The 139665-nt window shown below is 37.4% G+C and overlaps 16 protein-coding genes and 7 pseudogenes across 28 annotated transcripts in view; 13 read left to right on the top strand and 10 right to left on the bottom strand.

Moving 5' to 3' along the window:
* LOC110753891 (uncharacterized) overlaps window positions 1–698 on the bottom strand; it is a 1534-nt gene extending 836 nt beyond the window's left edge. Inside the window, exons 1-2 of one of the 2 annotated variants that reach the window (XM_088254835.1) lie at window positions 481–698; window positions 1–18 (exon numbers count right to left, since the gene is read on the bottom strand). The exon at window positions 1–18 is cut by the window's left edge and continues 106 nt beyond it. In XM_088254835.1, the coding sequence (XP_088110961.1) occupies window positions 1–18; window positions 481–485 (23 nt within the window). In that variant the 5' untranslated portion in view covers window positions 486–698. Of the gene's footprint in view, window positions 24–480 lie in introns of both variants that reach the window. The other variant, XM_088254834.1, reaches the window with a different exon arrangement.
* A 7172-nt stretch (window positions 699–7870) lies between these two features.
* Window positions 7871–10172, bottom strand: LOC110753832 (Major facilitator superfamily protein). The gene is made up of 2 exons (XM_021954810.2): window positions 8733–10172; window positions 7871–8547 (listed from the first exon to the last, which is right to left on the bottom strand). Exons 1-2 carry the CDS (start codon window positions 9974–9976, stop codon window positions 8124–8126), a joined length of 1668 nt encoding a protein of 555 aa, XP_021810502.2. The 5' UTR covers window positions 9977–10172; the 3' UTR covers window positions 7871–8123.
* A 9063-nt stretch (window positions 10173–19235) lies between these two features.
* On the top strand, window positions 19236–22413 carry RDM4 (RNA-directed DNA methylation 4). Of its 3 annotated transcripts, none has more exons than XM_021954808.2 (10): window positions 19236–19454; window positions 19593–19673; window positions 20069–20160; window positions 20323–20397; window positions 20512–20553; window positions 21157–21308; window positions 21393–21511; window positions 21734–21821; window positions 21897–21967; window positions 22049–22413. In XM_021954808.2, exons 1-10 carry the CDS (start codon window positions 19346–19348, stop codon window positions 22291–22293), a joined length of 1074 nt encoding a protein of 357 aa, XP_021810500.1. In that variant the 5' UTR covers window positions 19236–19345; the 3' UTR covers window positions 22294–22413. The 3 variants fall into 3 exon arrangements, with proteins under 3 accessions (XP_021810500.1, XP_021810499.1, XP_021810498.1); XM_021954807.2 differs by having other exon boundaries at window positions 19237–19454; window positions 20072–20160; window positions 20509–20553; XM_021954806.2 differs by having other exon boundaries at window positions 19238–19454; window positions 20509–20553.
* A 491-nt stretch (window positions 22414–22904) lies between these two features.
* LOC110753918 (uncharacterized) lies at window positions 22905–25057 on the top strand. The gene is made up of 6 exons (XM_088255708.1): window positions 22905–23043; window positions 23745–23865; window positions 23961–24206; window positions 24297–24600; window positions 24698–24798; window positions 24913–25057. The coding sequence occupies exons 2-6, from the start codon at window positions 23762–23764 to the stop codon at window positions 24944–24946; spliced, it is 789 nt and encodes a 262-aa protein (XP_088111834.1). The 5' UTR covers window positions 22905–23043; window positions 23745–23761; the 3' UTR covers window positions 24947–25057.
* Window positions 25058–26161: 1104 nt separating this feature from the next.
* LOC110748648 (pentatricopeptide repeat-containing protein ELI1, chloroplastic pseudogene) lies at window positions 26162–28819 on the top strand (annotated as a pseudogene).
* Window positions 28820–30001: 1182 nt separating this feature from the next.
* On the top strand, window positions 30002–32652 carry LOC110753842 (LURP-one-like protein (DUF567)). Of its 4 annotated transcripts, none has more exons than XR_002526208.2 (4): window positions 30002–30506; window positions 30620–30832; window positions 31514–31739; window positions 32234–32652. XR_002526208.2 is itself a non-coding variant. In XM_021954821.2 (3 exons), the coding sequence occupies exons 1-3, from the start codon at window positions 30273–30275 to the stop codon at window positions 31634–31636; spliced, it is 570 nt and encodes a 189-aa protein (XP_021810513.1). In that variant the 5' UTR covers window positions 30002–30272; the 3' UTR covers window positions 31637–32066. The 4 variants fall into 4 exon arrangements, 2 of the variants coding, with proteins under 2 accessions (XP_021810513.1, XP_021810514.1); XR_002526207.2 differs by having other exon boundaries at window positions 31514–31751; XM_021954821.2 differs by lacking the exon at window positions 32234–32652 and having other exon boundaries at window positions 31514–32066.
* A 3186-nt stretch (window positions 32653–35838) lies between these two features.
* On the bottom strand, window positions 35839–37935 carry LOC110753890 (uncharacterized). Its single transcript, XM_021954874.2, has 4 exons — window positions 37751–37935; window positions 37412–37550; window positions 36960–37093; window positions 35839–36856 (listed from the first exon to the last, which is right to left on the bottom strand). Exons 1-4 carry the CDS (start codon window positions 37888–37890, stop codon window positions 36031–36033), a joined length of 1239 nt encoding a protein of 412 aa, XP_021810566.2. The 5' UTR covers window positions 37891–37935; the 3' UTR covers window positions 35839–36030.
* A 969-nt stretch (window positions 37936–38904) lies between these two features.
* LOC110753892 (HEAT/U-box domain-containing protein) lies at window positions 38905–54126 on the top strand. Of its 2 annotated transcripts, XM_021954876.2 has the most exons (16): window positions 38905–39170; window positions 39270–39384; window positions 43959–44021; window positions 44120–44197; window positions 44316–44407; window positions 44987–45089; window positions 45417–45569; window positions 45715–46373; window positions 46530–47019; window positions 47549–48066; window positions 48375–49122; window positions 49913–50612; window positions 50900–51933; window positions 52070–52528; window positions 52745–52975; window positions 53416–54126. In XM_021954876.2, the coding sequence occupies exons 1-16, from the start codon at window positions 39115–39117 to the stop codon at window positions 53641–53643; spliced, it is 5727 nt and encodes a 1908-aa protein (XP_021810568.2). In that variant the 5' UTR covers window positions 38905–39114; the 3' UTR covers window positions 53644–54126. The 2 variants fall into 2 exon arrangements, with proteins under 2 accessions (XP_021810568.2, XP_021810569.2); XM_021954877.2 differs by lacking the exons at window positions 38905–39170; window positions 39270–39384; window positions 43959–44021 and having other exon boundaries at window positions 44182–44197; window positions 44316–44402.
* Window positions 54127–54389: 263 nt separating this feature from the next.
* Window positions 54390–57623, bottom strand: LOC110753894 (mitochondrial 28S ribosomal protein S29-like protein). Its single transcript, XM_021954878.2, has 7 exons — window positions 57221–57623; window positions 56972–57138; window positions 56402–56613; window positions 55825–56082; window positions 55623–55709; window positions 55213–55385; window positions 54390–54843 (listed from the first exon to the last, which is right to left on the bottom strand). The coding sequence occupies exons 1-7, from the start codon at window positions 57559–57561 to the stop codon at window positions 54708–54710; spliced, it is 1374 nt and encodes a 457-aa protein (XP_021810570.2). The 5' UTR covers window positions 57562–57623; the 3' UTR covers window positions 54390–54707.
* A 1536-nt stretch (window positions 57624–59159) lies between these two features.
* On the top strand, window positions 59160–60515 carry LOC110753866 (wound-induced protein 1 pseudogene; annotated as a pseudogene).
* A 2401-nt stretch (window positions 60516–62916) lies between these two features.
* Window positions 62917–63649, bottom strand: LOC110753915 (wound-induced protein 1-like). Its single transcript, XM_021954901.2, has one exon. The coding sequence runs from the start codon at window positions 63577–63579 to the stop codon at window positions 63082–63084; it is 498 nt and encodes a 165-aa protein (XP_021810593.1). The 5' UTR covers window positions 63580–63649; the 3' UTR covers window positions 62917–63081.
* A 1303-nt stretch (window positions 63650–64952) lies between these two features.
* On the bottom strand, window positions 64953–65432 carry LOC110753843 (short-chain dehydrogenase reductase 2a pseudogene; annotated as a pseudogene).
* Window positions 65433–65596: 164 nt separating this feature from the next.
* Window positions 65597–68331, top strand: LOC110753867 (phenylalanine N-monooxygenase CYP79D16 pseudogene; annotated as a pseudogene).
* Window positions 68332–68410: 79 nt separating this feature from the next.
* Window positions 68411–73459, bottom strand: LOC110753901 (F-box/LRR-repeat protein 3). The gene is made up of 8 exons (XM_021954886.2): window positions 72664–73459; window positions 71545–71670; window positions 71132–71236; window positions 70653–71046; window positions 70419–70548; window positions 69625–69919; window positions 69291–69542; window positions 68411–68828 (listed from the first exon to the last, which is right to left on the bottom strand). Exons 1-8 carry the CDS (start codon window positions 73303–73305, stop codon window positions 68769–68771), a joined length of 2004 nt encoding a protein of 667 aa, XP_021810578.1. The 5' UTR covers window positions 73306–73459; the 3' UTR covers window positions 68411–68768.
* Window positions 73460–75017: 1558 nt separating this feature from the next.
* On the bottom strand, window positions 75018–78210 carry LOC110753829 (U2 small nuclear ribonucleoprotein B'' 2). Of its 2 annotated transcripts, none has more exons than XM_021954805.2 (5): window positions 78038–78210; window positions 76885–77057; window positions 76307–76400; window positions 75610–75689; window positions 75018–75441 (listed from the first exon to the last, which is right to left on the bottom strand). In XM_021954805.2, the coding sequence occupies exons 1-5, from the start codon at window positions 78108–78110 to the stop codon at window positions 75163–75165; spliced, it is 699 nt and encodes a 232-aa protein (XP_021810497.1). In that variant the 5' UTR covers window positions 78111–78210; the 3' UTR covers window positions 75018–75162. The 2 variants fall into 2 exon arrangements, with proteins under 2 accessions (XP_021810497.1, XP_021810496.1); XM_021954804.2 differs by having other exon boundaries at window positions 75018–75444; window positions 78038–78209.
* A 2585-nt stretch (window positions 78211–80795) lies between these two features.
* LOC110753856 (phenylalanine N-monooxygenase CYP79D16) lies at window positions 80796–82771 on the bottom strand. Its single transcript, XM_021954837.2, has 2 exons — window positions 81651–82771; window positions 80796–81575 (listed from the first exon to the last, which is right to left on the bottom strand). Exons 1-2 carry the CDS (start codon window positions 82626–82628, stop codon window positions 80946–80948), a joined length of 1608 nt encoding a protein of 535 aa, XP_021810529.1. The 5' UTR covers window positions 82629–82771; the 3' UTR covers window positions 80796–80945.
* Window positions 82772–92515: 9744 nt separating this feature from the next.
* LOC110753889 (WRKY transcription factor WRKY24-like) lies at window positions 92516–95595 on the top strand. Its single transcript, XM_021954873.2, has 5 exons — window positions 92516–92956; window positions 93272–93457; window positions 93551–94194; window positions 94318–94479; window positions 94864–95595. Exons 1-5 carry the CDS (start codon window positions 92615–92617, stop codon window positions 95300–95302), a joined length of 1773 nt encoding a protein of 590 aa, XP_021810565.1. The 5' UTR covers window positions 92516–92614; the 3' UTR covers window positions 95303–95595.
* Window positions 95596–97628: 2033 nt separating this feature from the next.
* On the top strand, window positions 97629–103312 carry LOC110753919 (cation/H(+) antiporter 14-like). Of its 4 annotated transcripts, none has more exons than XM_021954905.2 (3): window positions 99100–99264; window positions 100814–101818; window positions 101939–103312. In XM_021954905.2, the coding sequence occupies exons 1-3, from the start codon at window positions 99238–99240 to the stop codon at window positions 103169–103171; spliced, it is 2265 nt and encodes a 754-aa protein (XP_021810597.2). In that variant the 5' UTR covers window positions 99100–99237; the 3' UTR covers window positions 103172–103312. The 4 variants fall into 4 exon arrangements, with proteins under 4 accessions (XP_021810601.1, XP_021810600.1, XP_021810597.2 ...); XM_021954907.2 differs by having other exon boundaries at window positions 99177–99264; window positions 100830–101818; XM_021954909.2 differs by lacking the exon at window positions 101939–103312 and having other exon boundaries at window positions 97629–99264; window positions 100830–100952.
* Window positions 103313–104356: 1044 nt separating this feature from the next.
* On the top strand, window positions 104357–107075 carry LOC110753868 (cation/H(+) antiporter 4 pseudogene; annotated as a pseudogene).
* Window positions 107076–111434: 4359 nt separating this feature from the next.
* On the bottom strand, window positions 111435–114402 carry LOC148294119 (uncharacterized). 2 transcript variants are annotated; one of them, XM_088253923.1, is made up of 3 exons: window positions 114270–114402; window positions 112403–113790; window positions 111435–112213 (listed from the first exon to the last, which is right to left on the bottom strand). In XM_088253923.1, exons 2-3 carry the CDS (start codon window positions 113784–113786, stop codon window positions 111435–111437), a joined length of 2163 nt encoding a protein of 720 aa, XP_088110049.1. In that variant the 5' UTR covers window positions 113787–113790; window positions 114270–114402. The 2 variants fall into 2 exon arrangements, with proteins under 2 accessions (XP_088110049.1, XP_088110048.1); XM_088253922.1 differs by having other exon boundaries at window positions 111435–113790.
* Window positions 114403–117597: 3195 nt separating this feature from the next.
* LOC110753870 (cation/H(+) antiporter 4 pseudogene) lies at window positions 117598–120478 on the top strand (annotated as a pseudogene).
* An 8526-nt stretch (window positions 120479–129004) lies between these two features.
* On the top strand, window positions 129005–132079 carry LOC110753871 (cation/H(+) antiporter 4 pseudogene; annotated as a pseudogene).
* A 1540-nt stretch (window positions 132080–133619) lies between these two features.
* LOC110753872 (cation/H(+) antiporter 15-like) lies at window positions 133620–136646 on the top strand. The gene is made up of 3 exons (XM_021954853.2): window positions 133620–133955; window positions 134255–135259; window positions 135389–136646. Exons 1-3 carry the CDS (start codon window positions 133743–133745, stop codon window positions 136613–136615), a joined length of 2445 nt encoding a protein of 814 aa, XP_021810545.2. The 5' UTR covers window positions 133620–133742; the 3' UTR covers window positions 136616–136646.
* The last annotated feature ends 3019 nt before the right edge of the window (window positions 136647–139665 follow it).

The raw sequence follows: 139665 nt of genomic DNA, 5'->3' as shown, positions 1-139665 counted from the left end.
AATATAATTGAGGTTTTACTGTGCTGCACACATAGACACAAAAACACACGGGGACGGAGGTCAGGTCATAGTCATAGTCAGCCACAGAGACACAATCTTCCTGAATTTTAATTTTTATCCCTACCCTACGAGTAAAAGTCTAAGGAACTAATAATTAGGAGAAAGAGGGAATTCAAAGGGAGAAATAATACACACACACACACACATAATACATCAAATTATATATGGATAAAAAATGAAGTGGGAATAACGAAATTAATAGAGATCTATCAAGGTTGCAAAGAGCCTTAATTTGAAACCAGAGAAATTACAGACTCGGAATTCAGGTTTCAAGAAGATCAGATGAAGATAAGTGAAAGAGTTATCTTTAATTTGTCCCACTAAAATAAACAATCCGTGTGAAGGAGGAATAATTATGTGTAGAGGAGAGAATGAGAGAGGCATGCAAAGCCAAGAACAAGAGATGTTTCAGATGAGTACCGCATGGGAGTTAGAGATGGAACGAAGGGATTGCAGTTTCTTGGACACTGGTGCTCTCTTCTGCACCTTGGACACCATGGCTTCTCTCTCTCTCTCTCTCTCTCTCTCTCTCTTGTTTCTTGCTGATGGCTATCTGTACTTATAAAGTGAAAAAAGAGGTGTGGAATGATTTATTAGATCAACCTTAACTACTCTCTCTCTCTCTCTCTCTCTCTCTCTCTCTCTCTCTGAGATATATAATTAAAGATCTATCTTCATGAATATATACTATTAGAACAAATTGAAAAGAAATATATGTTTTATGTAATACTCCAAAATTATATGTAATCTAAAACATTCATACACAAAATCTGTACATTGTGTTGATGGTGATGGATATTATTATTTTAATCTTTTGCTGTTACAAATTGAATTTATAGTGTAATTGAAATGAGAGCATATGTAATTTTCAACAAAACTATTTGTATCACATTCATAAACTCATACATGCTATAGAGATTGAATCCCATTTCAATTTACTCATTGATCAAAACATATTAATATATGTGATATATATATATATATATCAAACTTAAATTGTGAGGCATATACTTATTTTTCAAAATTATGAATTTGGACCGCAAATGAATTCGAGGAAGAAACTATTTCACGGCATATATATAATATATGTAACCTAATAAATTAATCTTATTTATATTCACTGATTTAGATAAAGATGAGTCCACTTGATATTTTCTCCTTACCCATGAGGTAACTAGCCATCATGGATATGGAAAATTGGAAATGTGGATACATGAAATTAGAAGCAATAATTGGATGTAGAAGAAGCATCGAGAAGGAGAAAGCTAGCTAGGAAGAGAAGAGAGGGTGTGTGGGGACATGGCATCTCTTGGAAATAATAATGGAAATTATATATATACAAGAAAGTTGAAACAGAGATACATTTTGCATGGGAATGTATGTATTATAAGGAGAGCAAGAGTGATCGAGAGAGGGAGAGGGTGGTGGTGGGGTTACGTGAGAAGAAGGAATCTACTCGTGATTGGGACACCATCGAAAGTAGCAAAGGAAGCGTCAAACCATGCTCAGTTTTTGTGCTCTGAATGCCTCCAAACCTTCTTCACGGGCTCTCTCTCTCTCTCTCTCTCTCCAAAACCCCATTTGCCATTTCTTTGTTTTTACTTAATTCCTTTAAAAGCTGCCAATTTAATAGTACTAATGCATGCCCATCAAAACCAAATGTGTCGTATTCTCGTTAGTTGCATTCTTGCACAACCTGCAAATGATACACTCAAATCATAATTCACTTTATGACATAAATTGACCAACATTATTCCTATGGAAAATTTGAAATAATACTGCCAAAACTAAGCTATACACATGCATATATTGCGTAGGGAGGCCAAGCTGATGGTTATTATTTGTTTTTACCATTCATTCATATATATTCAACCATGCTCTCGAGTCTCGACTAAAAGAAACCAGCACTAACCTACCTTCAACTCAATCGTCTTGAAGACCAAATGCAACCATAAACATTCATACAATGTGGAGTGGGCTGTTTATCAAATAAGCGTATTTGAGTCCTTCGACTAAAGCGTATTTGAGACCAATATCGATGTAGAATTGGAATTAGAATTTCAACCAAATCAATCTTTATCTGACTATGTATCTGATTATTATTATTATTATTATTTAAATAAATATACAAGATTGATACTAGCTAGTTTCTGGCTCGCGAATCAGTACGTAGTAGCTCATGTGTTAGCTGGAGCATTTGCTTTCAAGGTTGTTTGCATTCAAGGTGTGGACAATCTGGTAACCATCTATTCACATGATTGCCCCAGCTTAATCATCAGAACCAAACAATTTATCCCATGCATGCACAGTTCCCCCTTCCTCTTGTCCCTTTGCAAATTGCATACATCGGGAAGCTTTAAAATTTGTAGTTCAATTAAAAGGTGATAAAGTTATAGCAAAGAATTTATAATTTAAGTGTCTTTAAAGCAGTTACTAAGTCATGTTCGATTCCTCCATTCTCAATATTATTTGTATAAAAATTTGTGAAAATTTATAGACTCGAAATTGAAAAGTCATAAGAATTCTGAGATAAAGTGGACATGAAAAATAATGTACAACATATATATATATATATAGTTATTCTCTCATATGGATGTCCACACATTATTATCGTGCGAATGTCATTGTAAATAGGGAGGAACGTCCGGACATCCTCATAAGGGAATTTATGTATGGTACATTTTGTAATTCAAGTACACACTGTTTTTTTCTATATTTTGTGTTGCATAACTTTGTTTTCATTGATGCACCAAAAGCAGATAAGTTTCCAATGTTACTTATATATATTATAATGCATTTGTCTCCATCTATTTGTAACGGATGAAATTATAATTAGAGCAATGTAATAATCTCGCAAGTGGATTCCAAACAGCAAAAAATCCATTATCAGTATTATTTTCATGTCAAATCATATCAACATCTCAAAATTCTATAACAGCTATATGATATAATAACGTATATATATAGACACACAGTGAATCATGTACTGGAAATAAAATTATTATTGAAGTAAACATTGAGGGTGACTTGGTGCTTATCATCTGGGTAGTACTAACTAAGAACACTAGAGAATTACAAACAGAAAAACACGTACATACATTACGTATATGATGAGCTGTAAATGTCTCTTTTGGTCTGAAGATGATTAATTTTGTCTAACATATATCCTGAGAAATTCCACCAGTTTCTCCAAATATTCTTTCTCGTGACATTTCCGTAATATAATACATTTTTGTAACATTCCTAATTGGACAAGCTTTCGGGGTACATTCTCAATGATATTCTTTCCAAATCCTATAGCAGTACACTATTTGTCACATCCTTAGTTTGAATCATTTCTTAAATGCAACTAGCTAGCTATGGTGTGCATGTTCATTATATACCATATATGATATATAATTATTCTCACACACTGTTTTGCAGACGATAATAGATACAAGGTTTCTTGTATAAATTACTAGCATAGCTCACGTGAGTTTTTATACAGAAAGTACATTCACATGCAAATTATATCAATGACAACAAACAACATAAAGTTGATAGGAAAATGCCATGAGATATTAGAGAGAGAAAAGAGAGAGAGAGAGAGAGCTTATAGTATCTGTTGGTCATCCAAAGAATTAATTCCTAAGCATAAGATAAACACCAAAGACAAAAGGTTTCGTTGGCACATACCTACAATACAAAGATAAATTGAGTGTTTATGACTGAAGAAAAAAACACTGTGCATGTTAGCGTAAAAATTAATTGGAATAATATCATCATTATCAAACTTTTTTTTTTTATAACAAAATTACAAGACGCACGCACAGAGAAAAACAGAAAGTAAAAAATGGTCTTGATCAAGTACAATGATTCAGCATAACGAGTTAACTAGCTAGAAGATCATTTTTACTGGTTCCTCATCTCTTCCAATGTCTTGACTAACATATCAATAATCTCATGTTTGAACTCTCATTGCACTTCGGCATTAAGTTTGGCAACAAAATAAAAGAGTTGCACAAAAGTTATTCATGTGGTCAAAGAAGCCATAGTTTGAGACATCAATTTGTGCATCTATATCCAAATTAAACATCTTAATGAATAACTAATACCACATTGAATTCTAGATCCTAACGCACCAACCAACATAACCAGTCCATATGGACACTAATGAAATGGTGTTAAGAATATGGGCTCATTAGTTTCCAAAAGAAAATTTGGGCCTCTTTCTAGAAAATATTTGAGCCTGAAAAGGATGCATTGGACACACTTCGCCTTCAATATTGGTGAGCCTGTATAAATTTGAATGGAATATGAGGCGATTTGATAGTCACACCAAAAAATATTTGAATGGAATACAAATTACTTTAAATTCATCTAAAACAATGTCGCCTACAGGTGTCATGGAGGCTTGAATCTAAGACCACTTAAAAGCACATCCAAAACTTAAGCCAATCCAATGAACAACCCATTGATAATCAATCGGTTCGTTTTCATATAATTATTTCTGCTTCTCCTGGAGGCTAGTTAAGAAGCAACAACAATACTCTGAACCACATATCTACCTGCTCGTACGGTGATGTTAATGGAACTTTGAAATTTGAGACAGAGGAAATTAATAAAGTTTGTCATTCAATTCAATAGCCACTCATTCAGCTAACTTTCTTTGAACACTATATAATATACAAAGAGTCCCCCAAAAAAAAGGTAAAAAATGTTAAAAATATCCATTCCCACCAAATAAAAATGATGAATCACTGAGAAAAGTGTGAGGACAATACACAATTAATTCCCACCAATTAACTTGAACCGCATGCTGAAAAATACATTTAAAAAAAGTTATGAAAATGCTGGTCCCATATGATCTTTTTCATGGCTACTAAAAACGGGAATTTGCGAAAGTGACAAATCTCTGATAATGAAGCTGATTGATTGATTAAATATTTGCCAATTTGGCTAAATTCATTGTAATGACGGATTGATCATTTTTTGTTTTTTGATATTAGATGCGAAGACAATGTGGAAGTCTGTGATTGGCTCGTATGTTCTGCTAGATGAGCCACTCATTTCGAAAGATTAAGAAAATTCTTAAACCACAAATACAAGACAAGTACAATCAAGAATTATTTTATACACACAAAAACATATTAAAAAAGAAAAAGAAAAAGTTAATATTATAAATAAAAAATAACATTCAGTGGGGGCAGCAGTTAGGTTTTTTTTAAAACATACACCTTGACCGTTGGTCGTGTGTTGCTGCTGTTGTTGTTTGATATTGGTGGAAATTAAAGCTGACTGCTGGTCTGAAAGTGACAAAGATATAGCAATGTATACATCATCCACATGTCAGTCAAACGTAAGCTTTACTGTTTGGGCAAAGGTCTCTGTTATACAACGTACGGCGATATCAGGTGAAAAATGTTAAATTTGAATTTGACGATTTATGGAATAATTTTGATATTTGGTTTGAACAATTTTCTTCTCTCTGTAAATGTAGTGATTTAACATATAGGCAGTTGGTGATGCTATAAATCCTCTCTGCTGACAAGTCAAAAGAGAGTGAGAAATTTCATCCAAAAAAATAAAGAGAGCGAGAAATTGAAGTGTTGGAAACTTCTATCAACCTCAATAATTCCTGGAAACAGGAAAATATTCAAATATGATCAACGGATTATGTGGACTTTAATTGGAATTACCAACGAGGACCAAGAGGAAAATATGATCAACTGAGAATGACATGGACCCCACAATCCATACAATACAATCAGATGGACCCCACTTTCCTACAAATATTATTCAGATAGAGGAAGAGAGGGTAACTTTAGTTATGGCGATGAAATTGCTTTGTCAATATGCAGGAAGAAGAAAGGACCATATGCCCGTTACGCTACATTTACTGCCTTATAGCACACGGAAGACAAAGTAAATAACCATCAAGCCCGCAATATATTTGGCAGTTTTATACTCCAGCGTTTGTGAATTATATGACATATATATGCTTATGTTTTGCCAAAATTATATATGTGTATTGATTTGATTTTGATTTGAATCTAATATTCAGGATTGTTCCTTGTACCACGTCAACATATGTTACATCATATATCGAATACATGTTAATCATGAGACATCATTCAATCTCTTATTATATAGAATACCGAGTTTAGAATTTACATATAATATATATATGTTATTATATGAGTGAATTTAGATACACCACGTCGATATACACATTCGTGAATTTTTTAGTTTACATGGAAAAAGTAATTACGTGTAGTGTAGGTCGGCTCTCTTTATTTATAATTGTATGAGATCTTCTTGAGTAAGCATGAGCAAGCCTTGCATCATCTCGGGTTTACATGAGGAGAGAGAGAGAAGTGCCGTGCATCTTTCTTGCTTGTGTGGTTTGTGCATTTCTGGTAGGACCCAACAACAAACGGAGTTTACCCTAACCCTATGTGATACGCATGATATATGTGGGGTTCAAATTCAAAAGTTTATTTTGCTATTTTAAAGGCATTGGCAATTTGGCATGCATGTGAGATTTGGAACACGGCCTGGGGAGACTTGGTGTTTCATGTGCACACGTGATAATGGATTTTGATTTTTTATATAATAAAAGTGATATTAAAAGAGGGAGAATTGAACTTAGGACTTTGATCTTCCAATCCATTTACATGTGTGTAATTTTTTTTTTTATAACTTCAATAAAATTAAATGTGCAAAGCATGTAAGAAGCTTGTATCCGAGGTCTTAGGTTCGACTATCTCCTCCTTCATTATCGCTTGTATAAAAATATAAAAATATATATATATATATATACAGTTATTCTCTTATCCGGATGTCCGCACGTTATTATCGTGCGGATCCTATTGTAAACAGGCAGGAAAACAGAGAGGGGTAGTACAAAATACACTGCGTCCGCACGATAATAACGTCCGGATGTCCGCATAAGAGAATTTCTGTATATATATATATATATATATATAAAACTACGCAAAGCATGTTTTTCCACAGTATTCAACAACAGTAACTTGTGCAAGAATTCCTACTTATTTTTTAATTAAACGTTTCTAATTTGGATAATTAACAGCTCCAGCAAATCAGGAACGTCAGAGCAAAGATTTTTTTTTTTTTGGTCGTAAACGTCAAAACAAATATGTTTTTTCCTTGTGAGAAGCTTTATTACGTAACTTAATTAGTGGATCTATAAGATTTAATGATTTACCCTTACATTAATCTGAAAGGCTATTGATTCGACATTAATTATCCATATACAATCCTGTCTTTCCGTTTGGACCCAATTCATATATAGTCATATCATTGTTTGGGTCAAAGGTGAAATAAATGCCATGAGAGACAAGACAATACAGCACGATTTTTTACATTGGCAGCCAAATTATTCACTCTTATTCAAATACATGCTGCAAACATTTTCCTAAACAAGAAATATATGCTCCACACATTTTCCAGACATGCAGTTATGTCATATTGTTTGGCTTTAAGTGGAAATATATTGTATGAGTTTGATATCGTCGATGAATCTCTCCGTATTTGTGAGTAGTGATTTTGACCCTTTTATGGGTAATTGTAGTGGCAATTGTGGCTTTTGTAGTTGTATTAGTGTAATTTATAACTGCAGCCTCGATACTGTTTGATAGAAAAAAAAATAAAAAAAATAAAAAAACAAAATTTAAAACCAAACCCTCTAGCCTATTATGTTGGAGAGTTCTTGTTATTTAGAACTATTGATTATGTAAAGTTTCTTTGGATAATACTAGAGTAAAGCAATTTTGTCCAGAATCTAGAAATTAAACGAGATTACTGGTAAAATTATATGGGAAAATGGATATGATGCTGCAAAACTTCTTAATAATACATGTGTAACAAACAACAAAGGTTGGTCATTAGCTAGCTACTACCTAAAGAGTTAGATCAACATCTAACTACCTCCTATACTGTAATTGCTTCTCTTTTCTTTTCTTTTTGGGATGCAATAAATACCAACATGGCCAATTTGTCATCCCTGTACACAGCTATAAATGTTTCTAAAAATAAAAGATTTATAAATTAAAAAACAGATTCTATGATCTTTGGGAGTAGAATTTTCGTGTTCGTGCAAAAAGCACTAAAGCTAGGCCAGTCCCAAGAAAGCAAAGAGAACCCCAGATGACAAAAGTGTTTCTGTAGCAAGCCATTCCCATGCACTTCCCATCTTCTTGATTTCCTTCCTTGCGGTAAAAAATAGCGGACAAGTAGCCAAAAACAAAGGACCCTATTGATATATTTGCCACCACCACATTGTGGTTCACAGAGAAATTCTTGGTCCCAAACAGCTCTGTGGTTATGGAGACTGCAATTGAAGTTATTGCTCCAGTGCACACTCCTATAATGGCTGTGCCGATGAAAAGGGAGAAGCTTGCTGGGTTGAGAAGCAAAAAGAAAGCCCCTCCTATTGGAGCCACCAATGCCACTATCAACGCGGGCCTTGAAATCGTATACTTGCTCCTGGAAAAATAAAAAATTTATTAAAATTATGTTCTCTTGTCACATAGTATAACATATTATTTTGTTATGGGACGATCAATTCGGACCATTTATACGCTGAGTTTTTGTTTTAATGTGTGGTGCCAATTGATTGTCTGACAATATAACGTACGAGACATATGAGATATGATCAAGGGAGGGGTTACCTTGAGAGGAGATAGTCTAGAAGAGAAGGCATGAGGCGCCCAAAGAACCCGAAAGAAGAGGATAGAGAGACCAGAGATGAAGTCCTGGATGAGCCACGGGACTCTGCTATCTGTCCCAAGTTGTTCAAGAACACCAACCCAAGTGTTGCACTGAAAAAATACACAAAGAAATACAACCAAAAATCTAGCCTTGTCACCATCAACTTCACTCCAATCTCCTCTCTAACACAAGGCTCATGAACCTGCCTACCATCTAACTCTTCTCCCTCTTTCACTGCCCCAATTTCTAAGCTCCCTATGCCATTGTTCTTCTCCTCCATGGTACCATCTAACTCTTCTCCCTCTTTCACTGCCCCAATTTCTAAGCTCCCTATGCCATTGTTCTTCTCCTCCATGGTAAAACTATACACTCTTCTCTCTCTGTTTAAGTTCCATTTTTTTGACAAATTTTCTCTCATTTTCTCAACGATTGGAATTACCAACGGGGCCAATAGGAACACACCGGTACCTATCACATTTTTCAGGGGAGATAACCCGCTAGAAATCGACCCTAAACTGCTGATCACGGCGTAGATTCCGGTGGCAATTGTTATCAGAAACATCGAAATAAACCCAGCTTCCATGTTTCTTGGTCCTCCCATTACACCAATATCTCTAACCAATGGCGCCACGACAACGCCGACCCCAAGTGGCAACAGAGCGTTCAAAAGCAAATAGGCCTTGGCTTTTCTCTGAGGCGAGGAAGAAAATGCAGCACCAACAATATCTGTGTAGATCTTGGCACTCAGTCCTTGGTAACTTGTTGTTATCCCCACAGCAATCTGCTGGTGACATGGGAAGTTCCTAATGCTGACAACATAGCAGACAGTGTTGATCCAGCAGATGCTATTGCCAGCAACAACAGTGAGGAGGAAAATCTGCCAATAGGAGGGAGATGGGATTTGGTTTGTGATGAAGAGGAACTGGATGCCATAGCCGATTAACCCGAGAAGCGAACCGATCAAAAGGACAAGCCAAAGGGGTAAGTAGATAGCAGCAATGCCTGAAAACCAACCCAAGAGCTTTCCAGCATCAGAGGCAAAGGCCAGATTGTTGAGCTGTAGTTGGGACATGGAGAGGACGTTTTTGAGCTGGGATGAGTAAGCTGGGAAATTGGTGTTGGTTCCATTGATGGATTGGAGCCATATTATTCCCACAAGGCTTAGCCATTGGAGAGCTGTTGAAGAAGAAGAAGAAGAAGACATGATAGGATAAATATATTAAGAGTTGGAGTGGAAACTATTTTTTGCTGTGCCGAAGATTGGTTTATAAAGCGTGGTGTACCTATTTATTAGGCTTTGGAGAGGAGGTAGGAGGAGAGCGGTGTTGTGTGAAAAGAGTAAGCAATAAGTCAGAAATTCTGGCAAAACGAGAGTGACCACAAGAGTTTTTATGTCCGTTTGATCAATGAGAGTTACAAGTGACATATAACAACAGAGGGAGGAGCTATATATCCTTAGTTTCAAGTGTGTAACCATTGATATAGGTTTTGCTTTTATTAGGAAAATATAATTGAACATTTATTTTCTACTTTGCTTATTGTTTAATTCCTTTATTTTCTCCTTTGATTGTATTTTTGACTTTGTATTAACAATTTCAACCCATTATTACATGGAAAAACAAACAAGGAAAGCAGGTTCTAGGTTGATTTACTTTCTAATTCAATGTCACTTTCCTTTTTTTAGGGAATAGTATCAATACTACGATAGTATGGCCACATGGTATATGCAGAGTTTATTTAACCTTTTTTAGAGAATAGTATCAATAAATATCCAATTATATTACGTGACCATACTATCGTAATATTCTTTTTCTTTCAAAGTCTTTTTCCCTTAACATTCTGGGGAAAGAAAAAAAAGAACTTAACTTAACATTGATTATGATTTGATTATGATTTGGTTATTTATTTGTACATCAATTTGACTTACGATTTGATTTCTACTGTAAACGTGTGAGAGTAATTTTGGCATCTTTGTGTGTGGAAGATTATCATAGGCTATATAGCCTTTGGTTCTCGTTGTGGAAGGATGGCCTCACGTTTCCCTTCTCGCATACTATTGGTAACCCACAAACAATATAATTTGTTTGTTCTTGCACACTATTGATTCACGTTTCTCTTCTTGCATACCATTGGAACATAGTTTTCCCTTTCATTTTTCATTGGTTTGTTTCTTCATGTATGAATAAGGTATTTGTTTGTTCTGGAGTTTTGATGCTGCTGGTGTTAGGTGGGTTTTGACACCACCATTTCTGACGACAAATGTTATACGTACATGCACTCGAACAAGTTCGATACCACTTCTTGTCTCCAATGTTAGAAAAAGTCTTAAGTTCATATATGCCTTTTCCCTGTTAATAAAAATAAAAATAAGACATGCTTATTGAAATCAAAGTGTCCTCTAATCAAGTCAACTTGAATTAGTGTTATACAGCAATTGGTTAATAACCATTTGACCCTATAACTAAGTACGGTACACTTTTGAATGAATTGGTTATTAATTAAGTCAACTTGAAGATTAGCTAAGTAACTATTCTATAGGTAATTTCCCATATTCGGAATAGGGTGGAGTTAGGGGATAAAAAGTAATAATAAAAATACTTAGCTAATTAGTGACGGTATATTCGATTAAATACTTCGAGTTGCCCGAAAGATGCGGAGCGGTGGTCCTGTTTCTTAGTTTTGTTTTAATATTTAGGATTTTTATTTATTTTTTGTTTTTTGATTTCGATGCGGATTTGCTGTTTCTGTAGTTGCGGGGCAGATTTGTATTGTAGGTTTGCGTACATGTGCTTCTGGTTGTTGGTTGCTGGATCAAGGATTTAGTCATTGTTTGAGTTGTGCGTGATTCTCTTCAAATCAATTCAACATGTTGTTGTATTTGATCAATAAAGAAGATTTACCCATTTTCGACACATAGTTACTTTGTATTTTTCTTTGTTCATCAATAACATACTGTCACTTATTTTCCACCCAAAAAAATAATCCAACATTTATTGTCGTCATTTGCAACCAATAAAGAGGAGAGCAGGAGGATGTGTGTGGGGGGGGGGGGGGTGTTTGGGTGGGTGGTGTTGTGGGAACATAAAAAAGGTTGATTTCCTTTTCATCATGCATTATTTAGTGGTGGTTGTAATCATACAATGTGGTTCTCCATAGACCACTACATTTACAATTAATCGTTTTCATGCGAATGTGATAGCTAGAAACATAAAATCAATGAATTTATTGTGTAAATGAAGCACTTACAATTAAATGCTAGTGAGACTGTTATCATTGTAAGATGTAAACCAAAATCATTTGACACAGAGTGAAGAATCTAATAAGAGACTTGAGACTAAGACTTAATAAGAAGGGTATTTATGTAGACGAGAGTTAGGCCACGAGTACATTGTGGCCTTTCCTATTATTGGTTTAGAATCATCAGTGGCTCTTTTTGAGGTTTGCTAGAAGTGTAGCCATGTAAGTGAGTGTGACCCCTTTCACCTAAGTTTGGATCACCCTCAATGTCAATTAGAGTTAATTTAGATTAGTTTAAACTATCGCTTGTATTACAAAAATAATGCATTTATTAGCCTTTGGCATCATATGGCTCTGGAATGAGACGTGTGCAAACTGGTGGCTGCAGCTACTTAGATTGTCCAGCTCCATATCCTAGATTTCGTGCTTCTCATACTCTAGTGCCATCGTCATAAAGGCAAGAGATGGAGAAAGCCCATTCTACATTTAATCATATGTGACATCATCCATTATATACCATGTGGGCCAGCCAGCTCAAAATTTCAACCCATATCCAAAGAATGGGAATAGCTCATGTTCATCCAAACGGAAGCTTTAAAAGCACTTCCACCCATTTGTCACGGCAAAGGGCAAGGGCAAGGTAATGGCTGTTACTATTCACGTGAATGGCAGCCATTGCAAAAGGTTGTGGTGTTTCCACCCATTGTCATTGCAATCACTATTCACATGAGATATGATGAGAGGAATTTATATAGAGTTTTGGTGTGGGAAGTGAAGAATATGACTAAGTATTTATTTTAAAAAATTTTGAAATTTTTAGTATTTTTAAAAATATTTTTTTGTTGTTGATGTCATCACTGACGTCAGCAAACCCAGGCTAGAGGTCAGGTTGGTTTGGCCTACGGGTTGGCCAGGTTACGTGGGTCCCACAGCTTGCCCTGGCAAGCGTGGCCCGCTAGAAGCGCTTCCATGGGCTTGGGCCTTATTCTGACTGGGCTGCAATCCACCGCTTGAACTACTCTAAAGAATGGCAGTGACAAATACTTGAGTTAGAAATCTTGAGAAGTATTCTTTTACGAGGAGTTTGTGGCTTAGAAGTAATTGTCTATTCTCATTCCTCCCTTGGGTTTATTCTCATTCCTCCCTTGGGTTTTTGGCATTTTCATAAGATTTTTTTAGGATGGTTAATGCTCAACTTCCTTTAAGGACTTAAAATTTGATCAACAATTATTGGATAGATGCTACTCATATGATGAGGTGATTGTGAGGAGGGAGTAAGCGCATGTACGCCCTCCGCTATGATGAGGTGATTGTGAGGAGGGAGTAAGCGCATGTACGCCCTCCACCACTAAAGATTTTATACTTTAAGGATATGTTATAATGTACTTATTAAGAGCATGTCTCCATCTGCGTTTCGGCGTCGGATCTCCACCACCATCCTTTTTGCGGTTTCTTTATGTTCGGAATAAGTCACAGAGACTCTGGGTTCTCTAGGTAGTTTTCACCTCTCCTTTTGTGAGAGCATTTCACCTCTCCTTTGTGAGAGCTTTTTATCTCTCCTTTGTGAAAGTTTTATTTGTATTGTTATGGCTTGGTTTTTTCAAGCTTTATCTATTTTTGATTATTCTGAGTTTGCAATCTTAGTTGGGATGCCTATGCCAGAGTTTATTCGATCCTGCATGATCGTTAGTGGAGGCACACCAGATTGTCTTAATTTTGATGTTAAACCGCTCCGTTATTGTAATCGCTCTTTGTGGCTAGTTTGTTTTGGCCCCTTGTGGCTAATGGCTTTTTTGACTGAATTATGAATGCAATCCTAGAATTTCTATAATAAAAAAAAGCCACAAATGATAAAAATAGGAGTGAGGTTTATATTATTAGACAACTCGATTGAATCCCTCAAAACACCCTTTCAATATAGCCGCCTCATTATAAAATTGACCGAATTTCGGCTTAATAAATTTGATGCTCGGGCTATGTGGGGGGCCAATTTAGGCCAAGCCCAAGCCCGAACTGGTGGTGGAGCACACCAGAAATGTGGCACAAGACCGTGTGTAGGTTCTAGCCACTCCAATAGGAGAGCGCCATATGGCAAGGCAAAAGCATTGTTTTGAGAGAGCGTTCTGATGGTCATATTTTATTTAGCAGCGGGTTTCGTTAAGTCAAAAGAATTCATGAGTTACTTTCCTTTCCAAATAAACCTAAGCCTCCCACTTTTTTTTTTTGTTCCCACAATTGTATATGTATTCAACGATATGTTAATCAAGTGACCTACATATTTTGGGACGGTGTGACCAACACATTCTAAATGAGTACTTTAGCCCCCGAGCCTCCTCACTACTAGAACAACAAAAATTGTGAGAGGCTAGATTCGATGAATATCATTTTGGGAGGCCAAAATGACCTCGAAGTTCTAATATGTAACCTTACTGCTAGACATGCACTAAAAATGATATTGCTTGTCTCTTTTATTTATAATAAAAATTTATCATGACTTAATACCATAAAACAATGCAATGGCAATGGCAATCATAATTTCATAAATCAAATTCATAAAAGTAAAGCTGTATATATTGCTTTCCTCTTCTTTGACGTGTTCCAAGGCCCTTCCTCTTTTTTTTGGGACATGTTTTTCATTATTTTTTATATTGTTAAAATAAAAAAAGTGTATAAATGTAAAAATATAACTACTGAATGACACAATACGGACTCATACCCAACTTACCTACTAAAATCAAGGTGTTGAATTCCAACTAAACCAAATACACACTTGTGCTATTCTCATGCACGCTCAAGTAAATATATAATATACACGTAAAAAAAATTCGGGCTTTTAAAAATTGAGGGTCCTGTGCAGTGGCATCACTTGCACACCCTCAAGGCCGCCCCTGCATTGTCACACTGCCATTGACAGGAATGTAGAAACTCCTACTTACATGATAAGGAGGGAAGTATTTTCCCTCTAAAAATAATCGACCAGTCACTATTCTTGCGAGACCTCCTATTAGAATTGGAAGCATTTTTACTCATCACTTTAACTCAAGGTACACCTGAAGGAAGTTGAGGTTCCACTCCAAAACCAATTGGCAATGGGGGGAGTAGCCCAACTCCTTATTGTTTGCGCTAAATCTGAACAGATAGAGATGAGTGCAACTTACAAGTGATGAGGACAATCTAGCAGATCGATTGAGTAATAGATGCAGATCCTTCTTGTCCTTGGATGTAGATCTTGAATAGAAGAGAGTTTGAGGTTCGTGAGGTCTATGGAACTGGTGTGGAACCAGCCTAAGACCCTCCGATGCTCAAGTAAGATTGTTTTTAAGAGCTCTTGTTGTTGACCATATAAAAGTATAGAAGTCAAGCTTAAAAGTATTACCCCTGTATTGTAGTGGAGGGGCCTATTTATAAAGGGCATTTTGTATGCTCTTAGTACTCATTTTCGATGTGGGACTCGTGGGAGGGCCCTCTGAGGTCGACACGAGTCTTTAGATATTTTGGGCGGATACTTCGAGGTTGATTCTCTACAATCGGTAAGGGATGCCGATTGTAGACGAGCTGGGCCTGTAATGGCTGTTCCCAGCTTTGAGACAATGCCATCGGTGGCCGATGCCGATTGTCCGAGGCCTTGGGTACTTGGGCGAGTTTCTAAGATCCACGTGTCGTTGTACGAGTGGAGGATCAGATACGGTACAAACACTTATAAACTCAGGCTTGTTCCCTTAACTTTTCAATGTGGGACAAATACTCTCAACACGCCCCCCGCACGTGTGGCGAACTTTTAAGCCTAACACGTGGACAACACATATTGGGTGACGTGGGAGCACGTGTGGCCGTTGGGCCCAACACGTGAAGCCTTGCTCTGATACCATGAAGGAAGTTGAGATTCCACTCCAAAACCAATTGACAATGGGGGGAGTAGCCCAACTCCTTATAAACCCAGGCTTGGTCCCTTAACTTTTCAATGTGGGACAAACACTCTCAACAACACCATCACCATCCTTCTCAACACTTGATAGGTGTTCATGAGCATAACTATAGTTCCGCAAATACAAAGCAAAAAGTTAACTATATGGTTAGACCTATGAACATGTGTCAAGTGTTAAAAATAGTAGTTAGAATACACATTGGATTAAAGTGATAAGCAAAAATATTTCATATTAGAATTAGGATTTGAAATGTTTACCGGTCTAATTACGAGTGTGACTTATGACACAATTAGTGGGCAACGCCTTGGTTTGGTGGATCCTACTTAACTTCCCGTAACTGATCATTATATCTATGGACCTCCCTTAGTTAATATTGACTTGGCCACTATGGCCTTTCTTTGAAAATTTGTAACATGAGATGATATCATTGCTAGCTAGTGTTTAACCTTCAAAATTAAAAGTGGAAATACAGTTACATATCTGGTTAGGTAGTTAATTTTTTATTAGAATTTATGTTGAAGAATATAAGTTTCACAGTGAAAATTTGACTAAATAAAATACAACATATAATGAATGGCTACCATCGAGATCTTTTTGTGATAAAACCCCACACCTATTGAATTTTGTAAGTAATTAAATTTGGTACAATATAAATATTCTTAGTAGTGGGCCGGCTACCGTCTTTCTAACATAAGAATTCATACTCTGGGATGCAAACATAGCAAGGCTAGCTAGTGTTCCACTTACTAGAAGTATCTCTCACTTGGGAGGTGCAATCATGGTGACCACCTATAAAGCCATTTACTAAGTCAGAGATGTAGGCTTTGTTTGTGTGTTGAAAAGAAAAAGGAAAAGTAATATTAGCTTGTTCTTTAGCTTTTTCCGTTGGTGGCATTGCTATTTCCATTGGGTGGACCAATTCAAGAAAAAATTTCCAATCTGATATAGTTAAGCTTGACATGAGGGGCTCTATACCACTTGCTTATTATGCTCCTTGATTAATTAACTAATTAGGTCCACACATGCAATGCAGCAGAGTTGACATAAAGTTACACCCAAGAAAAAAGTTGGGAGTCACCCTTCTCGGGTCGGCAAACGATCATGATAACTTGCTAGGAAATTCATCTCTCTTTCAGTAAACCAAACGCGCCGCAAGGGCGAAAGATCAATATCAATATATGGAATGGGATTTTGCCAAACCTAGTGTGCATAAGAATGAGATTTTGCTAGTCGGGTCGCTCACGCAGGAGCCAGAGACTCTCAGTTGTTACTGTACGTAATATCTGGTTGGAAGTCTTCCACTAGCACGTAGACCACTGACCTAAACAAGGATGTATGCTGTTAATTACATAGGATGCAGGGACGGACCCAGAAATCTTCCCTTATGGGGTCATAGTGTAAAAGTTCGAAATTTTTTATAGATCAAAATAACATTAGAAATGAAACGTTCATTCATAATTCATATAAAAAAACAACATTACAAACTACAATTGTCCAGGACGAGATTTCATATTTTGAAAACGTAGCATTATAACTTCATTTTTAATACAAGCAAAAATATCATTCTCAATGTAAACAAGCAAATTATCACTCAACAATTGATCTTCCATTTTATTTCGAAGTAATAACTCACATCAATTAAAGAGAACACTAAATTTGTACCAATGAACTACAAAAAAATTCATATATGAAACATCCAATAAATCGAAATAAAATAATAAAATAATAATTTCAATTCAATTAATTTAGGCTTAGAGTTAGAATTTACTTGAATTGTTATGTGGTGGATGTGGCAGCAAGCTTTTGGCAGTGGCGGCAACAATTGAGGAGATGGGGGTTAAAGGTTTTGTTGTGTGTGTGTGTGTGGCTGGGGGGGAGGCAGTGGCGGAGCCAGTGCATGCCCAGGGTGGGCACTGGCCCCCTCTCAAATATTGCTATACATTCAATTTTATATTAGGAAATTGTACAAATATTATAAAATTCCTCACAAATTCTTTAATGGCCACTATTTTCTTTGTTTCTCTTTCATTTTCATGTCTAAATTTCTTTTGAATTGCATGTATTTTGTTATCATAAAAGAGTGATAGATTGTTCATACAAAAAGTAAAGAAAAAAAAAATAGAGAAAAGTGATAAAATTAGGCATTTTTAAAAACTAGGTTGATTTGTTATAAAAGAAAGTGTTTGAATTGTTAAGGGTGCCCCCTCTTACTTAAATTCCTGACTCCGCCACTGGGGGGAGGGATGGAGGGTTCAGGACTAAAGAATTGGGGTTTTGGGCGTTGCCGGGATCGGGTGTGGAGGGGTATTAGAATAGCTGGGCTGTTTTTATTTTTATTTTTAAAGACCTGGACCAAAACGATGTCGTTTTGGCCAGGTCATTTAAAAAAAGAAAGAAATTCGCTGGGCTAAAACGACGTCGTTTTACCCAGCATTTTAACAAAAAATGAAGCAGCGCCCTGCTTCTTCTTCTTCTTCCTCGTGCAGCAGCCATTTTGTTCAGGCCAAACAACAAGCAAGTGGAGGGCATCCATGGGGTCGCACAGTCAGCTTAAAGGGACCTTCAAGCTTATTTCCATGGAGTCCATAGGGTCGCTTGACCCCATTGACCCCACTGTGGGTCCGTCCCTGTGCTGGTGGTGATATCAAAGGTTCTATTTATTATTCACTGGAGCTCATAGCGTGTAGAAAATTAACATATTCATTAATATAAGACCAACAAAACCCTCAAACCCTCAATAAAAAAGAAGCTAAAACACTAGTCACCTGGAATTAATCTCCAATGGCAACAATCCAACAGCCTGCATGCATACATCTTTGACAATACAAGGTTCATTTAACATTGGCCCATTGGGAAAAACCTCATGGGCTCTCTAGTGCAGATAGGAGACTACAAATCTTAATTCAAGTAGAAATTATAGAATGCATCCATTTTCTTTTTTCTTTAACTTGATAATTGTGGCAAATCACCATTTGATTTAGTGGAATTCAATCTCCACTTATTCACCTGGACGATAATTGTTGAGTCCAGTAAAATAACATATGTGGGTTAAGTCAGTTGGCCAAAATAGTGTGGCCATCCTTCTACACTCAATTTCGATCCATTTTCCCCTACATGACTTGTTAGGATATCGATTTGTCAAAAAAAATAAATTAAAAATATAGTATGGACATGAGAAAACTTGAACTCGCCCAACCCAGAATGTTTTTGCTTAGCCCAAGGCCATGTTAGTGGGCCTAAGCCTACATCAACCCGACCCATTGACAGCCCGCCCCGTCCCGTCCATTTTCGGTTCGATCCTTAACTGCAGAATCCCTCACCGGTCGAAAGCCTCTACAGAATCCACAGTGCGCTGCTCGTCGTCAATTGCTTGCCTCCACTCAAAACCCTAATTCAAATTGTAGCTCAATATGGCCGTGGTCGGCGAAAGCTCTTCAGCTTTGGCTAAGTCTCCGGAAGACAAGCCCGTGATCGTTAGGGTTAAACGCAAAGCACTACAGTCTCCACTTGATGCTTTCTGTGAGTAGCGCTTTGTGTCCAGTTTTCTTCTTTCCATTTTGGTTGCCGAGAAACTGTAGGGAAATAGAAAATAAATTTGCTTGAATTTCTAAAAAACTGAAATTGCTGAATAATTTTTGCAACTTTTTTTTAATGTAGGGCTGAAAATCAATGAGAGGCCGCAGAAGCGTCCGTTACTGGATTTCGAGAACCTTTCGATGTCTGATTCAGCTGCAAAGGGTAAAAAATGGTGCTCTTATTTCTCTAGCAGTGTCTTTTATGCATATGTGTGTACAAACACAGCATTTTTTGTTTTCTCTCTTTAATAATAATAATAATTTTAGTTGTGGTGAACAAAGAATTATGAGTAGTTGGATAATTTGATGTTATAAGTAGACTATATTGCTAATGGATTATGATTCGGTCTGCAGAATCTGATTAGCTGGTGATATCAAAGGTTCTATTTATTAGCAATCTACATTGTTGCTTTTTTTCTTCTTCTTCTTGTTTTTCCATTTATGGTTGTTTCCATTCAACTAGTGAAGGAATTTGTACTTTTGCAGATTTCGTAAGTAGATGGAAAGTTTTAGAACCCCAGGAATATACAGTGCTGATTTCTTGTATTTTTAATGCAGCAGAGGAATTGAAGACCAAGAAGGTTTTCGTGCAGCATGTAGAGACAGTAAGCAGCTTTCACACCACTGTTGATGTTGTGAAATCGTTCGTGGTGAGTATGGCAGTCCCCTGTTGATTTTGTTCTATAACTATTCTTGTTTTGTGTACTGTTTCACACAAGCATGTGTTCAGGAGTACCATGTATGATGCTGTCTTTGATTCTCATGTCGCTACTACTAAGAAGTTGGGGAAATTGTCTCATTGTTTCTTTTAGGACCTAAATTCCGATGATGTGTGTGATCATAAAACAAGGAGTGAAGAACGCAAACATACTTTTAAAAAGGAGAATGTAAGCTCCACGTCTCCTTCTCCTCCTGGTCTTATGCACTTTATTACAACTTCGCTTCTATTTACGAGCCATAGATGACATGAACTTATACTTTCATTACCATTGTAACAGCAGAAACAAGATCAGATTTTGTCTAAAGCTAGACAGAAACAGGAGGTATGTGGCATAGTATATGTTATCTGTATAAATTAACCCACCAAGTAAAGTATTTGTTATCTCTTGTTCATGTGCCTCCAATAGTATGATTTGTTCTTTCATCTCTTGGAGGATAATGATGCATTAAACTTTTTCATGCTCTGTGTTCTTTTTGTTTTGCTTAGCTTATTGTCCATATGTTCTTAGTTCAATATTTTGCTTGTGATAATAATCATTGTCAGGCAGTGAGTTGCTAATAATGTGTTTCAAATTGAGATCATGAAACTCTAAATTCTATGCTAGTTCCCATGAATTTTTTTTATTAATTCATCTGCTAACAATCATGGAGTATTCTAAGCTTTGTCTATTTCTAAACCATTATTTAGGATAAATTCAAATCTTCCTACCCTTGAAGTTACATGCATCTAGTTAGATATCTTTCTATATGTTAGATTGCCCAACTTTCTGATTCATTGTTCGGAGTTAAGATTGGTATTCTGAGGCAGTTGTACCACTACTAACCTTATACATTGAGAATAAGAAAGAAGAAATAATATGTATTTGGTGAAAGTTGTTCTGTAATTTCTTCTTGGGAGCTGTCTTATTTCGAGTTCTTTCGGTTAGGTTGTTGCGAAAAATGCACGTTTTGAACAAATATGGAGGAGCAGAAAGGGAAACAAAGAAACATCACATGAGAAATTACATGAAATGTGTCATTTCTATGATGTTATTCGTGTTGATGTCGAGGAAATATCTAATGAGTTGCAACAGGAGGAGTAAGTTCTCTACTCATGAGCTCTTGCCCTTGTGTATTTCCAAGAGACTAGTTGAAAATGATACTCCCTATGTTTTTAATGCAGTGAGATATCTTTGGAGGACCAGAGGATGTTAAATAGTTACTTGCCTCTACTGAGAGAGTTCATTCCAAGTGCTGCTTCGGAGATTGAATCAGATTTATCTGCTAACAGCTCCAAAGAAGGTTGTTTTTTACATGTAAATGAATTATTAGTGGCCTTGGGTGCTATCATCCACTTAATATTTGATGTTAGTTGGAGCAAAGGTAGAAGAATCGGATTCTTAATAGCATATTGTCCTGGGTCTGCACTTGCAGTTGCTTCTTGTGGAGATGTATATATCAATTTCAGCTTTTTCATTATATTCTTAACTACTGTTTGATGGGTTCCTATTATGTGTTGTGTAGCATTCGAAGATGGGTATGTATATGACTTGTATGCTGTGAAGGAGGAAATGGATATAGATGCTGAAGATTCTTCAAAGTCATTTCCATTGTAGGTATCTTTGTACCACATTTGTTAAGTTTCAACCTTATTTCTTGCTGAAACTAACTAATAACCTTGATTCAGGGTACAAGTTGATGACGAGGATTTATGTGACGGGCCTGATGAATCAGAATATGATACTGATGATTCTAATGGTGATCATAAATAATCTTTCATATATGCTATTTAAAAAAGTTCTCTTTATTCAAGTTCTGACCGATTTTGGTGGTTTTCAGCTGAAAACAACCCGCTCAATGATTATCCGGAAGAGATATCTGAAGAGGAATCAGAGAGTGACACCTCCGATGATGAATCAGAAGAAAATGAGAGTTCCAGTGAAAAATCTTCAGAACCGAAGGGTTTAGAAGACAATGACTTTTTAGAAGATGATATGTATGATGAGAATGATCATGGTGATGACTTTGATTATGATGTTGATCAAAGTGATGATGGCGAAGATCGGAGATGGTCTTATAGGTGAACTTTGGCTTTTCTGTATCTGCTTTCATCTTTGTAGTTTTTGCTCCTGAACAAGTAAATCGTTGTAAAAGTCAATGATGAATTAGTGGTTGCTTGGATATGTGAATATGAACTTCTTGTACATCCTTGTGCTTTTAACATCCTGGATGGATCCAATAGCAGGGCAGTAGAAATAATTTTTTCTGTCATTATATTGCAAAATTTTCAATTGTTTTGTCCATTGAGGAAGTGACGGATTTATGTGCTTGTTTTAGGGGTGGGTCGAGAGTATAACATGAGAAAATTTAATGAAAGTTCACCGATTTAAAAGGGAATTGAACTCTTGATCTATCCTAATCTTATTTCATTACTTCACCACTCCTTCAAGGATAAAAAACTTACCTATTTAAAGACTGGTAAGTTCTTATCCTCCAAGACTTTTTTGGGCTAATCCTAATGCCTTACCCATTTAATATTTTACTTCTTGGTGAACAAGGCGTCTTAATGAAAAAAATTCCAAAAATATAAAGAATACAAACAAAAAGAAGCAAATCCCTTCATTTATTTATTTTAGCAACACTTTCTTTATGTGATGAGGAGAGCAAAACTAGGAATCCTTGTTCGACAAGCATAGGGAAAGTCGTGTGCTGTGTAACTTGTGTTTTCAATTTCCATCCTATATATATATATATTACTCAACACTTTTTACCTCTCGTTTCAATTATCCCTAAGATCTCTTTCCTCTCCACTTCAATTCTTCTCTGATCAAAAGGTATGGAATTTCTCACTGGTAACTTTCCTCTCTTGCACTCTTGCCTCTTATAACTCTTCTTGGTAGTTCTTTCTTGATGTTTTTTTGGGGTTTTTTAACAAAATATTTTTTGTGCTTGTTGAATTTTCGTTCTAGCCTCTTGTATTTTGTGTGATTGAATTGGTCTCTTTCTTTGACGTTGTTGTTTTTTTGACTTGGGCTCCTTGCCTTGTAGTTTTAAGGTCTTCCTCTTTTCTGTACGTTCTAATAAATTCTTTGGTTCATCCAGAAAATTATTAGTGCTTTCGAGAACTTGCGCTCTCTCACTCTTTTATAAATCAATTTGTCTTCCAATATATTTTGATGTTGCGCTTGTCGGCTTAAAACCCTAGTTTGAAGCCAATTGGGTGTAATCTAGTGGAAAAAGGCATTGATTTGCATGCTAGTGGTCTCCGGTCGAACCCAAATGGCGCCGTGGTGTGCGTGTGAGAATCCCCCTCCCCTTGTAGTTTAGATTATAAAGAAACCTAGTTTGAATTATTTGAAACTTTTATACCAAAATAATATAATATACTAAAACTTAGATGTTATTTGAGATTGAAATATGTCTTTTTGTGTCCTTTTAGGACCAAAAAGGATGTTTTTTTATTTTTTATAATTGGTCTCTTCTTGTTCAATAAATATTGAATTGAACTATTATTTTGTGACATTGCTGTGATCAGGTCTTTACCAAGAAAACATGGCACCAAACGAATTTGCTCCTTGCACCTTAAGTCAGATGTTGGGGAAGACAGATCCATGGCAGAATAATCGTGTTCAAGATGTGTATCAAAAAATAATTCGGTAATATTTTTAGTCTACGCTTGTTTTTTCAAACTACAATATAATTTTTTATTATAAAAGATTTCTTTATTCAGATTTTAATTTAATTTTTGAAGGTCTATTATTAAGTCCATTGTCCGACTGGAGTTGAAGGGTATAATGCGTGGCCCTTTGGATGTTGACAACATACAAATCGATGAAAACTATGAAGCCAATATCCCAATTGCTGCTAATCCTGAAACTGTTTTGAGAAGTTATAGGCAAGAATTTGTACTTTTAATGGAAGCAATACTGGGGAAAAATCATAGAAGAACAGTAGAGCTATCTCACTTTTTTAACATGATCCGTTGCGAAAGGGAGTGGTAAGAACTTTGCCGATTTATTTATTTATTGTTTTTTTTCTTTCGATTATACTGTTTTTCATTCCAAACATTTTCTTTTTTTATGTTAAGGTACCGATTCGAACAAATAATTTACCATCCCCTCCTCCGGTCACCGACGGAGAGGTTTCACTATTACATTGATGGTCTAAAGCATCTCCAGTATGTTCAATGTGCTGAAAACAAAAACATCAAAGACTTGTTCACTATCCGATGGAATGAGAAAGTTGATATCAAAGGAGCTGTGGGTGGCTTGGAGGGTTTTCATGGTGTCTTGACTGAAAGAGAATATGAGGACAATGTGTGGGGTGCACTTGAATTCTCAAGCAATGCCTGTCTCGACGTTAATGATCATTTGTTCAATCAAGAATATCTGGTATATATTTATACAAATTATCTCTTTATTTTTTCTTATTTTTGATTAATTATAGAAGTTTATTATTATTACTAATATTATATTGGAATTATTGCAGACACAAAATGAAATGGAAGAAAAGCTTAGCTCCTTCTTCCCGAAACTGTTGTTGCAATTATATACTTTCTTGATTGAGCTGTATACTCATGTGGACTTGAGGTAATATATTTGATTTCTATTGTTTTTCTCATATATATATATTTTCAATTCCATTATATGGAAAAAAAAAATTATCGAAAATCGACTTTTCTTAGTTGAGTTCTACTTTAACAGGGAACACATCAAGGAAGAAGAAGAAGAAACCTAGTTATAGCAGACATGGAACAGATCAAGAAAGAAGACAAGATGATTTTATAGGTTTTTTTTTTTTTGGGGTCCTTTTTGAAAAGGATTTTCCTAGTTGGTCCTAAACGAATGAAAAGGCTTGAGTAATTAATTATTCTCATTCATACGTTTGGTAAATAAATTTTATAAATTATTACCAAAATACGTAGCTTTTTGCATATCTTATCAGTTTTCATAGCAATTCTGCCATCTTATATGTGAAAGTAAATCTACGAAGAAATTTCTGACCTAAAAAAGGAGAGAATCTACAAAGAATTATAAAGGTTACATAGACGGACATTTTCAAGATGTTCATGAATTTATTCAGGCTAAGCTCAATGCATGAATATAGTGGAATTGGGTCTCCAAGAGCAGAATGATGCTTCATGGACGATAATTAATTTTTTTTTTAAGAACAAGAATTTGCATTATTTATAATCTAGAATTTTTTTTTATAGCCAAAGTTAAGAAGGGGAGGGGGAAACTCACACACACGAATACCACGGGGGTTGAAACCTCAGGCCACTTGGGAGCACACCAAAAGTCTGGGCGAGTCCAACTAACATCCCCATTGGTCATTATTTATAGGCTTAATTACACTAGTGCCCTTGAAAGTATGGTCAAATCTCACATCGTCCCTAGGAAGTTAAAATAACTCACATTACCTCCATTGTAAGGTCCATTAAATAATCTGTTAAAAACGCTACTAGATGGCAGATGGAATTCTTTTCATTTATCTTAAATGAGAGCACGTTGACATTTTCACAAACTATGTAGAAGGTTGTTAGAACCCCTTGTATTGGACATTTGGACTTAGCATGTAATCTGAATAATTGAATCAACATAGAGCATATAGAATGGTAAATGATTTTCCCACTCCCCTTTTATCCACATACACTTATTTTTGTTTAGAAAAATGGAGTATAAGTGGATAAAAATAGAGTGGGAAAATCAGTCCCCTATATAATTTGACTAGCTTCTTGATCTTAAATGAGGACAATTTTGGATTTATTTGAATATTTAATGATAAGAGGAGAAAAATAAATAAGTTTTCATTTCAGTAAATAATGATTTGATAATAAAATAAAAAAGTCAAGTAAATAATAAAAAGGGTAAAATGGATATTATGGATTTTGATAGGTGGGTATGGGTTACATAAGTAAAATTATCATGTTTAGAGCCAGAATGAAGAATCCATTCAAAATATCAAATGAAGGTTGCCATGGTTTGACTGTAATCTATTCCACTCAATTCCCAAAATAACCTTGAGTAAAATGATGCATAGAACTTTATCAAATGCCAAGACAATCACTAATCTCATACACCAGGGGCAAAGTCGTCAAGCAATAGTTTTGTTTCATCAAGTCCTGAAAAATGGGTTCAAAATCACAGAGTTTCTTCTCTCAGCAATTGTGCGAGCTTGTGGAAGAGTTGCTGCCATTAAAGAAGGCAAGCAATTTCATTGCATGGCGATCAAACATGGGTTCAATAGAGACATGATTCTAATGACGTCCCTTCTTGACATGTACTCTAAATGCAACAATATCACAGAAGCTCGGCTTGTATTTGATGAAATGCCTCAAAGAGATGTCATTGCCACCAACAGCATGATTTCTGGGTTGTGTTGGTCTCACTTAACACTGGAAGCAATTGAATTGTTTAGTAACATGTCAAGAAGAGACGTCGGGTCTTGGAATTCGTTGATTTCAGGTCTCGGTCATAACTCTGAAGGAAGAACAGGATTGGTTTTCTTTGAGAAAATGAGATTGGAGGGAGCTGAAGTTGATGTTATGACCATGGTTAGTGTTCTTTCAATCTGCTCCGATCTTGCAGCATTGAGTAATGGTAAACAATGTCATGGTTTGGTGATTAAGTATGGATTTGAGTTGGGGTATTTACCAGTTGGAAATGCTATTATTGACATGTATGCTAAATGTGGATGCATGGAAGATGCCTGCTTATGTTTCAAAAACATGCCTTTAAAAAATGTAATTTCATGGACTGCTTTGATCACGGGTTATGGAAAACAAGGCCGGGGCTTAGAAGCTTTGGAGGCATTTGACACAATGGAAGTGGAAGGTGTTGCACCAAACAAAATCACATTCTTGGGTGCCTTGTATGCCTGTAGTCATGCTGGATTAGTACAAGAAGGATGGAGGGTTTTCAACACCATGGTGCATAAGTACTCAATCGCACCCATGATGGAGCATTATACATGCATGGTGGATCTCCTAGCGCGATCGAATTGTTTCAGTGAGGCCTATAAGTTCATAGAGAGGATGCCTGTAAAGCCGGACACAAGGCTTCTCACAGCATTTTTAAGCTCATGCTGCACCCACAAGAATTTGGAGCTAGCAAGGAGTGTTGGGAAGAAATTACTTGAATCAGCACCTGAAGAAGCAGGGGCCTATATGTTACTATCCAACTTCTATGGGCTTGCTGGGGACTTGCAAGGTGTGGCAAAAGTGAGAAGATTGATGCTAGATAGAGGAATAAGAAAAGAGAAGGCATGTACCTGGATTGAGATTAACAAAACAGTTCACAGCTTTCAATCCGGAGACAGATCCCATCCCCTAAGCAAAGAGATCTACAACTATTTACAACATCTATTTAAAAAGTTGAAATCTAATGGGTATGTGCCGGACACAAGCATGGTCATGCAGAATGTGGATGAACAAAGAAAGGAGGAGATAGTTCTTGGTCACAGTGAGAAACTGGCAATTGGTCTTGGCCTAATCAGCACACCTCCCGGTACCCGTATTGTTATAGTTAAGAATCTGAGAATGTGTGTGGACTGTCATGTGGTAACTGGTCTAATTTCAAAGATTGAAGGGAGGGAGATTGTTGCAAGGGACTCAAACCGATTTCATCATTTCAAAGATGGACTATGCTCTTGTGAAAATCATTGGTGAGAGAGGTCAAATTAGAGGTTGACTCTCACATGCGTGTCTCCCCCTTTCTATGATCATTGTGAACCATTTGAAGATTATTGGTGAGAGAGGTCAAATTTGAAAACAGAATGCATCCATAATGGTTTGTTTTGTTGTCAAAGTTTCGAACTTTACAAGTTACAAACCAAGCAATGGCAAGACAAGGTCCCCTTAGGTTGGGAAACTTCAAAAACCCAAATATTGGTATGCAGGCTTGTGTTTATTTATGCAACAAGAGGCACGTGTAGGAACACAAAAGGTCTAACCTTTGTTGGCTCTAAGAATCCCAATCTTTTGTCGTGTGAAATTGGTCTCTGCCCTCTCTCAAAATTTTGCTTTCTTCTTCTCTTCTCTATCTAAGATGAAACTTCAATTTTGAATTTCCTCTCTCTCACTGATTCCCAGCCCTAATTCCAAATCTCCATGTCCTTCTTCTCCTGGGTCCAAAGACCCATCTTCCTCATCCACACCGTTAGCCATCACCAGCACCACCAACAACAGTAACTACAATAAAACAAAAACAACTCAGCAGCATCCTCCAACTCTGCTCGGGTCAGTTAAGCACAACAAAGATGATAATGACGACGAAGGAAGCACAGTTAGTGTAATGGGAGTTGTCCAGAGAAATGACAATGTGATGATGATCGTTCCTCCCCTTTTGCCGATCACGACAGGATGTCAGTGGGCCAAATGTATCTTTCCAGCTAGCCTTGAGGGTATTGTTTTGAGATGCGATGATGGATCAAAGAATGATGTCATTCCAGTTTAGTAGTAAATTGAATAGCAAACTTATTTTAGGTATGGCTATTTCGAGTGTATATTATTTCCCTCTATTATTATTAATAATGTTAGTGATGGTGGTAGGAGTGAAGAAGTTGTGTTTATAGCAGATTAAGATGGGTGGTGGTGGTGTTTATTCCTTTTAACATGGTGTATAGTTTTCTTGGGTTTCCTTTCTCTTTCTAATTTTCTTCTAGGATTTGAAAGCTTTTGTAATTGGGTGGCTTGATGAAGCAGAGGATTTACATAGTATAGCACAACGCAAAAATTCTTAAAAATATAACTTTTGAATTTTTAAATAATACCGCCGCACGGCTATACTTTTTAAATATAGGAATATTTAAAGAGTATATAGTATACGAATATATATATACAGTCCCAATCTCTTGGACTACAGGGGTCCAAAAGATTTGTGGTCACTCACCACTGGATGTAAATTCAACGGTTCACTCACTCTTGCACTCCTTTTAAGAAACTTTTTTGAACCATTGGATTTATATCCAACGGTGGGTGACCACAATCTCTTGAACTCCTGTGGTCCAAGAGATCGGGACTGTATATCTATATGAATATTTAAAAATACCTATTTAAAGCGTATAGCCGGGCGGCTATACTCTTTAAATGTGTACGAATGTTTAAAAATATATATTTAAAGAGTATAGCCGCGCGGCTATACAATTTAAATTTATACGGATGTTTGAAAATATATATATAAAGTGCATAGCCGTGCGGCTATACACTTTAAATAGTTTTAAAAATCTATTTAAAGCGTATAGCCGTGTGGCTATATTGTTTTAATATATACAAATGTTAAAAATATCTATTTGAATAGTATAGCCGCGCGGCGATACGCTTTAAATATATCCGAATGTTTCGGTTATACTATTTAAATATATACGAATGTTTAAAAATATATATTTAAATCGTATAGCCGCCTGGCTATACGTTTTAATATATACGAATGTTAAAAATATCTATTTAAAGAGTATAGCTGCGCGGCTATACGCTTTAAATATATTCGAATGTTTAAAAAAAATATAGTTAAAGCGTATAGCCGCTCGGCTATACTCTTTAAATATATATATACACGTTTAAAAATATCTATTTAAAGAGTATAGCCGATCGGCTATACTCTTTAAATATATTCGAATGTTTAAAAATTCCTATTTAAAGAGTATAGCCGCGCGGCTATACACTTTAAATACATAAGCATGTTTAAAAATATCTATAAACCGTATAGCCGATCGGCTAAACTCTGAATATTTTAATAGTATAGCCGCGTATAGCCGACCGGCTATACGCTCGGCTATACGCTTTAAATTTATTCCAACATCTAAGGTCTCATCTTCCAATTGGGACCAAGTCGAGCTGGAAAATTCAGTTCCAAGTCACCGGCTTTCTCTTTTGTAATAAAGCCGGCTGAAGAACCAGGCTCTGATTTTTTCCACCTGTCAGACCAAAACCCATTTGTTTCCACGCCAAATTCTAAAACCCAATTGTCTCAACACCAAATTATCTCTCTTTTGCTCTCAAAGTTTTGGTTTATCATGCTCTGGGATTCAAATGAATTCCTTGCTTCTGTAAATTGGTCTCAACAACATGACTGACTTAATGGAAACATCAGTTCCTGTTTCCTGCACGAATTCACAAATCCCGGTCGATCTTTTTGTGTCCAAGAAACATCCTGGCTTGCCACGTGGTGAATTGGGTTTCGTTGATTCTTCTGGTAACACCGTTTACAAGGTCACTCGTCAATCTCTGACGTCTTCATCTAATAAGCGTGTGTTGCTTGACGCCGCCGGAAATCCTCTGTTTGCTTTGTGCCGTAACGATGTGAGTCTCCCCTCTGGCCTCTGTTTGTTTCCTGAGAATGTTTTCCTTAAAGCTTTTCTTGTTCTTTTGTTTTTTACTTTTGGGTACTAATTTTTTCTTTTTGGGGAGTTGAGAAGGGATGTTGGCAAGGATATAAGGGTGGTGATGCTGGGGAGAAGGACTTGGTGTTCAGAGTGAAGAGGACGAAAAGTAAACTTACCAGAACTGAGTTGGAGGTTTTTCTTGTTGGTGAGAATTCAGCAGATTCAACCTGTGATTTCAAAGTGAAAGGCTTCCCTTACCAAAGATCTTGCACAATCTACACAGGCAATGACATAGTTGCTCAGGTATGATTGCTTTATGAGAGAGGGATACACATTTGAAAAATGACTGCTAGTTCATTCAAGTGAAAGAGTTGTATGAGTTGCTCTTGCATATGATTATTGGGTGAAGGGAATTTGTACTTCAAACTTGGTACACCTTTTAGGATTCTAACCAACAATGGGTCTTTGAAGACTGTTGCATGAAAGTTCATCAGCACAACTATTGTCTTTGGAGATGGCTTTTGCAACCCAGTTAATATATCATTGCTCTGGTCTATTATTTGGGAAAATTGAATTATGGGATCAATGTAGTATCCTTGGATCAGCATCTTTCTTGAACCTAAATGGAGCCCTTTGCATAGTTATTGTAATCAGGTTGAAGTTAACAAATTACTCACCATGGGTGATATGAATTAACAAGTTCTCAGATCCCGTGTATAAAGATTTAAGCAAGCTCTTTGGTACTCGATTATCATAGAAGAGTGTTGTGGTAACATGTTCATGAAGTGTCTTGTTTAAGCATGCACATTCAAAGTTACTAGATATTACGGCTTTTGAACTTGCAAAGTGGTGAATCTAGCAGTCCAATAACACAGATCTTTAGATATTTCTTTCATGAATCGTTTTGTTCTTAGAAATTTGTGTAAGGTGTTATTTCTTGGTTATGTGATATAGTCTTATTTCTTTTGTTATGTCTTGTTGCAGACTAGTCTGATGTACAAATTGCACCAGCTTTTTCCAAAGAGGGGAAAGTTTCGATTGACTATATTTCCCGGATCTGTCCATCATGCTTTGGTTGCGGCTTTGATTGTAATATTTCTGGATTGATTGAGGATTATAGAAGAACTGGTATTCAAACAACTTTCAAAATTCTCAACACCAAATGATGCCACAACGTAACAGGGGCACAGAATCAACAAGACATGAAGCAGTTAAATCCCTGGTTATGATCTCTGCAATCATTTTTATCTCATTCTTAGATTATTTCATTTTATTGAGAACTATTATGCAGTGTGTGGTTTACATGAGCATCACTTACTAAGATCTATGGTTAATTAGTTTAGGGCCCGTTTGACAACCATTTCAATTTTAGTTTTTAGTTTTCATTTTTTGTGCTAGAGTATAGAGGAAAATGAGAGTGAGAATGGAAGTGAGGATGAGATTGAGAGAGAGGATGAGAGGTAGGAGTAACAAAAGTGAAAACAAAATCTTGAAAGTGAAAACAATTTGAAATAGATTTCTGTTTTTTGTTTTTGTTTCCACTTTTGTTACTCCTCCTTCTCATCCTCTCCTCTCATCTTCCCTCTCAATTCCATTTCCACTCTCATTCTCACTTCCATTCTCCTCCTTTTCTTCTATACTCTAGCACAAAACGGGCCGTAGGTTTTTGCTTTTCAATTAAAGAAATTGCGATCTTTGTTGCAGGCTGCAAACCTTTATGATTTTTTGAAGTTTGCAACATGGGGCTTGGATCTTACAGGGGCCCAATGTGTTGGTGTATTTAAATTCCCTTGTGGTTTTCTCTTTTTATAGTACTGGGATGTGTTCCTCAACCAAACCAGGACAAAAAGATATGAGCAAATGATCTTTCCTTCTTTCTCTCCTTTGGATTGTTACTACAGAGATGAGAGCATGAGAGAATGGGAACATTTCCTTTTTTTGAAAAAAATTCTATTTAATCTCAAGTTCAACTGTCTTTTATTAAAAAAAAAAAAAACAGAGAAAGAAAAGTCCCAATATTATAGTTGCACAAGGATATCACCACAGAAGGATTTCTATGAATATGTTTCCTTATGTGTATTATTACTAGTCAACTTTTTTTATTTATTTAAATTTATGGGAGATTATGCAGTGTTAATAACAATTCTCTTTTTCTCTACTATTAGTACATCAAGAGTCAACTAATTTTATAAGAGTTATAACATAGACATGATTATAGATTTGGTGAATTTCCTTAAAAATATTAATTTTTTAAACAAATCTAAACTACTCTAAAGTACAAAAGGGAGGATCTAACTCTGGTGAAAGGGACTGCCACACTGCCTTATCTAAGTGGTCTAATCTGTATATGCTAACAAGATTAGTTGCTCATGTTCTTCAACTTGTCAAGAAAAAAATCATAATTAACTTTGACATCAAAGGAGTTTTGCAATAATAATGAAGAAACATCAGATAATTATGGCATTAGATAAATGTAATGATGATGAAACAGAGATTATGGATCGTAAGCATTTAACTTTAAGATGATCTCAAATCCTACCTCATGAAATAGTTTTTTCCCCAAATTTTCTCACTCAAAATTTGAGTTTTCAACTTTATTAAATTGCTTAAGAATGATTTAACTCTAACTTTTTGTTGTGGTTTTTTTTTAAAAAAAGTTAATTTTTACTCGTACCTTTGTGATTTATTTTTTGAACATTTTAAAATATATAAAAATAAAATAAAATTCTACAAACACAATATTATTTCACTTAAAATGTATACGAGTACAACAACAACATTAAACAAAAATGATGCGACAAAAAAAAAAAAAAAAATTGAAGCAGCATCACTAACTATTCAGACACGATCTCTCTCTCCCATATTAACTCTCGCACAATAAGCCGTTGGATCTCAAAGTTAGAAGTTCACAAACACTACTTACTTACCACTGCCGTTGGATCTCAAAATTTCTTTCAAAAAACTGACTTTCCAATTTTCTTTCGAATAAGGAAACAAACAAAAACATGAGTTTCCACATTTCATATGGATTTCTATTCCCTTCTCACCGAAGAAACTTAGAAACCCTACTATTACTCACTGCTTATAAATAATGGTGAGAACATTTGCTCTTTGTCCGCACCAAAACTTAAGCAACAACACAGAGAGAAACTTAGAAACCCTCTTCTCTTTTGTTAGTTAATTAGCAATAAGCAAATGGCACATGAGAACGTGCCGTTAGGTTCCATTTTCACCCCACTGACCAAAAGCTTGTGGGTTTCTTTCTCTACAAGTTTTTGGTAGAGAGAAAGCCGTTAATGCCACCATACCACAACGTCTTCCATGCCTAAGTTAGAGTTGTCCGAGATTTGGAAGGAGTACGGAGGGCCTCAACTTGTTGATCAAGACTTGTATATTTCATCTTTGAGCTCAAGAGGTTAACCCCAAAGCACATGGATCGTAGGGTTGGCCAAGGCGGTACTTGGAGTGAAATAGAATCCTCCAAATTGGTTGAATTGAAACCCTAACGTTAACCCCATTGGCCGAAAGAGAAATTTTTGCTACAAGAATCAAGGTTTCGAGGACCACACAAGGTGGCTACTAGATGAATATAGTCTTTTTGATGGTCCCAAGAATGACTACACTGATTGTAGTTATGATTTTGATTTCGTCATTTGTCGGATGAGGAAGAATGATAGGGCCGAAATCAAGGAAACAAATTTAAAGCGTCCATCACAAGATCAAGTACAAAAGACGAGGAGCACAAACAAAAATATGAAAAAGGATCATCAAATGGGATCAACAGAATCATCATCACATGTACAACAAGGATTTTATTCTAGTCTAACCGGTGTTGATCTTGTGCGCTCTTATGATGTTGACCCGAGTTATCCAACATTCTTTGAGGATAATACTATCTTCACCGTTGAACAACTACTCAGTGAAACCCAAGAAGAGGAAGCTTGCAACCCAGGTAACTTGGAGAATGTAGGCAACCAATCATTAGTTGACTGTCTAATTGGTGTTGATCTTGTGTTCTATGACGATGTTGATCCGACTATCTTCGAAATTGGTGAAACCCAAGTAGTGAAAGTTTGTAACCCAAGTAACATTGAGGATGCGGGCAACCAATCATTAGCAGACAGCAGCTAGTGTAACTGAATCCCAATCGTTAATGGATGAGCTCATAGCTGGTATATAAGACATTAATTCCACAAGTGATAGTTGTAGTTGTCTAATTTTCACTGTATGCAATGCAGAGAACTGAGAATTGAATATACTTGTACCACGATTTTGATCGGCTTTAATTTCTTTGATTGTTTACCTTTTGAGTTATAAAGTGATTCATATCAATGAACTGATTCTATTTGTCCAATAAATTTACTCTTAATTTGTTAATTTGACCAAATATTAGAGCTATTCTCTTGAATTATACTTGATAACTTTTTAAATGTTTGGACAGAAGAAAAAAAAGGTTCTTGCTAGCTAGTTGTAACTTAAAATCGGTCTAATTAAAAAGGTTTAAATAGAAGTACGGTGGGTAAAGAGAAGTACGAGATTCAAATAGAAAAACTCATTTAAAAAAGGTTTTAAAATTTAACCGTTTTGATTTATTTAATTAGTTTGATTGTTTTATTTTATTTATTGTGCGGGTTATAAATATTTAATTTTCAGGTTTTATTTCTATATTGAATGCCTTAATTTTCTAGTTTAATGTGGTGAAGGTTACATGTTATTGGATGCCTATAAAAGGCCACTCCTCCTTCACATTTGAACAACCACAATACACCATCAGAATATCACATATCACAATCACCACCACAATATGATTCTCTCCTCTTCTACTTTTTATACTTTCTCTAGTTATATTATTATTTTGGGCAATGGTTCTGTGACTTGGATACCTATATCTGTCTATGAACGTGCTCATAGCGGATCTTGAGTTTTTGTACAAAGGGTCGTATCTTGGAGTCTTGTAGACCATCAATACCTGCATGTAGGGAGGCTACAAAGGTTTTAGGACATCGTCTTTGACGTGCTTCACCGTACCAAGCTCACCTTCTTACTTATAATTTATTTTGCTTTTACTTACCTATCAATTTGTTTTTCTTCAGTTTCATTGCACTTTAATAGCTTTTCAATTTTATATGTTATTTATAACATAAAGGTTTTTGTATATGACTTTACGGAAAGAGAAAAAATATATTTTTTATAACATAAACACCAGTATGTCAACAAAGAATTAGCAACACAGCACATCTTCCAGTCTCATATATAATTCATAGACCAGATGAAATGTGATATACAATAACAGAATGAAATGTAGCAAGTGAGTGAAAAAGATCTTTTATTTCATTCGAACTGTAAGACTTGAATTAGAAAGCTATTACTATTGTGATTACAATGTGCCATCAGGCAAAGATGACAATAAATTCCTCTAAATTATTAGACCAAATCTTAAAATCATCAAACATATATAAACTTGTTTGATTGTTGTAGTATACATGTCCAAGTCCAACATTCTATAGTTGGATGAAATTGGGAGACTTAGTCAAGTCAATAATCTGAGGATAAACAGAAGCAACTCTACTCTTCTTGCCACATAAATGGCTTCTGCATAGGGGAGCCGGGGTTGTCAAATCTATTACCTCAGCTCCACAAGGCCGGAGATAGCTTCTGCTGGGCGACCGATCATCGTCTGCAACTATAGTCGTCAATTGTTCCAATTGTTCCATTGCAGGTCGGCCCAATTTAACACAAATGGCATCAGCAGATCCTATATCTTTAGTTGCTTCTGTGTCAAATGAGGTAGTGACATTTGAAGATGGCATTCTCACTGGCGATGCGATAAAACCAAATTGCTCTGTACAATCCTCTCCTACTTCTTGACTGCATCGATATGCTTTGTTAATTGTCTTGCCAGTATTGTCCTGCTGATCATCTGCTGATCTTTGAACTATAAGATCTGATAATGTTTCTTCCTGTAATGTACCATCATTCATAGCTTCATCACATTCTCTTCCATTATACCACCCATCTTCTCCTACTTCTTTACTGCATACTTCATTAATTCTTTTGCCACTATCATTCTGCTGATCATCTGTTGAATTATGAGCCATGTGGTCCGACATTGTTTCTTCGTGTAGTGTACTGGTATTCGTATGTTCATCAAATTCCCTTTCATTACACCACTCATCTTCATTTTCAAAAAGGCCATCAGACATTTTGGTACAGGAAGGAAGCTCATCCATGGAGCAGACTTTGACCTTCATCTGTTCTGGCAGGCGTAGACAACCAGCAGAATGTTTGGTGTACTGGGTTGAAAAGAAGTTTACAGTGATGTTCAAGCTGATGATACATACAAACAATATCACTTTCCATAAATAACAACAAAGCATATGTATATATATTCATCCATTCACAACTCACAAGGAAGATAATAAGATGATACCTCTGCCAAGGAGGGAGGGTGAGCATGGTGTATGCAAGTTTGATCTTGCTGACAAGCCCTCCCAGGGATTTAAAGCTTGCAGCAGCCTGCCTAACTGCCTTTGATACAGTTGGGTTCTGCCAGGCCCATTCAAACTGCAAAGTTCCAAAGGGAATATTAGAAAGAAGGTCCCAAATTTCCAATTAATATCAATCCTAAAATAATAATAAAAACCTTCAATCCCAATTAATCAAATTTTAACCAGGTCCAAATTGATCCTAGAATTGGTGCCAAGTTGCCAACTCAAGATGGGTCCCAACCAAGCTGGAAATATCCTCAAATGACACATGATTCTCAAGAAATTTGTATCTAATTTGGTCACAATCAAGCAAATTAAAAACATAGATAGATCATACAGAGCAATGCGTAGACAAGTAATTGTAAAGAGACAGAAAAGAAAGAAATGAAGAGACCTGGAGAGCAGAAACATTAGTTGGGAAACCATAGATGCACAAGACCATCTCCCATGGACGCTTCCGCTTCGTTCTCCAAGCACCTTGAGCTATTTCACCATTGTGCTGTCTTATACGACGCCGTGGGTTCACTGTGAATCTGTATCAGCATCGCCCAAATAAGCACACAACAAGACAGAGTTAAAATGGGTTCTCTTATTAATCCAAGCTCTAAAAGAAAGTCTCAAACTTTAAAGAAGTTCAGATCGAAAATGTTTAAATCAAGATTGATCTGATTATTCTGAACAGATTAAGAATTTGAAAAGGAAAAAAAAAGAATTGGGGGAAGATGGAAGGTACCCAATATAGGTGTGGCCTTTGTAGCGGGGGCTGCGAGAGGTCAACAGATAGCAGGCAAAGAATCGTCCTTCTTCTGATTCTTTCTCCTCCGCGATTAGGGTTTCTGGGATTTCTGATCCAATCTTTCTTCTCTGCCTCATCTCTCTGGACAGGCGTATCTTATTAAAATGGACTAATGGAGTGAATCCAATTCGACCGTTGGAACATATTAAACCCTTATTTCACTATTTGAACTCTACGCCTCAGATTCCGTTTTCTACGGTCAGGATCTTGCGGTGGTACTTAGAGAGTGACCAATTTTTGCCACGTGGCCGGTTGTTTCTTTATCAACCAAGTTTGTGCCACTTAAATATTATTCATTTTCGTTTCATTATTGAGTTTATGTTATGGATTTTTTATTTTAGTCATCAGATTTATTTGACTTTACAAAGATTTTTAATAAATGACCGAGATTAGAACTCTTAACAAAAATTCTTACTAGAAAAACACCCTATTGATCTATTGTGATGGATATTTTTTTATTTATTTATCATAATTGTGGATGGATCATTTGAATATAAGATAAACATTCATTTCGAAATCGGATGATACATAATTAAACTGATAGATAAGTGTTGACACCAGTGTGTTGTTTCCTTATAATTATCTCATTATTCGAAGTATCCCAATGTTTAGAAGATATCTTGAGAAAAGCACTTGATTGTTGGCCACTGAGCTACTCTTGGAATGTAAATACAAACATCAATATCATGTCAATTATTAGTTTAATGCAACTTCAGAATATAACTTTTAGTTTGATCATTAGCATTAGGATTTACAGAAACAGAAATCCACGTAATCCAAACCCTCAACTGTGAGAGAAAATAATTTGGCGTTTGGTAAACTTTTGTTCTCTTGGTTTTTGTGTGGCCCGTGTTTTTCCGGGTTTTTAATCTAAATACTACTTGACCTCAAAAAAAAAAAAAAAAAAAACTAACTTCAGACTTCAAGTTTGTTTTGTAAAAAATTGTCCGAGATACGACAACGTTTCGACTTCTCCTCCGGTTTTTCAGTGCCACGTAGGAGACAGACCGGTCAACCGGTTAAAGGGGTCACAATTGACAAAAGTACCCCAATTTCTACTACGACAGAAATACTATTAGTCCAACAACACTATTTATTCTAAACCTTTCCGTACACGATCTCGAGAACCCTCCTCCTTCCCCTCCACTGATACAGAAATTACAATCACACGAACGACGGTCTCCCCACCCGCGAAGCCACCGGTAAACAGCTCCAAAGCGGCGTCGTTTCAACTCGCTCAGTCTATATATATTTTGACCGCACGCCTTCGTTTCAGCTTTGTCATCAAGAAGTGAACAGGAATGGGGAAACAGAAAGGAGAAGCCGCTAGGAGCAAGGCACGCCCTTCAAGTAGCAGGTAATTTTTGTTGTTGAAAATTCTCAAAAATTTTAAGCTTTTTGAATTTTGTATCAATATTCTCATGTGCCCAACTTTTGATTGTATGAATTTTTATAGTCTGGCGGCGTCGCTGGTGCCGTCGGGTTCTACTGGCTCGGTGGGCTTCGGCGGCTATGTTGGCGGTTCTCGCCTCGAGGCTTCTCTTGCAACTGAAGACTCAAAGCCCTATGTGGTGCGTTTTCCAAATTATTGGAAAATTTTCTTTTGGCCTTTTGGTTTAGTTCATGTTTTTATGGTTAGTGCAGTTTTTTTTTAAATAGAAACTTAAATATTCAAAAGAGAAACAAGAACAAAACAAGTGGATAAGGAATCCGCAAAGAAAGACAAAGGATGCAAATGCGTCCACAATGAACAAGCCTAAAAAGAAAACACAGCCAAGAAGAAACAAGCAATAAAGTTAGAACAAGAGAACATAGGAGCTCATCACTTCACTGCCGCACACAAATCACGACCTATAGAAGAGGCTGTCAAATCCTTAAAAACATTAGTAATAGATGCCCATAAAGCCGCCCAAAGTTTCACTCTATCCCACAGGTCATCCACCCCCACACCCTTATAGTCCTCAAAGATTCTTCTATTACGCTCCATCCATAAGTTCCAGAAAATTGCCTGTACTAAACAGCCCCAGAGAACTTTAGTCTTCTTCCCCTTCCCCAGCAGCAAAATTGGAAGAAAGCAGCTGAAAACATCCTTTAGGGGTAACCCAAACGGCTTCAACTTCCCTCAGCAGTAACCACCGCACCTTGATTGAATAAGTGCAATGGATGAACTTATGATCCACACTCTCCCCATCCAAAATACAAAACACACACCTATGAGGGGATAAACACATAGAAGGGCGATGCCGCTGCATAAGATCACAAATATTAACTTTCCCAATAGCAACTTGCCATACAAGAATTTTAACCTTTTGGGGAGTCTTGCTTTTCCAAATCTGATTGTACGGAGGGAATTCCTCCACAGAACCATTGTCCTGAATGAAGGAATAGAAAGAATGGCATGAGAACATCCCTGATTGATCTAGCTTCCATCTTCTGTAGTCCATCCTAGAGGGATTAAGTCTAACTTCATCCAGGATATCCAGTAGCCTAGTCACCCCATCAATTCCCCCACCGTGAGGTTCCTTCTAAACCCAAAATCCCAGTTGTGAGGAAACGCTCCATTACTCACAATTGAAGACATGTTGGAATTCTGTTTGCTGGACAGATTGAAAAGTCTGGGAAAAACCCTTTGAGTACACCCCCTTACACCAATCGTCCTCCCAAAATCTCAGCCTCTCCCCGCCTCCCACCACAAAATCACACCCAAGAAGAAACACAGGGTATCCACTAGAAATATTATTCCATTGATTACGATAAGAACCACGCAATGGAACCATCGCATTCCATCCATTGGTGCTCTCACCATAAATACTACTTATCACCTTGTGCCAAAGATAATCAGGTTCTTTGGAGAACCGCCATGGCCATTTGGTACACAAAGCCCTGTTCCTTGATTTTAAAGACCCACCCCTGAGCCACCATTGCCTTTTGATCTTCCAACAACCTCCCGCTTAACCAAATGAGAATTCGTCCCGCCGTCCGTACCGTCCCACAAGAAATCTCTCATCAGCTTCTCAACGTACTTCGCGATACAAATTGACATTTTGAAGAGAGACATGTAATAAATGGGAATACTACTCAAGACGGCCTGAATCAAAATGAACTACCACCTTTGGATAAACAAACCTTGTTCCATTTTTGCAGCCTTTTCTCAACCTTCTCCACAACCGGATCCCAAAAACTGAGGACTCTAGGGTTCCCATCAAGGGGAAGGCCCAAATACAATATAGGCCAGATGCTGGGCTCGCAGCCCCAAGCCCCAGCCAACCTAGACAGATCTCCTTCGTTGTAGTTGATGCCTACTAACAAACATTTCGCCTTATTAATTCTCACGCCTGAAACGGAACAGAATAAATCAAGCATCTCAAGCAGGTTATGACAATACTCCGGCTTGTCCCCGATGAAGAACATCGTGTCGTCAGCAAATTGGAGGTGGGACACCTCCACCTGATCATGTCCAACAACAAGACCATGACACATCCATTTCCTGAGCTTTCTCAAGAATACGACCTAGCACGTCAATCACCAATGTGAAAAGAAAAGGAGAAAGAGGGTTCCCTTGTCTCAACCCTTTGGATGCCTTAAATTTGCCTCTAGGCCTGCCGTTGATCATAATAGAGAAATTTGCTGAATCGAGACAACCTCGAATCCAACTTCTCCACCTACCCCCAAACCCTTTTCTGACCATAACATCATCCACAAAGTGCCACTCCACATGATCATAAGCCTTCTCAAAGTCAATTTTGAAAGCCAATCAAGCTTTATTATGTCTCCTACTCTCCTCCACCACCTCATTAGCAATCAAGGCAGCATCCAATATCTGCCTATCTCTCACGAAAGCTTCCTGGGAAAGGGAGATAGTTCTCCCCATCACCTTCCTCAGTCTCGAAGCTAAAACTTTAGATACCACCTTATACAAGCTTGTCACAAGACTAATAGGCCGAAAATACTCGCTTTTACGCACTCCCCTTTTTGGGGATAAGGCAAATAAATGTTTCATTGGTGACAACGTTGATAATACCACTGTAAGAAAACTCCTCCATAACCTTCAAGAGTTCAAATTTCCTAGTTTCCCAACAAGATTGGAAAAGAAGCATAGAGAAACCATCAAGCCTAGGAGATTTATCTCTCCCACAATCGAATACAGCCCTTTGGACCTCCTCCTCTTCAAAGGGTTTCTCAAGCCACACTGCCTCATCATTACTGATTCGATTCCAATTTAAACCCTCAAAGCCCCAACCCGCCTCTTCATTACTACTATAAAGAATTTTGAAGAAGTAAATAACTTCAGACTCAATCTCGGCTTCGTTAATAATCACCCTTGATCCCTCCACCTCCAACCTCTCAATGAACTCTTCCTCCTTCCGTTGGCCAATCAGTGGAAGAACTTTGTGTTCCCATCACCATCTCTAGCCCACTCCACTTTTCTCCTTTGTCTCCATCTTATCTCTTCTTTAAGAACCATATCTCCAATCAAGAAAGTGATCAACCCCCGAGATTCCTCTAATTTTAATCGAAGCCGAAAACTCTCCAATTTCTGAATCAGATACCGAGAAAAACTGAGTATTCCAAATAATCACAATACCACCAGACCTGCCTGTCGAAGGCACACAGACCCAATCCCTGAATCTAGAACCCCACACAATAGCCACCAATCTCCTGTCAATTGCTTGTTTCTTAGTCTCTTGCAAAATTACGATTTCCGGCCTATGCCACACCAACTGTTCCTTGAAAACCAGCCTCTTTCTTCTGCTTCCCAGACCTCTTATATTCCAAGAGATAATCTTCATTGATTAAACTGAACAGCCCTTTGTAACAGCTTTTGCTCCAAGCTGTCCACTTCCAACTCTGGAGCATACGAATATCCCTCCCCCTTCTTGCCATGATCACTGCTCAATCTCGATTTGCTTGTTCTATTGAAACTATCGATGATTAAGTTCTTCTTAATAGGAACAATAGACAGATTCAGCTTTGATAAGATTTGAGCATTTTTGCCTTTATCCTGCCAGGGACCTTTGCCACGACCTTTTCTTCTTCTTTTTTCTTCTAAAATGCTTTAAGACCAGACTCTGCTCAGAACTTGCATCCCCAACAACGACCCCAGCCCCTTCCACTTCAATCCTGACCTCATTTGTAATAGGGATAGATGGTGCCAAACTGCCACCCTCAACCACGAGATGACTTCCCCCCACCCCACCTTTGAGCCCATCCCCCAAATCAGCCTCTCCAACAAGAATCAGGACTGAATCGTTAGTTGTGACTCCGTCCAGCGCAGCAGTGTTGAAAATTTCGACACTGTCATGCACGACCTGGAGCTGAGCCCCCCTTTCGATTGCTCGGTCTGGCTCCATCGGAACAGCTGGCACACCACAGTCTTCGAGAAGCCCAGCAATGGATCCGTCGTTGCATTCAATGACATCAACCACTTCCTCCGCCTCAGAATTAAGATCTCCGTCCTTTGAATCCTCTGAAGAAATCGATAACCCCTCGAAAGAGTCGCAGGATTCCCCCTCCGAAGCGTCCTTCAATTTATGGGCTTCACCCGTTATATCGTTTCCTTTCTTTCTTCGCAAAGCAGATCCCCTTCCTTCAGAATTTCCAAACTTAGAGTAAAAGTTGGAATGAGAAAATTCAGACCTGGCACAATCCTCTTTGGGTTGAATAATTGGCCTAGCATCGCTTTTGCATTTTGATCCATTTATTTCTTCAATTGGCCTAGCATTGCTGTTTTTATGGTTAGTGCATTGAGAAGCAGAATACGAGGACCAAAATTGGATCTTAAATCGTGTACTTTATTTATTTAGTTATTTATTCTTAATGCTAAATGCATTGATAGTTTATTTAACTTTCACACTTATATACTGTGGTAGAATTCAATTTGAAGGTTTTTTTTTCTTACTTTGATTTAGAAATTCTTACAACAAGCTGTGATAATATCCTTATGTGAAATTCATTTGGTTAATTAGTGACCTGTCACTAATGAGACAAAAGTTCCCATTTTTTTTAAAGGTTTATAAGTAATGGGCCCTACATGAAGGAATTCATTAGCTCAATACTTTTGTTTTCTAATAAGGGAGTTTATGTGCAATTTCATTTCAAGAGTAGTTTCTTCATCTGGTTCTGTGTTGTTTTTTTGGTCATGCAGGATGTAGATAGTGAATTGGCTCTACACTTGAAGAGGCTTGCAAGGAAAGATCCCACCACCAAGGTAAAGCTTGTTCACCCGTGTGTCTTTTTAACCCTCAAGGATTTGATCTCTATTCATGTATTATGATAAGAATTTATTTGACTTGTGCTCTTAAATAGCTTAAAGCTTTGGCATCTCTATCCACGCTGCTCAGGGAAAAGTCCACAAAGGACATAATACCGATCATTCCACAATGGGTATAGTTTCTCATCTCTTCATAATAACATTAGAGTCACTGGAAAGGATATATCTTGCATTTTGGTTTTGAAAACCTTTTTCATAATTTTTAGACTTACGCAGCTCTTTCTTATGTAGGCATTTGAATACAAAAGGCTTGTGGTGGACTACAATAGAGAAGTTCGGCGAGCAACTCATGATACTATGAACAATCTTGTTACCGCTGTTGGGTTTGAACACTTTTGCGTACTTTTACCTTTTGTTTTTTCCTGCCTTTTGGTTCTGTATAAAACATGCTTTTTGGAAATCTATGAATTTAAAGAAGAATTATGTGTTGTGCTTTACATCTTGTTGGTTATGTCTTGGAGAATCCATTGCATTGGTTTGCTTATGTATTGGTTGATTGTAAGCATTTTTTAGCTTGATGGATAAGCTCCTATTGAGGTCAGGAGTGGTTTTGAAAACAGCAGAATAATTTGATTAATCCACACACTGTGATTAGTTTTATAACGCAAATTTTGTTCACATAACTACATTGTGACCATATTCATAATTGTACATTGCTCTCTCTCTCTCTCTCTCTCTCTCTTCCCATATTCCCTCCCCTCTTTATTGCATTCTCAAATTGTCTCCACATCGAACTATTTGTCAAGTTATTACACCCCTTTGTTTTGGATTTCCTTTAATGCATAGTGGTTGCTTGTTAAGCTCATCGTATACTGACTAAGAGCTTCCACATAGTTGTCTAGAATGTTGGTTATCCTGATTTTTCATAAATGCACTGAGACAATAATGGTTGTTTGTTTTAGGAGAGACTTAGCTCCACAGCTGAAGTCTCTGATGGGACCATGGTGGTTTTCTCAATTTGACCCAGTTTCTGAAGTTTCTCAAGTTGCAAAGCGTTCATTACAGGTTCTTTTTCCAAGTTTGTCATTTATTGGGGCTTTACATTGCTTAGTATACAATAGTGTCCCAAAAATGCTAGAGTTTGCATCAATAACAGCATTGAATTTCTACTTGAAATGAAGAATGAAAATCAGTGTTGTAGTTTAGAGATTTGTGATTTCTATCCCTTTCTCAACGAAAAAAAGAAATTTAAGGTTGGGTCTAGTATACAAAATTCAGAATATATCAAGTATATTGATGGTCCTATGAATTGAAATTCCGTTTGCAGCTTTTGCATTTCATATGTGACTGGTTTAACTTTTGACCTGACTGTCTAATTGTTGCGCACAACAGGGAGCTTTCCCAGCTCAGGAAAAGAGACTAGATGCTTTAATTTTATGCACAGCAGAGGTTTTTATGTATTTGGAAGAAAATCTGAGACTTACACCGCAAAGTATGTCTGATAAAGCAACTGCTTTGGATGAATTAGAAGAGATGCATCAGCAGGTATGCATTCAGAAAATGTTTTCTGCATCATAATTGGTAAATTGTCAACTAGGACGCATTCAAAATGTGCATATGTCTTATTGGAAGACTTGAAAGAAGAAAAAATATTTTCAGATTTAATGTGTCCTATCCTGTTGGATTGCAGGTGATATCTTCATCACTTCTGGCATTGGCTACACTTCTTGATGTATTGGTTAGCTTACAAGCAGTAAGACCAGGCACTGAAAACATAACTGCTCAACCAAAACATGCTTTGAAGGCTAGGGAAACGGCTATTTCTTTTGCTGAGAAGTTGTTCACTGCTCATAAATATTTTCTAGACTTCTTGAAATCTCCAATTTCTGCTATCCGTTCAGCCACGTATTCTGTATTAAGTAGTTTCATTAGAAACATTCCTCATGCCTTTAACGAAGGAAATATAAAAGCTCTTGCTGCTGCAATATTTGGTGCATTTCAGGAGAAGGATCCTGCTTGTCATTCATCAATGTGGGATGCAGTTTTGCTATTTTCTAAAAGGTTTCCTGACAGTTGGACTTCCATTAATGTACAGAAAATTGTACTTAATCGATTTTGGAATTTTCTTAGAAATGGGTGCTTTGGATCTCCGAAGATTTCTTATCCAGCCTTGGTTCCATTCTTAGACACTGTGCCATCTAACGCAGTAGTGGGAGATACCTTTTTGCTTGAATTTTTCCAGAACCTATGGGCAGGAAGGAATACATCCCACTCCTCAAATGCAGATAGACTAGCATTTTTTGGGGCATTTAAGGACTGCTTTCTGTGGGGATTGCGTAATGCATCAAGGTGAGTTTTTTCTTATGACACTCTACAATTTTTTTGAATCTGTTTGGTTTTGTTCCTGTGGATTTTCAGTTTATATATTTTTCTTTTTCTTTTTTCTTTTAACTTTGATGTTTTCTTATATTTTTGGATTTTTAATTGTTTTTCTTTTGCTTCCAGATATTGTAATACGGTGGATTCCGTCTCTCATTTTCAAGTAACTCTTGTTAAAAATGTTCTGGTAAAGCTTTTGTGGCATGACTACCTTTTCTCTAGTAGCTCAAAACATAAGGAGAAAACCTTCTCCAGTTTATCAGCAGATTCATGTGAAAGTGGCTTAACTTCCAACAAGAAGACAGTTGAAACAATGAATATTATGTACCCAATGAGCTACTTGCAAGAGTTGGGGAACTGCATTGTTGGGATTCTTTCAGGCATTTATTTGCTCGAGCATGATCTGCTCACAGCTTTCTCTGCAGAATTTCAGGAGAGTTGTGTGGGTTTGTTTCATAATGCTGGTAACTTGGAAACAGAAAGTGAGTGTGCTGAACGGGTTAATCAATTTATATCATTACTTGGAGAATATGCAATGCAGAAAGGTAGAAGTTGGCCTTTGGTTTGTCTAGTTGGACCAATGTTGGCTAAGTCCTTCCCGTTGATGAGATCACATGTAAGTAGCTATTGCACAACCCCTCTGATGATTGAGACATTTATTTTAAGAACTAGATTTATTCTTCTTCTGTGGATAGTGATATCTGGATAGATTAAACTATGTTCTGGGGTAACGGTGAACATCTGTGGTCCCTTGCCTGGATTTTTATTGGAAGACATTAGAGTGGTACCTATGCCTACATGCCTACATGCTAACTTGTTTTTCTCTGAATTGGAGCTTGCGGTGTAGAAAAGTTCAGTGCATCTTTCATGTTTTAGAAAATTCAACCTTTCATGCCTTTCCATTAAGTCTTTCCCCTGCCTTCCAATTCTAGTCTTGCTGGAAATCTTTCGATTTAGTAATCTTTTTGAGAATAAAGAAAAGGTCAAAGATAAAGATTGTTATGGTAATGGACATAAAGAGGAGCGGTGAATTCACCAAATTGAATTATGTTATGCTGAGAATAGATGTAACATAGTTTACATATTATGTTTAATTCTTATGTTTTTAACTTTTGATATTCGCTCTTCTATCTTCTTGACATCAGGATTCACCAAGTTGTGTGAAGATTCTATCGGTTGCTGTTTCTGTATTTGGATCGCGCAAGATAGTCCAACAGCTTCTTGTCCAACATAATCTTTCTTCTTGTAGTCATTCTACTGATGGGGGGGATAAAGAAATCGAGGCAGATCTATTCATGCAGATGTTCAAGGAAAGTATTGTTCCTTGGTGTTTGCGTGGGAATAGTTGCTCCTTAAGTGCTCGACTTGATATGTTACTTGCATTGCTCGATGATGAATATTTCTCTGAACAGTGGGATACTGTTATCAGATATGCTACTAACCTGGAACACTCTGGATCTGCAACTTCCTCTTTAGATTCTGACCGCATAACCATGTTGGCAATGCTCTTAGAGAAAGCAAGAGATAAAATTGCAAACAGGAAGGGAGGAGACGTATCCATGGTCAACCCAGACCACTGGCATCATGAGCTTCTAGAATCAGCTGCTGTTGCTGTTGCTTGTTCCCCTCCTGCTTTCGGAACTTCTAATTCTCAATTTGTGTGGTATGTGTATGGTATTTGTTCCAACTGATTTTCTTAAGATGGGAATAGCTCTGGATTTTTAGTCCTTGCTTTCCTTGGGTTGACTAATTTTCTATTTCAAAGGAAAGCTATCGGTCATCTGAAAATAACGTATCTGAACTTGATTTCTATATATCTGTGGCTGATATTGTAATTTGAAAGTGACCATATCGATCAGTGAAAATGGGAAAGGCTATTTACTTTTTCATCCCTATAATAGAACAGAATCTGATTATAATCTGAATGTTGTGCTTCACTTTCATGGCCTAAACTTTTTTACTTGCATGCAGTACCGTTGTTGGTGGTTCAACAAAAAACAATCAAACATCTTTTGTGTCGAGAGATGCATTGGTCCTGATATTTGAGGAGGTTTTCAAGAAGTTGCTTTCTTTTATTCTGGCGTCCTCCTTTACTTGGGTCAGGAATGCAGGTCCTCTTTTGAGTCCCAATCTGTTGACTGCTGGGGCAAACAATATTGGGCCGGAATTTGAAAGTTCTGTCACGATGTTTGAGATGGCTCAGTTTGCTCTTGAAGTACTTGATGGCACCTTATTTTCCTTGAAGACACTTGGTGAAGAAAGTGGGCTGGTTTCAGTTATCTTGTCTGCAATTTTTTTAATTGATTGGGAGTTTTTGGTATTAGTAACTATAAGAGATGATGCCCCTGATGATGAATCAAAGGAAAAATTGAAGTCCAGGCTGGTATTTAGTGAATTGTTTCATGCTTTTCGATGTAAGATAAGTAATCAGTTTTGGAAAAGCCTCAGCTTACACAATCGGCAGGCATTGGGGAGTAGTTTGATTCAGTGTATGAGATCTGCAATCTTCAATGAAGATAAACTAGACACAGAAAAATTCACATCTTTGTGCTGCTTGTGGATGCTTGAAGTTCTTGATTGTCTCTCGCAGGATCAGTATGAGGAACAAAATCTGTTAGACCAGCTTCTTTGCCGGGGTGAAAGATGGCCTTTTTGGATTGTTCCTGATTTTAGTAGCCCAGAGGGATTAGTTGCAAAAAACTTCTCTGCTGATGTGCATGTGAGTGGGAATTATTAATTTGTACATGTGTTATTGATTCTTGTTTTTTTATGTTTCTTTAAAAAAAAAAAATTTCATGTGTTACAAATATAATGCAACCTGTTGCACATCTCTCCACTGGTGCAAACTGTTGCACCTATATCTCTTATAAAGCACAATACTCTTTGAAGTTCCATTGTGAGATGGGAAACTTGAAATACAATAGTACCCAAAATGACTTTTCCAGCCCTCAGATGCCCTTGGTGTTACTGATATATTGGTCGCAAATTCTTTTCTGTTAAACGTGTGCTCTTGATTGCTCACTTTGTTGAGTTGTAGTCTGTTAGCTGGATATCTATTGTCGTTCTTTATTGGTTACATTATCAATTCATCATCCCCCAAACTGTCAGGTTCCCAATAGGTGCTTAGAAAAGAGGAAATTTACCTCTACCCCCATAATAGTATGTATCAATGTATTGAAGTCATTGAGGATTGTTGTAGAGCTTTCTGCACTTCCTCAATCAATCCAGTACCGAATGACAAACTTCAATTAGAACTGTGTTAAATATAATGATCCATCAGCTAAGTTCAGAACAGAATTAACTCAATAACTATGCCATTGATACTAGTTTATGGTTTTTCTCTGAGAGTAGTAATAGAGTGGGGAACCTGTTTCATCCTGATTTTACTTGTGCTCATGAAATAGTTTACTTGATTTTATTTTTGGATTTTACTTTTTGTTAAATTGCTTTTGCTGTCTTTTATTGTATGGGATGTAGAGACTTGGATTTTAAATATATGACAAATGCAGGACTTTGGCCATCAAAAGTTTGTTTCATTTATTGTCAAGATCATCTCAGAACTTGGGATTGATAGAGTTGTTGCTGGTCATGTAAAACGTAGTCTCCCTCCCTCCCAGGAAACAGCAAATGAAGAGCATACTCGATCCTGGCTTGCTGCTGAAATATTGTGTACTTGGAAATGGCCAGGAGGATGTGCTGTTGCTTCGTTCTTACCTTCATTGAGTGCATATGCGAAGAGTAGAAATTACTCTTCCCAGGAGAGCTTGTTAGATTTTGTTTTCAACATTTTACTTGACGGTGCACTTATTCATGGAGGATGTGGTGCACAGAATTTTGTCTATCTGGGGCCTGCTTCAAGTGAAGAAGTGGAGGATATTGAAGAACCTTTCTTGAGAGCTCTTGTAGCTTTTCTTTTAACTTTGTTCAAAGATAATATATGGGAAACAGAAAAGGCTATGATGCTATTTGAACTGCTAGTAAATAAAATTTATGTTGGTGAAGCTATAAATATGAATTGCTTGAGGATTCTTCCCCTGATTGTTAATGTTCTTATTCGACCATTAAGTCAAAGAAGTATCAGATCTCATGACTCTAGTAGAGATACCCAGCCTGATTCTTCTGGGGAAAATCATGTACCTGATATTATTGCAGGCTGGCTCCAGAAAGCTATATCATTTCCGCCTCTGATCACATGGCAAACAGGACAAGGTAAATGCATGTAATTTTCTGTAAGTCAATACAAATATTTTTAGTCATTTCAGTTTTAGAATGTAAGTATATAATCAAACAGTGTGGTTGAGAGTAAGAATAGAAACTATTTGGATTTCGCACATAGAGCATGCCCCACTTCGGAGCATCAACTGGTGGGCCCTTCCTCCCTCATCTCACTTGTAATGAAGGGCTATGATTGATGGTGCTTGCAGTTCATTTTGTTGATTTACAGTATAATCTGCTAAGAAATGGTATTAATGCCTCATTTTGATTTCTTCTTGTAGATATGGAAGATTGGTTTCAGTTGGTTATATCTTGTTATCCTTTTAGTACACTAGGGGGCTTACAAACACCGACCCTGGAGAGAAATATCAGCTCTGGAGAGAGCACACTCCTACTGGAATTATTTCGGAAGCAGAGGGGTCCTGGCACATCAACTGTAATCAATCAGCTTCCAGTTGTGCAGACTTTGCTTTCAAGGCTAATTGTTGTTTCAGTTGGTTATTGTTGGAAGGAATTTGATGAAGATGACTGGGAGTTTGTGTTATATCAGTTAAGGCGCTGGATTCAGTCGGCTGTTGTAATGATGGAGGAAATTGCTGAAAATGTTAATGACACCATTACTAGCAGCTTTACTTCTCATAACCTGGATTCTATCCTTAATAAGCTTGGGACAATTCTTTATATTTCAGATCCCTTTCCTATAGAAATTGCCAAGAATGCCCTTTTATCATTTTCTCTGTGTTGTGGACCTTTTGGTCTCCGACAAGCAGAAGATGCAGATAACATAAACCCCTTGAGAATGGAAAGATGGGACCCCATCAAAGATCGAATTTTAGAAGGTATACTTCGGTTGTTCTTCTGCACCGGCATTGCAGAGGCCATTGCAAGTTCCTGTTGTGATGAGGCTGCATCTCTAATTTCGTTGTCTCGATTTGAACATGCTCATTTTTGGGAGTTGGTGGCCTCAAGTGTTGTCAACTCGTCGACAAATGCTAGAGATAGAGCAGTGAAATCAGTAGAATTTTGGGGGCTGAGCAAAGGACCCATTAGCTCTTTGTATGCAATTCTATTTTCTTCGAAAACCGTTCCTTTGTTGCAGTTCGCCGCTTATTCTATTATTTCTTCAGAACCTGTTTTACACTTGGCAATTGTTGAAGACAAAACTTATTTGGACGGTGTCACTAACAGCGAAGAAGATTCATCCCCTCATGATATGTCGACAGAAACAAGCATCCATTTGAAAGAGGAAATATCTTGCATGATTGAAAAGTTACCGCATAAGGTTCTTGAAATGGATTTGGTGGCAGAGCAAAGGGTAAATGTGCTTTCACTAGTAACCAAATCAATCCTCTGGCTTGTGTTCTATCATTATATCTCTAGTTACTTAGTAATTACTAGCTCTCTTTGTGATGGCATTTTGATTTTCGATTTTGATTTTTTCAAATTTGCAGGTACATGTTTTCCTTGCATGGTCTTTGTTGCTATCGCATTTGTGGTCGTTACCATCGTCATCACCTGAAAGGGAGAGACTGGTCCAGTATATACAAGATTCTGCTGATTCAGTGATATTAGATTGCCTTTTCCAGCACATTCCTCTAGAACTAGGCATGGCACATGTTATTAAGAAGAAAGATATAGAGCTTCCTGCTGGTATAGCAGAAGCTGCAGCTGCAGCAACACGTGCCATAACTACCGGTTCATTATTGTTTTCTGTACAATCTCTGTGGCCTGTTGAACCAGTGAAAATGGCTTCGCTTTCTGGAGCAATGTTTGGTTTGATGCTTCGCATTCTTCCTGCTTATGTAAGACAGTGGTTCAGTGATTTACGTGACCGTTCTACGTTATCTGGAATTGAATCCTTTACAAGAGCATGGTGCAGTCCACCACTCATCGCAAACGAATTAAGCCTGGTATGTATAGCTTGAGAGAGATTGGTTAATTCTGTATTGCTTAGGACATGTGGATATCTTGACAAAAAATTATATTTCTGTGCTACTCCTCTAGGGGGGACTTGTTCATAAAGTGGGAATTTTTAGAAAGCTGTTGTTATAATTCATAATTTAACCATGTTTGCACTGTCATTACTGATTACGATTATGTAACTCTGAATTTAAATTCTCATGCAGATTAAAAAGAATGATCTTGCTGATGAGAATTTTTCCATTAGCGTAAGCAAATCAGCAAATGAGGTTGTTGCTACCTATACAAAGGATGAGACTGGAATGGATCTAGTTATCCGTCTTCCTTCATCTTACCCATTACGGCCTGTTGATGTTGATTGTATGAGGAGCCTTGGTATTAGTGAAGTGAAGCAGAGGAAGTGGTTAATGTCTATGTCGTCGTTCGTTCGTAATCAGGTAAATTGAATTAATTAACCTTGCCATTTATTGGTGAATTGTGAATTCCATTTCCCACCTAGTAGCAGAAGGTTGAAGACCGAGAAATATTTTTCATGCTATTATGAAATTTGATCTGATCATGAGAATATATGTGGAAAAAGTAGCAGAAGGTTGAAGACCGAGAAATATTTTTCATGCTATTTCTTTTCTTTTTTTGGTAGATGAAACTAAGGTAATTTGATTCACTACAAGTTGGGTATTTTTGGCATTTCTTATGGAAGGGAATGTTTGGGAGGGAGGGAGGGAGGGGTAATCTCGTTCTATTATAGAGAATGGGTGTAGATCAAAAATGAAATTAGGTGAGGGGGATGAAAGGGAAGGCTCAAAATTACATGAATAGGTTGTAATAATATGGCAGATGGACCAAACGGATAATTTTCTTTACTTGTGTGATGTAGAATGGAGCTTTAGCAGAAGCTATCAAGATATGGAAGAGCAACTTTGACAAGGAATTTGAAGGCGTGGAGGAATGCCCTATCTGTTACAGTGTCATCCATACTACAAACCATGGCCTTCCTCGCCTTCCATGCAGGACCTGCAAGCACAAGTTCCATTCTGCCTGCCTCTATAAGTGGTTCTCAACTTCTCACAAGTCTACCTGCCCTTTGTGCCAGTCTCCGTTTTGAACTTGGACATCAATCTGAAGCTTGGTCTTTTGGGTATTTGCTAGTCTTACTTACGACAGAATATCTTGATACAGTTGATTCTACATATTGAGCTCTCACTACCATGCCTCCATATCTAGTGCAGCCAAGTTATCAATTTTGGAATGCCTCATCTTGATCGTGTACTTAGGATCTGTATCAAGGTGAAGGAGTTTGATGCTTGCAGTTTAGCAATGCATCTTCTAATGGGGAGTTCTGAGAAATTGATATTATCTCCAAAGTAACTTTATTTTTGAGTATCTGACTGTTTGAGATTTTTCTTAACCAGATTTGGTCTTGAGATTGTGCTTAGGGCTTTTAGGTGAACATTAGTTATCAACAGTTTTGAATATTAATATGTGCCGAATCTTGCTTCACTTAGGATGCCAACAGTCTACAAAAGTCTGTATATTCAAAGTAATCAAACAGTTCAATACACATCAAATTAATTTTATTAAGTTATAATGGTCCTTTCTGTTCTCGAAGTTCTTCATTCAATCGGCCCTCCAGTTTCTTTTATATCTTGGCTGCACCATTTCAGTACTCAGTTTACAAATTTGTGCAATAATATAACTCTTTCTGGCTCTCGTTATGAATCTGTGAATAGTTTTGATTTTGAAAAGCCAAAAACTAAAAACGTAGCTAAATTCTTTATTTGTAAGCCATTTTCAACAGGTAGTGGAGAAAGACAGCGGTCTGGAGGTAACAGTGAAATTGGCTAAGCAAGAAAAACAAAAATCTTGCATATAAATAGTGGCTTTCAACATCAAAACTACAAAATGTGAACTGAACTACATATGATACAATGTCTTCAGACACTTATCTCGTTGGCCAAAGAAAACTGATCCCACTAGAAGTTTCGGTGATAAAAAACAGGATATTTTGCTACAATCATGAGTAATAGCTCAATGAAAAATAGTAACATATTTTGATTGAATAAGATCAAAATCAACGGGTAAGGCGGCAAAAGAGCAGTTCTTCCAATTTGTGTCTTCTGTAAATACCGTGATACAAATCTTCTCCCTGCTTTTCCCCGCATCAGAGAACTAACCATCTGCCTGCATACCATCTCCCCGCATCAAAGGAACTAACCATCTAATTTCTGCTCCATTTCCATTAGACAAATAGTATATTTTCTTCCAGTTTTCTTCCGTGAATGCTTCACGGCGTATAAGCCTCTGTCTGCCATATAAAACAGTAGGGAAGGCTGAGAATATAGAAGTTTGCAGGGAAAAAGCATCAGGAAAGCATTAGACATGAAAGAAAGCTCCTGTAGAGTTTAACTTCTACAGAGCACTGGCCCAAAGACTAATGCATTATCATTATGCAGTTGTTGGCCTAACGAGATTCGTTTGAATTTTAAGGACACCATCCATGTCTGCCAACATTAAGAATTATTGCCTTAAGCTGAAAAGTACAGTAAATGATAGGTAATGTGTATTATGTTTTTACTAATTCTCCACCGACATTGCACGAGACAAGGTAAAACATGCAATAAATATACAATCAGCAAGATTGCATTGCGAACTTGGCAGGCATTAACAAGCATACCTAAGGTAGTAATGGCAAACAGCTGCTGCTTCATCTAAAGTGTAGCGAGGAAAGTTCACGCGAGCATCTGTAGGCACTTCTGGCAAGTCTTGACGAAGCTTTCCTACTGCTGTTGAATGAGAAAACGCGCCCACCATCATGTCATCATGTCGCATAGATCTAAAAGCCTTCACCTGCAAGAATTTTCTCATACGTGTGTGCACATCAGTTTTTTATATGCTGCACATAGACCCAGACCCAAACTTAATGCCCACTTGTACACCCAATTTATATGGACAACATCTCAAGGAGAATGAGATTATTTGAAGATGTAATACAAAGCCTAAAAAACATTATTGAATGGACATTCTTATGTTCCTTAAAGAATTACAAGTATAAACCAACATAATACTAAAGCAGAGGATACCTACCGTAGCAAGTTCTTTAGCATGTATTGGTCGAGTAGAACGAACAGTTACTGGCTCTTCATACTCACTGAATGTAAACCAGCTATTATACTGCAGACAAGGAACAGAAAAATATAGCGAACTATCAACATTTTACAACAAATCTCTAGAAACACAATTCATTGAAAACAATTAACACAATATAATATCAAGTGGTCATTCCCACCTGATCAATTGCAATAAGCACGGGGATATCTTTCACAAGAGATAACTCCTTCCTCAAACGAACTACCACTCCAACAGCTGCATGAGTATGCTTGATTCCTGTATCAACCAGGTCATACAGAGTTGAACCGTCAGGCATTGCCATGGTATCAATTCCATCTTTCATCCATCCAACACCAGCACCCTCTCCCAATGGAATAGGATCAAATATTTGGCAGAACAATTGTTTTAAACAGGATTCATTAAATTTCAGGAAGTCCTGGAATAAAATGACACAAAAGATGAATATAAAGCCATGGAGATGATCAAGAGCATATAATCCAAAAACTGCATAATGGACAGAGGTTTATAGTTTAGATCACATTAATTCTAATACAACCCTGTAGAAAATCATCGCTTTTAGGCATGATCACTGATTAGAAGAAGCTTTTGTTTTGGTCAAAATAGAAGAGACTTATTGACTACTATTAATTAAAGCTACACAGATTACTGATCCTGTTTAAGTTAATAGCACATTGTAAAAGTCTTGACATGAATTTTAGCTATTTGAATAAAAAAAAAGTGGTTCACAATCTTACCTTCAGAATATTTTCAGCCTGAACAGGTGTGTCCCAAAGACCTGTTTGTGGGTTTTTATAGAAAAAGCCTCCATAAGTCCAGTCCCTGCCTCTTGGGACATATAACACCAACCAACCTTCCCCGCGAGCCCATTGAACTAACATTGAAAGAGCAATACTCTTTCCACAACTTACAGGACCGTCCAAGACAATCTGCTTTCTAACTTTTGTACCTGAATAAACAATACAGGTATAAGGGCATCTTACACATGATCCATCATTCATGTGTTTCTACGATTTTGTTCCTCTAAAGAATGATGCACAAGATGTACAAGCAACTAAGTACGCCTTACAACATAGATTATCTATAAAGGATAATCCAGAAAAAAGCTTAATTGAAGTCTTCTAAGAATGAGTAACCAAAGAAATTAATACAATTTTTTTTTTAAATATCAATCATAATAAGCTGCAACCAAAAATGATCATTTTAAAATGTGGCCAATGACAGTAATCTCAAACCTCACTAGCTCTGACCAAACAACAAACAAAGCATCAATTAATGTGAGAAACAATGGGACACAAAGCACACACCTTTGGTGGTAGAAGAGTGCAATGGAGGATCCACAATCCATCGAAAATTATCTCGGAGATCAAGAAAGCTCTGGCGAACTAGCACGGCACTCTGCATTGCGTCCTCGAACTCCTTCACCATCCCCAAAGGCAACCCCTCGGGCAACACATTGTTCAATTCCTCCATCCTGCAAATCAAAACAAGCACATCCCAATAAATACATACACAGATACATCAATTTCATCAGGGATTAGGGTTTAGGGTTTTACTTGAGCTTGAAGTAGGAGTAGGCGTCCTTGCGCGTGAGCTGAGAGAGTGTCGGAGTGGCAGTGAACAGGGGCCGGCCATTGGGCCCCACATCGAGCGACGGATCATTTTCATCGGCTTGTAGCCGGCGAGCACGAGCCTTTTCGTCGAAGAGAGCCGCGTCGACGTCCGAAACGGCGTCGTCGGCTGCGGCCGCAGGGTCGTTTTTGTCCTTGCCCTTCTTCGCCTTCTTCACGGTCGATTTAGTGTCCTTGGACGAGTAGCTCATCGTCGCCGAGAGCCTCCACGGGTCGGGCCTTGGGCAACCAGACCCCGTTGCCCGTCGAAGAAGGGTCCGCAACATTTCGCTTTGTTCAAGGTTTTGCAAGGTTTTTGGGAGAGGAAGGTGGAGCTGTGTGCTACTGGGAAATTAGCCGCACCAGGTGATGGGTAAATTTGTAATTTCAAAACAAATTGGGCAATATGTGTGTTTGGGCTCAAAGCGGGCCTGATAGTTGGATTTTGGGCCCAAATTAATTGGGCTGGGTTTGGGTGTTTGAGCCCAATAACGGAGAAGTGGAAGGATCATGCATTATGATGCATGCCGGTGAAGGTTTTTATTTTTTTTGGTCATAGTGGAGTCTGTGGCATTGGACAATAAGAAACCCTCATGGGGTCACAGATTTGTGTGATCCACCTCAGAAGTCAGGGTGACATGTCTTCAAATATTTATATGTTGCTTATTAGCCGAATAACCGTCACACTGAAAAATTTCTCGTTAAATACACTCGGTCTTATTCCGAGCAATCGTGAAACTTACAAGAATCCCACAAATTTGAACACCTGGATTTCCAATGGATAATGTTGGATTTAAATAGGAAAATGGCTGGCTGAATGACATATGCGCATTGTCGAAGTGCATATATATATATATCAAATAATTCTACTCGTTTTGGTGTGGCACAAATGGACGAAGATTAAGTTAGGTATTCGTTTGCATGCGAATTATTATTTAAATTGATCACGTAATTAAACACCCACTAGTGACTTTCAGGTAAATGCAGCAATTATTATTATTTTTCTATTGCTAATAATGCAATTTTGGTGTTCAAAATGATTGCGAATGTGTGGCCTAAAATTTGAGTTACTTTTAAAAATAAAATAAATATTTATAAATAAATAAAACCCCTTCTATATATGGGTGGAAGAACATGAAAATTGACAGAGAACAAATGGTGGATTAGAACTTAGAGTAATATTTTTGGTTGGTCCATATGTAGTCATCGATGGTTATTGGTTACCTGTGTTAGATCTTAATTAAATTACTCATGATATAAGAGCCATCATTATCGCGAATGATTAAGTACATTTTATGACTTTCGGTCTCACATCCATAACCGACTATTAATCATATATGGCAAAAAGCTGATTAATCTAAATCTAAGTGTGTTTACTTCATAAATTTTTGTTATTTGAGTTTATTCTAAAATAAGCATAAATAATATCTTTATGGTCTTCAAGGAATAAATTGAAATATCAACTAGTCGTAATTTAATGGTACTTCTTTTTTTAGCGTTGCTATTTGGACCACATTTATTGACAACATTGGTACTTCTTTTTTGAGCGTTGTTATTTGAACCACATTTACTGACCACATTGCTGACCATCTCTCTAATATAGGTGGGTCTCACATACATTGGTGGGGCCGACCTCTATTAGAGAGGTGGTCAATAAATATTGTACCAAATAGGATTATTGCTCATTTTTTTATTTCTATTTTCATTTATGGCATGTTTACTAATCCGTAATTGGATTATGAGGAATTGAATTGAGGAGGAGTTGTATTGAGGAGAATTAGATTTTGGATTCTTAATGAAGTTGTTTACTAAACCATATGGATTGAGGGGAGTTGGATTCCGAATTTCTTTTGAAGTTGTTTACTAAACCACATGAAATTGAGATATGAGTGGTATTAATTACTAAAATGTCTTAGTTGTTGGGTTAAAGTAGATGGCATATTTGGAATTTTGAAAATTGTGTGAGGATATAATAGGTAAAAAAGATGAATTCCTAATGGGTTAATTCTCCAAGAATTAGAATACCACCTCCCACCCAAAGAATTGAATTCCTCCAAAATCAGGAATTCAATTCCTAATTTTGTGTGGGCCCCATTTACTTTTCAATTTCTTGATGTGAAGTAAACGCAGGAATCATCCATAGATGGAATTCAATTCCTGATGAGAATTCCAATTCCCAATTAATAAACATACCATTAATCTAAACTACATGAAGGATAATTTGAACTTGGGTGCAGAGTTGTGATCACATTTGCTCTAACTAACTTGATTAAACTCATATCTACCTAATGTTACTTCTTTACAATATAGGGAGAGGTCCAAATTCGCAAAACATGTTGCAACAAACATTATCACTAATTTAACACGAGATTGAAAATTTTGACACCAGAAAAACTGGCCTTTGCACCTAATGGAATTCCAATTAATGAGAGTTTAGTGGCCTGACCTTGCGGGCCCAATTAATCCTACCTCGTTTTCCCCAATTTTACTTCATGCAATGCGACCGTCCAACTCCCACTCCACTCACCAGCTTTTTTGCCCCTATATATAATCACCAAATCCCATCAAACTTATTCAAAATTCAAACCCAACATTCCCAGGTGAAACGCACAGCTTCCAGATCCAGTCTCTAGACCTGGCAAACTTTCAACCATGTCTGCAGGAGGGAGAAGATGCAGAAGAAGCACGAAACAAAACGACAGTGGCGGCTCTCTACAAAGCCTTGACCTCCAACGACGTTGATGTCGTCCACCTCCTCCTCGCACCCTATCTCGAGTGGTGGTTCCACGGCCCACCAACCCACCAGCATTTGAACCGCCTGCTCACCGGCGCGCCACCATACGACTCGTCATTCAAGTTCGTCCCACTCTCCATTGTCGCGTTCGGGTCAATGGTGCTGGTCGAAGGATTCGATGATTGTCGTTCGGTGTCGTGGGTGCATGCATGGACCGTGATGGACGGGATAATTACCCAGGTCAGGGAATACTACAACACGTCCGTCACGGTCACCCGGTTATCGTCACCCGAAATTAGGTCACAGTCAGGCAATTGCCAGAGTGTGTGGCAAAGTAAGTTAGCGGATAATGAGTCCGTCCCTGGCCTCGTTTTGGCACTATGACAAAAAAAATGCTACAATTATGATCTTATAAGCTCTTTAATATTTGATTAAGAAAGAGTTTAAAAAGCACAAGAACAATAAGTAATTAGCATGCAACAACGTTGGCTTAATTATCTGATGAATTATGCGTGTTTTGTGGGTCTTGTCTGTCTAGTTCTTGGTTATTATATGTGCTTGGGAACATTTGGGAGCGCATATATATATATACGTGTGCGTGTGATATATGTGGAACTTAAATTATGTTTGTAAAATAAGTGTTGTGGCCTTTCTTCTACTACTTTATTATTTAGTTTTGGTGTTCTTGGATATCTCAACTTTGTATTGAATTGATGCACTTGTCTATTCCAAACCCCGAAAAGAATGGAACTATATGCAACATAATCTATAGGGAGGAAAATGTGATTCAATTTTATTTATTCCATCATAGTGTCTCTTAGTTTTGGTAAGAGACACTATGATGGAATAAATATACCTAGTGTTGGCGTGTGAGGAGGAGGTGGACGACATCAACGTGCAAGAGATGTCAAAAGAGGTGAGCACTAAAAGCTTAGCAGGGATCCTACATCTTTTGTGATTAGTAAGATTTACAATACAAATTATGATATGCATGAATGAACTTCAATTCTACTCAATCCATTAATTTATATAATAATTCTACTCAATCCATTAATTTATATAATAGAGCAAACAAATCTGCATGTCTTATATCATGCATTTTATTAATGTGATTCCGTTTGCCCCCCTTTACATAAACTAACACCCGTAACATTCCAAATTCCATGATCCCCTTTTGCTAGCTGTCGTGGCTAAACCATTTATCTCCAAGTCCAAAGCACCCATTCAACCAGTATACCGCCGATATTATATTCTACTGTACACATGAGCTCGCCTGAATTTGGTCCCTACAATAGTGAGATTGAGCTATATGCAAAAGCAATTTTCCTTTTTCATAACCTAAAAATGTAACAAACTCCTTTACTCCAAAAATCAATGACAAGCAAATCATGATAATGAAAAGCTTTATATAATAATCAATATTCATATCTCAATTTCATAAGTAAAACATTCTAACAATGTAAAAGAATTAGTAAAGTTTCAACAATAAGTAATTTAAACAAGAGTATTAACAAATAGTTCTATGTAATTAATCCCCAAAATTCGACTATCTTTCTTCCAAGCTAACTAACTCGTTCCTTAAGCTTTGTTGAGCTCTAACGTCCTTGAGAGTCTAAATCTGTTCATTGAAAAATATAAAATATAAAAGAAAATATTTAGAATATTGTAATTAAAGATGACTGGTCATCATCTCATACAAAAATTGGTTTTTTTAACAGTTTAAATGGACAACTTTGAACAACTTTTTGACTTATCACATATCAATAAAAAATTACAAATGAATAGTCATTTTAAAGCTTGAAGAATCAGATTTACAACCTTGTAAAATTTGTTAAAAACCGAGTTCTAGAACGAAAGAAATCACGAATTAAAGTAACAGGTACGAGCAGGAAACTTTGCCCAAAATTTTACTCGAGTTTAACAGGCCATGTTCATATCTGACTTTAACCCCTCAAATCTCTCCATGAAAATTTTCGTATAAATATTTGATTTAAAGCTTATGAAACCTTCTTCAATGTTGCGGAATTATTTTTCTAAAACAAGCTTTGTAATGAAATAAAATTGAGTCGGAAGAGAGGTTAAGAAATCTGAAATCTGCACTATAAACCTACAATATTTTGCAATTGAAATTCTGTTGATTTTCTTTTAAAACAGAGGTTCAAATAGAATCATGGAAATACAAAAATGATATGAGAAGGTTCTAATTTCAGATCAAAACATGGTATAAAGTATTGGAATTCAAATTGAAAACTAAAGAATTTACTAAGGACACCCAAAACCATAAAAGCTCTTACACTTAGGCCTTCCTTTTACAAAGCTCAAAACGTCTTTTCTTTCTTCCTTTTCTCTTTCAGAATTCTTCCTCTCTCCCTCTCTTTCTTTCTACTTGTAAAGTGAGCTAAAACTCATGAAAAGCCTTCTCAAACTCCAACTATTTATAGGTGAAAAAGTCATGATTAAAGCCTATTACTATGTCTTCCACCTCCACTTATAAGGCTGGGATTCAGCTTTCTTGCTGGGATTAGTCAGCCGTACAGATTGCTAACAGAGCAATCTAAGTTCATCCCCAACAACCATCTCCTTCTACAGACTCTCCGCCTCTTGCCTAGCCTTTCCACCTCCTCTTTCAATCTTGTCGCCACCAACTTATATAGTCTTCTTCACTATAAGCACCGTAGAGTGCTTACAAAGCATGAAGATATGTTTAAAAGAAACAAGAAAAGAGAGAAAGAAGAAGATATGAGGAAGAACGAAATAATTGGCTGCAGGATTTTTTGAAAGAGAGTTGATGTACTTCAACTTACATATATGTGAATTTCTAAAATAAAACAAAAATTCTTTTTGAAAAACAGTTCTTTACAGGCAAATAACCAAGGCATATATATATCATTCCATTCCAACATGTCAATGAACTTAATAATATCCCTTCATAAATAATACAAATCCTAAATTAACAAGTTTGATTAGGAAATTTGCTTAGTTGGATTCTATTCTTCGTGCTTTTAACTAAAAAAGTATCATAGCTAAAGATAAGAGAAAATCTCAAATTTTCTAAAACGATTATTATATATGATCATATAGCTAGAACAATATCTGGCAATGAGCGTTGCGACCGCTCCCTAGGATCACTCTGCCACAGCTTCATCATCTCATCCTCAACTTCTGAATTCCCAACAATCACCGTCACCCACGTATTGAAATACTCACGCAACTGAGTGATCATCCCTTCCTTGACGCTCCACACATGCGCCCAGTACGCCTTCGATCCTTCCCATCCCTCCGCCACCACTCGGTCACCAACGGGCGTGATGCTCCGAGGCCTGAACTTGAACTCCACGTGTCTCGATTCTCCGGTTAGGGTCCTCATCATGTACTGGCAATGTGGCGGTCCATGGAACCACCACTCAAGATCCGGAGCCACGAGCTTTGAGGTGGTACTAGTGTCTTTATGTGCCAAGGCCTTGTAGAGCGCCTTGACAACTTTTCTGTGTCGGGATCCGATGTTTTCCGCCACTAATAATTCCCCGAGAGTCGTGGTTTCCGTGGAGATTTCTTCGTGATCAATCCCCATTTTCAGGAATTTCAGGACGAACTAGGGAAGGCTATAGCTAGCTAAAAGTTGAAGTTTCGTGTTTGTTATATATTTTGGTTGGTGGAGTAACTTGAAAGAGTACATGGGACATATTTATATATAGGAGCAGCTGGGGTGGGCACTTGGAGGGTTTTGGTACAACTTACACTATGGCCCAGCTATTCAAATAAAATTTGAAATCAAAATGTTTATTTTCAAGACCTGGAGATCCAATAGTCTTTGATGTTTCCAAAAAATATATATATTATATAACTAGCTCAATCAGTCAGATACCCGGATGAGTTTGAATCGTCGGCTAATTGTGAGTCTTACAGTCATCAACGATTACTCGTTATACACACACGTTAGCATTTCTCTATAAACAAAATGTGCATTAGGTCCTTAAATTAATAGTTTTATCTAATTATATATATATTAATTGCTAAAGAATATGCTAATCTGGGGACGATATGTATCTGGTGCCAAATACAAACAAAGCTCAAAATTGAGTTGCAATAAATGAAAAGTTTAATTAATTAATTTAATAAACAACCCTTCGGGAAAGCCAAGAATGCTAGTATGAAAGCAAATATAATTAAAAGAAATAATTCACGTTAGAAATTAGGTGGGATCAAAGGCGGGAAATTTCCTATATATTATTTGTAAAAGTGATTATGTTTTTTATATATTATATATTTTAGCTGGCCCTATACGAATCACGTGTATTTAGAAGAAAACGAAAGGAAAGTAACAAACAATATGCAAATGCATGTAAGGTCAAAACTAGAAGCAAAATTTCTCACGGTTATTAGCTGTGCAGTTAACACCTTGAAGCAAAACTAGTGCTCACGAACGTAATCAATTATGTCCCTAAGCTCATGTCTCATGACTTTAAGTGAAAAAATTTGAGAGATGTGTCATGTCAATTTATTTTCTTTCTTCATAAATAAGTTTAACTTTTGGCTCATTTTAATAACGCTGTAGTGATCGGTTAAACTTGAAGAAATTATAGAACACTATGGTAGTATGACCACATAGTACATCTTGTACACGTGTTATAATATGAGTGGACGACGTGGTTTATTTTCCTTCCTTTTAGGGAATAGTATCCATAAATATCCACTTATCACATGTACCACGTCGATTAGAGAAGAACGGCACCCTGGCATGAGGCCATGAAGAGAAAGTAAGGAGACAACCAAGCGAACGTAGCATAACATAGACTATAAAGACATGAATCTATATAAAGGCAAGGACTCTTAACAGTAAAAATTCATGGCATGTAAGGTTCAATTGTTGCTTTCTTGTAATATCATATAAATTTCAAGCATCTACTTACAAATTTCAATCGAACATATCCAATTGATCGATCTTTACAAACCCACGCAATTCTTTGAGGTAGTATAACCGCCATCCACAACGAGGTTATGACCACTCACATACTTTGATTCATCACTTGCAAGAAAAAGAGCAGCCTCTGCTATATCTTTAGCTTTTAGAGTTGCACCTTTTAGATTGGCTTTTAGATTGGCCAGGCCTTTCACAAGCTCTTCTATCTTTTCCACATCTTCCTCACAAGGTGACGATCCAAAATCCATGCCTTCACCATCTTCCTCGTGACCGCTCCAAGCATCGATTAGCATGGAAGTAGCTACCCCAAAAGGAGAAATACAATTAACTCGAATCCCATATCGACCAAGCTCACAAGCTTTGTTCTTTGTTAGACCTACAATGGCATGCTTTGAGGCTGTATAAGCATGAGGTCTAAGGCCTCCCATGGCACCGGCTACACTAGCTGTGGATATGATGCACCCACTTCTACTAGGCACCATGACTCTAGCTGCTTGCTTCATCCCCACTATATATATACATGTTCAGGTCGGCCGAAAGTTGGAGATAGAAATGAAAGCAAAACAGATATATATGCATACGTACGTGGCCGCAGATGACATGCATGCAATGTGCACGCGCAAGAAAGTGAAGAGAAAAACCGAAACCCCATAGCTTTCATTTAATGATGGAGGCCGCAAGTATGGGATCATTGGGATGCACAAAATTGATTGATGTTTTTGTCACAAGGTTTTGCTTCCACATCTAGTACTACTACTACTGTTGTATATATTTGGATAAATATGTTGTAGAAGAAATCTGAATTTTCACGACTGTGTTTTTGGTTTTGATCTTTTTGTGTTTGGTTTTTTGGTTTTTTCTTTTCACAATATGATGATAGCACACTAGGTGACATAAAATTCGGTACCGATACATTGCTATGAATGTGTGCTAAACTAAAACACAACTTTTATCACTAAATCCTTAACTCTCAACATATAATTTGAGTGTATCGCTTGTACACGTGATTATTGGTAAAAGCAAGTTGCAAGTAGGAGGTCTATATGATCATCTAATACGATTTTTATTTTATAACCCGTATGCATCTTGAAAATTTTACCTTTGTATATGAGATTATGTTTCGCCCTCCAATATCATTTGTATCACAAAAAGATAAAAGAGCTTAATTAAAGTGCATGATTAGATAAAAATAGCCCAGAGGAAGTTTTAAGGTTCGTTGAAAGCCATCGGATACCTTACAAAACCTCTCTAGCTAGCAGTAACAAAATAATAAGAACTTTTGACTGATCACGCTAAATTATTAACACACATGTTTTTTTATCATGAAAAAACCAAATAGTCAACCTCAACTGACTCTTAGACAGTAACTGTATGTACCGTAACTAAAGGAAGTGGTACAAAAAAATCTTGACTGAACTGAATTGGGTAGTGGTTACCAAAAAACAAAGGTTACTACTTGCCAGTCCTTTTAGTACTTACTAGTGGGGTTTCTATACAAGTCTCTGAAAAACTTGGGTGATCAGCTTTGTTCTCTAAACCACAGTCATTGCCTTATTTCCCTCGAAGCTATTCTGCCTCCCCTTCTTGCTTCTTCTCATTACAATCGCCATCACATATTTGATCAGACAATCCAGGCGTGAAGAAGTTCAAGCAACACTACCCACTTCCTAGTCCCAGGTGCCTAAAGCCTTGGCCTATTGTTGGCAACCTCCCCGAAATGCTCATCAACAAGACCGCGTTCTGGTGGATGCACAAGCTCATGGACGAGATGAACACTGAAATCGCATGCTTCCGCCTTGGAAATGTTCATGTATTCACCGTCACTTGCCCAAAACTCAGCCGCAAGTTCTCGAAGAAACAAGATGCAACTTATGCCGGGCTGTTAGCATTTCCACTCTGCTCAAATACATCTATTCATTGCGTGCATCAGATTACACGCCGAGAGGGCTTGACTTGGGTGGCCATTAGAAGATAATAAAGGAGCCCATTGAGATTACAAGGAAATACCATGACCCTCTGATTGAAGAGAGGGTTCAGCAAGAGAAATCTGGTTATGGGAAGAAGGACCCAGAGGACTTGCTTGACATTCTAGTCTCATTGAAAGATGCCAGTTCTGGGGAACCACTACTGTCACTAGAAGAAATCAAAGCTCAAGTAACGGTGACTCCCTCTCTCTCTCTCTCTCTCTCTAGAAAACAGGGTCTTTTGCCTCAAAATTTGTCACATAAAGCGAGAATCTGTGATGAAGTTTTTCTAATGTCACATATGATGAATCTCATTTTCGTTTCTTTACGAATTTTTTTTTTTTGGGTCACCCCTAAAGCCTTAGGCTCCATGTGGATGGAATGATTTCAAATCCATTGATTGAGATGACATTATAATGTATAAACTTGCTTGTTTAGACTAGTACAATTCATGTATGCCAAGTTTTGGACAAGAAATGAAGGAATAAGATAAATGAATTTCAAATGATTCCTAGCATGTAATCACTTCAAATCTATTTCAAATGTACTACATCTAGTCATTTTAAATACCTTCAATCTAATGTGGTTCTTGTTTCTATAGCAAATTTATCTTTATTCTCAAATCCAAATCCCTTCTTTAAAATCCCTCCATCCAAATGGAGCATTGTTTTCTTGTAGAGAGTTTGATTTTCAATATAGGTCAAATAAAACCTAATTAGTACCGAATTCTCAGAGATATATTTGAGATATTAGTGTAACGTTCATGTGCATATAATTTATTCTCCAATGCGGATGTCCCGTTATATCTTGCTAATTATTATTACGTGTGCATGAATTTCTTTTCTTTATTTTTTCTTTATAAGATACGTAAATGAATTTAACAGAAATATTTTGCGACACAAGAATTGGATGGTGGTTGGCAGGGAAAGACTAGTCCAAGAGTCAGATTTGTCACAGCTCAACTATGTCAAGGCTTGTGCTAGAGAGGCCTTTCGCCTCCACCCCATTGCAACCCTTTAATGTCCCCTACGTGTCCATCTCCGACAAGACAGTTGCCAATTACTTCATCCCCAAGGGAAGCCATGTGCTGCCTAGCCACCCAGGACTTGGCCGCAACACTAAAGTCTGGGATGAACCTCTCAAGTTTATGCCCGAGCGCCATCTCAAGGAAGATGATTGTCTGCAGTCTTGCTCACAGAGACAGAGCTGCGCTTCATATCATTCAGCACTGGAATGTGTGGCTGCGTAGCGACTGCGCTTGGCACTTCAAAGTTTGTCATGTTATTTGCTAGGCTTCTTCATGGAATTAGTCGGAATGTGCCACCCACTGAGTCCAGAATTGACCTCACCGAGTAAAAGGATGAACTCAGCCTCGCTAAGCCTCTGCTTGCACTTGCAAAGCCTTGTTTGCCAGCTCATATGTACTCGGCAGACTAAAACAGTCTGCCATGTTATATCCAATATCGACCTTCTCTTGTCTTGCATGCAAGATTGGATTAATAAAATAAAACTAATGGTGTCTTGTTGGGTCTAATCTAACATAAGACTAGATTAGCTAGATATTGTTCTGTGTTTGATATGCAGCAGAATTGGAAAGAATAACAAATGCAAGATATAGTCAAGTTTAAAGGCAGTCGGTTCATGCAGGTTACAGCATGAAGCCAGCATCTCTAATTGAACAAAACAAATACACATATACTTGTATTTTTGCAGCACCCCTTCAACGTGCCAAACAACAGCAGAGGAATGCTAGTACCTGTTTTGGGGTATTGGGAGAATTGAGCAAATTGGAAGCGTCTTGATTATGTCGTTAATGGTCATTGACTCATTGTTATAAGCACTATACATGTCTGGTTTTCACTTTTTCTTCCCAATCTACGCAGCTTCAGGAGACCTTCCAACTTGCAATTGCCATCCATTTGGATCTATTTCCTCCTGAAAACAAGACATAAAACAACAGTTTAACAAATTGGCGTAAAGGAAATCCCTACAATCTTCCAGGTGATCTACTGCCTATCAATCATGATTCTCTGGCAAGCTCAGTTATTCTACCACGTCCAACACAAGACACTTGATAATTACTAAGGAATCAATGCATCAATGACTTCAGCTGATTGCATGTTTTCACCTATCATTTAACCATCATTGATAATAACCAAAGTAGGAAGGGAAGTACAAGGAAATCGATATGAGGAAAAACTTGTCAGAGGAAAGATTTCTAAAATTATGACCAGCGTTGTTTTCACTTCCATTGTTCTTATATATGTCATCTTTATTCAATGCATACCCTGGAATTCATGTGGGAGGCAAGTTTTATTTCTCGCCAACTAAATTTCTTAATAATTGATATTAGCATGACATGATGAAGCTGCACTCGGATGGAAAGAATTAAAGTACCCGGAATGCTTTGTCCCTCCAATGAAACACACAACCACGGCCTTCCATGTACCCAAAGATATATTTTGGAAGCAATGGTTTCAAGGATGTGTGAAGCTTGACTTTTGTTAGGCCTCCACATGCCAATAGGGCAGCTGCAAGGCCATTTGGGGTCAATCCCGTCAAGTGCAAAATAGTCATGTTCTGCAGGCGGTTGGTACTGGCAAGAGATAAGAGCCCAACATCTGTAACTGAACAATATGACAAGTTTATCTGCCACATGAAGAAATGAACCCCTGGTCTTAGTTTGGCATCAACTTTAATGATCCAGACGGAGAGTGGAAAGAGAAATTACCTGTCTGAGGTTTTGGCAAGATTGACCAAGTGCAAGCATTCCATTATCATTGATATTGAAGCACTTTTTTATGTCCAGAACTTCAAGTTGCCTACATGCCCCAGCAATAGCTGAAAGACCCACTGTTGAGACACTAGGACATCCTCTAATTTCAAGTATCTTTAACCTCAAACACTGTGACAATGATATTAATGAAGAATCTGTAATTTTATCATTATAAGCAATGTTAATCATCTCCATAGTAGGACATCCGCAAGCAATTTTTGCAATGCCCACATCAGTTATTCCCAAGCACCTGAAGGGAAAAAAGAGAGGAAAGAAAACCCAATAAGATTGTTATCAGAGGTGAAAGTTATAACAGCTACAATAAGGTTTGACATAGCATTATTCTTTCAGAGAACTCAGCAGCAGATGACAAAGTAATTTGGGAGAAACTACTAAACAAATGTAATTTCCACCCAATACTGGTGATATGTAGATCTGCAGCAACTTACGGAATTGGAGGTGGGAAATAGAGATTTGATAATGAGGCCAGCATGAGATCCAGTTTCCTTTTCTTTAAAGTATATCATTATACACTATCTTGTCTCAGAATTGTCAATGCAAAGCCATCCTCCACCCCCTACCTTTCTTTTTCTACATACAGGAATGTAATTTCTAGGTTCTTTAAACAATATACTGCCAAGTGATCATTGAATTCACCAAATGATAGAGCACCCCATACATGTAGCAGTCAATTGATTCAGATGCAAAAGAAATGAACAGAATATCTAGAGATCTCTAAAGCGACCAACCTGTACAAATCAAGCTCCTTAAGCTTTGGACAGCCACTTCCAATGTGGGTAAGTCCATCATCAGTAATGTTCAAGCAAATCCCCAGTTTTAGACGACAAAGTTTGGAACATCTTGAGATAGACTTTAAGCCTAAACAAATGAAGGAGTATCAATTATTAACAGATAGAAGATTACATGGGAAAAGAAAGGTTAGGTAAGTTACACACAAAGGAGAGGTTAGATTCAAGGTAAACCTTCATTGTTGATTTCATTATCTGTGACATCCAATTCCTCCAAGAATTGGCAACGCTGTCCAATCAACAGAAAAGCATCTTCAGAAACCAGGCTACACGATTCCATCCTGAGGGAAGTGAGGAAGGTGCATGATTTTGTTATGCAATCCATAGAGGCAGAAGTTATTTTGCGACAGCAGGTGATGTCTAATTTCTGCAACTCTCTATGGGCTTGCACGAGGAAGGAGACACACTCATCTGTAACTCCCAAGCACTTACTTAAGCTCAGCTCTCTCAGTGAGGCACACCAACTTCCAATGGCTTTTGTCCCAGAACATGTAACTAAACAGCCATCTAGGCTAATCGATTTCAACCTCGAATAATTAAGTAGGCATTTTCCTAGGTCAGTGGTGACCTAAAACAAGATTAAAAGCGTCAGAAAAGAGTGTAAGCATAGAGTTCATTACTTGGGTTATTACCATACAGGGTTTCAGACTCACCGAAGGACCATATGCTAAGACTAGCCGCTTTAGGTGTTCAGCACCATTTGTCAGAGAAGACAAACCCACATGGCTAACATTCTGACATTTTGACAAATTAAGCATCTGCAGAAGAGGAAATTAGTGAAGAGTGTATACAAATACGGTTGAAATGAGCAAGCGTCAGCTAAGATTTCTGAATTAGTGAATAATCAGTGGAGATAATTGAATGTGGCTCTTATGATTTCTGATAGAATTTTGATAAAATAGAAGAGTTTTATGAAATGGGCATCCACCATCAAGTCTGAGAAAATTGGGCATGGTGGAAAAATATGATTCCCTTTTGTCAAGTAAAACCCTTGTATATTGCTAAAAATAAGTGTCTTAAAGTTATGGAAACTTATGTAAAACATCAGCAAGCAAATGAAATGTACCTTGAGGGACTTGCAACTATGCTTAAGGGTCACAAGGCCTTCATCATCAATTCCAAGGCATCCTTCAAGAATTAAATCTTCAAGATGTTGTAATTGCAGGATATGTGGGAGACATTTTTCTGTGATCTACAGAGAAAAGCATAGATGTAATTTCAAGTTGATTAAAAAAAAAAAGTAAAATGGAACCGGAAAGAGGTTCGGAACATGTGAAATGCATTTCTCCATCTTATTTCATTTCTACCTAGTTTTATTCATGCTTACATGGGTCAAATACGTCACCCTACACCAACAAATCAAATTCAGACCAACAAGACAGTGGTCATAATAATTAGACAGCACAGCCAACAATGTTGACGAAAAGTATCTACAGTTGGTTTTTGTGTTGATGGGTTGGCCTTTCACTACTAGCAACTTTTTGTTAGTAATGATCCACCAAGAAAACTTTACTCCTTTAAAGAATCATGCACTCTGTGGAATATCATTGAAGAAACATATAAAGTTAATCTCAAGGAATGGAAGAAATATGTCATGAGACCTACATAAAAATTGTAATCACACTGTAGGTTGGGATAATGCTTCTTATATTACATAAAGCATCTGAGATGACTTTTCAGGAGAACCATATTATGAATCTGATAATGAAAGTGCAAGCTGATACAAGAAAGCAAAACCCTTTACATCCCACCAAGCTATAAATGAATATTAAAAAAATACACCATAGTGAACAGAACCAATGCACCAAACCAGAAAAACAATAACTTAACATCAACGCCTAGAAGAACAGCACAGTTCAGATTACCAAATCCCAAACTTGAGCTTCAACACCATATCGTTTGGGTAGGCATATTGACCAGAGTTGAAAGTGAAAAATTGCAGTAAAAACAATATTAAAATCAAATTTACCCAACTGAAGTCTGGTCAATCAGCATTCAACAGAGATAAATCCCAAAATGCTTGGAAAATGTAGGAAAGCACAAGACCTTTTTTTTTTTTTAACTGTTCAATAATAACTAATTTTTAGTCAATCACTAGCTCAATGGAGCTATAAACATCATCAAATGCAAATGAAAATAGCTCCCAGAAAAATGTAGAGAGAGACAGAGACAAAGAAAAACCAACCGGCAAACAAGAGAGATCCAAACTCCGAAGGTCCTTGCATTTCATAGCGATCAACCCAACACCCAAATCAGTGACACGTAAGCACCACCTCAAGCAAAGCAATCTCAGCTTCTTACACCCAACAGCCACACACCCAATCCCAATATCAGTAATCAATTTACACCTCGCCAAAATCAGCCTCTCCAAGTTCTTAGCCTCTGCGATCGCTTTGGCCGCCGAGTCAGTCAACTCAGTGCCATTGGACAAGTCAATCTCGACCAGAGAAGAGCAGTTGGTGGCCAATCGCAGCAACCCAATGCTGGTAAAGTCTCTGGAGCGCGAGAGATTGATCGAACGGAGCGTCGATTTCCATGAAACAGAGAGTGAGGCGAGTGATGGGTCGTCGACACGTGGACAGAGAGATAGGTCGAGGTGAGAAATTGAAGGGTAGCGATGGAGGGTTCTACATAGGAGCTCCGAGCGAAGGGGCTTGAGGGATTTGCGGTGAAGACGCTCGATGAAGTAGAAGGACTTGCAGACCAAAGAGAAGGACTTTTTGGCAAATGGGTCGTCGTTTAGATGGTCGAGGATGGTGTGGATGATCTCATCGGTGAACATATCAAATGGGTTGGTCATGTTGCTGCTGTTGTTGAGCTTCTTCATGGATATGGTGGCTATGGTCTGGTGTCCCAAGTTTAGAAGAGTTTTTTTTTTTTTTTGGACAAAGTTTAGAAGAGTTAGAGGTGGAGGTAACCAACTGTATAACAGAAAAACGGTGGCTTTGGAGAGAGCGTGGGAAGAAGAGCTGCGTGCGAAATTACAATAGTAACCTCGTGGCACTATTGAATAATCAGCAATTTCTTTTTTCTCTACAAGAGATAGTGGAAAGGGTCGTGGCACTATTGAATAATCAGCAATTTCTCTCTGCAAGAGATAGTGGAAAGGGTCGTGGCACTATTAAATAATCAGCAATTTCTTTTTTCTCTACAAGAGATAGTGAAAAGTGGGAAATCAAACATAGGACCTCGGGTGCATAGGTAAATATTTTTAACTACTTGGCTTACAATTTTCTTACGAATAATCAGCTTTTAGAAAAACGCAATATACATGTTCTAATAATTTTCTCTTTTTTGAGTGTTTTGAAAGGATTAAGGGTATGTTTGGAAATGATTATGGGATGGCTAAAATCACTTATGAGGAGAACCAGAAATGATTATTAGTGCCCATTTGGCATTACTTATTTGGGGTGATAAGTGATTTTTTAAACATTTTGGAAAGCACAGCCCGTTTGGTGAACTATGAGAAAATCACTTATTGTTAAAAATTGCTGTGAGAGAACGCTATAAGGGAAAGCAGCTAATGAGGTGCTTTCATTTTCTGATTATGCAGGAATCAATTTCGAAGAGGCGTTAGGTTTAATGATTATGCACCAATCATTTTCTAATTATGCGGGAATCAGTATAAACAACACTTTTTAACAACAAATTTACCAAACGCCAAACTGTTTTCTCTCACAGCTGATTTCTCTCACAGTAAATCTAACAGCGATTATTTTTACAGCACAGCAATGCAAAACTGACCCTTAATCTATCTAAAATCACTCACAAACGAACCCCAAAAGTGTTTCTTAACAACCAAAAGTGCTTCTTATATTATGTGGTAGATAAATGATTTTGAGTCACAAAAGCGTTTTATGGAGAAGTACGTACTAGCACTTAGTTGGATTTACAGTATATTTTTTGACGATATTCTAATAAAAGCGCTTTTATGGATAGAAGTGCTTTTATATCTATAGGAAGCATTCTCAAACATGTGGAGAGAAAGGAGTGGCTGGGGTCATAGTTGGTACTACGATTCTACGAAATATAGACCGTCGGTTGCTAATAATAGGTGGGGGCAGGGCAGATTTCTTTTCATTCTTATTTGGGGAAGTAACATATGAGGGAGGGAGGGCAGGACAGGTTGAAGTGCACATGGTACTTAACAGGACACATTTCACGCTTCCATGATGTCACATGCAACTGAAGCTCCAGAAAGAAAAATGCAAGTGGAATTTGTTCTTAGCTGTTGAACCAGTGGAGTATGATGCATGATCTCAGCTTCAAGTGGCTCTGTGTTTCTTATTGAATGGAGAACATCAGCACAACCCAATTTTTCATCTATTTGGGGGATTTTTCCCGGTTAAATTAACGGGTTCACCGTTCTCTATATTTAACGGAATCACCAATCTCTATCAGGATATAGTGATATTTTCTCCACTCGGGTTGGATTGTGTTTGCATTAGACGCAAATTTGTACAGAGATCACCCGGATTTGGGTTCAAGAGTTGATTGCGTCTCTGCTCATTTGTCATTTTTCATATGAATCCAAACACATGATAAATTGATTCTGCATTAAGTTTCTTGAGGATCAACAAGAGTACAGTAAGATTATACGCTCCGACTATTACATATCCGCAACACAACGAAAGAAACAGAACAACACTTTACTACAGAAGATAGGAAGGTGAGGTTATTTCGGTTACTTCTTGGCAAAAGAGATGGCCATGGAGTTTTGAGGGGTGATTCTGAAGCCTTGAAGGGCAGTCATGGCCATTGATGAGTGAATGTCATCTTCAAACTCTACAAAGGCGATGCCTGGCTTTGCTTCAATCAACCGGACTTCCCTAAATCCTGGGTATTGTTTGAACAGCAATTCCAGCATAGCACTAGTGGTTTCGTGGGGCAAATTCTCAATGAACAGAATGCTGTTTGGAGCTGCTGCTTCATGTGCATTTGGGTTGCCTTGCCGAGATGAGGCCTGCTGATGATACACATACAATTTACATGAATCAATTAGCACTTTGTATATAAAATTTAATTTTTCACACTCAAGAGTGTAAGCAAAAAAGAGTCCATCATTCACAGTGTGAGAGTTGAAAAAGAAGATTATCAAATGGCACTGCATGATAGTGTTAGAAACACTTACTGTTCTGCCTCCATTTTCAGCAGTTGCACCATTTTCCGTAGCAGATTGCTGCCCTTCATCACCTCGCTTCTTTCTTTCAGCTGAATCAACAGATTGATTTCAAAACACGACTCGCTTAAGATATTATAAGAATCTAATTTGAGCAAACTTTTTTTTTTCAATATAAACTAAAACTTTTAGTATTATCTATCAGCCACCTTGTAAATATAGCCTACCTAACCTAAACAACCCTTTACTATATTAGACCAGGTCGATCAAGTGTCATTTAAATTTTCCCAAGTCAAAGAAAAAAGGAATGTCTTAAATAATACATTGATGCTCTTGCACATAGCAGGGCAGAGAGACCTACAGGAGTCAAACGCATTCAATCAAATTTTTCTACACATATTGCCAAACAAGCAATGGTCGTACTTTAATACTCAGAATGGCAAACTATTTTGTAATATTAGTACCCACTCACCAAACTCATATGCAAAATCTGTCAGAATTCTTAGCAGTCTTAAGCTCTATTGGTTCAAGTAGAAGCAATGTGTTCTCAACATTCTTAGGAACACACCAGTCATTTATTCATCGTAATCTTTATATTCTTATGCTATAACAATGGTCCATGCATTTCATAACTAATTTTAATGAAATACATCAAATACCCAATTAAAAAATTCAAGATTATTCAAAATATCTAAGTAATTTCAGTCACCTTTATCATCCTGCTTCTTCTTCTTTTCTTTTGGACCTAAGCTTCCGTCTGCATCAGCTATGCAATCTGACTTTGTTTTTGCATATTGAATCCGCTGCACCAAAAAAAATTATGATCATCTTTACATTTTAGAAAAACAAAATTTAATGGATGTGAACATCACAATATTATAATCAAACATCATCCTTTGATAAAAACAAAACAACTAAAGAGCAGAGTGTAGTGTAACATTTACAGTGAATGCATCTTTATTCCACAAATAGATTTCTCTTTCAAAACAAACTTCCAGGTATTGGTAACTACATCTTTCAAGGGATGCAATGCCTACATCATAAACTAATTAAAGAAGAGAAAAGGAAGGCTAAGCATGCCAGATATGGTCATGAAGCCCAAACTTAACAAAAACATAGACAGCTCAGAGATACACACAAACATAAGAGTATAGAATTAGAATCTGCGACATAACAGAAGAATACAGATTAGGAAGAAAGCTTTATATGGTTCCAGAAAGTTGAAATCTTAGCAAACATGTCCCACTTATATGCAATAAGCTACCAACTGGGCTTATTCAGACCTACCATGGGTTTATCATAAAATGGGAAGTTTTGCATCTGACGCACAGCATTACTGGCAGAAGTCACTTCTAGAAATGCAACCCATGCTTGCCCACGAAGCTTGGGTGTCTTCAAAGCTACAACATCCAAAATCTTTCCATATTGCGAGAATAAGCAATACAGGGACCTCTTCAATTCTGCAAAGGAAGCAAAAAGAATGCCACTATTAACATACAAAAGTTTAGCCCCAAAAGTAACATTAATATCTTGTTATGCTAGACAATTCAAAAGTCGACTTCAAAAAGGAAGTAAGATGTCAAGACCGCTAAAGCAGAAAATTGTGGTTACCCTCTTGCCTCTACAGTGTCACTTTCTCAATTTTATGATCCAACAAGCACCCAAGTAAACCAGAATCACTTTACAACAACAAAACTCTCTAATGTTGCATTTGGTTTGTGGATTCAGAAGATGAGATTTTGAATTGATTCCTCATTTAAATTGTTTAATGAGACTTTATAACCATTAAAATAAAAGTAATGAACTCCCCACGTGAACTTGATTGTTTGAAATGGGATAAAGTTCGAATACTCAAGACATAAATATAGTGTTTTGTTCTTGATTTACAACAATAAGTATTAGAATTTTCTTTTCTCCACATATTTAGCGTTTTATGCAAATCGTGTAAACTAAATCGTTAAATCAAAACCCATCCTTTTAAATTCACAACTGCAATGCAACCTTAGTATCCGGTTATAATTCATGAAATTCAACTATTACCTAGGTTTCATATGAGTAAGTTCAAATACCCAATTCAATATACAACCAACAATGGTCCTTTCAACACTTGCACGAAGATTCACCATTAAAGTTTCTGAATCAAGTACCATACCGAATTTTCACTAAATTCACCATGCCCTATCTGCTGTGGTTGCACTCGCCAATTCAAACTAAAACCCTAAACCTCAACTTGCGCTAAGAGAAGTTAAAAAATAAATAAAAGAAAATACACTATAATGGATTCAAAGGAGAGTATTGCGATTAATTTTGCAGACTAGACATTACTATGGTGAGTCAATTAAAACAAGTGAGAGATTCGGCATTTTGTTTTCTTACAGTTTCCTCAGGTTTCTCGGTAACCAAACAAAGGGAAGAAGAGATAGAGCATAGATTGAGTTACCTTCTTTTTTGATTTTCTCGTTGAGGTTCTTAATGTATATTGTTTGGTTAGGCGGTATGTCCCCTGAAAGCATGGTCGCTGCTCAGAGAGAGAGAGAGAGAGAGAGAGAGAGAGAGATCGATCGCACAGCTTCAAGTCTCTGTGATTTTTGTGGGAGAGAGAAGCGAGAGACTCGGTGTCCAATCGGACTGAGCCCTAGAAGATGTTGACAGCCGCCATTGGGCTCCAAGAATTCTTTGTACATTTGGCCCATTAAGTCATTGGGCCTTGCTCTTAAAAAGCCACTAGTAAAACGATGGATTGGACTAAATAGTCAACATCCCAGCTTGGTTGTCTTTTATTGTTTTTGGTCGGAATACTTGATTGTTTCATACGGAACTTCTGACTGTCAGTGTCACCGTAGTTACGTAAACGTAATGTCAGAATTAAGGGCCGTGCCGTCCTTAGATTAGGGATGGCTCCAAACCATTGCAATGTTTTGGGGTGTCCCCACACTGAAAGGGTGTAATTAATTTTTATTAAACCCAAGCCACTTGAGCCTGAACGTGTCCTTAATTATACAGGTGTGTCAAAAAATTATACAAAGGGAACTCAATTTCATTGCACTATTAAACCCAACCCAAGCCCATTGATATTTAAAATGTTAAAAAAGAAAAAACGTCTTATTCATGAAAATGAATTTCATTGCACTAGAGTAAAATCAGTCTTTATCGTTTGACCAATTTCTGGAGTTGAATTGAAATTGCATTGGCTGTTGCATGATGGAGTACACTTATTTCAACTCAATTATTGAATATGATATTGGCAATCCACGATCGCGACCATGCATTCATTCTGGCCATATATAATGAAGGGAAATAGCCCTATACTATATGCCACCAATTTTATAATCTTAACTAAAAATAAAAATAACTAAAAATAATGAACTATCGCATTCACATGTCGCATGTGAATTAGGCATCAGTCATCATATAAAAGGTTATTTAAGTCCTCTCTGTCGTCCCCGTCCCCCCCACTGATTCCCTCGCAGGGCTTCTGTCTGCCGCATCAACTCAACAATAATTGACCAACTCAGAAACTCGATGCATTTCACATGCGCTGCATCATCTTCACGAGCAAATCGTACTTGGTTCATTCATTACATGTTACGAACCATTTTCCTTTTGTGTACAAATCCTAGTCATGAATCTTCTAATTTCTAATGACTTTTTACATTTTTAAAAGAATAACTCCGTACATATCAAAACACAATAATGCTATTTGGATCACTGGTTTAATATAGATGGGCCCTACCAATGAAATAGCAACACCCTATAAAAAAAATCAAGCAATGTCCTATATATATATATATATATATATATATATGATATAATGTTAATTTTAAGAAAAACACTTATCTTGCAGCTTATTCTTCCTGTTTGTATACTAACTATAAGATAAGAAAAACACTCAACTAGGCTATAGCTCAGTTTGTACATACGGTAGGTCCGTCCCATATTTATTATAATACCCAATTTCTTCAAATAATACTCGATGACTAGGATCCAACTAAGCAAGTAACATAATATAACTTAAATTTTGATTTAGTGTATTTTTTGGATTCCAAAACTACCCATATTTATAAGTTAATGTGTTATAGAGGGGTGTAACTAATGATACACGTTGACTTTGGAAAGATCTCCAAATGGTTGTAATGGATGTAGGAATTAATTTAGAAACTTATTTGAAATTAAATATTAAATTCAACATTAACGTATTAGTAATCTATAGATGACTAACATTTTGGTTTATTTAATATAAAAAAATTATGTTGTTTTCCTTTTATGAATTATACGACTAATAATCTATTTTCTTATAGTTTTATAAATAATAGTGTACATTCTAATTATGTTGAAAAATAATTTGATAATCTATTTTTTTTTAATAAATTAACCCATTTTTTCTCTATATAATGTACCTATTTTTTTTCTCTAAATAATATACCTTTTTTTTTCTCTAAATAAAGCACCTATTACTTGTTTTATGAAAAATAACTTGATCATATTTTTATTGTTTGTTTTATGAAAACAATTTTTTTTTTAAATGAACCTATTTTTTCTCTCCAAATAATGCACCTATTTTTTTTCTACCTAGTATAATGAACCTATTTTTTTTGCTAAATTTTGTATCTATTTCTTTCTCTAAATAATGTACCTATTACTTGTTTTATGAAAAATAATTTGAACATCTATTTATTTTTTATTTTATGAATTTTTTTTAAATGAACCTATTTTTTTCCCTCTAAATAATGTATCTATTTTTTTCATTTATACAACGTACCTATTTTCTATAAATTATTGTGTACATAATTTTAATTTATGAAAAATGTATGGAAATTTCAATTACAAAGTAATTGACCTATTTTTTAAAATTATTTTGGTTAATAATATACCTATATTTGTATATGTATATATTTATATTTATATTTTTCATATGTACATTAATGAAATGCTTGGAATAAATTATAAATGAAATATGAAGTCTGATGGCAACGATATAAAAACATAGGAATACTATAACCTCTTATATCCTACTAGTCATTTAAATTTGAAATTAAATTTTACACATAGATTTATAGAATGCCGAGTATATGTCTAGGAAATAGAAATTATATGGACCTACATTAGACACACCCTTAATTTGTAGTGAAAAATATACGTGCCACATTGTTACATGAAGCATATAATGTTGGTGGCCAAACATTACAGAAAGGCTGGTATTAATGCAAATTCCCATATTACATATCAAACATAAAAATCACATTATTTAACTTAATACAAGATGGTATGAAAATTTGTGCCAAATTATTTATTCCAATTGACTCTTTCCTCCATGCCAAGCAGAAACCCTAGGCCAATTTGCCGCAGTTTTATTTCTGGTACACGTGAGCTGGCAGGCGTGGCTTCGCGAGTGCAAGCAATGGCTTGGCGAGTAGGAGCTCGCCGTCTGCCTCAGTGAGGTCGATTCTCGACTCATTGGGCGGCGCTTCCCAAGTAAACCCATGAAGAAGCCTAGCAAACAGCATCACAGTCATGCTCGTGCCGAGTGTACTCGCGACGCAGCCTCGCATGCCGGTGCTGAACGATATGAATCGGAGCTCTGACTCAGTGAGTACAACACCTGACCCGTCGTCCTTGAGGTGGCGCTCGGGCTTGTACTTAAGGGGCTCGTCCCAAATTTTAGGGTTGCGGCCGAGCCCGATTCGGCTCAGCATCACGTGGCTGCCCTTGGGGATGAAGTAATCGCCCACGGTCGTGTCGGCCATAGACACGTGGGGGACGTTGAATGGCGCCACCGGGTGGAGGCGGAAGGCTTCTCGAGCACAGGCCTTGACGAAGTTGAGCTGCGACAGATCTGACTCTTGCACTTGTCTTTCTTTGCCAACTACAGCGTCAAGTTCTTGTCTTGCTTTCTCGAACAGGTGGGGTTGGTTTATCATCTCTGCAATAGCCCATTCAGCTGCGTTTGAGGGGTTGTCCACTGCTGCCATTATCATCTCCTGCATTTACAAAACAATAATTGTTATTATTTTAAGCACCGCAGAGTTAATCAGTTTGACTCTTGAGAGACTTACATTTACTTGGCCTTTGATCTCGTCTAGTGAGAGCAAGGGTTGACCACTGGCGTCTTTGAGTGAGATAAGAATGTCAAGCAAGTCTACTGGGACCTTGTTTCCGCCAAGTTTCTGATGTTCACGAATCCTCTCTTCAATGACGGGGTCTTGGCGTTTTCTTGTAAGCTTAATGCAGTCCTTTATGATCTTCTCATGGCCGTCCAAATCGAGGCCTCTCAAGCATGAGATGTAATCGGATGCAGAAAATGCATAGATGTACCTGAGCATATCGAACACTGCATTTAAATAGTTTTGTTCCTCAACACTAGGACCTCCGTCCTTCATCTCCTCCGTAAAGTACCTCTGGTTGAAAATCATTCTCTTAATCACATTTGCACAATAATGTTGTGTAGCAAGTCTCAAATCCACAATGCCACTGCCCTCCTCGTTGTTGCACTGGTTGAACACGTATCGAACAAGGTGGTCGGCCTCCTCAATCCTCTTGTCCGTAAGCCACTTATGTCTCATGGGGGAGAGCATCTCGGATGTGATGACCTTCCTCATTTTCTTCCATTGCTCTCCGAAGGGCACCATAACCGTGGTTATGTACCCTTTGGTGATGAGGAAGGTGGAGATGCTTAGAGGCCTCGTGGCAAAAGTTGCATCTTGTTTCTTCAAGATTTCGCGGCTGAGAATGGGGCAGGAGACGGGGATGACATGAACGTTTGCAAGACGAATGCAAGCGATTTCGGTGTTGCTTTCCTCCATGAGCTTGTGTATCCACCGGAATGTGGGCTTGTTCATGAGCATCTCGGGGAGGTTGCCCACAATAGGCCAAGGCCTTAGGCCCTTGGGAGTGGGAGGAAGTGGGTAGTGTTGCTTGATAGCTTTGTTGTTGTTGTTGTCGTTAATCTTGCTTTGGTGCCAGTAACGCTTCATTAAGAAACGCACCAAAGTGATGGCCAAGCACAATGTGAGGAAGCCAACATTGGCTTCCATGACTGCACGAGTAGAAAAAAGGGTTTGAGAGTTGAGAGAGTTTTGAGACTCTTTTGTCTCTCTCTTTTGTGTTTCTTTTGCTTTGTGAAAAGAACTTGGTTGCTAGAAAGAAAGTGTTTAGAACTCTAGGAGAGATGAGATGAGAGAGCTGATGGTTCTAATTTTGAAGCTCTTGGTACCTCTATATATATAGCCTAGGGATGGAGAATGTGTTGGAGAAATGATTGCACGTGAAACATAAACTTTCTTGTGTTTCTTTACTTTGTTTTTGTTTTTGTTTTTATTTAAATTTTTTTTATTTGGTGAAACATGAAACTCAAAATATGGGTACTAGGAACCAAGGTGGTTGGTGTGAGTGGTTCGGCACTCTCATTCCTTAAGAGAGGTCAGGGATTCGATCCCTGATCTCGTACGGAATCACTACTTTGGCCAACACTTTACCCCTTACGGGCCGACTCGGTGTGAGTGGGGATTAGTCTGGGTTGTGGTTAAGGCTTAAAGGTGCCACCCATAGTTGGGGCCCATCCAGGACCATATCATGGTTCAGACCCAAAAAAAATATATATGGGTACTAGGAGCCTAACACGTTCTCTTTTAATTACAATATGGCCACTCTGACACCTTGATTTGTTGGCTTGTTAATGGGTTAAATTTTTGTAGGGCCAAGCTGTTTCTTGTAATCTTCTTGCTCTCGTCTCGCGGTCCGCCACAAATCCAAAAAGGGCAAAGATCTGCGATAAATTTTTACAAAAAAGTGCCTAGTATGTTTTTTTTTCTCCATTATTGAGTGAATATTCCAGAATCATTTCCATCCATCAATGGGAAAACACTCTAATTTTGTGTAAAATACCCATCATAGCATTCTCATATAAGTTTATTTTAATACCCTATTTTTACTCACTCACTCTCTCTATTTCACATTTCAGTTTTATCTATTTTTCAATCGTACTTTTTGTTTTCCTTCTTTTTTATGGTAATTTTTGTTTTAACTTCTTGCATTGCAATAATTGCTACTAGCAAAGCCGGACCGTAACACATTCATTGAAGGAGGGTGGGTAATGATAGAATTAAGATAGATTAATAGTTCGATTTATGTTCCACTAACACATGCATATATATAACATGTATGCATGTCTATAGCCATGGGAACACCCTGAGGATGTGCACATGGTGCTACCGCACAGGGCCTCCAATTTTTGAGGACCCCTGAATTTTCTTACGTGTGTAATTGCACAATTGTGAACCTAACATAGCTGCTTTAGTGGTTTCTTTTTACTTATTTATAAAAATAACACAAATTTCTCCGTAAAATGGCACTAAGGAGCATTAAACCCATGACCATTTAAACAACTTCACCATGTAATTATGCCCGTCTTCATGAAAAAGAATTGGATTCATTACTTTTATTGGTTTATAGCATCAGTTCACTGTAATTTTTATTTTGTGATATTTTTGTAATAGATGATGTTTAAAGCCATGTACCCTATAACATTGAATTTCATTTTTATTTTTATTTAGAAATTTCATTTAAAACCTTCATTCATTTATTAAGCCTCATATATAGTAATTGCCAACAACCCAACTTTCATACCTTAGCTGAAGATGCTAATGTCCGTGTTCGCCTTTAATAAAAATATTTCACTTTCATATCCCCTATTCTCTGCATATATATGCTCCTACCTATATACACACGCATACCACGTGGGTGATGTGCCTGGTTTAATTAATAATGACAACATATGTTCAAAGAACCCACCTTATTTAGAAGCAACTTGGTTCTTTAGAAACTTGAGACAGTGCCTGTCAACAGTTATCAACTTCTCCACGTACACATGGCATATGGGTTTCCTAGAGACAGCATGTTAATTAAGCAACTTACATTTAATTAATATTATATTTGCTCTCCCATATGTTTCCACAACGCGTCGCACACATAGCATGCTTGAAAGCACATGTTATATATGCAGCCTCGCACTAGAAAGGGAAAAAAAACAGAAATCTCCATATGTTTTCCAACTGTTTTGCTCTGCTCCCATATGTTTCAGGGTTTTGAAATCAAATGCTCTGTGTGTGAAACGACAGGGAGCACGTTTCTTTTTTTGTGGTGACAGATTTCACATGCAATCCCCATATGTTTGTTTTTAATCGTACCCAAGTAAGGTGGTAATGACATTCATTACTAGCTAATAAGTACGTAAATAAATTGGAAGCACTTATTTATTCACGGAGACAAATCTTTGTGCTGATCATCGTCACATTGTGGCCATGAAACATATGGGAGAGCATGCAATGGACTGAATGTGTGAACCTCAGCTAGGTTCATTGCCACTTCATGTCTATATTCATCAATTATACTGCTGTAAGTTATCGGGCTAAGATTCTTAACAATTAATTTTGAGACGGAACCTCAACTTCCTTCACTTAGATGCCCTATGGAGCAACCAGTTGGAGCCACCACCAGAAATCCCCATAATTGTCAATGACCTGGCTAGTGGGTGAATATGGACAATTTCCCCCTATAGCAATTAGAATATAATACTCATTCCTATCCGTTATACTATAATGGCCATTGTGTAATGGAAGAGGGAGACATATCCTTTCAGGGTTTCGTTTGTTGAACGAATGTAATGGAATTTAGTTGTACCAATTTGAGAGAGTGAGAGATAGTCAATGATAATGAAAAAAGCACAAAGAGAAAAGCTAATGGATGATGGAGGCAAAGGAGAGAAAAAAGGACTGTGGTTCGGGAGTTGGTCGGTGTGGGTAGTGGTGGCCCTTTCTTTTTATTCTTTTTATTTTTTTTGTTCCACTTGGACCAAAACTATGCATTTTGGACAAATCACTTAAAAAAAAAGAAGCCAAGCAGCCTTGCGAGCTACAGCCTGCGCAAAGGAGCTGCTGCCCGGAGCTTCTTTGGAGCAAATAATCAAACAACTGGTGGGCAGTAGCAGAGGGGCAATTCCAGCTTCTCAAAGTGATTTTCCGGCGAGGGGAGGTGCAGCTGCACCTCCATGTGCCTCTATAGATCCGCCACACATGTATCCCAACACAATAGAGCATAACAATTTAAGGCCATAATATTCTGGTTTAATTTCTAACAGTTTTCTTTGGAATATTAATTGCATGGCCAGTCCAAAAACATCATACCCAAGTTAAATATTAAACTTAAAGAGAGAAACAGCTGGGCTATAATCAATTGCTTTCAAATAATTGATTTGATCACATCAAAAGCAGATCTTTGCATCCCATTAAATTAAAGTATTGATTTCTTCTTCTTGTTGGGTGCTTTAAAATGTTCGTTTCAATTTCATATGTTCTTACACTCTTTACCCAGAAAAGGCAAAAAAAAAAAATAGGTCACCCGAATTGTTTTTTCTCTACAGCAATATTAAAAACAATTGCAAACGTTAACATATGATAAGAGCTGAACAACATGCACAAAGCATGGGTTCCAGAGATAAAAGTTTGGTTTTAAAGTTTGAAATACATTTGGTCAAACAAAATTGGTTGAACTACCCTCCACGGGTTTTCTAGAAAACATAAGGAAAACGTGGCGGTTTGGCAAAAAAGTTAACAATGTTTCCAATCATTTTGTTTTTCGGTTCCTCAGTTCTTGTAATCTACCTTTAAAATATGTACATTCATAAAATAATTACAACGTGGGTGAAATGATGTTGACTTGTCCAAAAGACAATATGAATTTTGCATGGATTTTCTCATATTTTGACAGTATATAATTTCAAAAATAATATAATGAAGAAAAAAAAAACACAGTACCTCAAACTTCATCTTAAACCCCACAAAGAACAAAAATAATCAAGGATAATTAAAGATAATCAAGGGTTTTATTTTACAAATAGATACATATTTAATTAGATAAGCATAACCTCAAATGAAGTTTGGAAATGGCATATTCTCATAATCTTCCAACCATATGCTATATATGTAAAACTTCAAAACGGAATATTCTTAGACTATTCTATATCCAAAGCCTGTTTTTATTCTTACAACATTCTATATGTTTTTTTATTTATGTTGTAATCTTCTTTTATTGTATTTGGAGTTCTGAAATTGAAACTTCATAGAAAGACAATTTATTAAAACCATTGATATAAGCAGATGCATTTATATATATATGAAGTCTAGGACATGCATTGAATGCCTCCTTTTTATTCCCCAGCATGATTCTTGATTCCAGTTTTATTCCATCACAGTGTTTTGTGGGTAATTATTAAGAACGACAACATAAGAACAATGGAAGTGAAAACAACGCTGATCACAATCCTAGAAATTGTTCCTCCGACAAGATTTCCCGCTCTACTTTGTGTTGAGAATATCACACATCAAATTATAAAAGTCTAACATACGAGCTTAAAAGATTTTGAGCATCTCCACTCACATTTGATATCAGATTGATCGGCAGTGTTGGCTTATGCTATGCATCGAATCTCTTCAAACTAGAAGAATCGAGCTGGACAGAGAATCATGATTGATCGGCAGTGTTGGCTTATCATATTGTTCTAAATATAGATCACATGTTTATTTGTTTTCTTCAAGATAAATAAACTTATCTCATATTGTTTGAACTAGAGATGCTCATTGGCTTCACGTTATAACCTGCATGAACCGCCTGTAAACTTTGACCATCTTGTGGAGTGGTCAAAAAGGTCAAAGCTAGCTTTAGCCATACTCCATTTTTTATACATGGAAGCCCAAGGGCCTAGCAGAAGATGAATATAGGAGGGCCTTGCATTGCTTGCATTGCATGTGCCTTGCTTAATGGCCCCAGGTCAGGTCATATTGTTAATGGGCCTCCATGGTAGCTTAGAAGCTTTTAGAATAGTTTCTGGTCTTATAAGGCCATGAGCCTCCACTATTGGGTTAATGACCAAAATGGTAATTATTGCTCGAGTATCATCTTAGTCCACCAATTAAAATTTTCATTTGAACCATCCTTAAACTCTTTATTCATTTTTGATCACGCGATGGCCACATGACTGAGTTTTGAAGGGTATATACGACTTTTTGAGAAGCTTTATCGTTCAGAAACAAAATACCTACAGTTTGGTCAATGTTTCTCTCATTTTAGGTGATTACCATGGACTGAAATGGATTCTTATGCGAGTTGCTGAATTGGTCGATACTGTAGTAGTGTGTGAGTTGCCGAATTGGTGAAGTTAGTGTGTAATTTCAGTGTTCATTTTGGAGTTCAAATTTGGGAATTTGGGTTAGGATTTGATTTTGGGGATTTTGGGAAATTCACTACTTGCTGATAATGGAGTTTGAATTCCGTTCGGGTGGAAAGACTCCCAAATACGGTAAGGACTTTTGTAATGCATTTCATGTTGTTTTAGTTTGGAAATGGATGAGTTGCCCTTGAAGGGTATATACAAACTTTTGTACCATTTGTCGGGCTTAGACTTTGAGATGGATCCAAAACGATGGGAGATAAGCATTATGGGAGTTGAGTCATTCGGAAGTTGAACTTTAAAAAAAGAAAAAGAAAAGGAAGGCCCTTTGGCCCGTGCGAGAGAAATGGATAGCCCAATATTTACTCACTCTTAACTTGAAACAATTTTGACATTTTATGGTTCTCTGAAAAATTTTACACAAAAGAAAAAAAGAAAGATTCTAGTGTTTGAATTTGCCTTATTGTGAGAAATTATGGTGTCGCAACATATCGGTAACTTTTTGTTATCAATTAGGAGGAAGAATTCAAATTTGAGACCACTCAAAACGTTAAGAAGATATATAGCACAAGTCTTCAAATGCTAGTCGGCAACACATTAGTAATAAATTGAGTTTATTAGACTTAAAAGTAAGAAGTTAGTACTAGTCGGCAACACATTAGTAATAAATTGAGTTTATTAGACTTAAAAGTAAGAAGTTAGTAAAGTGTAGCGATTCGTTTCTTTCTAATGTTAGAAGAAATTCCAGGTTCAAATTATCTCTCGCTTAAAAAGCACGTGTTCTAAAATAAAAAGTTATAAAAATTCCTACATTCTCCGTTCACCTACGCAACTTTAATGTTTATCTTCATTTTTATCTTTATCTTTTTCCAGCTTGATGCACGTGTACTTAAAACAAAATTTCTCTGCATATAATTTCTAAAATTCAACCCACAACATGCACGTGTACTTAAAACAAAACAAAAAAGTAACTAATACACAAGTGGAGCAAAAAAACAAACGAGAAACCTTTTAACCAAAAAAAGAAAGAAAGAAACCTAATAAGCACGAATGCGAATATCGAATCAAAATCCTCTGTGCATTTTACACACATGTCTCTTGCACATGAAATACTAGCGGTAATCATGAGATGTGGTGTGGTGGTAGCTCACTTAATTCTTTAACTATGAGGTTGGGGGTTCGATCCCCGCCCATGAGAATGTAGCGCATTTCGTGGCCAGCCGTTTACCTCTATTGGGAGAGCTCCCGCGGCGAAAGAGATTAGTCACTGCTGTCGGTGGTGGATACCCTTGGGTCTCACCTAAAAAGAAATACTAACGGTCGCACGGCAGTGCATGATCAGTGATGGACAGTTAATCCATGCGAAAATGTTGACTTTGACTGCATTTACATTTTTATTGTTATTTGTTTCTTTTTCTCCTTTAGTTTTTGCCCTTCTCTACACAAATGCCTCAACCAACCTCCTCAATCAATGGCAACCAATATACAGCTAAATAAAAAATGTTTGGGCTTATAGTGAGCTTGGTGGCTGAGTTCTCCACAAAATTATAGAATTAGTGAACTTGGTGGAATCTCTATTCTTCTTTTATAACATAGGGTTTTTCTTTTGAGATATTTAGTCATATACCCATTCTTAGCGCTAAGATTATAGATAAACCTTATACCATTTAATTTCTATAAACAAACCCAAAAAAAAACCCAAAAAATGACAGCTGACCATATTGAATTTAATTTTTATTATTAAATTACTTTGATGCCCTATTGAGTGTTTTGGGTTTTTTTATGAGGTTTTGGGGTTGGGTTTGTTTTGAGAAATCAATGGCAGTTTTGTAATTTAAAAGAAGTTAAAAGCCTTTTTGTTATATTGTAAATGGGTTTTGGGTGTATTTCTAAAATCCATTTCATATAGGGGTTCTTTTTTTATTATTTTTTTATTATTTTTTAATAAATAATTTGAGTTCCTATATTTGGTATAATAGTGAATCTCCATTTTCTATTTTAATATAAGCTTTGGCCTTAAAGTGTATGTATTGGATATGCTATGTAGGGGCTCCACCTAAAAAGGACCTAAAAAACATTAAAAAAAATGTGAGTTTGAGTGGGATTATATGGCTGCAACTCTTTTGTTAGTGTGAGCAAGTGCCCATAGTACTCCTTCATTGGGTGCGCCAATGTTCTCAATTGGGTGTTTTACACGATATACTGCGTTGGATTCTCACACGAAAAATGAAGAAATTATTCATTATAATATATCACAAAAGCATTTTGTTTAAAACTCCAAATCCAAATTACTTCCAAATTTTCACTAGAATTCACCTTAAATATTGGTTATTTATCCAACAAAGTAGAACTTATACTATATGTTGACATTTTGAGGAAATGTTCATGATTGATGTATCTGATAGGGAATTTCCAAATTGCAATCATACTATAGCAGCTAGTTAGTTATCAACCCATTGAAACATAAAGGGTCAAGTATGATGAAAGTTGAATTAACCACTAATTATAGGTTGATTATTTGGGGTTAAAAAACTTGGTCAAACCAATTTTTTTTATACTAATTCAGTGAACTTGCAGGCTTGCACTTTTATGTAAGTGTCAGTGTGACCTATAAGAAAACTTATATATGAACCTCCATGATCGAGGTATAATTAGAATATTACTACATTTAAAGTTCTGCCTTGTTTGCTTCCTAGGGTCATATATGTATGCTAAAAGAGGAAAACTAAATGGTATATTTACATAAAAGGATATTAAACTTTCTCTTCGGCAGATATAAGCTTAGTTAAGTTTGTTAGAGCGGAAATAAATAGAATAAAAAGGCATGATATAGCACTTGCATATGGGTTGGGTTAGGTAGTAGGAGAATAATTAAGCTGTTACATATGTCTTAGGATGCATATTATGAGGTCAGCCCTCCCACGGAATAGTTTTTTATTTCCACAAAAGATTTGGAAGATGCTTGCTTCTAGATTTGCATGGCAGGTGGACAATGCCCTTTTAACACGGTATACGTCTCTATGAGATGACTCGTCCATCTTCTAGATTGCACGACTTTTGTAAATATCTCAGTACCACACCACCCTTCTCCCACCACTTGCCACATAAATTAAAAGAAAAACCTACCATTAATGCTTGCAAATTGCAATTGCCTCATGTGTAGCTCAAATTTCACACCATACAAACAATTGCATTCTTTGTTACTATAAAATGGCCACTTCCAATTTTTTCAATTGAACCAAAAATAAATAAATAAATCAATCAATCATATTGGGTGCATCTAGTAACCATCCTAATTGGTGTGGCTAATCCTCAAGAAGAAATTTGGGGTTCCTGATTTTTAATATGAACCGGCTGATATTATATTGGACAAAAAGATCATGTTACTTTCAAAGTTTTGATTTAAATCGACTTAATTTCCTTTAGAGTATCGTACAAGTTAATCAGTTATATACTCCTAACTATTAGCACCTAAGTATCTACTAATGGACCACATTATTATTTTATGCTCTTAATTATGCATTAGCTTAATGTAGTTTATCGAACTCTTCTCTATTTTTTTATATAAATAAATTATGAAATTGCATTTATAATTCAGCCAAAAAAGCCACTAACAGCAAATAACCAATACAAACTAAGCATAAATGGCCAATACAAATTAGCCACAAAAGGCCATTACAATAACAAAACGATTTAACATCAAAATTGAGATAATTTGGTGCGCATCCACTAACGATCACGCGTGATCGAAGAAACTTTGGCATATGCATCCCAACTAAGATTACAAACTCAGAATAATCAAATAGAGATAAAGCTTGAAAAATCAAGCCATAACAATACAAATAAAACTCTCATTTAAAAATATTTAAAAAAAAAGAAAGTGGAAAACGCTCACAAAAAGTGGGGTAAAACTCCTCTCTTTTTATTTTGTCATCTTAAATTTTTAATAAATGTAGGTACTTATTGAAAGCCAAAAGGAACCATATAGTTACTGACAGCCAAATAGTTATGAAATATTTAAACCAAAATTTCAAATAATTGCAATAATAATAATAATAATAATAATAATAATAATAATACTGAAATTGTTAATTTTTACAATATAAGTATATTCTAATAACTCATCAAATTAACATTTATATAATTGGTGGCGTATAAGAGAGAAGGAGATATTGAATTAGTTAAGGACATCCATATCAACCGTTAGAGTAGATAGATGATTGGATATGTATTTTAAATGGGGATATTAATTCTATATGGAAAATGCTAGGCTTACCACATTTTTCATACCATATTAATACCACCTCTCTAATAGAGGTGGGCCCCATTGTATTGGTGGGTTCCACCTCTATTAGAAAGGTGGTATGAATGTGGTATGAAAAATGTGGTAAGCCTAGCATTACCCTAATTCTATTGGTTTACATACAATTAATTAACTTAAAATATTTAATTTAGTTATTTCTTAAATCGCCTCCGTTATTAAAAATAGCATATAAAAATAAATAAATAAAATTATAGCCGCCAACCAGTCAAACCCACAAGCTTTGACCAGAAAAAAAATATAAATAAAAAACAAAAGAACATTTAAAAGAAAAAAAGAGAGAAAGAAAATGGCAAAATATTCAACGGTCAAAGCTCCCCTGAGCTTCTGAGAAAGCTCCCCAGTACAAAGAAGAGCCTTATGCAATACGTGACCATCTTTTCTTCTCCACAATCTCTTATTATTATTATCCATTTTCAACACCCAAAAAAGCTCTCTTTCACTAAGATCAACTCTCTCTCTCTCCCCATCCCTTTATGGCCTCCTCTTCTGGGAGCTTAGACACCTCTGCAAATTCACACCCAACCTTCACTTTCTCAACACACCCGTTCATGACCACCTCCTTCTCTGACCTCTTAGCCTCTGGCACGGATGAAGACCCCAGCACCAACACCACAGCTCGACATGCTGGCCATGGCGGGCTAGCAGATCGAATAGCAGAACGTACTGGTTCTGGTGTGCCCAAATTCAAGTCTCTTCCTCCTCCTTCGCTGCCCATTTCTCCTCCCTCCGTGTCTCCCTCTTCTTACTTCGCAATCCCAGCTGGGTTGAGCCCAGCTGAGCTTCTCGACTCTCCTGTCCTCCTAAGCACTTCAAACGTATGTATATGTTATGTGTATTTTGAATATCTGTTTTCTTGGGTTCTGCAACATGCTCTGTTTGGGTTTCGAGAAAATTGGGATAAAGGGAAAGAAAAGTTAAAAAAGAAGAAGATATTTTTCATTTCCCTTGAGACCAAATGATTGGACTTTGCTAACAAGGTTTTAACTTTGAGTCAAAGTCTTCTGGTTTTTTTAACTGTTCTTTTTGAGTTTGATAATTTTGCTGCTTAATTGTTGGGTTTTGTTTGTTCTTCAATTATGTTTTGATGTTTTTACTAATGGGTTTTTCTTGTTTTGTGTTATTGTGGCCAGATTCTTCCATCTCCAACTACTGGAAGTTTTGCAGCTCAGGCCTTTTGGAAGGCCAATTCTGGAAACAACCAGCAGATTGTTAAACAGGAAAGCAAGAACTACTCAGATTTCTCTTTCCAAACACAAACAAGACCCCTCACTTCATCATCAACAATGTTTCAATCTTCTAACGGCACAATTCAAACTGTATGTGGTGTTTTATTTTTTCAATTTTCACTTAGTTTATTTTTCTTTGTTAGATATTCTGAATTGTTTACTAATTTGTTGCTTTTCTTTCAGGCACAAGAACAGGCATGGAGTAACAGTTATTTTCAGGCACAAGAACCCCAAAAGCAAGATGATTTTTCCTCAGGGAAGAGTATGGTCAAACCTGAATATGGTTCTGTGCAGAGCTTCTCATCTGGAATGGCCACCAATATCCAAAATAATAGTCAGGCCAATGGTGGTTTCCAATCTGAGTATAGCAACTACAACCACCAACAATCTCAGACCTTGAGCAGGAAGTCAGATGATGGGTTCAATTGGAGAAAATATGGTCAAAAACAAGTGAAGGGAAGTGAAAATCCAAGAAGCTATTACAAGTGTACTTACCCCAATTGCCCAACTAAGAAGAAAGTAGAGAGGTCTTTGGATGGGCAAATCACTGAGATAGTTTACAAGGGCAACCATAACCATCCCAAGCCACAGAATACTAGAAGATCATCATCAAATTCTTCTCATGCAATTCAGGCTTCTAATCCCAACACCAATGAAATCCCAGATCAGTCTTTTGCCAATCATGGTAATTCACAAATGGATTCCATTGGAACTCCAGAAAATTCATCCATTTCGATGGGAGATGATGATTTTGAACAGAGTTCTCAGAAAAGCAAGTCAGGAGGAGGGGATGAATTTGATGAAGATGAACCTAATGCCAAAAGATGGTAAGTTTGATTTATTAATGCATGAACAATATATTGTGTTTGATGAGTTAAGTTGAAGTATTTCCATTGAGATTTTTTTGGTGTTTTTGTGTGATTAATTAGTGATTTTCCATGATTATGCAGGAAAAAGGAAGTTGATAATGAAGGTATTTCAGCTCCTGGGAGCAGAACAGTGAGAGAGCCTAGAGTTGTAGTTCAAACAACCAGTGATATTGATATTCTAGATGATGGGTACAGATGGAGGAAGTACGGGCAGAAAGTGGTAAAGGGCAATCCAAATCCAAGGTAAAGCTCCTCTTAGTCATGATTTTGATATATACTTTTTCAAACTTTTGAAAGATGGATTGCTTTGATAGTTCAATATTGCCATTGTTCGATCTCTACCTAATTGGACACTTTTCCCGGAAAACACATCACTAAATTAAGTCTCATTTTGTAAAAAAGATATAAAAAAAGTGCCTCACAAAGTGGATTCTTTATAAGTACCTTCTTCTAGATAACATCTTAGTTTCTTTTTAAAAAGACACTTTCTTCTAAAGTTTGCTTTTGATGGGTGTGAATGCTGTAAATTTTCACTTCTGCATTTGGGAAAAAGTGGATTTCCTTTTAAGAAACTATATTCTATAACTTGTTTGCTAATTGGGGTGTGTTTTATTTTTGAAATTGCAGGAGCTACTACAAGTGCACAAATCCAGGATGTCCAGTGAGAAAGCATGTTGAGAGAGCTTCTCATGATCTTAGAGCTGTGATCACAACCTATGAAGGAAAGCACAACCATGATGTTCCGGCAGCTCGTGGCAGCGGCAGCCATGCTTCTGTCAATAGGCCTCTACCAAACAACAACAACATTAACAACAACAATAACAATGTAGCCACAGCAATGAGGCATGTGGCCCATCAAACTAACAACTTAAGGCAACAAACATCAGAAGGGCAACAAGCACCCTTTACCCTAGAGATGTTGCAGAGCCCCGGGAGTTTCGGATTTGCAGGGTTTGATAACTCTATGGGGTCATACATGAACCAAGCGCAGCTCAACGACAACATGTTTTCTAAAACCAAGGAAGAGCCAAGAGATGATGCATTTTTTGAATCATTGCTATGCTGATAAAAAAAAAAACCAATAGTCATTACAATAAGCACACACAGTCAGGTTCATTCCATTCATTGCTTCTTTCTTTTTTTCTTTTTTGGTTTTTTGTGTTTGTACATTCATTTACAGGGATTGATTGTAAATTTATGGGCATAGAAATAAGTTTCTTAATGTCTTAATATTATTGTTTTAATTGTTTTGAGGCTTTCTTTGCTAGCTCAGTTGGGGAGCCTCAATTCAATTTTTTTTTGTACCCCATATGTTTCCTTTTAGCTCATAGTGTATAACAATGAATTTTGGATTTTATATTTCTGTTCTTGCAAATGTTCCTATTGTTTTCTTCTCTGCTCTCTCTCTCTCTCCCCTCAGACCTCATTGCAAATTATCATTCAGCAACATCCGTACAAGCTGTGGGGCCCATTTTTAAACTTAAGTGACCACAAACTCACAGGCCATGGCTCGTCATCTTAAGCGGAGGTTTGAATGGGTCAAATATGTCGGAGCTGGACATTACATTACTTAGTGCACAAGTTGGTCAAGGTCAAATTTGTGTACTTTCTTTCTATTTTATGTTCACACACGGAGTCTTCTGGGTAGGTCGCTTGGTGGGCCCAACTAGTATTATGCCGCGTTCATAGTATTGGGTCATGGATGGTACAATATATAGCCATTCTTGTCTATTCCATGACAATTTGCTTTTGGTTGGATAAGTTGCACAAATCCTCTTTCGTTTCGATAATGTAGTTCATATATCAACGTTGCTCATATGATGACAAAAAAAGAAAGTAAATAATAGATAGCAGTGGTTTTATGACCTAAAAATTTTGTTAAATTTATGATGAAGAGTAGTGCTTTTGGTTGTTAGAAAATGATTTTAATAATTTAAAATGCACGAGTATTTTGGTTGTTAGAAAACACTTTTAATACTTTCAGAAGCAGTTTCAATCAAACCCTTAACCCTAATCGAATTTTCAGAAGTAAAAGAGTCATTTTAAACCTTTTGTGTAAACCTAAGCAAATAGACTGAAATTGGTAACCAAAAAAGACATAATTAAGAGTTTTCTTCGCTATAAAAGAGTAGCATTCACATACAATCCCACACTTGACGTGGATAATTTGTGCAATTTAACCCTTTAGTTTTTATGTATTTTAAAAAACATGGGTGTGATGATAAGAGCAAGACACTTGCGTGAGCCACACGGTGCGAAGTTGGGGGAGCCAATGGGACCCAGAGGCCCGTTCACACATACTCCCACCGACCGACCAAAGCTATAGCTCCCTATCTACATTATGTGTTGGTGTTTCTTAATCCATTTTTATATTCAATTTGTTAATTAATGTTACGGCTCTTTGTTCCCTTTTTTATTAATTATTCTTTAATCCTTTTTTCATTATCTAAAACCGGTTTTCCATAGATATCCTTAGATTGTCAAATTGTCGTTTTGTGGGTTCTAAAATGGCGCTAAATTAAAGGGTTTTTTTGTTTTTGTTTGGGTTTTTGCGTGCACGATACTTTGGAATGTGGACTATTCATAAAAATTGTTCGATTTTATACATGCAAGTGGAATCAAAGACAACTTGGTACACCAACAGGAGTTGGTCCAAGTGGAAGGGGCTTGGATCCTTTAAACAAGAGGTCCTGGGTTCGATCCCAGGCGCTTGCGAATAGAGCAGACTTTGTTGGGAGAGGTCCCCGCTTTGCGCCCGACAGTACCTCGAGGGTTAGTCCCCGCAATCGCGCGAGGGATACCTTGGTTTTCACCAAAAAAAAAGACAACTTGGTACGCATAGGTGAAGATGTTGGATAGATAGGAACAAAAATCCGGGAAATAATTAGATGAGTTATTATTTTATTATCATAAATTAAAATTAGAAAATGAATTTATGTTATTGGAAATACTATGCACTACAGACAATAAATGATATCATAAATTATCAAAAGTTATTGGGGATCGTCATGGATTATATGTTGTCACAAAATCTATATATTTTTTTGTCTATCTCTCTTTTCACATGATATTAATCAAAGAATTGTACACCAACACATTTTAGAAGTCAATGTCGGTCAGGTAGTGGTTGAGTTATTTAAAAAATTTCAACATATTTGGTTTTATTTCTCAATATAACAATAAATTCTCCTGTCATGAAAATAGTTATGAGGGAAGGCTCAGCTATTTTATATATAAATAATAAACCCATTTTAATTCTGATTTCTTCATTTAAAGAAAATACTTCTCCATCTTTCAAGTCAACCCAAAAGAAAAAAAGAAAAAAGAAAAAAGAAAAAGAAAGGCGGCAGAAAGCATAACGGCTATAATACCATCCGCCGACTCATTCATAAATCAGCCAATACTCAATAGCCCCGTGTACAGAAAGATCATTAGTTTTCCGATTGTACTCCTCCAGACTTTCCCTCTATTTTCAAGCCCTCCTCCTGTCCTGCTTTAACAGAATCCTCTTTGATTCTTTAACTTCGTCATGAGCATGGATCCTCCCACACGGAAACCCAACCGCCTACGGAACATCCTCGTACGGATCCTCACCTTCGGTGTCCTGGTCCTGGCCGTCCGATTCGCTTACGTCGTCACACTCGCCTGCGAGTCGTGCGGCTACAACGACTTCTGCTTCTTCCCCGACAACCTCAAACTCCGCGGCGGTGGCGGCGAGGCCTTACGTGTCCGCGGATCCGCCCAGCCACGTGTTCCCGAGCTCTGGACCACCAAGAAGTGGCGCAGAACAGTCGATTACTACTCGGCGATTTTCCAAGGCCTGATCACCGATGGGTTTCTCTGGCCCAATTTCAAAACCCTCTGCGTCGAAACCCTAGCTGGCGAGGACGTCCTGGCACTCAAAGAAAACGGCTTTGTCGACTCGATTGGAGTCTCCAAGAACGCTTATCCGCCGTTGGTCGTTGCCGGCGAGGCCCACCGCCAGCCGTTCAATGAAGCCACGTTCGATTTCGAGTTCTCGGGTCTGGACCGGTCTGGTCGACCCGTGGATTTTTCTGATGAGCTCTGTCGGACTCTGAAACCGGGCGGGTTCTTCGTGGCTCACATTGTGGCTAAAGATTCGTACAGCTTAAATTCTTTTCTCCAATTGTTCAATTGCTGTAGACTCATTCGGTCGCGCGAGATCGAAGGCCTGGAAACGACGTCGGTTCGCGAGGTTGTGATGAAGAAAGAGGCTGAATTTTCTGGTGTCAATTCCGGCTATAAATGCTCTGTTCCAGGGTATAAGCGGGAAATAGTGAGAAAGGCAGAGGCTTTGATAGAGCAAGAGCCACTGAAACCTTGGATTGCATTGAAAAGGAACTTGAAGAAGGTAAAGTACTTAACTTCAATGGTGGACATTAGCTATAAGCAGAGGTACGTTTATGTTGATGTTGGGGCTCGTAGCTATGGGTCTAGTATAGGAAGTTGGTTCAAGAAACAGTACCCAAAACAGAACAATAGCTTTGAGGTGTATGCAATTGAGGCTGATAAGGCATTTCACGAAGAGTATAGAACAAAGAAAGGGGTTTCACTTTTGCCTTATGCGGCGTGGGTGAGGAATGAGACCTTGTTCTTTGAGATCACAAGAGACCCAAGTAAGAAAACTGTGGAAAAAGGTAGAGGAATGGGGAGGGTTCAACCGGTGAGGCCTTCGTCGAATTATGGGGATAATGTGGATAGGATTGAGGGGTTTGATTTCGCGGATTGGTTGAAGAACACGGTTTCGGAGAGAGATTTTGTGGTGGTGAAGATGGATGTGGAAGGGACTGAGTTTCATTTGATTCCCAGGTTGATTGAGACTGGTGCCATTTGTTTGATTGATGAGATTTTTCTTGAGTGCCATTACAATAGATGGCAGAGATGTTGTCCGGGTCAGAGGAGCCCCAAGTTCAAGAAGACGTATGGTCAATGCTTGGACCTTTTCAATAAGCTCAGAGACACTGGAGTTCTTGTACATCAATGGTGGTGACTGGTGACCTGTGTATGGTAATTGACTAATAGTTGACTTGTAGTCTTGCAGGAAACATACTAGTTAGAGTTCTTTCTGTTAAGTGTTGCTTGATTCTTTGTAGTGTGTAGGTCGGATTCTTGTTTCTTTGTTTCTCGATTCTTTTATTAGTTCAAATGAAAAATATTCAATGAGATGGTTCATTCTTTTCCCCTGATTTGGCGTCAGCTGGGGATCACATCTTAGCTTAAATTGAGGAAAGCCTGATTGAGTGGAGAGGGGCCATTCTTCCGAATATTATGGAAGGTCTCTGTATTCGCATGGCTAACTTTGATAGTTACATTATATTCTATTAATAGGTTTGATGATCTCTCTCTTTCTCTCAGCATCTGGTCTCATTTTCTTTTCATTCATCTCTTTCTTTTTCTTTCTTTTTCCCTCTCCCTATTCCGTTTGTTGTTTCTTTGGTAAGAATTCGATCTTGTTTTCCTTATGTTCTATGAGAAGTTATCGTTTTCTGTAAGCCACAACAATGAGTTTGGGAACCGTCACTGGGCCATACACCGAAGAATTTTTGGTGTGCCAATCTATCCACAACATATGCCCCAAAAGTATATGGCATGACATCCATATTTTTGATTATGCCTTCCCTGTTCTACTGGTCCAGACCATTCTAATTTTCTTTGTTTCAAGATTTATCTACTTTGTATTGAGGCCTCTTCAACAAAGTATGATGATGGCACAACTTTTGGTGAGCTCTCTCCGTTCTCTCTCTCTCTCTCTCTCTCTCTCTCTCTCTCTCTCTCTCTCTCTCTCTCTCAACCAATAGTATACACCAACATGTATTGCATGACACAAAATTTATCCCCGGAGGGGGGTGTCAAACCGAGGGTCAAATTGCTTAAATCAAAGGAGAAAGAGAAAGATAGGAAAGACGCCAAGTCAAGCCATGTACTACTATTATGCATCCAAGAATTTCATTTTAGTTCTACCCTATTGTTTGCACATTGTGGCAATGTTAATTGTTAACCTCTGTTAAATGGTGGTCACCGATCTATCTTACTTAAATTAGAATTGAAATGGAGTGTGGATATTGCTACAGTAAGAGTAAATTGATCAAATTAAAATATTACAGACCAAAAGTGAAGTTCACTCAAAATATATCGATGCAAACTTGTAATTGACTTCGTATATTAATTACTTCACAAGTTTCTCATGCTAGGGTAATGCAGGGTAGACAGCTTCATGTAAACTTGCTAGAACAGTAAGACAATTGCAAGAAACATAGTATTCATCTATCTCAAGATAGGAATGCCTACAAAGTATGATAGTAGCAATTAACTCTTCCGCCAGATCGATTGCCCAGAAGGTGAATGATTGAACAGTTTTCAGCCTTGTAAATGGATGATTGCGAACTTATCAAAAGCTTGAGGCTGTTTTGCTAATCCTCTTTTTTAAACTATGAATACAAGATACCCATTTTACACAACTAGAATGATCCAAATTGCTTTGCCTGCGATTGTTCTTGTTCTTTTGCTCTGCTGTATATGTCTTGATTGTAGTGATGTGATGATTTACTTCAACCAGGCTGGTATTATAATAGGTCCCACCATTCTAGGGCGGTACGTGACGTTTATGCGTTACTTGTTCCCTCCAGAAGGCAGAGTGACTCTTCAAATATTTGCAAATTTGGGTTTCATGTTTCACTTCTTCATACTAGGAGTTCAGTTGAATGCAAACTTACTGAAAAAGGTAGGAACTAATGCTGCACTAATAGGGAGCCTGGCTTTTGCTATGCCTTATGTTATTGGTGGCTTGACCTACTTGACCATGCGCTCCCTAATGCCTATGGACCAGACATTAAGAACTGGCCTTGTAGTGGTAGTGACAGCGAATTCCCTTTCTTCCTTTCCTGTTATTATCAGCCTCCTTTCTGAGTTAAATATTCTCAATTCGGAACTGGGACGCTTAGCCATCTACACCTCGATGGTCAGTGATTTGTGCTGCGTGTGTATGGCTACAACTTTGACAACAGTTGGTGCATTCCGCGAACACTCCAAATGGAATTCATTATCATCTATGTTCTGGATGGTCTTCTTTGTTTTTGTTATTCTTTTTGTTTTGCGGCCTTTCATACTATGGTTAACCCAAAAAACCCCAGAAGGACAACAGTTGGAGGAGTTTCACTTTTTCGTCATTCTTGTACTTGTCTTTGGGTGTGCCTTCTGTAGCCAGTATCTTGGCCGGCAACCTGCATTTGGCCCTTTATTGTTGGGCATTGTCTTGCCTGAAGGACCACCGATAGCAACAACCGTGGTAAAGAAGCTCGACACCATCACAAATGGACTGTTCATTCCCGTTTTCTTTGCAATTAGTGGCTTGACTACAGACTTAATGGCCTTCCGAGGACGGAGAGCTTTGGCCATAACCGAGTTAGTCATCATTATGGGATATGTAGGGAAGTTCCTGGGCACACTTCTGCCTGCACTTTATTTCGGAGTTCCTTTCCGGGATGCCACTTCTCTTGCTCTAATCATGTGTTGCAAAGGCATCATCGATGTTGCTATATATAATGCATGGAGGGACGGCAAGGTGATTCGATAACCCCCTGCCCCTATCTTGTTCTGTACATTTGTTTCTTCCAATTGGCAAAGTTTGTGGGTTTTTCATTATTTTGCTAATTTATGTACCTGCTTATTCAATCTTGCACAGATCATGGATGACCTTTGTTTTGGCCTTCTCTTAATTACAATGCTGATTGTAACCGGCATTGCCAGAATTATGGTAGGTCGTCTCTACGATCCATCGAGGAGGTACACAGCCTACGGGAGAAGGACCATTCTCAACTCTAGCAACAACAGCAGGCTCCGGATTTTGGTCTGTATCCAAAACGAAGAACATGTCCCGGGCCTCATAAACCTCCTTGAAGCCTCTAATCCCACGAGGTTCAATCCCATTACAGTCTTCGTTCTACACTTGAGTGAACTCACTGGCCATGCAGTCGCTTCGCTTGTTCCCCACCACCATCTGAAGAAAGTTACATCTCAGGCCACCAGTTCTAAACACATTGTCAACGCCTTCAACAGATACGAGCAGCGCCAACAAGGGAGTGCTCTGGTGCAGCACTTCAACGCAATTGCGCCGTACTCAAGTATGCATGACGACGTATGCAGTTTGGCACTGGACAAGAGTATCACCATTGTAATCCTTCCCTACCACAAGCAATGGACAATATTTGGATCAGTAGGAGCAACAAACCGTTCCATTAAATATGTCAACGGCAAAATCATGAACAAGGCTCCTTGCTCTGTTAGCTTCCTGATTGACCGTGGCCAACTAGGTGGTAACCCCTCTGTCGTAATAGGGAAGACATTTTATCGAATCGCCTTACTCTTCTTCGGTGGTGTGGATGATTTGGAGGCACTTGCCTATGGCAGACGCATGGCTGAGCATCCGAATATCAGCTTCACACTGGTTCGATTCAAACACGAAAAAGTGCACACCGAAAAGGGGGAGATTAATCCTGAACACGAACTGATACGAGAGTACACGATCAGTGCAGCAATGAGCAAGGGGAAAAACCAGTACAGAGAGGAGACTGTGAAAGACGGGTCTGAAACTACGCAGATAATACGTTCTATGGAGGATGGTTTTGATTTGGTGATTGTGGGTTGCCACCATGATCCAGAGTCACCACTTTTATTAGGCCTAATGAATGCAGATTGGGTGGAGTGCCCTGAGCTTGGGGTCATCGGAGACATTTTAGCCGCTACAGATTTTACATTTTCAGTTTTGGTGGTGCAGCAACAGCCACCAACATCCACTTGCAGCAGATCAGTACAATCGGTTGTCTTTCCTGCTTCCTTTGATGATGGAGGAGATTGTCCACCACCTCACTCTACAAATCCAATAAGTAGTGATGAGTCAAAAAGATGCCCAGTCTAGCATGTCCTTCACTTTCAGAGTAGTGTTTTTCTTTCTGTAGAAATAGGAGGTCTGCTTAGTAGGATGCTTTTGTTTTTATCAAACAAAGTGTATATTGTTTTAGCACCAAGAGTTCTTCTATGTACAGGATGATGAAGAAGAGACACGTGAGAAAATCTTATTTATACTCAATTTTCTTAAGTTTCTGATTCCATTTATTGACATTTAGGGTGTAAAAGGTTTTATTCTCAGATTCGTTAATCGCTCCGATTTTAGGTTTTAAGTGAACACAATGGAAATGACATATCTTTCTACAACATGGTGGACTTTTGATAGTTATAGAAATCCAAATCGAGATAATTATGAAGTTAAAGTTTGTCACAAATGCCTCCATCTTCAACTTTTTTTCCATTACTAAGACCTAATCTCCTCTAATAGACTTAACAGAAAATGCAATCTTTCATATGAACATAAATTAGATTTCCTATCAAAAGCAGACATTCAAACTTAATGTGTGTTTGAAGGCGGAGAATAAACTTATAATGTACACAAAATTCAGGATTTATGGAATGCCATATAATGTGGATTTTTCTATATAAATGATGTAAGTTTACGAATGAAAATAACCGTACGTTACGACGTGATTCATTTTCAAGTTCTAGAATGCCTCTTTTCTCGGACAGTCTCTACATCAAAATAATTTTGGCCAACTCATTCTTTCTGTATAACCCATTTTCTCTAGAAAACCAATGCCAGTCAGTTAACATTAATGAATCCGATGAATAAATTATTGTAGAGTACTGGAATACAGTCATGTGTGGCATAGAAAAGAATTTAAAAAAAGCATTCAAACACAAACAAATTATCAACTACTTAATCAGACTGTTTTCATAATATTTGTACCAAACCCAATAACAAGAGCATGTATAACTGACTTCGGTTGCCTTAGCAAATTCCGTTTTTCTACTCATCTGTCACATTATACCCTTTGAATGTAAACGAACTTTGGTTTCTAGAAATTCAAAGTCTATGCTGAAAGGTTAATAAACCACATTACTGTTACATATGCCTTACACATTTTCTCAAGGCAATACATATTTATATATTGGGTTTAACTTTGCAGAAGGGAAAACAAAACTTACATCGCCACCTTTGCCTTTTTGATCAAAAGAGAGAGAGAGAGAGGAGGCTGCCAGGCACGAAACCATGGCGTCAGGCAACCTAACTTTAACGCTCAAGAACATGACTCAGTGTGTTGAGTTCCCTCCTCACATACATTCGGCCGGCATTTTCAGCTACAAAACATCTTCCGGGATACCGTATACCCTTCCTAATCTGGAGATGCAGATGGTCTTAATCTTTTGCATGACACAAGCCTTTTATTTCGTTCTGAGATATTTCGGAGTTCCAAGATTCAGCACCCAAGTTATTGTACGTGCTTCTTTCTATCTCTCTTATTTTAAAAGAATTATTGTTTGTATTATATTTACTGACCACAAATTATTGCTTATCAAACAAATTATTGTACGTTGTTAAACGACTTTTTGAGTTCCATTGCCATGAACCAGTTATTCTTTTGTCCTTAGATTATTTAATTGTATTGTCACTGAATCAATGAGATGATTTCTTGTTGAGCAGACAGGCATAATCCTCGGCCCTACACTGCTTGGACACTTCAAATTTTTCGGGGAATACCTGTTTAATGTAAACAGTCAAGAAATACTTGGTGTGCTGGCTGAGTTTGGTTATGGATTCTTTATGTTTGTCATTGGCGTGAAAATGGATTTGGGAATGATCAACAGGACAGGGCAAAAGGCCTTGTGCGTCGGTGTGGCATGCGTTGTGGCGCCTTTGGTAGTCGGTATGCTTGTTCAAACCAAGCTCACCTCTTCTTTCTTCAACCTAACCGAACAAGAAATGTTCAGGCTTCCATTTGTGACTGTGATAAATTGTATGACTCCGTTTCCGGTTGTTGCTCTTCTCCTTGAGGAGCTGAAGATCTTGAATTCGGAGATCGGGAGATTAGGCATGTCTGCAGCACTGGTCAGTGACATATTTAGTGGGTTCATGCAATTTGTGGGCAAAATGGTTAAAATGATAAAAGAGAATAGTAGAGAGGATACTATAACGATGGTAGGGGCAAGCATTGGCTATATCATCGTTGTCGTGGCCTTACTCAGACCGGCAATGTATTGGGTGATCAAGCAGACCCCAGAAAACAGGCCTGTCAAGAAAACCTATGTCAACATCATCATCATGCTTATGCTTACATCCGGGGTGCTTTCGCATATGTATGGTCAAGGTTTTCATTTTGGTCCTTTTATATTTGGTTTGGCTGTCCCAGCCGGACCACCATTGGGATCAGCTATTGAAGAGAAGCTCAATTTGTTCGTTTCGGATGTGCTTCTGCCCATCTTCGTGACTGCATGTTCCATGAGGACAGATTTTTGGTCACTGAAATATTTAAGCACCGACGCATACACCCAAGTCAATGGAATCCTCCTTGTCATCGTTCTTGTGACCAAATTCTTTGCCTCCATTGTTCCTCCATTGTATTGCCGCATGCCCTTCAGTGATGCATTGGCAATTGCTCTCATTTTGAGTTGCAAAGGCATCGTCAACCTTTCCGCCTATACTGACTACAGAGACAATCTGGTACCTGCTCCTTTTCTCTATCGAACATTTTAGTGACTGTCTCTAAAACTTAGTAAAAGAGTAATTCATGCTAGAAGAACGTATTCTCTGATCACATTGCATTAGCTAACCACTTTCTTATTAACAACTCTCTATTTTTTTTTTTCTTAAACAGACCATCTCAGATCCATCATTTGCTTTGGCAATTACTAGCGTTTTAGTGACTGCAACTTTTGTACCGATTGCGGTGAAGTACCTCTATGATCCTTCAAGGAAATACGCAGGCTACCAGAGAAGGAATATGATGCATTTGAAACCCAATGCTGAGCTCAAAATTCTTTCATGCATTCATAGGTCAGCCAACATGCCTGCAGTCATCAATCTACTTGATGCAGCATGTCCATCTAAAGAGAACCCCATAGCTGTCTATGTTCTTCACCTCATTGAATTAGTTGGCAGAGCCTCCCCTGTTTTTATCTCCCATCAAATGCAGAGAAAATCTTCTTCCAATGTTTCATACTCAGACAATGTCATTCTCTACTTCAATCACTTTGTTAGAGAAAATCTTGGGGCCGTATCTCTAAGCACCTTCACATCAATCTCTGCCCCAAAATACATGCATGAAGACATATGCACCGTTGCATTGGACAAGCTTGTGTCCCTAATCGTGCTCCCATTTCACCGGAGATGGTCTGTTGACGGTTCTGTGGAGTCAGAAGACCACAACACCAGGATCCTAAATTGTAGTGTCCTAGATAGAGCCCCATGCTCTGTTGGAATCCTTGTCGACCGCGGCCATTTAGGCCAGTCCTCCATTGTAGCACCCGGGTCATCCTTCTCTGTGGCTATAATCTTCTTGGGAGGTAAAGATGATAGGGAGGCACTAGCATTTGGGAAAAGAATGACCAACGACTCGACGATTAGCCTAACTGTGATCCGGCTTGTTGCCTCGGCTGATGAAGTTGATGGTTCGAAATGGGATAATGTACTTGATGCAGAGGAATTAAAGGGTTTTCGATATAATGATGTGCGGGAGGGGTTTGTGATATACTTGGAGGAAGTTGTAGAAGATGGACCTCAGACGGCTTTATTACTACGGTCTATTGTGGATGACTATGACCTAATTATAGTAGGGAGAAGGTTTAATGTGAATTCTCCTCAGACATCAGGGCTTTCAGAATGGAGTGAATTTCCAGAGCTAGGGACTATAGGGGACTTGCTTGCCTCACCAGATATCACTTGCAGAGCTTCTGTTCTAGTGGTACAGCAGCAAAAGATGGTGACACAATAACATGGCTGCCTGCCCCTGCCTGGCTTAAGTTCAAGACTTTTAATTTATTAAGTATTTTAGCCTCACTGCCCAATTACAAAGATGTTCATCACCATGAGGATGATTATGTGAGCGCTTGAATCCTTAGCATTTAGGAAAAATTTCATTGACATTTTTTCTTCATGTATCAAGACTAAGAAATGTTCTCTCCAATTGACCTGATTTATTTGCATCAAATTTCTAAGTTTCAAAGCTTTCAAAAAGAGAAAATATGAAGGCAATATAACAGTTCAGAACAGAGAAAAAATCCTATGGATGATATTAATTATCTCTAAATACTATAAGGACGAACGAATTCAAAATGTAAAAATTGTTTAATAGAAGTGATCAATAGCCATAGCACCTTCGCCTTGGTCCCAGGCTAGAGGATGGTGGCGGTTTCGGGTGTATCTTCTGAAAACATGGGGGTTTTTCTCCTTTTTCTCCACTTTTGCACGATGGGTGGGTTCAAGGCTTACAAAGTCTGTCTCCAGTTTTTTCACGTTCATTCTTTTACATTTTTTTGTTGTCGAGGAAAATAGAAGTTCATTGAATCAGACAGGGCAATTACAGAAATTGTACATCAAGGAAATCTCCTAATCAAGGAGGGTATTTTTGGAAGGTAGTAAGGGAAAAAAGGAATAGAAATCGGATCAATTACTCCCCCTAGTTGATCTAATTCCTGATTTGGAGGGGATGTGATTACAGATTTTGAGGTAGGGCCCACATATTTTTTCATTCCTGGTTTTATTCGTATTTTTCCCGTTTCGTATTTTACTAACTATGAAAGAATGTGAGAGGCTAAGATTATTTCTTACTTGTCGAATGCAAGATGGTGATTTTGCAATCTCTTTGCCAACCAGAACAACAATTTTAAAGGTTTGAGGGTATAATAGTTAGAGGTGGTAGCATTCTTCATGTAATGTGTTGTTTGAAAAGTGAAGCAATTACTAGGACCACTCCAACTCAGGATTGAATTCTCTACAACAAATAATGTGTGCAGTAACCAATGGCGGACCTCTGCAGGCGCAAGGAGGTGCACCTGCACCTCCGTTCACAGGAAAACTCCATAAGAGATGCTAGAGTTGCACCTCTGCTCAGACTAGAGACGCACGCAAGGTGTTCGATGAAATGCGCAAATGGCATGGGCGCTGCGCTGCTAGTGTTTCACGCTGCGCACAGTGCGCGCTTCTTTTTTTAAACAAAGCCTAGCCAAAACGACGTCGTTTTGGACCAGGCTTTTTAAAAAGCGCAGCTCTTTTTTTTTTTTTTTTGTTTACCTAGCCAAAACAACGTCGTTTTGGACCAGGATTTTAAAACAAAAAACAAAAACAAAAAGGAACACGTTTATATGGACACGGGTTGATAATTTTGATTCATATGAAGACAGAGATGAAGTTTTCTATTTTGCAATCAATCTACAATCTTGTAGTCTGCCAGATTATTTGTACTAGTTTCTTGTAAACATAAAGATCTTGGTGACCCCTTCTGTTAGATTTTCAGTAAATATCAAAGCCTGATTTCAATTTTAAAGCTTGGGCAATATCACAAATATTCAACTTCCAAGATTTGATTTTCCAAGCTAGGCAGAACCCTGGGCGCTTATTTCCTAGCCATATCGTGCTCCCTTTCCGCCTTCTCAGCCGCCTCTGTGGCCGGCACCAGCCAACCAACATGGTAGAATTTGATAAACATATGGCAATACTACCTCTCCTCAACGTCCCCTACTGTTGTGATTATATTTTTATGCTAAGTGTTTTGTGATGCTCACTCCTAATTACTTATATAGAGTATGTTAAAGATGAACTGTTGGTGTTGATGATGATAGCGATAAATTGCACCTCCGCTGAAAAATTCTTGGGTCCGCCGCTTGCAGTAACATAATTTAGTAGCACTCGAGAGAATGAGTTAGATCAAAGACAAACATTCTCACGAAAGAAAGAGAAAAAATTGAACTCTCAGATTGAAGATAAATTTGTAGATGGAAAGAGGCCTTAATTAGAATTTCACTAGGGAAAAGAGAAGATTAGGGCGCCTAATCGCTAGGCAGGTCCCTTTTTTTGTATACTATTTACAAAGAATAGCCGAGCGACGATACTTGGGGTCCTTCTTTTTTTTTATTTTTTATTTTATAATAAATAGTCTAGCCGCACGGCTATACTATTTGAATATAATATTTAAAGCTAACATTCGGCGCTTAGAGCATTTCCAAGGGAGATGTCAAATACCAAACATCAAATTTAAATTTGATGGCTGATGTGGCAATTTGACATCTTACACAGCTTTACACTCCACCCGATATGTCAAATTAAATTATTATTTTAATACATTTTAGTGTTGATTTATTTTTAATTAAAAAGAATAGAAAAGAAAAAATAATAAAATATTCATTTGACATCTTGCTTTTGGGATGTCAAAAATAACATCTCAATCTTAGCCTTCATTCCACATCAGCTTTGACACATCGGTTGGAGTGTGTGATATGTTATTTCTAGCTGTTAAATGTCTATGTGGCAGTTTTGACATATCGGTTGGAGATGCTCTTAGGGGTTAACCGGGTTTTTTTAATAAATAAATAGTATAGCCGCGTGGCTATACTAAAGTCCTTTGAAAAAAAAATTATTTTCTTTTATCTATAAGAGTAGTTTAGAGCATTATCCATTACAATTAGGCAATTACCCAAGTCTCTATTGTACATTTTTTTAGTTTTTTACTTTTCCACAGTTATTACCCATATAAAGAATTTAGCATTTTGACATTTAATACTCGTATTATACATGTACATATATATTTTTCAATCATACTTTCGTTTTCAGTACACGTCTTAAAGACTTTGTTAAATAAATATTTTTTTAAAAGCAAACATACAATACACATATTGTACACGTACGTACGTATTTGTTATGTGTAATACACATGTATTTTTTACAAAAATTTCAATAATACAAATAAAATTCACGTATTATACACATAATTTTCACATATTATATAAAAATAATATATATTTAAACATTTTAAAAAATTATATAGTGGCTGAACTTTTCTGTTATAACTTCCCAAAATTATAATTCCGAGTAAAACACTACGTATTTTATTCATATTTTTCCTGTTCCGTATTTTACTAACTATGAAATAATGTGAAAGGCTAAGATTATTTCTTACTTGTTGTAACAAAGATGCAAGATGGTGATTTTGCAATCTCTTTGCCAACCAAAACAACAATTTCAAACAAGGATTTACGGGATAGTAAGAGGTGGTAGTATTCTTTATGTAAAGTGTTGTTTGAAAAGTGAAGCAATTACCAAGACCACTCCAACTCAGGATGCAATTCTCTACGACAAATAATGTGTGCAGTAAAAGAATTTAATAACACTCGAGAGAACGAGGTAGATCAAAGGCAAACATTCCTACGAAAAAAAAAGAGAAAAAAATTGAACTCTCAAATTGAAGATAGATTTGTAGATGGAAAGAGGCCTTGGAATTACACAAGGGGAAAGAGAAGATCCGGGCTCCTTATCGCTTGGCGGACCCCTTTGTTTGTAATTTTTAAAGAAATAGTATAGCCGTGTGGCTATACTTGGGGTCATTTTTTGTTATTTTTTTTTAAAAATAAATAGTATATACTATTTGAATATAATATTTAAAGAGAATATTCGGGCGCCTATGCGCTAAGCGAGTTATTTTTTTTATAACAAATAAATTGTATAGCCGCGCGGGACCAGCATTTTTTTCCATCCTTATGTGTTAGTAAACATATATGGGAAAGTCTAAAAGTGGAATCATTCACTTTCTTCCCATACTCATTGATGGTAAGTAAACAGGAAACCAACAAACCTAATTGTCGAGTGGTTGTGGCTTTTTCTTTTGGGTATGTAACTCATGAGTAAGAGCGATGATGATGCTGAGGATACCTACTAAACTGATGTGGTGAAGGACGGTGAGAGAAGCCAACAAATTTTTATTGTAGTTTGTGCTATGAAGAAATTGGTGTTGGAAAGATAAATTGAGCCTCTGGTTTCAGCTTCTATGTCTACCCCACCATCACTTTTGAAGGAAGTATTAATAGAATTTAAGGCTAAATTTTGAATTTCAATACGAGACGCATTTCCACTTTGTTGGTTTCAGAGAATTGTTTTAAATTGCAAGCCTTCTTAGGTTAAGGAGTTTTTGCAACATGCTCTTGAGTTTTTACAAGCCTTCTTCGCAGTGACGGATCCAGGATTATGTGGCCAAGGGGGCTTAGTGTAAAAGTTCCAAAAATTTTCTACAATGAAAATAATGCTAAAAAGATAGAAAGATAGTACTTCCATTCATAATTCATAACAAAACCAATAATACAAGTTACAATTGTCCACGATGAGTTTTCATATTTTGAAAACGTTGCATTATAGTTTCATTATCAATACAAGCAAAAACATCTCTCTCAATGTAAACAATCAAACTATCATTCAACCATTGATCTCCCATTCTGTTGCGAAGTGGATTTTTAATAATATTCATGGCGGAAAATGCTCTTTCCACTGAAGCAGTTGCAACCGGTAAAACCAAAGCCAATGTAAGAAGCAAATACACAAAAGGAAATATTTCATGCATTCCTTTCTCCACCATTTTTTCCGCAAGACTACTAATCCCTTCCAATTGAGAAAAATCACTACTCGAACGCATATGATGAACATAAAAACCAAGTTGATCTTCAAGCATCAATAAGTCTCGATCCGAAAAATCATAAGGATAAAATTGAGCAAGACGAACTAGCTTTCGTTTGTCAAAAGCTACAAAGTTATTTTTCGGACTCAAGCATGCCAAGCAAGTAAGTAACTCAGTACTTACCTCGTTGAAGCGATCATTGAATTCCACAAGTTGCCCATCAATTACATGAATAAAGATCTCCACACGATAACGGTGATAATTTGTCTTCATTGGAGCATTACGCCGTGATCTCCCTGGAATTACATATTCCTCATCCATGTCAGGAACTGTAATATTGTATTTGTTACAAAACGAAGATGCTTGCTCAATCAATTCTTCAAACTCATTATCCCTCATCCACTGCAGGTTTTCCTTGCATGTTTTCACTAAACTCATTGCACTCACAATGTCTTGATCTTTCTTTTGCAATGCTAGAGACAAAGTATTTGTTATTCCCAATATAGCCTTCATTAAAAATAAGTGAAACACAAACTCAAAAGATTGTATTTCTCTCCATAACTTATAGGCTTCACCCGAACTATCATTAGGATTATCATCAACAATCATTTGAAGCACATTCACCACAGATGGGAACATAGAAATGATACTAATCAACGTACCATAATGTGAGTTCCATATTGTATCGCCGGCACGTTTGAGAGTAGTTTCTTGATTTAAGCCTCGCCCCGTTATAAGACAATCATTTTCAAAAGCTTTCACTAGCCCTTCTTGGTATTGTGCTCTAAGTGCATCGCGACGCTTACAAGATGCTCCAACAACATTAACCAAACTATTAGCCGTTGTGAAAAAAGAGTTGACATCAATGTTTTTCTTTGCTACCGCAACAAGAGCTAGTTGAAGTTGATGAGCAAAGCAATGAACATAAAATGCACAAGGTTGTTCTCTCAAAATTCTTGTCTTAAGGCCATTGAACTCACCTCTCATATTACTAGCTCCATCATAACCTTGTCCTCGTAGCTTGAAAAAGCTCAAATTTGCGGAAGAAAAGAATTCATCAATGGCTTCCTTTAGTGCACTTGAAGTAGTGTCGGTTACATGTTGAACCCCCACAAACCTTTCAATTATTTGTCCTTTGTCATTCACATAACGCAGCACCATCGCCATTTGCTCCTTTATTGAAACATCACGTGCTTCATCCACCATTAATGAAAAATATCTATCTTTTACATCACTCAAGATAAGACCAATGGTTTCTTTAGCACAAGAATTGACAAGATCTTTTTGAATTGAAGGAGCTATTAACTTTAAATTTCCCGGAGCATTTTCCAACACAACAGCCTTCACTTTTTCATCATGATCCGCAAGAAATTGCAAGAGCTCTAAATAATTCCCCTTATTACTTGATTGAGCACTTTCATCATGACCACGAAAAGAAAGACCTTGTCGCAACAAATACCTAGTGCACTTGAGTGATGCATCCAAGCAAGTGCGATAAGCCGTGCGAGCTTGATTTGTTTGCTTGATCACAATTGTTTCAATGTGTGTACTTTGATGCATCAAATTGTAAGCAACTTCTCTAGCTTGGTTGTGAACACTACCAACCGGTCCAACATGAAGGTTAAATCTATCTTTCGCCTTCTTCCAATTATTAAAGCCAACCCCAGTGAATGCATCATCACCCACTTGATCAAAATTAGATTTGAAGAGATAACAATGAAGACAAAACGCAGCATCTTTAGCAATACTATATTCCAACCAATCATGCTCATCAAACCATTGAGCAATGAAGCGTCTATTAATTCCTGTTTGATTAGTTTGTGGGAATTTATAACTTCTAGGCTGACAAGGTCCCTTTTGTAGATATGCTCTTCGGATCTCATCTCGAATATTAGGACTATAATCCGCCATTCGAGTTCTTAGTCCAGGGTCTGCCTGAAGATTAGCTAATATTTCATCTACTTCAATTGGTCTTGCATTTGAACTACCCGGATTAGACGGAGAAGAACTATCCGTAGATAATTTTCTTTTAAAGAATCGTTCCATAAATCTACAAATCAATTAATTCAATCAATCAATAATTTTTATCCAAATTATCATATGAACATGAAAATGTCAATTAATAAGTCTCAATATTCAATATGCCCTCTAAACCCATATCAACCAATATTCAATATATCAAATTATCATATCAAATATCAATCAATATTCAATATACTCAATAGAGCATAAACTCAATCAATCTATTACCCATCAATATTACCCCCTAAACCCATATCAATCAATCTATTACCCATCAATATTACCCCATAAACCCATATCAATCAATATTCAATATCTACCAAATTATTATATCAAATATCAATCAATATTCAATATAATCAATCAAGCATAAACTATCAATCTACATTATCCATCAATATGAATTCATATCCACAAATTTCATTATTAAAAAAAAAAAAATACCAATATCAACAATATATATTATCACTATAAATTTATTAATATACCCAATAATGCCTTGCTTACTTGTAGTTGAGAAAAAGGCCGGCGGACGGCGGCACAAGGTGGTGGTGATCGACACTATTCCACCGGAGAAGAGTTTATGGAGGTTGGGAGGTTAGGGTTTGAGAGGGTTGGACTTGGAGCTGTGAAATTGGGGGAATAAAGGGTTTGGAGAGGTGCTGTGCAGCAAAGGGATCGGGTAAGTAAGAGAGCTGTTGTTCCCCTTTTAAAAAAAAAAAAAAAAACCTGGCCCAAAACGACGTCGTTTTGAGGCCAGGTCATTTAAAAAAAATTTGACTGAGCCTAGACCAAACGACGTCGTTTGGCAAGGCTGATTTTGAAAAAAAAATAGCGCAGCCCAGCTGCGCAGCAACAGAAAGAGAGGTTTCGGCTGGGACTTCCATCGAGCAGTTGGCGTGCATACAAGGGGGCTTCTACCAGCAATCCAAGGGGGCTCTAATGGATTCCCTTCCCAAATTTCCAGCCTTCCAAGGGGGCGTCTGCCCCCTCTTGTCCTAACGTCGGTCCGCCTCTGCTTCTTCGTATTAATAACTTTTAATAAGAAAAGTTAAAGGCGATTGTTGGAAAATTGAACAACTTTCTAATACTGTACAAATCAAATATAAGAATAATAGATGACCTTTTATGGTCCTCATGTCAAACATGGGAATGAACATCCTCCATTCCCATCTCGTGAGATTAGACACATGAGAATTTCATTCTCAAGAAGTCCATGAATCAAACGAACCCTAAGGTTGGCGGTGATTGTAATTTGTTTGTGCCACATTTTCGCACGGGAAATATTCGCATGTAGATTCTTTCGCCTTTCGAGCTTCCTTCTCTCTCTTCCTCGATTCTTGAAAAATAAACATGAGTAAATAGACCACACCCAAAAAGTGTTGGTCAAAGGCCCTTCGATGCCTAAGTTAGTTCGATTGGATTTTGATAAATATACAACAATTGCTAAAGTGGACAGAGGTCTTCTCTCACGAGGAGAGCTGAGTGGCCGGAGCCGTGTCTGAGGATGGCCGGAGCCGTGTGGAGAAAGAGTCAAGAGTGGTGTGAGAGAAAGAGAACTTTGGCTAGGGTTTTAGAATTACCTTGAATGCTTGGTGTAGCCATGTATTTATAGACTGCTTGTGCGCTAGGGTTTTGCAAAGAATATTTTTATATTATGAAGGAAAACATTCTTTTCCTTAAATGGAGAGATTGAGTCAATTAGGGATTTCAATTAGAATCCTTAATTGATGATCATTATCCTAATTTTGGCCTAAATAATCCCCCAAATAAATGGACTACATTATTGATCTAGGAGATATTCTTCTTGTCCACGTAGCACCTTGCGATTAGAGCGCTAAGATATTTGCTCCCACATAATTCACATTCAATTTATAGCCACACTTTGATGTATTTGTACAATTAATCATATTATAGGAAACTTGGCAACCAAAAAAATCATATTATAGGAAACGTAATTTCCCCTTCAAAAGTGCAACGCATCATGCTCTATCCATCACCTCCATACTTCACTTCCTTCAAGCTTTTACGTAGGATGTCTCATCCATCCATGCATGCAACTAACTATCTCTAAATGGCCCTGCATATCTGGCTAAAAACTTGAAGCCTCTACAAGACTTAACAGAAAAGGGAAAACTTTCATATGAACCTAATCCAGATCCCCTAGCAAAAGAATTGTCTAGAAAAGCAAATTCATGTTTTTGAATGTAGAAAATAAATATTATTTTTTTGCCAAATGAAAGGGAGATTGCATTCATAAATCACACCACAGGGGCATGAGCAATACAAATACAATAGCCATAAGGTTCAATAACTACCCACAAAGGGTTACAACCAATATATGGAAGGATCCAACGACAACATTAAACTCATATGGTACAACTCCATTCAAAGCCACATCGGCATAAGCACCTCAAATGTAGAAAAGCCAAGTATAGAACTCATAACGCAACCTACAAACGCAAACTCTCCACCACAAACATGTATCAAACTCAAACAGAGTTGATGCACTTATTACAGCACAAACAACTCACACACAACTTTGATCCAAAAAAAAAAACATTCACACACAACAAAGCCAACTCAAGCCCACAACTAAGGCTTGGTAGAAGGCAGACCTGAAGAGAAAACTGTGGAGACAAGGACAACACCATCGAAACTGCTGCCACTCAAGAACCTAAAACCAAAAACTAAAAACTAAAAACAAAAAGAACCAACCAAAAAACCCTAGATTCAAGCAGATATGGGCACAAAAATCCAAGATCCAGACAAATCTGGGCACAAAAAACCGTCCACAAAGATCTGGGCACAATGAGCCTCCCCACAACCAAAACTCCAAGTAGTAAATGAGGAAGAAAGGAGGAAGGAGGGAGGGAGAGAGAGAGAGAGGAGGAGGTGGAACAATGACCTCCTCACCCTCCTCACTCATACTGAGACGCTTTGAAGTAGGGTTGAGAGAGAGGTGTGATAATGTAGAAAATAAACTTGAAATTTACACCAATTTCAGAATTTATGGAATGAAATGTCAAATTATGCAGGGGAAAAAACTTGGAATTTGGGGTCATAAATCCCAAAAAGAAACCTTGGAATTTGAGATCATAACATAAATAATTTTATCAAAAATCTAGAGAGAATATTGTTAGGGAAAAAAAACAACTAACGCCACCCATTTATTATGGTTAATAGGTTACCCAAACAAGAAATTCACAAATTCTATAATTTTAGATTAATTCTTTAATACGTTGAAGAACTATAAATCTTAAATTGTCTTTTGAAAGTCTTGTGAATGTCATGGATTGCGGTATATATCAACCTAACCTTACCAACAAATCCAGATAAGAAAAAGTGGGAAACAAATTAAAATGAGTCATATAGTTAAAGCTTTTTCTCAACTTTCTTACAAGAAGTTAGGAATGTTTCCATAGGATGTTTCTATCTATTTTAGCCAACTCATTTATAAAAAGGAAAAACAGACACATTCACGCACGATTCATCGACTCATAATCAGACCATATGACACACTTGCGACTCAACCCAACATAACGTTACAAACCTGCATAACTGACTTTGGTTGCCTTATTTGATTCCCTTTTTCTACTCATCGTCTGTCAAATGACTTTAAACAAATGTGCTTTTTCTAATATATGCTGGAAGGTTAATCAAACCGCATTACTGTTACATATGCCCTACATATTCTCAAGGCAATACATATTGAGTTTAACATTGCAGAAGGGAAAACCCAACTTGCATATCCCTACCTCTGCCTATTTGATCAAAAGAGAGAGAGAGAGAGAGAGAGAGAGACCCAGAGAGAAAAGCTGCCAGGCACGAAACCATGTCGTCCGGCAACCTAACATTACCCCACAAGAATATTACTGAGTGTATTGAGTTCCCCCCTAACATACATTCGCCGGGCCTTTTCAAATACAAAACAGCTGCTGGGATACCATATACCCTTCCCAATCTGGAGCTGCAGATGGTCTTAGTTTTTTTCGTGACGAAAGCCTTCTATTCCGTTTTGCGCTATCTCGGAGTTCCAAGATTCACCACCCAAATTATCGTACGGGCTTCTTTCTCTGTCTCTTATTTTTATAGAATTATTTGTAACACGTCCAATGAATAGATAGCAATGTAGTTGGTAAATATAACATTACTCTTTTGACATATATATATTTTATATACTAACCCAATCGTCTAGTGGCACCCGGCGGCCGGTCTCCATTTCGTTGAACTATATGTTTTAAATATAAATCTCATGATGAACAACAACTATTGAATAACAAAAAAATATATCTATAAATATACTGAATGCTTGAGATGATTTCTTGTTAAGCAGACAGGCCTAATCCTCGGACCTACATTCCTCGGGAAACTACCAGTATTGAAGCAATACCTGTTTAATCTACAGAGCCAAGAAATACTTGGTGTGCTTTCTGAGTTTGGCTATGGACTCTTTATGTTTCTCATTGGAGTGAAAATGGATTTGGGAATGATAAACAGGACAGGGCAAAAGGCCCTGTGCAGCGGTATTGCCTGCGTCCTCTTTCCTTTGGTAGTCGGTATGCTTGTCCAAACCAAGCTCACCTCTTCTTACTTTAAACTAACCGCCGACGAAATGTTCAAGCTTCCATTTATGACTGCAACACATTGTTTGACTCCGTTTCCGGTTGTTGCTTGCCTTCTTGAGGACCTCAAGATCTTGAATTCAGAGATTGGGCGATTAGGCATGTCTGCAGCATTGGTCAGTGACATGTTTAGTGTGTTTCTGCTATTTCTGGGCACATTAGCTAGAATGGTACAAGAGAGTTCTGCACGGAGGTCTATGTTGGGCATAGGATCCAGCATTGGCTATATCATCGTTGTTGTGGCCATACTCAGACCGGCAATGTATTGGGTGATCAGGCAGACCCCTGAAAACAGGCCTGTCAAGAAAGCCTATCTCAATATCATCATCCTCGTTGTGCTTTCATCTGGGGTGCTTTCGCATATGTATGGCCAAGGTTTTCATTTTGGTCCGTTTATACTTGGTTTGGCTGTCCCAGCCGGACCACCATTGGGATCAGCCATTGAAGCCAACCTCGGTTTGTTCGTCTCTGATGTGCTTCTGCCCATCTTTGTGACTATAAGTTCCATGAGGACAGACTTTTTGTCGCTTAAATATTTTAAAACTGACGCATTCACGCAAGTCAATGGAATCCTCATCCTCGTCGCTCTTGTGGCCAAATTCTTAGCCTCCATTGCTGCTCCATTGTATTGCAACATGCCCTTCAGTGATGCATCGGCAATTGCTCTCATTTTGAGTTGCAAAGGCATTGTCAACCTTGCCGCCTATACCAATTTCAGAGACAATCAGGTACCCCTCTTTTCTCTATCCAACGTTAAGATGGATGTATTTTCTGATCACGTTAGCTACATTATGTGACAATTGTTGTATCTATTAATAATTAAACGCAATAATTGTTGTAACAAGCGTCACGTGGAATATCCCACCCGTGATAATATCATGTGGTAAGAAAATATGTATGATTCCTCTCCGAGCAAAATCATACTTTGGTTTGGTAAGAAAATAATACTTTTTTCTTTTTTTTTTAACACAGACCATCAATGACCCAACATTTGTTTTGGCAATTACTAGCGTATTAGTGACTGCAACTGTTGTACCGATCGCGGTGAATTTACTATATGACCCTTCAAGGAAGTACGCAGGCTACCAGAGAAGGAATATGATGCATTTGAAACCCAATGCTGAACTCAAAATACTTGCCTGCATTCATAGGTCCACTAACATGCCTGCAGTCATCAATCTACTTGATGCAGCATGTCCATCTATAGAGCACCCCATTGGTGTTTATGTTCTTCACCTTATTGAATTAGTTGGCAGGGCCTCCCCTATTTTCATCTCCCACGAATTGCAGAAAAAAACTGTCTCCAATGTTTCATACTCAGACAATGTCATTCTTTACTTCAATCAGTTTGTAAGGGAAAATCTAGGGGCTGTTTCTCTAAGCCTCTTCACAACAATCTCTGCACCAAAATACATGCATGAAGACATATGCACCCTGGCACTGGACAAGCTTGTATCCTTAGTCGTGCTCCCATTTCACCGGACATGGTCTATTGAAGGTTCTGTGGAGTCAGAAGACAACAACATCAGGACCCTAAATTGTAGTGTCCTAGATAGAGCCCCATGCTCTGTTGGAATTCTTGTAGACCGCGGCTATTTAGGCCGGTCCACCTCCATTGTAGCACCTCAGTCATCATTTTATGTGGCTATAGTCTTCTTGGGAGGTAAAGATGACCGGGAGGCATTAGCATTTGCCAAAAGAATGGCCAAGGACTCAACGATTAGCCTAACTGTGATCAGGCTTGTTTCCACGACTAATGAAGCTGTTGACTCGGATTGGGATAGTGTACTTGATGCAGAGGAGTTGAAGTGTTTTAGATATAATGATGTGGATGAGCGGTATGTGATGTACATGGAGGAAGCTGTGAAAGATGGGCCTCAGACAACTTTTTTACTTCGGCCTATTGCGGATAAGTATGATCTTATTATAGTAGGGAGAAGGTATGGGGTACAGTCCTCTCAGACAGTAGGGCTTTCAGAATGGAGTGAATTTCCAGAGCTAGGGACTATAGGGGATTTGCTTGCATCTCCAGATTTCAATTGTAGAGCTTCTATTCTGGTGGTACAGCAGCAAAGGATGATGAGACAATAAAGTCTCCTGGCTGTCCAAGTGCAAGAGTTCTCAGCCTTTTTGCCTCACTGGGTACAAAGTTATATTTACGATATTCAAGTGCAATACTCATCATCATGAGCATGTCTTTGGACGATTAAGTGATGCCTTGAATTCAAGTGAGGATTTTGGGTATGTGACTTGTGAGTAAGAGTGATGACGATGCTGAAGATTTCTACTAACTAATGTTGTCAAGGACGGTGAGAAACCAACACATTTATTAATTGTAGTTTGTGATATGAAGAAATTGGTGTTAGAATGTAGATTGGGTGAGTTTTGGGGGTGAAATTGAGCCTCTGGTTGGTTTCAACTTCTATGTCTACCCCACCGTCACTCACTCTTTAGTTAGAAATAAAGAGTTGTAGATTCGTAGAATTTAAGACTTAAAACTTCTTTAGGCTTCATAGAATGTAAGACTAAATTTTGAATTTCAATACAAGATAGATTTTTACTTTGTTGTTTTCAGAGAATTATTTGAATTGCAATACTAGACGCCTTCTTGGTTTAATAAGGTGCTTTTGCAACATGGATCCCGAGTCTCTGCATTTAGAATCTATGCATTTATTCATGCAATGTTAGTCATACCGTGTTTGTATTTCAACTTATGTATCACCTCTCTAATAGAGGTGGAGCCCACCAATATAATGGGGCCTTTTTCTTAGTCATTGTAATAATCTAACGACTTGCTAGTCATGACACGTCAACTACCATAAATTTAGTTTAGTTTAACAGTCTAAAAATCCAATTTTACCCTTCCAATAAAATTATAGATATTTATAAAAATACCCAATCCTAGACATGTGTTTATAAAAATACCCAAACACTATTTAAACATAGAAACACACCCAAAATCAACCCCACAATCAACAATTGAATATTTTTTGGGTGTGTTTATAAATGGGTTTTGAGTGTGTGTAATGATGGGTTTTTGGTATGTTTATAAAGTGTTTTGGGTGTTGGGTATTTTTATAATTTCAGCCCCCATTTTGGGTATTTTAGTGAAACTCCCATAAAATTAAGAAGAAAAAAAAAAACCAAGAAACAAAATCCACCCCGTTCTGGCACCACAATCGTCGCACCACCACTCCACTGATCAGGAAACTTTGATGCGTACTCAGACTACCTTTCCATGTTTGCTATGGTTATCTCGTGGTTCACACATAAAATGATTTTAATTGCATCTCTTGATTAAATGAAGATTCTAGCCAGATCAAGCTTGAGTTGAGAGCTCAATAATCTAGAGAACTTCAAGAAGAGAGAGAAGTTAGGTACTTTGTTTGATCTCATTAATCTATGAGGTGGCTTTTGATTTAGGTTTTTTTTGTTGTGAAATTTGCATAAATACTACCTAAACTTTTAGGTGTGTACAGATTACTATCTAAACTTTTAATTTTCTTTATTAACCACCTAAACTTTATAAAGTGTAGCAATTTACCACCTATATATAACTATGTTAAAATGTAAGACCCGTGTCTTGGGGAAACAAGAACGGTGAGCAATCCCACATCGCTCGGGGAGGGAAAGGTGAAGTGCTTTAAATGTGTGGGCACTTCTCTTTCTAGCACGAGGCCTTTTGGGAGCTCACTGGCTTCGGATTCTTAGGAACTCCGAAGTTAAGCGAGTTGGGGGCCAGAGCAATCCCAGGATGGGTGACCCACTGGGAAGTTGCTCGTGAGTTCCCAGAAACAAAACCGTGAGGGCAGAGAGAGGGGCCCAAAGCGGACAATATCGTGCTAGGAGAGTCGGGTCGTGACAAATGGTATCAGAGCTGGACCCCGACTGGAAGTGTGCCAACGAGGACGCTGGGCCCCAAGGGGGGTGGATTGTAAGACCCGTGTCTTGGGGAAACAAGAACGGTGAGCAATCCCACATCCCTCGGGGAGGGAAAGGTGAAGTGCTTTAAATGTATGGGCACTTCTCTTCCTAGCACGAGGCCTTTTGGGAGCTCACTGGCTTCAGATTCTTAGGAACTCCGACGTTAAGCGAGTTGGGGGCCAGAGCAATCCCATGATGGGTGACCCACTGGGAAGTTGCTCATGAGCTCCCAGAAACAAAACCGTGAGGGCAGAGAGGAGGGTCCAAAGCGGACAATATCGTGCTAGGAGCGTCGGGTCGTGACATAAAATTTCTATTAAGTCAAGTTATTATAATTAAAAACTTAACAAATTTGAAACTAAAAGAATTTTTTGATTTTGAAAATTTCCCCTTTTTCAAATTTCCTTTGTAAGAACAAACCTATGATTTGTCCTACATAAAAGGGTGTTTTTCAAATTTCCTTTGTAAGAACAAACCTATGATTTGTCCTACATCAAAGGGTGTGGGGGAGGTTGTGGGATAATTAGGTTGATTTTCTTCTTCTTTTTTCCTATTATTTTTAATTATGTCAATTTAAATAATGTAAGTTTTAAATTGTAATAAATTGATGAAAATGTCCCTTAAATATCAATTTAGTTAACGGAAATTTTAACGGAGTTACACGTAGGTGGTAAATTGGAACACTTTGCAAAGTTGAGGTGGCTAATAGTAAAAATTGAAATTTCAAGTGGTAATCGCGAACGTCAAAGGGTGTGGGGGAGGTTATGGGATAATTAGGTTGATTTTCCTCTTTTTTCGTATTATTTTTTAATTATGTTAGTTTAAATAATGTAAGTTTTAAATTGTAATAAATTGATGAAAATGTCCCTTAGAAGTATTCGTCAATCTAGCCATCCCCAGTGTTTGCAACAACTAGAATGATAAATGCATGAACATCCATCACAATCATACACAGATATTGAACAAGTATGATGAGTCAAGATATCCAGAATCAACACTAGAAATGTTCACCCATAAACCCACAACTGGTAGAAACTCTGGGCCATCATCCTTCCAGGGAATCCACTAAGCAAAGAAGATTCTTACAGATAAGGGAATCACAAGCCCAAACAATCCTAGGTCTATTTAGGAAACTAACTCTACCTCACTGTGCAACCTTCTTCTTCAACTTAGTCAAGCTAGTAGCTAGTTCTTTATGGACATGTCATCTTCTCCTTCACTCTATGGCACCGACGGCTCAGCTCAGATTCAAACAAGAATTCAAAAAACAAGGATCAATTCCTTCAAGAAACCATATTCTTGAAGAACCCAATCAAGAATTTGACTTAGATCTAAACATATTAAGTGCATGAAATGCTAGATGCATATTTTGAAGATCAGAAGCAATCTCATTTTTTGAAAACCATGACCTCACTACGTAGAAAATGCACAGTAAAAGTTATACTCTCAAAAATTCTCAATGGGTGAAGTGATGGATGCCTTCTAAAAAAGAAGCAACTTTCAAAATGAAATCTTGAAAACTCATTTCTCTGCCATGAACACTCTCAGACAAACTAAAGAGAAAACCAAGTTTTCCAAAGTGGTGTAAATGACTTGTTTGTGGGTAAAATTACCCTAAGGCCGAGCTTCATAAGATTAGAATCTATTCAGATATTGACTTTTACTTTGAGATCAATTAGGAAGCCTACTCCTACAAGGATTGGGATATCTCCAAGTTATTATATAAAGGCAACTTTCCAACTTATGAGGAGTTCCCTTCTGCATCCTCTCAGTTTCTCGGCTCCTACTGCATCCTCTCGAGCACTATTCAACCCGACTATATCAATATCTTCTTTTATTCGGTATATGAGTGTTATGGGTTTAATTGGGGTAGGGGTTGTGATGATCAAACACTTTGTATCTCTTGTTCTTTCTTCATTCAATAGTGAAAATACCCAACACCTCGTATTATGGGTGAACCACGTAAATCTCTCATGTCTCTTGATTGTATATTCTTGCTTAATTTCTAATTACAAGTGCAATCCCTAACACTAGAACTCGTTCTAGGGGATGACATGCTTAGTCATGCCAAGTTGGTTTGGAAGGATTGCGGACCTCGATCTCAAAGAGGCCATCTTCTATTGAACCAAATTTAGGCATCAACAAAAGTGATGAGAGATTAGAACTTCATATCACTAAACAAAAATTTGAGAGATGAAATTTCAATGAAAGCCCCAAAAAGAATTCAAGAACCCATGAACTCTTCTCCCAAGAAGCAAAACCTAATTTATGCTCTCTCACTAGAACTCTATATATATATATATATATATATATATATATATATATATATATATATATATATATATATATCTCTCTCTCTCTCTCTCTCTAAAAACCCATTATAAATGAATGCACAAATTACCTTGGTTTTGTAGCCTTGTAAACTCTTCAATGTACTTCAACTTTGTAGCAAATACCCAAGTCCTAATTTCTAAATATGGGCTAAGAGGAATTACATGAACGTGTACATTTGGCAAGGGAAGCCAATTCTAAGACTCCTAAACCTAACACAATGAGAAATAAAAGACGATACAAAAAAAGGAATAGATTGGGGAGGGAGGTGGGTGGTCGATGGGGGAAGTTGCACGTGTTGCTTCTATATATAAAAAAAATTAATGGAAGAGCATAATTGCACTTTAGAGTGTTAAAATAATATGATGGCTCTCATAAGATAAAATTAAATTTTATAGTAGTTGACGTTTATATACTACAAAGGTTAAAAATAAATTAAGTGAAATTTGGATAAATACGTAGATTCTAAATGTAGAGGCTCGGGATCCTTTGCAACATACTCTTAAGTTTTAACTGAGGTACATTTACTTCTCTTTTTTGGTTGGAGAGATGGTGAGTTTGTTGGATGGAATGAGATGAATGATGATACATGATAGGTGTAAAGTGTTTTTCTGAAGCATATGTGGAAGCGTTTGTGGTGATTTTGTATTGATGGATTATGTTAGGTTTTAAGTATATTATGTCCTTTATCGTATTTTTTTGTTTTTGTTTTTTTCGTTTGTTTTTTTGTTTTGGTGGATGCAAGCTAATATTAGGAGAGAGGGTATTTGAACACAAGATCTCAAATGCAGAATTAATTATTAGTAATTACTCAAGCTACAAGCCTCTTGCCTTTATCACCTTTTTAATTATGCTATGTAGAAAAGTCGGTGGTGACTGTGTAACCATTCATAGTCAGTTGGAGATATATATATATATATGTGTGTGTACAATTAATCATATTATTGGAAATCTTTTTTGCTTTAAAAGAGCAACGCTCAAAGAGTCAACTTAAAAGGAGGTTTTGGGCATAAGCAAGCAAAGGTGGCCGCCTAGCCTAAGCCCACCAAATTAGGAGGGCCTCTAATTTTTATAAACACACACTCTCTCTCTATATATATATACACTACGTCGTTTATTAAAAAAAAAAAAATTGTTTATCTAAAAACTATTTTATGCTTAAATATTTATAATTAAAAAAGTCAAGTTATTCATTAAACTAGTAGTCTAAGCCAATTAACCTAGTTGAATATATTTAAGAAATAAAACACATTTAAGCCAATTTCACGTATATGAACTTCTGAAAAGTCAGCTCTCCAACAATAAACACTTATTGGCTTTACCAATTTTTTCTCAATGATTCAACGAAGAGTGAAGTCCTAGTTGTTTAACAGGTATGGTGGTTGACAATTTCTCTAATTTTGAATTTGAATTTGAATTTTCTTTAATTCCCTTTTGTTAATAATTTCGTGGCATAAAGAATAAGTTTGGGAAATAATTTTAGAATTTATAAATGGCTTTTTATCACAAATGGTCCCTGACGTTTGTGAAATTATCACATTTCGTCCCTAACGTTTTTTTGTGACACTAATGGTCCTTAAGGTTACTCTCTACACATCAAAATGGTCCTTGCCGTTAGCTTCCGTCAAATTTTCTATTAAGTTGCTGACGTGGCACGTGTGTAGAGCCCACACATCCAATAGTATAAAGCCACGTGGCTTTAAATAAAATAAAATATATTTTAAATATTTTAAAACTTAAATCCATAAAAAAGAAAAAGAAAAATACTTGCCCCTGCATTCTCACTCTGCCTACACGCTTCCCCCCTCGCAGATCCACCTCTTGCCTCTCTCTCCCTACGTACTCTTCCTCCTCTTTCTCTCTCTCCCTCTCCCTCTCCCTATCCCATATGATTATGTGCAGGCACAGAGCCACTCTTCAGCTCCAATTAACTCCAGCATTTCATAAAAACTTTACACTAAACTTATGTAATTGCTGGAAAAATATGAAAAAATCTACATTATTGGCCCCACAAAAAATGATGTGGAATCACGTCTAGAACATGTAAATGAAATTACCCATAATCCACGACCTTATATAAACCAGTTCTTTCACTTAGCCAAAGAGATGCATTTTTGGTTTAATTGGAGGGTCAAAAAATCAATATAGAATAGTGGGTTATAGTTATTCAATGTGAATATATATACCTTTTTTCGAAATATTTAACCCAGAACCGAGCCATGGCTCTCTCATAAGGATCAGTGGGCAACAAGGGGTACTTCTGTGGCCATGTTTCTTCTATATATGTATTCGACTATGATCATGGACTCACAGATTGGCCTTTCTCCATGAACGAGCACGGGGATTTTCTTGTGAACTGGGTTGTATTTGAGGAGCTCAGGACTTTTGTTTTGAAGATCTTCTTCTATGTAATCATATGGGATAGGGAGAGAGAGAGAGAGAAAGATGAGGAAGAGTAGGGGGGAGAGAGGCAAAAGGTGTGTCTGCGAGGGGGGAAGCGCGCAGGCAGAGTGAGAATGCAGGTGCAGATATTTTTCTTTTTCTTTTTTATGGATTTAAGTTTTAAAATATTTATATTATATTTTATTTTATTTAAAGCCACATGGCTTTATACTATTGGATGTGTGGGCTCTACACACGTGCCACGTCAGCAACTTAATAGAAAATTTGACGGAAACTAACGACAGGGACCATTTTGATGTGTAGAGGGTAACCTTAAGGACCATTAGTGTCACAAAAAAAACGTTATGGACGAAATGTGATAATTTCGCAAACGTCATGGACCATTTGTGATAGAAAGCCTTTATAAATTTTTACATAAGATTCTCAATTTTGAAGAAGTAAATTGATATTTCATAAAGAATTGGACGAAATTTGTTCCCCCTTTCTTGTTTGATTGCAGTGTGGATTATATGTTGTTTGTTGTTTTTATATGTTACACTCTTGAATTTGAGGTCATATAATATTGTTTTTCAAACTACTTTACAGAAGAAAAAAAATTATTATTTACATGAGTGTATATAGAGGGACGAGGGACGCATGGTTGTGCTTTGTCTAAGACATTCAAAATCTTAGGGCCTCCCGTGTGATGTGACCAGCCCGCATCATTTGTATCCACCGCCTCCATGCTTCGCTTCCTACAAGCTTTTACGTACTTTATGTGCCTCTACTAGACTTAACAGAAAAGGTAATCTTTCATATGAATCTAAACCAGATCCCCTCTTGCAAAAGAATTGTCTTGAAAAGCAAATTCAAGTGTATTTAGTCTAAAATTTAAAATGGATTTTAATGTGGGAAATAAACTAGTAACAAAATTCGGAATTTATGGAATGATGTGTCATATTATGTGGAAACAAAATTTGGAATTTAAGATCATAAATCCCGAAAAAGAACCTCGAAGTTTGAGATCATAAATCCCAACTTCAAATTATCCCAAAATAGTTCTTATCCAAAATCCAGAAAGAATATTGATGCAGGAGCATATGGGTGGATCAAGATAGATATTTACCATTTAATTAGTTATTTTCTTATTTAGATAGTTTTAGGATATCTTTTATTATTTATGTGTGATTTTATAATTAATTAGTTTACTTTTGGATCAAGTAGCCTTGGTGCCCAAGTCTTGTAAAGCCTATAAATAATGTAATAGTTGTAGGGGAGTTTTGTTGATGATTATGAAATCTTTTATTTGTGGCATGGATTTGCTACGATATATGTGAGTTTCCACTATTCCTAGATTTCGGTGCTCGTGTGTGTTGTTAGTGACCTATGTCCGAACCTAATCCCCATCAAATATTATGGTTAAGAGGTTAGGCATACAACAAATTTACGAATTTTAGATTAATACCTTCAAATACTAGAAAGCTTAAGTTGTGTTTTGAAAATGCCATGGATAGCAATATCAACCTAACTTTACCAACAAATTTGGATAGTAAAAAAAAGTGAGAAACAAATTAAAATGAGTCATCCAGTCAAGTTTTTCCTCGACTTCATTTCTCACATGAAATGAGTCATACGGTTTTACAATGGACCTCATATTTTGTTGTAGGAGATGATACAAAGAAAGTAGAGGAAAGACAAGTTAGGATGTTTCCATATATATGCGCTACCAGTAATACCAGATTTGCGAGCCAACCCGATACAACTGACTTTGGTTGCCTTTGATTCCGTTTTTCTACTCATCTCTGTCACATTAATTCAAACCCTTTGAATTTAAACAAATTTTTGCTTTCTGTTTATGCTGGAACGTTAAACAAACCTCATCACTGTTACATATGCCTACATATTCTCAAGGCAATACATATTGACTTTACCTCCCCACCTTTGCCTTTTGGATCAAAAGAGGCTGCCAGGCACGAAACCATGGCGTCGGGCAACCTAACATTAGCCCCCAAGAATATTACTGAGTGTCTTGATTTCCCTGCTAACGTACATTCGGAGGGCATTTTAAACTACAATACAGCTGCTGGGATACCACATACCCTTCCCAATCTGGAGATGCAGATGGTCTTAATTTTTCTCCTGACAAAAGCCTTCTATTCCATTTTGCGCTATCTCGGAGTTCCAAGATTCACCACCCAAATTATCGTACGTGCTTTTTTCTTCAAGATAGCAATGTAGTTGGTAAATATAACATTACTCTTTTGACATATATATATACACACACACATATGCATTATTATTCTTTTGTCCTTTGGTTTGAGCAGTCTTACTACTCTTAGTTGAATTGTTACTGAATGCTTGAGATGAATTTTTGTTAAGCAGACAGGCCTAATCCTCGGTCCTACATTCCTTGGGAAATTACCAATGTTGAAGCAATACCTGTTTAATCTACAGAGCCAAGAAATAATTGGTGTGCTGACTGAGTTTGGCTATGGACTCTTTATGTTTCTCATTGGAGTGAAAATGGATTTGGGAATGATAATGAGGACAGGGCAAAAGGCCTTGTGCACTGGTGTTGCCTGCGTCGTGGTGCCTTTGGTAGTCGGTATTCTTGTCCAAACACAGCTCACCTCTTCTTACTTTAACCTAACCGAACAAGAAATATTCAAGCTTTCATTTGTGACTGCATCACATTGTTTGACTCCGTTTCCGGTTGTTGCTTGCCTTCTTGAGGACCTCAAGATCTTGAATTCGGAGATAGGGAGATTAGGCATGTCTGCAGCATTGATCAGTGACATTTGTAGTGTGTTCCTGCAATTTGTGGGCACAATAGCTAGAATGGTAAAACAGGAATGGACAAGATTTACTATATTCGGCATAGGATCAAGCATTGGCTATATCATTGTTGTCGCGTCCATACTCAGACCGGCAATGTACTGGGTGATCAGGCAGACCCCTAAAAACAGGCCTGTCAAAAAAGCCTATCTGAATATCATCATCGTCGTTGTGCTTTCATCTGGGGTGCTTTCGCATATGTATGGCCAAAGTTTTCATTTTGGTCCGTTTATACTTGGTTTGGCAGTCCCAGCGGGACCACCATTGGGATCAGCCATTGAAGCCAACCTCGGTTTGTTCGTCTCCGATGTGCTTCTTCCAATCTTTGTGACTACATGTTCCATGAGGGTAGACTTTTCGTGGCTTAATTATTTTAAAACTGACGCATTCACGCAAATCAATGGAATCCTTATCGTCCTTGTTCTTGTGACCAAATTCTTAGCCTCCATTGTTGCTCCGTTGTATTGCAACATGCCCTTCAGTGATGCATTGACAATTGCTCTCATTTTGAGTTGCAAAGGCATTGTCAACCTTGCCTCCTATACCGATTTCAGAGACAATCAGGTACCCCTCCCTCTTTTCTCCATCCAACGTTGTCTCTAGAACTCAGTAAAAGAGTAATTAATGATTAAACATGTTAGCTACATTATGTGACAATTGTTGTATCTATATCTATATATATAAAGCAAAAGACACAGAATGGTAAAACATTCAAAATACCAGAAAATGTCCTTAGTTCATGCAAATATTAATAATTGAAATTATTAATTAAATGAGGATAATATGGTAAATTCACTTAAATAAAATAAAATTAAAAGAAAAATCAGATAATGGATCCTATTTTTATGAAACACAACTACCCATTATCTTTTTTAATTATAAAATAAATTTAAAATTTTTTTTAAAAAAAAGCCTCTCACAGGCATGCGGAGAGGCTAGTTAATAATTAAACACAACAATTGTTGTAAATATGTATGATGTAACGAGCTAACGTGGTAAGAAAATATTTATGATTCCTCTCCGAGCAAAATCATACTTGTTTTGTTTTTTCCCTTTCATTATTAACCACTGTCTCTAATACTTTTTTTTTTTTTTTTCAAAACACAGATCATCAATGACCCAACCTATGTTTTGGCAATTACTAGCATTTTAGTGACTGCAACTCTTGTACCGATCGCGGTGAATTTCCTCTATGATCCTTCAAGGAAATACGCAGGCTACCAGAAAAGAAATATGATGCATTTGAAACCCAATGCTGAGCTCAAAATACTTGCCTGCATTCATAGGTCCGCTAATATGCCTGCAGTCATCAATCTACTTGATGCAGCATGTCCATCTAAAGAGAACCCCATTGGTGTTTATGTTCTTCACCTTATTGAATTAGTTGGCAGGGCCTCCCCTATTTTCATCTCCCACGAATTGCACAAAAAATCTGTCTCCAATGTTTCATACTCAGACGATGTCATTCTTTACTTCAATCAGTTTGTAAGGGAAAATCTAGGGGCTGTTTCTCTAAGCCTCTTCACAGCAATCTCTGCACCAAAATACATGTATGAAGACATATGCCACCTTGCATTGGACAAGCTTGTGTCCCTAATCGTGCTCCCATTTCACCGGAGATGGTCGACTGACGGGTCTGTGGAGTCAGAAGACATCAACATCAGGGCCCTAAATTGTAGTGTCCTAGATAGAGCCCCATGCTCTGTTGGAATCCTTGTAGACCGCAGCCATTTAGGCCGATCCACCTCCACTATATCACCTCAGTCATCCTTCTCTGTGGCTATAATCTTCTTGGGTGGTAAAGATGACAGGGAGGCATTAGCATTTTCCAAAAGAATGGCCAAGGACTCGACGATTAGCCTAACTGTGATCCGGCTTGTTCCCAGGACTAATGAACCTGTTGGCTCGGATTGGGATCTTGATACAGAGGGGTTGAAGTATTTTAGAGATGATGATGTAGATGAGCGGTTTGTGATGTACTTGGAGGAGGCTGTGAAAGATGGGCCTCAGACAGCTTTATTACTTCGATCTATTGTGGATCAGTATGACCTAATTATAGTAGGGAGAAGGTATAATGTACAGTCCCCTCAGACTGCAGGGCTTTCAGAATGGACTGAAATTCCAGAGCTGGGGACTGTAGGGGACTTGCTTGCATCTCCAGATATCAATTGTAGAGCTTCTATTCTTGTGGTACAGCAGCAAAGGATGGTGACAAAATAAAATCTGACCTAGGTTTAACGATCAAATGTTCTTTCGTGTAAAGTTCACAGGGTCGATGTTTGCTTTGATTACCACAATTTTGAAAGTCCGAACTATTTTTTTAATGTCGATACATTGGTTTTATTTTAAAAAGACATTGGACATTAAGCAACAACAGAAACAGACACTACAAAAAAAAAGTGGTAACAGTTATCATTATTTGGTGACATTTTGTGACTATTGTGGGGGTTACTAAAGGGTTTAGTCACTAAACCATGAGATGTGGTGTGGTGGTAGCTCACCTCATTCCTTAACCATGAGGTTAGGGGTTCGATCCCCGCCCATGGGAATGGAGCGCATTTCGTGGCCAGTCGTTTACCTCCATTAGGAGAGCTCTCGCGGCGAAAGGGATTAGTCACTGCTGTCGGCGGTGGATACCCTTGGGTCTTACCTAAAAAAAGGGTTTAGTCACTAAAAAAAGCAAAATTAGTCACCAAAAAAGTCAAAAAAGTCAAAAAATGTGACTAAAGCCTTTAGTAATCCTCACAACTGTCACCAAATTTGGTGACATAATGGTAATTATTGCCACTTTTTTTTTGTAGTGAGATAATCACACTGAAGATTTTAATAAGGCTTATTTACTGTAGTACCCCCTGAAACTTGGGTCAAATCTCACTTTACCCCCCCAAAGTTAAAATGACCCACTTTCATCCCTTGACCGAGGTTTGGTAATTCACTTTGCCCCCTGCCGTCAACTCAATTCAAACTCTGTTAAATTTGATGACATGGCAGGGGTGTTTTTTGTAATTTTGTATATAAATAAAAATATAATTAAATAATTTTAATAATTAAAAATATAATTAAATAATTTTAATAATTAAAAATTAAAATAATTTTAAAAAATACCACTGCCATGTCATCAAAGTTAACAGAGTTTTGGATGGAGTTGACAGCAGGAGGCAAAGTGGGTTACCAAACCTCGGTCAAGGGATGAAAGTGGGCCATTTTAAGTTTGGGGGGTAAAGTGAGATTTGACCAAAGTTTCAGGGGGCATTACTGTAATTAAGCCTTTTAATAATTATATTAGTTAATTGTGACTTACACTTTATTTTACAACGAAGAGGAATGATTCAAACTTGTGGACTCTTTCAATATTCGAAAGAAATATGTCACTAGTTGGTGTAACTTATGATTATTAAAATATATATTATTGTTCAAATTCAAAATTTGAGCGTTTTTATAATACCTGCCCCAAAGGTAAAACTCTCTTTTACTGGTATAATTTACCATGTAACTTACAGAACTACGATTTGAGTATATATAATCATATTCAAGTTTCATATTCAATTGTTGTCACCCTTGATATATATTATGCACAATCATATTATTCGAAACGTTTTCCACCTCTAACGCCCAATAATGCTACTTGAACCAAACCTGTGGTGAACAGTCTTTATGACCTTCAAATAAAGGGCAACGCTCAAAGAGCCAACTTAAAAGGTTTGACCAGCCCGCATCATCCTCCTATCCATCACCTCCATACTTTGCTTCCTCCAAGCTTTTACGCACTCTGTGTGTCTCTCATCCATGCATGCATGTGCGCCTACATCTCTCTCTCTCTCTCTCTGGATAACATTTTGGTGAGGCTGCAAGCTGCCTTGAGCTTCTGAATGATTCGATAGCAATGAATAATAAAACACAAGCATTGTCTAATGGCACCTGGGTATGCCAGGCCCATAAAGGGTTTAGATCAAAAGGTCTCTTTTTTGGTGATAACCCTTTGAACTTCCCGACTCCGATTCTCTATGTACAGCTTTCTATATCTGCCTTACTCACCTCTTTCTTGCAATTCATTCTCAACCCTCTTGGTGAGAGTGCTTTCGCCTCACAAATGCTCGTACGTTCCTATCCTATTTACATTTCAAAATCAATATTTTGGTTTTTTTTCCATTTTAAAGTACGTGATACAAACTGGGAATGAGAAAATGGTGGCACTACCATTTTCCCAAGTACCAATCTACAATATACCTGGTAGATTTTCGATATTTGGTCAATTGATATTTCAAAATATCTAGTACCAAATGTCAATATAATATATATCCATAATGTACCGGATAATGTAAATTGATACGTGTTACAAAACACTCTTTTCTCTTAACCAATTTTATATGTGATGACTGATGATATATATATCAGGTAGGTATCATATTGGGGCCATCAGTCTTAGGAGGAGGCAATGTGTTTGCAGATACTGTTTTCCCGATGAAAAGTTTTTACATCAGCGAAACCTTTGCCTTCTTTGGTGTCATGTGGTTTCTATTCCTAGTGGGAGTCAAAATGGATATAAGCGTGGTCAAACAAACAGGAAGGAAAGCCCTGGTCATAGGCATCTCTGCTTTCTTTGTGCCTCTGATACTCAACATGGGGTTTGCTTTCGTTCTTCAACGAACGGTCACGATGGAACCAGAGTTACACAAGTCCATAATCATCATAGCTGCGTTTCAATGCATGAGCTCCTTCCACGTCATTGCGTGCCTCTTGGCCGATTTGAAGCTCCTCAACTCAGAGATTGGCAGATTGGCTGTGTCTTCTTCAATGGTCAGTGGGGTGCTCTCTTTTGCTTTGCTCAGTTTGGCCTTCGCAATAAGGCAAAGCTCAATTGGGAGAAATAACTTTAGCCTACCCTTTATGGGGATAAGTATGTTTTGCATGTTTATTCTCACAGTCTACATTATGAGGCCTATCATGTTATGGATGGTTGCACAAACACATAAAGGAAAACCATTTAAAGATAGCTACATTTGCTACGTCTTTATAATGGTTATGTCTTGTTCTCTCATTGGAGAGGTTATGGGCCTGCATTTCATGCTGGGCCCAATGATTTTGGGCCTGGCAGTACCAGAAGGCCCACCTTTGGGATCAGCTTTGGTGGAGAAACTTGACTCATATATCTCCTTGATTCTATTGCCGAGCTACTTTGTGTTCAGTGCTGCAAGGATCAATTTATCTTTGATAAAGATGAAGACTGTTTGGGTTGTGGAGCTCTTGACTGTGAGTAGCTTTTGTGGTAAGCTCATAGGAACTGTGGTGCCTTCACTCTATTGCAAAATGCCTGCTGTTGATGCATTCTCATTAGGCTTCATCATGAGTGCTCAAGGCATCATTGACGTTATAACTTTGCAACATGGATTGCTCCTCAAAGTAATTATATCTCCACTACACCTTTTTAATTATAATTTACATGTAAATATATATATATATATATATATATATATATATATATATATATATATGCTTGTTCATTTGTGCTTAATAATTATTTGTTTCCAGTTGATTGACGAAGAATCCTTTAGTATCATGGCACTATCAGCACTTGTCTCAACTGCAATCATAACCCCGGTGGTGAAATGCCTATACGATCCATCCAAGAGATACATGTCCACCACGCGAAGGAGGACAATTGAACATGCCTTGCCCAACGCCGAGCTTCGAATGCTGGCCTGCATATACCAAGAAGACAGCACCCCTCCCATCATCAACCTTCTTGAGGTCTCAAATCCAACCCCCAAAACCCCCATTTGCTTTTATGTGGTTCACCTCATCAGACTCTCTGGCAGAACTGCCCCAGTCCTCATCACACATAAGCCAGGGAAAAGGAGTGCCAGAACTTTTGAGTCCCAGGACTCGGATCGTATAATGAATGCCTTCAGATTATATGAGGAACATAGCTCTGGTGGTCTCATAATGAATGCCTTCACAGCCATTTCTCCCTATGCCACAATGCATGATGATGTTTGCACCTTGGCATTGGAGAAGAGGACTTCCATGGTCCTAATCCCATTCCACAAGCAATTCAACGAGCTAAGTGGCGCAGGGGTATTGGACAATAATCCTATTAGGTCTGTGAATCGAAACATTCTTCAAAATTCCCCATGCTCGGTTGGGATTCTTCTCGATCGTGGTACCTTGAACACCAACGTTACTCTTTCATGCAAAACTTCCTACAATTTCGGGATGATCTTTGTAGAAGGACCTGACGACCGTGAGGCATTGGCATATGCTATGCGCATGGCAGAGCATCCTAATGTCAGCCTCACGGTCGTTAGATTGGTAGACCATAATATGAAACACAGTGTGCATAAAGATCTCGATATGGTTGTAATCAGCAAGTGTAAGATAGCAATTGCTGGGAGAAAACAACATGTTTATAAGGAGGAACATGTTAAAGATAGTGTGGATATGATCAATGTGATCAGGTCAAATTCAATGGAAAATTTGTATGACCTAATTTTGGTTGGGAGACGTCACGATAGCAATTCACCGTTGTTCATGGGACTCACAGAATGGAATGAGTTTCCGGAACTCGGGTTCATCGGAGACATGCTGGCATCTTCAGATTCCAATTGTGATGTCTCAGTGTTGGTGGTGCAGCAACAAATGCTTGGAAGTGATCGAATGAAGGTATCTGACAGCAGCTTTAACTCCAAAGGGAAAGAAGAATCGTTTTCTATTGTGGATATGCCTCGCGATGATAGAGTGCACCCAGTTGCTTATTAGGGACATACACGTACAGTAGAGAAGGAAAAGGAAATTTGCTGTTGCTTTCATTTTTTGCTTAACTAGGATAGCTTTGTACAAGAATTCTGGTTATATAGGGTTATTGAATATGAGCTAGCTTAGCCATAGAGATCATGTCTCTTGTAAGTTTTATTTGCTCTTTTTCTCAAATTGTATAAACCTTGTAAATTATACTTTTGTAGAAACTGAAATGAAACATATTGAAGTACATACACGGAAAATTTCGTTTGATTTTATATCTTTGGAAAGCATATGAAAATTATGAGTACTGCTATATGTACCATCCATCTAATGAAGGTAGATCTCGACTTTGAGATCAACGATATGAAACTCATTTTTGGAACTAACCTTTTGTATGTGTACTCTTGCCATTTGAATATGCGAGTGGACTAAAAGTTTCTTGTGTGTTATATTCCCCATCCTCTTTCACCCTATATTTCAATTCTTGACCAATATATTTATCCCTTCTAATAGATTATAGACTAAAATTCAAAGGCAAACAAACTTAAATAAGTTTCATATATATTTAGACGTTTTTACACAGCACAAATTACAATTTAAAATTGGGATCTTAGATTAGACCATTGATATCCTAAACAACTTTGTGCCCGACAATAAAATGGTACAAAGATGGATTAAAGAAACTTTATACCACAAGACAAGATCGAGGAAAAGGCCAATTGAGAGATGATTGTCAAGTATCTGTAGAGCAACCAAGCAGGAATTGAGGACTAGGACCCACCAATTCCTATCCCACCACCAAAAGAAGCAAACAAAAGGCACACAGTGAGTTACCAAAAAAAAAAAAGGCACACAGTGCTATCCAAAAAGCAAAGAAGAGAAAAAGTTTATATATATATATAGGAAAAATCCAATATCAGTTGTGACAAAATGATAAACATTATGGGGTAATAAGAAAATAGGGCCAAGCAATTAGCAAATAAACCACTGGCCCTCAACTTTTGGATGTTGAGTTCTTAACAACTCATGGGGACAGGACAGATAGGATGCGCTATAGTGCTAGCTAGATTCCCAAAACCATGTAAATTAAAAATGTTTTGGAATATCAAGGAATTAATCTCTGTATTAATTAGTTAATTGGTTGTTTACTGCTCTCAAAGCTGATTGCATAAAGTCTCTTTGGAAATTGTTAAGCTCTTAATTACCCGTGGACAATTGGTGATTCTACTCATGAATAAGAGTTTAAATCTCACTCTCAAAGTAGTAAAGGACCCACTACTCTAGTGGTTTGGAGTAATTACTCTCCCAGACAAGATCATGTGTTCTGTCTCGTTGCATTTTCTAGATTCTCTTAAGTTGTTTTCTATAAAATGAAACAAAGTTCAAAATTTCGAATCCCTAATCAGTTTTATTCTTCATTGCTTCACAATAATTTAGGCCTACTTTTGAATTTCATGTATTTCAATGGATGAGATATTAAGGTCAATAATTTAGGCCTACTTTTGAATTTCACAATAATTTAGGCCTACTTTTGAATTTCATGTATTTCATTTAGAAGAATGAAACAACAAGAATCGAAGTTTTTTTTTAAAACAGTAGATAATATTCGAACTTGAAACTTGTTTCAATATTAAGAAGAGATACAACTAGATATGAGTTAGTTACAACTTGTTATTGAAGTTGAGACAATGTAAGGTCAATTAATTTGAGATTCTTACGGTGTGAAACAAGAATAATTAAGGTTGGGACAATGTAAAGTTGACTCACCACTGACAAATGATATTGAAACTCAACCCCCAAAACGCATAGAGAAAGCCATTTTCAGTTTTGTAATGTCTGCCATCCAGAGGGATTCACCCAACAAGTTCTCCTCCGGGAACTGGCGACTAGAACCGTGAACTTTTATATCCTCTTTGTCCAAACCAATGCTACAATTAATCTCTTGGCTCAATGCCTATATGTTCCTTGGGATCTCATCTCATTTTTTCTATTTGAATCCATTATGTGTTTAATTAAAATTAAATGCCTGGCAAGGTCTCGTTGGTCCAAACCCACATCTCACATGCTTCCCCATGATTAATTTCCCTAAAAAATTTTACAATCTCAACTGGTTAAACTGAAATCTTTTGATCTACAAGAGCTAGAAACTGATGCAATACTTTTGTGGTCCAAAACATTAATATATAAGTATCATGGGGTGGAGTTTGAGAAAGGGATGTGTAATATTTTATGGGAATCCATGTGATGTGAGGACTGAGTTATACGAAATAGGTTTAGCTAAGAAGAGTTGCCAGGTTGGTTTTGCATTTAAATTTATGTAGCTTCAAGAGATAGCCATTCAAAACTTTTGGATTTATGCTAATAAGATAATATGCTCATAATAATATAAGGGTTGGAGCTCATGTCCTGCATATCAAAACACCTCTCTCTCTCTCTCTCTCTCTCTCTTCTAGGAGTTTTCCAGCATTTCACGCAAACTGTTTTAATAAATAAAAGAACATGCCATTGTTTCTTCTTCTTTTTTACATGTATTGTGATTTAAGCTTTTGTTGTTTCAATATCAGTATTCATTCTTTTTTAAGTATATGTAACTAATTTGGTCAACTAAGATGATGCAGAAGAAGAAGAAGATATTAATTGCACGATATATACTATAATCATTTGTTGATTAATCAATTTGTGGTCTTTGGAAGCCAACGGGTTAGGTTTAATTAGGAATAAATGTAGAGCTCACAATCATTAACCCTAATGAAGACATATATAAATTATTAGTTATATGTATTTTCACAAGTTGTTACCCCGATATTCCCTCCATTTGTTGGCTAATTAAATGCTTTTATAGGGCTAGCATGCACATTACACATAGATATCATAGAAGTTTGAACCCAGAACTACTTGAGAGCGCACCAAAAGCCTGAGCATACTTTCACTAAACATCAACTCTCTTTTCTTTTTCTTTTTCTTTTTCTTTTTTTACTAAATTCTACAATCAATTATTGCAAATGATAGTATGGTATATAGTAATGCACGTACACATAGCCGCACTACAATACCGCGTGGATGAACTG

The sequence above is a fragment of the Prunus avium genome, chromosome 6 (genome assembly GCF_965620075.1).
Source record: "Prunus avium chromosome 6, drPruAviu1.hap1.1, whole genome shotgun sequence".
Taxonomy (NCBI): domain Eukaryota; kingdom Viridiplantae; phylum Streptophyta; class Magnoliopsida; order Rosales; family Rosaceae; genus Prunus; species Prunus avium.
The sequence above is the reverse complement of the archived record's forward strand: the minus strand, read 5'-3'. Positions and strand labels throughout refer to the sequence as shown.

Bases quoted from the DNA above. Each gene is read 5' to 3' on its own strand.
- LOC110753832 (XM_021954810.2), bottom strand. From the start codon at position 9,976: ATGTCTTCTTCTTCTTCTTCTTCAACAGCTCTCCAATGGCTAAGCCTT. The intron at 8,548-8,732 runs GTAACCCCTCCC...TTATTTTTCCAG, and splicing joins CTAGACTATCTCCTCTCAAG to GAGCAAGTATACGATTTCAA.
- RDM4 (XM_021954806.2), top strand. From the start codon at position 19,346: ATGGCCGTGGTCGGCGAAAGCTCTTCAGCTTTGGCTAAGTCTCCGGAA. The intron at 19,455-19,592 runs GTGAGTAGCGCT...TTTTTAATGTAG, and splicing joins GTCTCCACTTGATGCTTTCT to GGCTGAAAATCAATGAGAGG. The intron at 21,512-21,733 runs GTTGTTTTTTAC...TGTGTTGTGTAG, and splicing joins TGCTAACAGCTCCAAAGAAG to CATTCGAAGATGGGTATGTA.
- LOC110753918 (XM_088255708.1), top strand. From the start codon at position 23,762: ATGGCACCAAACGAATTTGCTCCTTGCACCTTAAGTCAGATGTTGGGG. The intron at 24,601-24,697 runs GTATATATTTAT...GAATTATTGCAG, and splicing joins TGTTCAATCAAGAATATCTG to ACACAAAATGAAATGGAAGA. The intron at 24,799-24,912 runs GTAATATATTTG...CTACTTTAACAG, and splicing joins TATACTCATGTGGACTTGAG to GGAACACATCAAGGAAGAAG.
- LOC110753842 (XM_021954821.2), top strand. From the start codon at position 30,273: ATGACTGACTTAATGGAAACATCAGTTCCTGTTTCCTGCACGAATTCA. The intron at 30,507-30,619 runs GTGAGTCTCCCC...TGGGGAGTTGAG, and splicing joins TTGCTTTGTGCCGTAACGAT to AAGGGATGTTGGCAAGGATA. The intron at 30,833-31,513 runs GTATGATTGCTT...GTCTTGTTGCAG, and splicing joins GCAATGACATAGTTGCTCAG to ACTAGTCTGATGTACAAATT.
- LOC110753890 (XM_021954874.2), bottom strand. From the start codon at position 37,890: ATGAGGCAGAGAAGAAAGATTGGATCAGAAATCCCAGAAACCCTAATC. The intron at 37,551-37,750 runs GTACCTTCCATC...ATGCTGATACAG, and splicing joins AAAGGCCACACCTATATTGG to ATTCACAGTGAACCCACGGC. The intron at 37,094-37,411 runs GTCTCTTCATTT...GGAACTTTGCAG, and splicing joins CTAATGTTTCTGCTCTCCAG to TTTGAATGGGCCTGGCAGAA.
- LOC110753892 (XM_021954876.2), top strand. From the start codon at position 39,115: ATGGGGAAACAGAAAGGAGAAGCCGCTAGGAGCAAGGCACGCCCTTCA. The intron at 50,613-50,899 runs GTAAATGCATGT...TTCTTCTTGTAG, and splicing joins CACATGGCAAACAGGACAAG to ATATGGAAGATTGGTTTCAG. The intron at 51,934-52,069 runs GTAAATGTGCTT...TCAAATTTGCAG, and splicing joins ATTTGGTGGCAGAGCAAAGG to GTACATGTTTTCCTTGCATG.
- LOC110753894 (XM_021954878.2), bottom strand. From the start codon at position 57,561: ATGTTGCGGACCCTTCTTCGACGGGCAACGGGGTCTGGTTGCCCAAGG. The intron at 55,710-55,824 runs GTGGGAATGACC...CCTTGTCTGCAG, and splicing joins TGCTTATTGCAATTGATCAG to TATAATAGCTGGTTTACATT. The intron at 54,844-55,212 runs GTATGCTTGTTA...TTTATATGGCAG, and splicing joins GTTTGCCATTACTACCTTAG to ACAGAGGCTTATACGCCGTG.
- LOC110753915 (XM_021954901.2), bottom strand. From the start codon at position 63,579: ATGGGGATTGATCACGAAGAAATCTCCACGGAAACCACGACTCTCGGG.
- LOC110753901 (XM_021954886.2), bottom strand. From the start codon at position 73,305: ATGAAGAAGCTCAACAACAGCAGCAACATGACCAACCCATTTGATATG. The intron at 69,543-69,624 runs GTAATTTCTCTT...TTCATGTGGCAG, and splicing joins CTTGCCAAAACCTCAGACAG to ATAAACTTGTCATATTGTTC. The intron at 68,829-69,290 runs GTACTTTAATTC...TCTTGTTTTCAG, and splicing joins GGAGGGACAAAGCATTCCGG to GAGGAAATAGATCCAAATGG.
- LOC110753829 (XM_021954804.2), bottom strand. From the start codon at position 78,110: ATGCTTTCAGGGGACATACCGCCTAACCAAACAATATACATTAAGAAC. The intron at 76,401-76,884 runs GTAGGTCTGAAT...TTTTTGGTGCAG, and splicing joins CATTTTATGATAAACCCATG to CGGATTCAATATGCAAAAAC. The intron at 75,445-75,609 runs GTAAGTGTTTCT...GTGTATCATCAG, and splicing joins CTGAAAATGGAGGCAGAACA to CAGGCCTCATCTCGGCAAGG.
- LOC110753856 (XM_021954837.2), bottom strand. From the start codon at position 82,628: ATGGAAGCCAATGTTGGCTTCCTCACATTGTGCTTGGCCATCACTTTG. The intron at 81,576-81,650 runs GTAAGTCTCTCA...TTGTAAATGCAG, and splicing joins AGATCAAAGGCCAAGTAAAT to GAGATGATAATGGCAGCAGT.
- LOC110753889 (XM_021954873.2), top strand. From the start codon at position 92,615: ATGGCCTCCTCTTCTGGGAGCTTAGACACCTCTGCAAATTCACACCCA. The intron at 92,957-93,271 runs GTATGTATATGT...TATTGTGGCCAG, and splicing joins TCCTCCTAAGCACTTCAAAC to ATTCTTCCATCTCCAACTAC. The intron at 94,195-94,317 runs GTAAGTTTGATT...ATGATTATGCAG, and splicing joins GAACCTAATGCCAAAAGATG to GAAAAAGGAAGTTGATAATG.
- LOC110753919 (XM_021954905.2), top strand. From the start codon at position 99,238: ATGGTGGTGACTGGTGACCTGTGTATG. The intron at 99,265-100,813 runs GTAATTGACTAA...TACTTCAACCAG, and splicing joins TGACTGGTGACCTGTGTATG to GCTGGTATTATAATAGGTCC. The intron at 101,819-101,938 runs GTGATTCGATAA...AATCTTGCACAG, and splicing joins ATGCATGGAGGGACGGCAAG to ATCATGGATGACCTTTGTTT.
- LOC148294119 (XM_088253922.1), bottom strand. From the start codon at position 113,786: ATGGAACGATTCTTTAAAAGAAAATTATCTACGGATAGTTCTTCTCCG.
- LOC110753872 (XM_021954853.2), top strand. From the start codon at position 133,743: ATGAATAATAAAACACAAGCATTGTCTAATGGCACCTGGGTATGCCAG. The intron at 133,956-134,254 runs GTACGTTCCTAT...TATATATATCAG, and splicing joins CTTTCGCCTCACAAATGCTC to GTAGGTATCATATTGGGGCC. The intron at 135,260-135,388 runs GTAATTATATCT...ATTTGTTTCCAG, and splicing joins AACATGGATTGCTCCTCAAA to TTGATTGACGAAGAATCCTT.